The sequence below is a fragment of the Salarias fasciatus genome, chromosome 20 (genome assembly GCF_902148845.1).
Source record: "Salarias fasciatus chromosome 20, fSalaFa1.1, whole genome shotgun sequence".
In the NCBI taxonomy this organism is placed as follows: Eukaryota; Metazoa; Chordata; class Actinopteri; order Blenniiformes; family Blenniidae; genus Salarias; species Salarias fasciatus.
Genome location: NC_043764.1, coordinates 26,022,859 through 26,161,211, shown reverse-complemented (window position 1 = coordinate 26,161,211; position 138,353 = coordinate 26,022,859). Strand labels below are relative to the sequence as shown.

The following is a 138,353-nucleotide window of genomic DNA, read 5'->3' as shown; positions in this document are numbered from 1 at the left end:
TTTATGTAACAGGCAGGTACGAGGGCGTGACGCCAGAGCTCACCGCCAACTATCAATCAGTTAATAACCTGAAGGGTAGAAGTGGGTCACCGCCGACCTGAGCAGAGCTGAGAAAGCAGGAGTTTAATTTTAACTCGGAGAGCGAATCACGATAAGGAGAACTAAACTCCCAGTAACAGTTGTTCCAGTGGTTATAACCGCTGCAGACACTGAGCGTGTAAACACATCACACACTCGTACTGAGGATTCACGTCTGAACCTCGGTGAGGCGTTCCACCTCTGGTGGGAAGAGTCGTCCGTGTTGACTGACTCTCCACGGTGTTTGTCGTGAAGGCTGCAGGGCGCGGTGCTCATCAGCGCTCGGTCAGGGTGTGGAGTTTGCATGTTCTCTTTGTGTTTGTACTCCTGAATGTCTGGTGTGTGTTATTGACTCTGGCACTATGTGTGTGTGTGTAATTGTGTTTTGAAATAAATGACTCATGATGACCAGGTTACAATGCAAAATTTCAAATGGCAAAACAACATAATGCAACTTTCTTCCTCTTTTTGTTTTTCAAAATTATATAATGAAGTTTCTCTGAAGTTTCCTCTGTGTTCATGAAGATATTTAGGATGTTTTATGTGGAACAAAGAGGAGTTATTTATCTATTTTCACCTCCATCTGGATAAAAAGACTGGTATCAACGCCATCAGATATAAGTTTAGTTAATTTTTGAAAGGAACAGTTTGTTTTTTCAGTTTTTGTTGTTTGTGTAACAAAATACCATCTGATCTACATCCTTTAATGATTTGAGTATTAAAGGATTTTTTTTATTTTAATAAAATTTAAAAGAAAAGTTTGAAAATGCAGATATTTAGAAATCTGATTCTTGGGAATAGCGTGAAATCACAACTGAACTGTCCATTATTGGTTTTATCAGAGGAAATGAATACTGTTAGAATTCTGAACTTTAGATTACTGTTGGAAACATGAAGACTTCTTAGTTTGTCGTAGCGTTTTTCTGGCTTTCCTTCCTCACTCTCCCTCCATGGCTTTTAGTGAAGCTTCAGATGTAACGCCTTCAGGCCACTCTGGAGGCTTCCACTGGGTATTGTCCTTCGACTCTCTCCCTTGCTGAAGGAAAGCATTGTTGTGGTGGAAACAAATACAACACAGACTATATAATTAAAGAAAATTCTCCCAAAAAGGATTGAAATATCTAAGGTATAAAGACAGTTCCTTGAGATTTAACTTAACAGGGACAAGTGTCCAGGGCTGACACTGTGTAGAGCACGTTTTATCTCAACTCTTTAAAGACTGATTTTTAACTCAGATGTGTCAAAAATAAGGTCTGAGGAAAAAACATCGCCCACACTGTGCTACGACAAAGAAAAACCCAAATTAAAAGGTTATTGTGGTATTAATTTCACAGTGTGGCCCATTGGAGATGAAAGTAGATTTGAGAGGCTGGAAATTAGCAGGAAGCAGCAGAGGGTGACGGGATGAGCGCGTTCGATTGTTGCATCAATCAGCATTTGTTGTGGCAGTTTAACAGATGGAGGCATTTTAATCCCTTCCAGCAGTTCAGCTTTTACATAAGAGCAGATTGGCAGTTTTACTGCATACACACCCAGACACACACACACACACACACACACACACACACAAACACACACAGCGGTTAACAGATTCCTGAAAGCATCAATAACAGTTGGCGGAGGCTGATGATGCAGAAAATAAAAGTAAAGGACTCCAAACAAACAAGACACAGAAATGTCTGTGGAGCCGTGAGAAGCAGATCCAGAGCTGCAGGTTTCAGCTTTGGTCACTTGAGGTCAGTATCCGCTCAAACCCCCACTGGACGGACATTTATCAGCCCAGCAGATGAAAGGATGTGAACTAAACCTGGACGGGTCTCTAGTTCCTCACAGAGAGAACAAATAGTCCCAATTTGGAGTCACTAATTAACATTAAATGCATACTTTTAGACTGAGGGAGGAAATCAGAGTGTGGAAACTCTGATCCAAAAAGTCTTTATTCAGTGCACATTACTCTCTTAATTTAATACAGAAACCAGATTTCTACAAAACTGGATGTTATGTTGTTGAGTTCAATGTTCTGAATGGCAGCATCAGTGTATTGAGTGTAAACAAAGATATTAATGAAGGAGAGCAGGAGATCAGGGCTGTGAGACACATTTTAATTCAGGAGCCTCAGGCAGTCCTGTTCTGTCTTTAGTGGGTCGGATTGGTAAAAATGTCCCATAAAAGCCTTTGAATTTGAAACTTTGAAGTTTTTTATTAGTTATAAACTGATTTATTCATGTCACTGTTACCGAGATCAATAAGTGCTAACATGTTTTTATCTTATTTATTAACTGTTTTTTATTATTGTGACTTTTTAAAATGTTATGTTCTCATCCTGGTTTTTTATCCCATAAATTGCTTTTATTAACCTAACTCTTTTTTTTTTTCATTATTGTGTTTTATTGTGTATTATCTTATTGTATTGATCTTTTTCGGTCATCTTATCTTTATTCTTGTTGCTTTATCGGTGAATGGCTGAACACTTCTTCTGTCTTGTCCCTCGATCAAATCCCTTCCTGTCAAGGCCAGTGTGAGTAAAGGGAAGCCAAATGCAAAACAAATCGACCTACAGCTGTTGAACCTTGAAAAACTAAACAATCAATATGGGAAATTGGTTCAATCTCAACATCAGGCCACTGATTTGGCAAAACACAGGGAAATTTCCCCCCTAAAAAACAAGTTGTATTATGCAAGTTTTTACAAACTTTGAAGCCACTGCTGCTTTGACAGGATTTTAAATTTGCTTTGTGGCTTTGCAGGCCGGATTGGAGCCTGTTGCGGTTCTGTTCTGACCCACGGGCCCTATGTTAGACACCCCTCCACCAGATGATCAAAACCTTATGTAAGTTCATGTCAAGTCAAGTCCAAGTCACCGTTTTGGCAACTGACTCACAGCCAGGCAGCAAATCAACACATTTCTGCCACAGCGCCGAAGCCCTCGGGCTGACAGGTGGACGTGCACGCCGGTCTGGTGCCATGATATTTTCCCAGTGCAATAAATCTGAGCCATTTATTGCTGTGTCTGCAAATGTCAGGCCTGTTTTCGGGTTTTTGTTTTAAATGTCTGTGTTGGAAGCTGCAGCAGGAAGTCATAAATGTTATATAATTGATTAAATGTTATGGCTCATTATGTAATGATGGCCATCTCCATGTTGGTTTCATTTATTTTAAATATGCTTTGCGAAGTCTATCTATCTGTCTAGTATTTCTTCGCCTTTGCAAGGCCACAGGCAGCTCTAGTTGGGTTTTTTTTCTTCTTTTTTAGGTCACTGTGCCTTTACTGGGGTTATTTTGTTTATCTACCTTTTGCATGTCCTTGTACTGCACTGGCTCTGTAGCTTTCTTTGGCAGTGTCTACTTTTCTGTTCAAGTTTTTGATGATTGATCATTTTTATTTACCTATTGTTATTTAGTTATTGGTAGCTTTGCATCTATAGATATCTAAATTGTGCTGTATTAGGGCTGTGATGTGTTTTCTGGGTACTTTTTGCATCTCTGTGGGGATTATATGGTTTGAGGAAGTTTTGCATGTCTCAGGACAAGTTTTGCATGTATTTATGCCTCTCAGTCTATCTATGTGTTCTGTCTAGTTGTAACAGTGCCTTTTCTTTTAATTGCATTGATTGATTTCACTCGGAGTAAAAAAAACTCAATATGGGGAAAATATCTCAACTAAAATAGAATAAAACTAAAAAAAAAAAAGAGACTACAGGAAAATTTGAGAATGCAATAAGAGTAAAAAATGACATGCACAATTCAATATACCTCTGAAATGTGCAATATAAAACACAGTGCAGGCTCAGAATAAGCGGTCAGATGTTCAGTGGGACTTGAACCAGTGTCCGGTGCAGCGGAATAACCCGGCCTTATATGTAAGTGCGTTTGATCCAGCCCCGGGATCGCTGAAGGTCAGAAAAGACGCAGATGACAGTGTTTTTCTCGCCCCTGTTGTTTGCAGCGTCGCTGCACTTGTGCAACCAAAAGGCGAGCAGCCAATGAGGCGCGGCGGAGCACGTGGCGCGTCACGTCACGGACAACACCCCCGTCCGGCCCTCTGACGTCCATATGAACCGCCGCTCGGGTCACCCTGCCGGCCAGAGCCGAAACAGACACGCACCGAGGGGAGGGAGGGAACTGAGAGGAGCGGAAAGCTCGTAGCGAGCGCACTGAGTCAGACGCGTTTTCTCTCCCGTCTCGTTAGAATATGATGTCCGCTTGAAGATGGCACAGAAAGACACGCTGCTGCATCTCTTCGCCGGAGGGTGAGTCACGTTTATTCCCGGATAATATTGTGTTACGTTCATAGGAGCCGTGTTGTGAATAAAGCGGCCCGTGTCACATTGGTTATAGAGGAATATTCTCGTGTTTCTGACTCATTTCCAGAGGTCCGCGCTGTCTACACGATGCTAGCTCATGCTAGCACCGCGGCGATATTTCGACGTGTTTTTGGTTTATGTCCAGTAACTGGTGTCGAGTGTATATAATATCTCCACAAATACGAGGACTGGAGTATATTGACTGGATATAACTCGGTTCATGTTGATTCATGAAGCTCACTGATTACATTCGCTAAAGCCGGACGGCTGACATTTGCCGGTTGAGTGAAGTTCGCCTCAGATGTGTAGTTCTGTTTAAGCAATTTGAATGAAAGTTGATTAGCTTATTTTGCATTGTGCTTGTTTCTCCGATCTTACGGTTATTCATTTAAATGATTTATGTATTCATGACAGTCAAAATGCTGATTTTTTTTTTCTCAGATTAGAGAAAAACAACAAGGTCAAATAATATTAACATGCAATGCTAGCAATAAAAAAAAGCACTGATAGACATAAGAAGTTTAAACATCACGGATTTCCAATGCAAACACGTTTGTTATGTATATATACAAGCTGCAGGTTTGAAAACATGATAGATGGTCTTGAAAAGCTGAAATAGGGGAAATTAAGTGTTTATTGTTGCAGTAATGGAGCTGTTTTTGCTGTAACGTGTTAGAGACTGACTTCAGCGTCGTCACGAACATGTGTAATATCTGCGATCATTTCTGTTTGGCTGTTTTTGTTATTGTTTTTAATGTACTAACAGAGCTGGGATGCAAAGGTTTAGACGGCGGCGTGAATGAAGCGACCTAAGCAGACACTGGAATAGTTGCCGACGCGTTTAGCATTTAGCTGCGGCGCGGTGTTAGCAGCGGCATTAGCCTCTAGCTGCGGCGCTCTGTTAGCATTTAGCAGCGACGCTAGCACTTGGCAGCGGCGCGGCGTTAGCAGCGGCATTAGCCATTAGCCGCGGCTCTGTTATGTAACAGTCTGCGGTTCTTTCACCATCGTGCTGCCAGCAGCCAGTCATCACAGGCCAGCGGGGAATCTCGCCTCGCATGTCGTGGTTATGTAAGCACTGTGATATAATTAGTTGCTGGAACTTCTTCTTATTCCTGTTGCTGTTGATAATATTAAGGTCGCATATCACTCCACTGCTTTAGTTTCAGTCATGTCAACATTTGGTCTTTGGATTGCTTCCATCAGGCTGAACGAAGATGTTGTTTCACTTCACACTTAAACATAAACAACAGTGTCTTCTAAGGTTTTTCTGTCCTGTCAGTCATTTAAAGAAGGTCGTTTGGTGCGGAGTTCATAGGAGCAGCAGGTATTTGAAGATGTTTTGAAAGCCACAGTATGTCAAAAAAGTATGTAGATATTTGGTATATAAACAAAAAAGTCCCAACATGGACTTGACCAGTGATCTTGTCACTTTGACTGTGCTGATCACTAAACCATGGGACTGTTTTAATCACAAATATCAAAATCATCATGACTGTTCATTGTTTATATTGTACTAAAACTGCGTACACATGTTTGTTTTGATTTGAACACATGAAGGGAAAAACCAGCTGAACTTGTACAACAGCATGATGCTGATTTCCAAGCAGGATGTAAACGATCACAAATGTTACTGCACTGTGTTGATGGTCATTTTCAGATAGCTCTCATCTCTGCTGCACGCATTTCCCTCCACTTCTTATCTAACGTGGCCATCGTTCATGGCCAACACAAGTCAGCGCCACATCTTCTTTCAACATGTGTTTGTTTGTCGGATCAATACGCAGCGTGTAGAACTTAATGAAAAGTGCACTCGCTGTCCAGGCTCTGCTCCCTGGAGACGCAACTGGTGATCAGCGGACAATTGGGTCAGGTGTTATATTTGAGATGTTTGACTCTGTCCTGCAGACACGAAGGCTTAATGTAATCTGTTCCAGACCTCTAAGCCCATCAGTGCCAAGGTTACATGGTTAATGGAGGATGTACCAGTGAGAGAGCTGCAGATTTATATTAAGATTGTTCTGTCTTTGGTGCAGTGTGTTTGGGTCCACTCTGACTACTCTTTGACCATAATAGTTCATTGCATTTGGTTGAAGACTCCTCAGTTGGTTGACAATGAAAACACGCACTCCTTGTGCGGTACCCTGCTAATAATAGTAAGAAGCAGGTTCATTTCAGTAGCAGAGGTCATGCGAAACAATCTGCCCTGTGTGATATAATCTGTCTGGATGATGGACACCCAGCTGAACTTTCTCTCACTGATGCAACTCCTGCTCTGTATTGCTGGCCGGAGGCCGTTAACCCTGCCCTCTGGTCGTTTTTGCAGATGTAGTGGTACGATTGGAGCCATCGTCACCTGCCCGCTGGAGGTGCTGAAGACGCGCCTGCAGTCCTCCGGCATTGCCCTGCGGCCTGCGGTCTTCCAGGTCCAGCTAGGCACCCTGAGCGGCGCCGGCGTCATCAGACCGGGGACCGTGACACCGGGGCTGCTGCAGGTCCTACGGTGAGACTGTCTGCATCTGTGTGTGTTTTGTGTGTGCATCCCCTGAGCCGTCTTTGTTTTTCAGCTTGCAGGAGAACAAAGTGTTCCTCCCCGCAGCTGCTGCTCATTGAGGTCATACCTGATGTAAACACCTGTGCTTTAACCCTTTATAGAGCACTGAGCAATATGCTGGGAAATTGCATGTCTGTCACACCGTGTTTTAATTGAGAACATCTGACTCAGTGTAGAATTTCACAAGTGCACATGTCAGCGTTTAACACACATACACACACTCACACCCTCTTGTATTACGTCACCATATCCGAGTTCAAGAGAAATGTGGAAGGCAATGGTTGAAGCTTATATATTAAAATATGTTGAAATATCACATTTCTCGGTGGTTTTGAAACGGCCTGTTATTCCTCCTTTCTCATCTCAGCCTGAAGGCCTGTAATCCCGTCCCACACAAATCCAGGATTAAGAACACAGTGTCCTGTTCATATTTCCTGTTATTTTTTTATCCAGTTGTGACAAGCGCCGCAGTCCGAGCATTTCCCTCTAGTCATTACATATCAAACGATCTTCATGGCGGATGTTGAAAGAGCCTTTTAATGAGCGCGCTCCGGTCAGGTGAAACTCGACGCGGTCCCAGTGGGCCACCAGCAGCCAGGGATGCTTTTCCACAGGGAGCTGCGTCGGTGTTATGTTACACTGAGCGTGACCAGGCTGCAGCCTGAACCGGTCTGGACTGGTGTCAGCTGCAGGCTGGAAATGTAACAAAACCCCAACAGACTGTTTCTGTCATCAGAGGACAGTTAATTCTTTGTCAGTTGATCAAAGTTCCATTTTTCCTTTTCTTATTTTAGCTAAGATAATTACTGACTTGAAAAAAGCCTGCAGCGGCTGCTCTTATGTAAAGGACATAAATCGTCCTCCTCCTGTTACTGAAATCTGGGGAGCGGACAGTAATCTGATCAGCGACGCGTTTTAAGGTCAGTGTGGAGGTGTTCGGTGTCACTGACAGAAAACCCGAGTGTACGAGGCGAACCGCAGCGAGGTGACCCAAACTGCAGCGCCCGGACGCAGACAGCACGAGCTGCCCGGAGCTTCAAGTTCACCTCTGACACAACATGTGAAAGCGTCCGTGGCTGACGTCAGGACCGCAGGACCGTATCAGGAGCAGACTGTAGTGCCAACAAACCTCGCTGGTGTAACTCCGTGAATGATTGCACATCCATCCACCTGGCGGAGCGTGGATCATTCTGTACTATTAATACAGCAACGCTTCAGCGCACTGAAAGCTCTCTGCCAGGACAGATGAGTCATGTTTACTGTGTTTTAATGAGGAAATAAATCTTTTTTTTTTTTCAGGTCGATTCTGGAAAAGGAGGGACCAAAATCTCTTTTCCGTGGACTCGGGCCAAACCTTGTTGGCGTCGCCCCTTCAAGGTACAATACTTTCATTGTTTACAGTCCACAGTTCACACACTGAGCATTTACATGCAGACCAGGAATTAAATGGGTTTTAAAGTGTTTAGAGAGGATCGCTTAACAAAACAGCTGACACATCCTCGTGTTAAAGGTGGTGACTGAAAGCCTCGGCTCGCTCTGTAAACAGGAAGCTGTGGTCCTCTAGAGTTTAACACGAGGAAGATCCGACGTTGTACACGTGCAGCGATTCAAACAAAGCCTCCATAAATCAAGAAGAATGAGGCGTCCTCTACGAATCATGACCGAGTCTGAAGCTGAAGATCTGCACTTTGCCCCATTTCCTTATGGTTTATCCAGCATTAACATAAGGACTGTCCCAGATCTGAACACATGATTCAAATGCTGAGTACACTTTGAGAACCATTAAAAAAAAAACAGTGTTGGTCATGTTTTTCCCAACAGCTGATTAGTAGTCACAGTATTCTCCTCTGCCCGGTCACACCACTGTCCCTCCAATTCACTTGCCAACTTGGCCAGTGGGTTGTTGAAAGCAGCTCTCTGGGTGTATATGTATGTGTGTGTGTGTGTGTGTGTGTGTGTGTGCTTACTCAGCCCACCGGGTTCCAGACCGAGTTGGCTCCAGTAAACAGAATAGTCTGGAAGCACATTGTGGAAACGGCTCAGTATGAACCATTAAACATTTGCGATGCCGCCACATTGTGCCTCTGCATCACTTTTTAGTAACATCTCGATGTTCACAGCTGCTCCTCAATGACGTTCTCTTTTGTGTGTGTGTTTCAGAGCCATTTATTTCGCTGCATACTCCAAATCTAAAGAGGTCTTCAATGGGCTGCTGGTCCCCAATAGTGGCCTTGTTCACATGTCGTCCGCTGGAGCTGCAGGTGAGCGCCCTCTTTCAGCGTTTTATACGCAGCGAGGATCAACCGTAAGAGCTTCGGATTGACGCTCATCTGCTCGTTCTGCTCCGCAGCCTTCGTTACCAACTCCCTGATGAACCCCATCTGGATGGTGAAGACCAGGATGCAGCTGGAGAAGAAGTACGTACTCTGAAGTTTGTATATTGAAGTGATTCAGGTCTGTGTTGTGGGCCAGGGTGTTTTGAGCCCTCTGCTAGTGTAAAAGGACTCTGTATCAAGGGAACCTTCTGCTCTGTCCTTGGGGTGTGTGGTTTAGGGGGGGCTGAGCGTGTGACCTGCCTCCATAAATACACAGTGCTTGACGCAGACCCTCAGTCTATATTTACATTACCAAGTACGGGGCAGTAGTGCCATGTCGAGTCACCTGTTCCTCCAGCCATGTGGTTTATGAATGAGGGAGGAGTGCGGGAATCACTTGAAACTTCCTTGTACAACAGAGAGGGAAGTAATCGAGGAAATGAAATGGTTTCATGTATTCATTATAAAAAGACACATTAATAACCTCCGACCCGTCTCTCTTCCAGAGCCAGAGGGGAGAAGAAGATGAACGCGCTGCAGTGCGCCCGCTACGTTTACCAAACGGAGGGCGTGCGGGGCTTCTACCGCGGCCTGACGGCGTCCTACGCCGGCATCTCCGAGACCATGATCTGCTTCCTGATCTACGAGACGCTGAAGAAGCAAATAGCCAAGAACCAGTTCGCCGAAAACGAGAAGGGGGCCTCGGACTTCCTGAGCCTGATGCTGGCGGCAGCGTTTTCGAAGGGCTGCGCGTCCTGCGTAGCTTACCCACACGGTAACGCTTCCTCTCTCTCTTCACAAAGTCACAGCAGCGTTTCTTTAGTTTTTTTTTATAAGTGAGATGACCTGCTTATGTAATTCTCCCTCTGCAGAGGTCATCCGGACGAGACTGCGGGAGGAAGGCAGCAAGTACAAGTATTTCTTCCAGACGGGGAGGTTAATAGCCGTGGAGGAAGGCTACGCAGCTTTTTATAGAGGACTCATTCCACAGCTAATTCGGCAAATCCCCAACACGGCCATCGTCCTCTCCTCCTACGAACTGATAGTCCATCTGCTGGGAGACTCCAAGTGAAGACGGAACTTTAAACCTGGGATTTCCCTGAGGGGCGGGGAGGGGAAAAAAACCTCACTGAGGAGACTTTCAAAAGAGAAAATGTAGCACATACACACACACACACAGGTTTTTGCTGTTGTTCTTGGATGTGGTGCTACAGAGACAGTTGGAACTGCAGCGGGTTGTGCGGCCATCCAAAGAGCGAAGCGCAGTAGTTTTCATGGCGGTGCGCGCCGCAGCTCCCAGCCTGTGAAGAGGTCATCCTGTGTTCAGAGGACTAGTTTTAAGTTAACTAAATTATTTTTGTTATTTCACGACAGTGTTTTGTTTCCCTTCATCAGAGTTGAAAGCGCGCTCACGCCGACTCGGTCAGTTTCTGAAGTGCTGCCCTTTGATTGTGATGAAAACACACTTTGAGATTTCTGCTGGATTTGAAGTTAAAGTTACAGAGAAATTTATCATGTTTTTCACTAATATATATATATACATGGATGCAGGTTTATTTGTTGTTTTTTTTTTCTGTGAAAATGGTCACTTTTTCCAATATCAAGAGAAATCGGCTGTTTATTTTACCAGTTGCTCAATAAAAATGCATCTGAACGCGGAATGCTGTTTTAACACGGAAGTAGTATTGAGCTGTCGTCATGGAGCACCCGTGAAAAGGAAAAACCTCTTTGATCACACGGAGATAAAGAGCTGAAGGAGTTTGGGGACTGGGGGAGGATGATTCACAGGATCTGGTCAATCATTTGTCGTCTGACTCAATGTTGCGATTGTGTCACATTATTTCCAGTAAGTCCGGCGTGGCTTCCCGCTGTTCCGACCCGGCACGTGTTCTCCGGAGATTTCACTCTTACTAAACCATGGCTTCTTTTTTTTTTTTTTTTTTTTTTTACACTTCAGGAAATGAGTGAAAATAAGTTGTGGTTGTAATGAGTTGGTCACTCCGCGGTCGTCCCACAGACGGGGTCCAGCAGACGGAGGCTTCCTTCCTGGCGAGTGTGACTTGGTTCCTGCTCGTTGTCCTTTCCAGCCGGTCTGAGCAGACTGAGAAGTGGGAGGAAGGCAGCAGGAGCTGTCATGTGGCGCATACTCCCCCCCACACACACACACACACACAAAGCTCCACACACACCAGGCTCCACCTTCAGGATGTCCCTCAAAGGGATTTTACATTGTCTGAATTGAAGTCTCATTCAATTTTTTTTTATTTTTTTTGCTCAGAGCTTGTTTCCCATAAGCAACAATTCATTGACTTTTTTAGGAAAAGCTGTTTTATTCATCTAAAACCCTAATTCAGTGTCATTGGATGAAAGTGTGAGCCATCACATCATGTCCAGCTTTTGTGTATGTTTTCCTTCTTTTCTGTTTGAAATAATCTAAATTGATCCCAAAACTTAAAAAAATCAAGACTGAATCACATTTCAAGCAAAATGTCATTGCTGTTGATCATAAATGAAAATGTCTCGAACATGCGCAACTTGTTTTACCTCAGTATTACTACATTTAAACCACTTGATCAAGATGAACATTTACAGGTTTTCTCAGCCGCTTTGGCGCGTTCACGCTTTTCACATTTGCTCAAGTCCTTACGCTGCTGTTAATGAACAGGAGAGTCAAACGGCTCCATCATGTTTTCATTATGACAGTTTACTCTGGATGGGTTTTCTAATGAAAAACAGTCAGCTCTTGGTGCAAAGACGGCACCACACACTATTCACAGCCATTTGAAAACTACAGTAAAGTTACTCATATTTAGCTGAGAATAAGAATATGAATGTTCAGCAGCAGCAGCTTGATTTGCAACAAACATAAACTCCCGGCTTTACAAGAAAAGTAAACAGTATTGCGGCAAACACTGAAATTGAACATACAGATACACACTACTGTAAATCATTCACGTTCAATCAGACGTTCATCTCTTGCAGTGCAGGAAAGTCTCTCCTGGAGTGAAGTGAAGGTGAATGAGACGAACGTACTAGAGCAGCGGTGTAAAACTCATTTTAGACCAGTTTTATCTCAGGTGGGCCGGAATGATAAACTAGCAATGAAATAACCTTTAAATTTGAAGAGAAGTACAGAAAATTACAATAATCTCAACCTAACAGTAGTTTTAATGAAACCTCCTGATACAAAACAGTGAAATGTCTCAAAATCATCTCTGGAATCAATACACTTTGCAGCGATGAGCCAATCAGCTTTCAGTGACATTAACATAATTTGGGTCTCAGAGTTAAGCTATGTCCACTATTCTTGAAAATAAATAAATGCTTCCTTAGAAATTTTTTACAATTTATTTGCTCAATTTGCTGGCTGGACTGAAGTCTCTTGCAGGCCAGTTTTGTGAAAATGATCTTATAACATTTAAAACATCCAGTGTAGGCCAGTGCAGAGCTAAACCGCTGGAGTTCATGTTTTGAAAGACAATCAGTCCAGCGATTAATCCCGTGAAGTGTGATTTGGAGCCTTGTGATGGACTGGGACGTCCTCAGCTGGTGTAATCCAGTTTATATAATCCCGATTGTTCTCTGTGGACGGTTGCAGCGACACACAGTCCTCTGCTTCAGACCGCTACGCACCCCGGTCCCGATCTGCGTCTGCTGCCTCTGCTGTGGCACAAATCATGAAAGCAACACAAAGAAAAACTGTGTCACGGTGGGACTTGTCCCTGCCTCACCTCATCAGCTGTCTGAATAAATCCTGATCCAGGATCGATGTGAGCACAGCAGAGGGCAGTTGTGGGTGAGTTTGTTTACTGCTACGATAAAGCAAAAAAAAAAAAAAAAAAAAAAAAATACAGCCTCAGACTGTTTGATGTGAATCGGTACAGCTGAGTAGTGCTGACACTCTAAGCCATCATTTTAAGATTCCCAAAGTGTGTGTTTAGAGTGCAAAACCTGACTATTAAACGTCCACTGAAGTCTGTTCTGGCTGGAGGTTGCAGGAGGAATGGAAAATGGCAGGGCAGTGACAGTCGGTGACCTGAGGACATATAATGAACGTGTTCAGCGGGTAAAAGGAGGACAGGGCCGCAGCCGCACAGTAATATCATTGTGTCAGATCTGAACAATGCAGACAATGAAGGATTAACCCATCCCAGGAAGACGCACGCCTTTCTGTTGAGAAATGACAATCTTTAGGCATTGAAAGGTTTCTCAAGAGCATTTTATGAGGAAAACAACAAAAAATACCAAATTTGGTTCACTGTTACTAAGATGTACTCGTTCCAACCCAAACACACTCTTTCTCATGGACATGTTTATACCAAAGGAATAAACTGCAACCCTGGAATAGCCGAGGCAATGGACTGTAATCCAGTTAAACTACGTGAAAACATCATTTATATTGTGTAGACAGGTGTAACAAGTCACTTTCCCACAGTCTGGAGAGAAAAAAAACTTAAAAGTTTGTGAACTGTGAAGCACATTAAAAAAAAAAAACGCCTTCAGCTTCAGCTGGTTCAACATATGTGATGAAAATATTTTCTGCGGTTCATCAGGAGGAGCAGTCAGTCCTGATTCCTGTTGTGCAAATTCAGTGAATGACATGCAAATGCTAAGAAGCGCAACTTAATCTCCTGTTCTCCCCAGTCAGCTTGTGAGGTTATCTGTGAGGATTTTGCTTTGTTGTTTTATTGTTCCAGTGGTTTGAAACAAACTTTCAGCTCATGCAACAAAAGCAGGTTCTTCAGACAGTTTTAACAAAGAGCTGAAGATGTAGTTTTATGCCCAGTTTTAAACCTGCACAATCCTTTTTTATTTAATGGGCTTGGTTACTGTTTCCTGTATTCTAGATTTCCAGTGTGTGGAGGTGCTTTGAAGAAAATTTTTTATGAGAAATAAGGGTTTATGGGCCTTTTATGTGTGTGGAGGTTTTATTAGAGCAGTGAATGTGGCGGAGACATAAAGCTGTGTGTGTGTGTGTGTGTGTGTGTGTGTGTAGGTGCTATAGAAATAGAGATATAAAGTTTTGTGGGGGCCTGTATGGGTGTTTATGTGGTGTGGAAGTTGGAGAGTTTGACATGGCCTTACAGGGGGTAAATATGGAGGCGGTATAAAGGTTTGTGGGTGTCTGGAATGTGTGCAGGTGCCATAGAAGTGGAGGTATAAAGTTTTGTGGGGTCTTGTATGAGTGTTTATTTAGAAGTTGTGCTGGAGTTAGAATGGTTTGTGGTCCCTTGTGTGTGTGTGTGTGTGTGTGTGTGTGTGTGTGGGTGTGGGTGTGTGTGGATGGAGTTGTGCTTCTCCTCTGGTCCCTGCATGTGCCGGGCGGTGACCCTTGACCTCTGTCGGGGGGAGTCGCTGGAGCAGCAGCAGCGCTGCGGCTGTGCTGACCTCTGTCTGCCGCAGGGAGAAGGGCTCCGCTCCGGGATCGACTCCCTGACGGCTGACGTGAGCAGGGCGGCCTGGAGGCATGCTGCCTGCCACCCGGACACGGACACCGGCTCCCCCGGCGGCTCTGGACGGAGGCAACGACCGGTGCTGGGTGCGCACGAGCCGCGCCCCGCGAGCTGCCTCTACCGCCGCCTCTGCTGCTGCTGCTGCTGCTAGCCTGCTGCCGCTAGCCGATTAGCCGATTAGCCGCTAGCAGCTCCTCCCGCCGCCGGGGCGGCTCGGACTGAAGGCTCTCCTCACTGCCGGCCGTCTGATGGAAGGGTGACGGGGAACGATGCAGAGTGTCCTCCGTATCCTCCTGACAGGTAAGCTCGTCCCGGGGGGGATAAACCCGCCCGGGCGGCCCCCTCCTCCCCGACACCCCCGGCTAAGGTAGCTGCTGTTAGTGCATTATGCAATGAGACACTTCACCCACACCAACTCAAAGGTCTCTAATGGCTCAGTTATCCGGGTCTGGGAAAAGGATTTGTACAACTTGCGTGAGTTGTGGATCTGCTGTTTACATGTAAATATCGTCTCTGTCATGGCAGTTTATACTGCAGTGAATCAGAGAAGCTCAGGATCAGACACTAAGCTGCTGCAGAAAGACACTCATGGAGGTTGTAAGTAGTATTAATCTATAAAATGAACAAATACTGCCAAGGAACAGTTCTGAAAAGACATTTCAGACTCAAAATTTAAAAACAGCTCCACACATTGACCATGAAGCCACAGAAGCCATAGATTAACAGACGCAGAACAACCAGTAACAGACATAAAACTGACTATTATAGAGCAGACTATCGTAGAACAACCACAAACAGCTGCAAAACAGCCAATAACAGGCGCAAAGCAGCCTCGGACTACCATTGAAGGACCAGTAACAGGCACAAGAGAACCGGTAACAAACATAGAACAACCACAAACAGGTGCAAAACAACCAGAAACCAACGCAAAACAACCACAAACTGGCACAAAACTAAATGTAGCCACAAAACAACCTCTTACAGACGCAACACAACCATTAACGGACACAAAACAACCACAGTGGTTCCCACAATAAAAGAAGAAAGATTAATATTAATAACAATAATTCCTTGCATTCCAGTAGGGTCTTTGCACCTCTCGGTGCTCGGACCCTGATGAGGTGTGTGTCGTCCCTCCATGTGGCGATGTCAGACAGCCTGTGTGTGTGAGGAGGGTCTTTAACACTGAGACCTGTTTTCTCTGTGAGCTAACCTGCAGTCGAATGAACCTGCAGGATGATTGTGATGACTGGTTGTTGAGCAGGATGGGGTTAGAGCTGTGACAGCCTCATTGCTGAAGGCTCTGTGTTTGACTCCATATTTTTATTGTCCTTCCAGGCCTGTTAGGTGCTCTGTGGGATGGAGTAGCTGCGCTTGGTGAGCCAGACTTTGATCTGAATCGACCTTGCGCTCCGGCACTCTGCGCCCCCTGACGGCCTCTCCTCTCCTCCACAGGTGGGGTTCGACTGGTAGATGGATACAACAAGTGCTCCGGCAGAGTGGAGGTGCGCCGCCACGACCAGTGGGGGACGGTGTGCGACCACGGCTGGGACCTCCCCGAGGCCTACGTGGTGTGCCTGGAGCTGGGCTGCGGTCTGGCCGAGGCCGCCCTCCCCAACGCGGCGTACGGAGCCGGGCGGGGGGAGATCTGGCTGCATCACGTCCAGTGTTCTGGACACGAGTCCAGCTTGACGTCCTGCGCCGTCGTCCTGCACACCAACTCCTACTGCACGCATGACAATGACGCCAGCGTCAAATGCTCAGGTAGGACCGCTGACAGTTTGTCTCATGACATTGCTTTCTTTCATCAGTGATTGAACCAGTTATAGAAGAAGCAGACAAGCACAGATAAGAGGGAATTAAATAGTTTATCATCTATTAACAGAAAGGCAAACATAAACAGAAAAGTGAGTTTGTCATAATGCAGGGTTTCCCTGCATGACTGAATCGTTGCCTTCTTTTTTTTTTGGATCCTCAGGTTCTCTTTTATCGCCCACCCTCACACTGCTGTCCCCTCACACTGTGTTCACCTCCGGGGAGTCCGTCCGCTTCGGCTGCAGCGTCCTGCTGGGCCACCACCTCAGCGACTTCCACCTGTACAAGCACGGCGTGGCCACGCCGCTGGTCACGCAGCGGGCCGACCAGACCCAGACCAGGGTGGAGCTGACGCTGTCCGACATCGAGACGTTCCACCAGGGCAGCTACAGCTGCCGCTACAGGATCAAGGGCGGCTTCCCCTCCCAGCTGCTCAGCTCTCCGCCCAGCAACTCCGTCAACATCACTGTGGGTGAGTCAGCACTGCACTGCACCAGCGGGGCAATCCCACGGCACTCCAGCGGGCGACATTCAAACTGAGCGCAGACAAAGTTACAGCGCACTGAGGTGCTTCTTAATCTGATTGTAAAGTGAGAAGAACATATTGATTTCTAGACTGTGTGGATGGAAGCATTTGTCGGTGTTGTTTTCCCGCAGTGGAGCTCCTGACTCCGCAGCACTGGTACAACACGTCGACCGAGGCCCCGGCCGGCTCCGTCATCAAGGGCCACAGCTTCAACATCACCTGCTCCACGCCGCAGCAGTATCCCGGCGGCTCCTTCCAGCTGCGCCTGATCCGCTCCAACGGCACGGTGCGCCAGTCCCTGCCCGCCCTCAGCCCGTCCGTCACCTTCACCTTCCCCAGCGCCCAGAGCGCCAACGAGGGCTACTACTACTGCCTGTACCGCGTCCAGCTGGGCGGACGCACCTTCCTGTCCAGAGAGAGCCAGCCCCTGCCCATAGCGATCAGAGGTCAGGCCGGCGCAGCGTTTTCCAGTGGAAACGTGGCTGTATTGTTTAGTGCGTTCTCTGCAGGCACGTGTTGTTTCATTTCAAAACCACTTGTTTCGTTCTCAGACCCAGATCCGGTCTTGAGTCCGATGGTGATCAGCTGGCTCGTGTCCGGCCTGACGTTCGTCGTCGCCGTCGTCATCATCATCATCGTGGCCAAGGTGCTGTGCAACAAGGAGAAGAAGCCGTCGGAGCTGGAGCGAGAGACCAGGACCTGTGAGTTCACCTCAAGGGCTCAGAGCGGCGCCGTTCCAACAAGAAGCATTGTGTGTAACCGATTACCTGTTCACAGGTGTGGACAACACGTATGTTGCCTTGTCAATCAACAAGCTATGATTGGCTGCACCAGCAGCATGAGCAGAAACGTCCAAAGGGTGAGTCCACATGGAAATGGTCCGTATGAAGTTTGAATGCTCACAAATGAATGGAGAGAACATGGAAACTCCACAAGAATGGACACTGAAGTGTTTTCATTTTGGTCTTTCTGTTTGTATCAGCAGAGTTCTCCTGCTGTGTCCTAAACACACACACACACACACACACACACACACACACACACACACACACACACACACACACACAGAGGCAGCAGGAGCAAACCGCCCGTTAATAAGAACGGCAGCTGGAGCGAGTTGAGCGCGGCGTGAAGCTCCGTCTTGATTCTCCGTCATAGGCCACGGTGCAGCGGACCAAACCTCAGGCGCTGCCAGAAAGCCGTCTCACGGTGAGAGTAAAGACAAATGGGGCTGACCCGTCCAGCCAGTAACGGATCAAAAACCCACCGCCGGCGGTCAGCGAAGGCTTCAGTCATGGTTCGTGATCAATGATCCTTCCATTTAGAGGACTTTTTTTTGTATTTCATTACCACTGCTATGCATCGTATGTCAATAACCATGTACATTCATGCACTTAAGTGTGTAAATAAAAGCTGTAGTTAATTAAAAAGCTGGTGAAACTTCTGGCTGTGTGTTAATCCTCATCTAGAACAGAGACTCCTCTGAATAATAACTCTCCACTTCAATACTTTACAAATGTTTAATTATGAAACGGAAAAGAAATCGCAGCACGTTGAAGTTTGGATGACAGATTCAAATCAGGGTTGCCAAACATGTGGATGCCCTTTCAGAATTAAAAAAAGACGACATCTGCAGGAAGAACTGAACAGCAGCAGAGATTAACCGCTTCCCATTTCAAGGTGGAAGCAGAAACATAGAAACATGGAATTTGGAGTGAAAATTCACTCTTACATTTAATACAGTCAGAACTAAATGACTAACATCCAACATAAATGAATATTGCATTAACATAACAGCTTACCTGCTGCATTTTCAAAATATTTTAATCAGAAGACATTGTGTTCCAATGATCGCTTTAAAAACACACAGGCACTTGAATGTCCGCTGGTTCGAAATCTGACAGAAGTTACCGATGTACCTCAAACGAACAATCTTTTTAAACCTTCATATCAATTGTAAACATCTTCATCTTGTTTTTAAACATGTCTCAAACTCCTATTAAAATGCTTTCAAAATTTTCTTTAAAAGTCGATCAGCTCCGACAAGTGAGTTTATTTCCCACCGTTGACAGAAGGAAATCTGATTTTAGTGTGTACAAAGTGATGTTGACGTTTACTGTAACTGGTAGAAAAAGGCAAAGAAAACAAAAACCTAGCAGTCCGCAGGTGAACATCATCACACAGTGTCTGAAACCTCAACAGGAAAGCAGTGGGATTACATCCAGAAAGTGGTAAAATGTTGCGGTAGTGAAGCTGGGAGACATGTCTATATTTCACATAGAAGCATAAGCAAAATCAAAAACAAGCCGCAGGTTTAAAATCCGGACGAATATTGCAGCAGCCTCCTTAAATCCAAAACACGAACCGAGATACATTCCTCTGAATAAAACACCAAGAGCGAAGCCCCGACAGCAGGAATGGACGGGAGTTATTCTATTCCTTTGACCGATTCGTCCGACTCCATGCTGTAAAAGACCAGGTAGAGGAAGACGGCCAGAGCCAGGAAGACCACCAGCTTGACCCACGTGGGGACCAGGCCGGACGACTTGGCCGCGTCCGGGGCGCCTCGGCTGGCTTTCGCCGGGGCGGACTGGACGTAGGAGCTCCGGTAGCTGGCCGGCGTGTCGTACATATCCGGGCTGCAGAACGGGGGGGGGGAACAGAACATTTGTGTAATTTGCATAATTCCTCATAATTATGAAAGATTTTGCAGATCTGAGACTCACGCGTCGATCACGTCCCGTCCTCCGTAGTCCGTCCTGGACCTCAGCCCTGACGACAGGTGCGAGGCCGAGTAGGACATCCTGAAGAGAGACGCGTGAGAACAGACAGGCTTTCTGCTTCCCGTCAGGGGAGCTGGTGCGGCGTTAACTTACTCCGGCTCGTATTCCCTCTCCGACCACTCGGGCCTCGACCTCAGGTTCGACATCCTGGAGAGACGAGACGCACAGTCGGTCACAGCGAGAACAGTTTTTCATCTGAAGCTGAAAATAGTGGAATGGAGAAAGAAAACTGACCTGTCTCCTCCAGTGAATTCACTCCTGACCTGCGAACAGACCACAGGTGGTAAATAGTGGAACATTAATGCAATCTTATTGCAACTGTTTGACTTTCTTGCTGCATTTTGTATAATTCATTCCATGCAAACATCCAAAAAGTGCAATTTCAACTATTTCTGTCCAAAACAAGTGATTTGCTGAACGTGTCTTCGTCTTACTGAGGGAACTGTGATTTCTAGAGGACTATCACTCTGAGAGCTACAAATGTCTGATCAAATGTTTTTATTAAGTTGCACCGAAGAGGAAAAGACTGAGAGAAAACAGAGTGACTTACTGGTGTCCTGTACACATACGTGACCTCCTCCTCTGAAAGGGAACGCAGACATCCCAGTGAATACAACCAGAAATCCATGATGCTGTTACTCAGTATAATACAAAGCTATTGTTATATGTTTTTAGTGTTGCTTGTTAAGGATTCTGACTTCATGTTTCAGTGATTACTCTTTAGGTTTCTGACAACCTCTCCATTTGTGTCTTTTGTTTGGAGTTACTTTTATTTAAAAGTCTGCTATGAAATGCTGATTTAGCCTAACAGGCTGTGGGCCGAGGACCAAACCCTGAGGAGCACCAATTCAACACAATTCAGTGTTTGTTTATCAGAAGTAAAACTAATGAGTGTCATAGAAAATGACTGGCGTTGTTTTGGAACAGACTTCTGATTTCTGCTATTTATTTTGTTTCTTTAAATCTATTTCTGTTGGTGGTTTGATTGTGGCTGGAGAAACTAATTATGGACGCACAGGTGGAGTGACTTCGAGTACCAAAATGTTTTCAGATCCTGTTTAAGAGGAATTTGGTTGTTTATTTTTGAACCATTCATTTTGCGAAAAGGACTCAAGAAATCTGAGGATTCTAATAAACAGGAGAAAGAGATGGACAGACTTGTGAGTAATCTGATTCATCAAAACCCAAACACAGAATCCTACACTGCACCTCATCCAAAATAATAAAAAATAAATTACACTACACACCACGTTTTATAGGCCTATATATAAAAAAAAAACTAATTAATAAACACAAGAAACCTTATTTTTGTATGCTAGTACAATGAGAATATTATGAATGGAAATTAAGAATGTGTGTGGCAAATGAATGTAAACACAAACGTTTTAAGGGGTTTAAACACTTTTTAGTTTCAGCTCTGGTATTGAGGCTACAATAAAAGACTAAAACATGAATAATGAGTGCAGATTTACCTTCCTCTCTGTAGTAAGTCTTATCAGAAGGTGGAGGTTGTCTCCCCCTCTTCTCTTTGGCCATGGCCTCTTTTATCTTCTTCTCATACAGACTTCGAGTGGAGTCTAAACAGAAAACACAAAAAAAGTTACAGAAATTTCAGGGTGTGCGTGTGTGTGTGTGTGTGTGTGTGTGTGTGTGTGTGTGTGTGTGTGTGTAGGCCTGCATGTCAACTTTGTTCTGATTCAAACTGTGGGTCAGTGGAGTGCGCGCGGCCACTCACCGACTACCGGTCCGTGTTTGATCCCGAACTCGTCGAGCAGCTCGCTGATCTCCTCCGCAGATTTCCCGCTCAGTGACGCCATGTTGACTCGGTTCGTCGGTTCTGGACCTCGTACCGGATTAATATTCGTGTATGTGGGTCTTCAGGTTTCGGGTAATCTCGTTTCACAAGACAGAAAAAGAAAACAGCGGCGACTCCTCCCGCTGGCAGTCGTGGTGCGCTCGTTTTGCTGTACGAGTGAGCGAGAGTCAATGGTTTCCGATGGACAGACGCTAGACCCCGCTCTTGTTAGTTGTACCAGGTAATTAAAACAAACGCATTTTTACTCAACGTCACGGTTTACGTTGGAGGCTTTCTTCTTCGTTTATTCATCTGTTTAAAGTTTCTCACTTCACGTTTGAAGCAGCGCCACTGACCGGCTGACTTTGGTACTACCAACATTTAACATTCACAATTTGGCCATTAAACGCAATTTTAATGACTGGAAAATTGTATTTGCTCAAAAATACATGCATAAAAAGAAAACATATTTTCAAGCTGTTAATTAGGAACTATGTCACTCTTTTTTTAATCTTTGAAATGTATGAAGAAAAAGAATTGCTCTGTAGGGCTTTAACTTAACAGAGAAACTTGACTTGCCTTTTTAAACCTTGCATCTATTTGTTTAATTTAAACTCCTTTTCCTATCTATTTATCTTTCAGTTGTTTTGCATATATGATCTTCTATATTGTAGAAAATGTAAAGCAACGTTACTGTGACACACCCTAACCCTATTATAATTTCAAAAATGTAAAAAAAGTAACAGTTACTTAATTAACTAAACTAATTCCACAGAGCAAGTTCCTCCTTGTCGTGCAGCCCACGTTAGAAAAGAAGCAGCTGGATAGACTCTTGTCTTCACCGTCCATCCATCTTTAATACAACTTAATCCCAGCAAACTATGGACGAGGTCAGGACACACCCTGAGCAGTTTGTCAGTCCTTCACAGGGCAAACACAGAGAGGCAGACAACCACACACATTCACTGTCACTATCCCCCCACCCCCACCACACACACACACACACACACACACACACACACACACACACACACACACACACACACACACAAATTCCACACAGAGAGACTGGCCGGTAGTTGAACCCCATGGCTTTCTTGCTGTGATTCAAGAGTGCTCACCACTGCTGCACCATGCCGCCGCTGCATCTATCAAATGCACTAAATTATAAAAATAGCCTCCCCCTGTGGGTATTTATGCAGAGAAATAACTTATTCGAAATGTTAAAAGTTGAATAAAAAGTACAATGGTTGGATTTTATAGCTTTAAATGATAAAGAAACTGAAACAAGAACAATTATTCAATATGTACAAATCTTGGAGAGAGAGACTAAAATGGCATTAAAGGATATCATTAATTCTGACAATATATGTTTCCTATAGTCGTTGCAAGTAATTTTAAACAGAGTTGGACATTTATTAGGTATTTATTAGTCAAGATAACAAGACATTTCAACAGGTTTGAATGCCGAGGATTTTACACTATGTAGCTTTTTCTAAGAAATCTTATGTTGCTCTCATCTTAAGCATGTAAAACAATTTGAATGACCAAAGCTTGAACTGCTGCCCTAGAAGATGGAAACCTGGTGAAGCCAGTCGGCTTCGTCGGTGGCCAGCCAGAACATCAGCAGCCCCGCCGCCGTCACCAGACCCGTCTTCAGCATCAGCTTCAGCAGGCCCAGACACTGCAGCAGCAGAAACAAACAAACAAACAACAACACAGTGAAGTTAAATAGAAGTTAAGCAGTTGATGTTCAGGAAATGGTCTGTGAGTACTCACTCTGGAGCGTCTTGCTGGGATCTGTGTGTTCCTGATGTCTGCTTCGCCGTCCTGCAGCTGAGAGGCGAGAGGCTCGCTCTCAGGTTTCACATGCTGTGTGTCATCTGGCACCACCAGTTCCTGTACGGGAGAACAAAGTGTTGAAGTAGCGTGTGATGTGTGTGCCGGTGCGTGTGTGTGTGTGTGTGTGTGTGTGTGTGGTAACTTTTACATCAGATGTATCTGCGGAGCTCTGGTCGTCCTCTCTGTCTGTGGAGCTGCTGAGTGAATCTCTGTCGCTGTTGAAAACAGGAAGCAGACTTTGATCGGCTCTTTGTTCTCTTTCTGAAAGCTCAGTCCAGAAGGATTTCTGCTCACCTGTCGCTTTCATAGTGAATGACTTGAGACAATGTCTCCGCGCAAAACTGAACTTTTGTCGGTCTTCCTAAAAATGCACACACAGGAAAACCGATCAGACCGAAGCGTACGGACAAACGTTTCAGATCTGGAGTCGTTGCTGCCGCTCACCCTCTCTGTCATTCTCCTCGTCGCTGTCGTCATAATACTCGTAGAAAGCCTTGATTCTCTCCTGCTCCTGCTCCCAGTTCCTCTCCTCTTCGTACTCGTCGCTTCCCGGCTCCTCGGCGCCTCCCGAGGTCTCCACTCCGACGTTGAAGAAGAAGCTGTCGTCCAGCGATCCGTGGGACGACGGGCTCTTGGTGTCGTCTCTCTTCACCACTGAGTAGCTGTTGTGGTCTTCGGTGTTCACACCTGAAGTGTGTGTTTCTGCCTGTTGTGTGTCGTCTGTGGTTAACACAAACTCAGACAGGAGTCTGTCTGTTTTCAACATATTGAAATCCCAGCTGACGAGATCTGCCGGGTCGACTCTGCTGTTAGTCATGGGACGGTCATCTGAGCTGCGGAACATGGCGCAGCTTCCGCCGAGAAGCTCAGCGTAATCCAGCTGACTCCTGTTTTCGGGGTCTTGTTGACCCCACTGACCGGACGTTTCCCCGCCGCTCCTCCTCACGTTGCCGCCGTCGTCGTCCTCGCTGGAGCTGTAGGAGTCGCTCTCGCCCGTCCCGTCTCCATCTGCCTCCATGAGCTCCACGACCGCGGCCCTCCGCTCTCTCTGTTCTGTACCTGCCACGTTCAGGCTCACGAGCCCGGCGGCGTCCATCTCTTCGGGCTCCTCGGGCTCCTCGGCGCCGTCGGAGCACGTCAGGTCCGCCACGTGTCGCTCCAAACCCCCGTCCTGCTGCGGATACCATCCGCAGCCAGACGGACCGGACGAAGCGTCTGCCTCGCCGTCGCTTTCTTGATCTCTGGCTCCGTCTTGTACGTATTCGCAAGAGGAAAAGTCTGAGGGGTAATCGGCGAAGCTCTCACCTGCGTCCTGATGCTCCTCCCCCGAGAACTCCTTCATTTTCTCCACACACTCCTCGCCGTCTACCTCGGTGATGAGATCCTGCAGGTTCTGCAGCGATAAGCACTGAAAGTCCAGGCCTGCTCGGGCGGGATGCGGCCTGCTGGGATGGTCAACCTCTCGCTCCTCGATTTCGACCTTCATGCCTCCGCTCTCAGCTCCAGATGAAAACTCTGGCTCTTCCTTGTCGCTCTCCCGCTCGTCCTCTTCGCTCTCATCGCTCCTCATCGCCGTCTCGCTGCCTTTCTCTGGGACTTGTCCAAAATAGGACAGCTCCTCGTCGCTCTCGGCCTCGCCCTGCTCCCTGTTACTAACTTGAGGGTTTCCGGGACTCTGCGGGGCGAGAGGTTGTCCTCCTGCTCCCATCCTGTCCTCGTTCTCATCAGAGCGGCGGACTGACTCCAGCAAATCCCCCGGCTTCTCCTCATCCTCGTCTTCGTCGTCTCCGGAGGCAGGACCCTCCTCATCAGACTCTTCTTCTGAACTCGTGTAATCCTCCTCTGGTGCTTTGTTGAGACTCATGAGACCGGCCCCTACGCCCGGAAAATCCTCCTCATCACTGCCTCCATCGACGGGCTCCTTGTAAACCTTTTCGGCCGTGTGCAGCCCATCTTCATCTTCCTCGTCAAACAGCTCTGCAGCTTCACCAGTGGCTTCCTGCAGCAGAGCTCCGTCTGTCTTTGCTGTCACACGCTGTGCCTCGTCTTCCTCTGAGTTTTCATCGAAATTCAAATTCTCAAAGTCCAGATCTTCACCGGAGAAAGACGGACCGGAGGTCTCTGCAGCAACAACAATATCTCAATATTCCTCTTATATTAAAAACAACAAAAAAGTAAACATTAAAGATGCTTCTTACCTGAGAATGCATCAGAGAGGAGTTCAGAGAAACTTTCCATCTTTGCAGACAAATCAGTGAGTTATACTACAACTTATCTGAGGGAAATAATACTAATGCATCGTCGCTGACAAGCTCCAGTCTGAAAAAGGAAGAGAGCGAGAAGAAGCTCATCTGTTGCTGCTGCAAGTGGTTTCCTGTCAACAGACCCAGTTAAAATTACACATCACAGCTAAAAGATCCGCTCAAATGTGACAATAAGAGGCGTCTAAATGATGGAAACCTACCACTCAAGAAGACAAGCTGACTGCTCTGGAGTCTCCAAAACATGAATTCTCAAAAAAAAAGTACTGTTTTGTGTGTTCTGCTGCTGCACTGACACACCTTCTCCAGCTCGTCACATGATGCTCTGCTGTGGTTTTAGTCTCAGACGCACCTCCTCTGAGCAGAAACTCTTCATGTCTGCTTTATAACTGAGATGAGAGTCGAGTCTTCTCGGGTCCGTTGCTCGATGGACACAGAGAAAAGGGGCCAGCTTCTTGTTTCAAAATGTTATTGAATTAAATCATGCAAAACCAAACACTGACACACGCTGCACCGACACACTGGGCTGTGTGTGCAGCTTCTGTGTGTGTTCCTTCCGTCCATGCAGCCTCCATCTTTTGCACCCTGATGGGCTGGATTAAGGTGTCTGAAACCACCTTCCTCCCACATCTCCCTTTCAAACTCAGAGGTTGAGGCTTTCTGTGGAACCCGACCCGGAGGTGGTGGAAGCTCAGACCACAAAATTCTAGTTATAACCTTCAGCAGATTCACTAGAAAATGATCCAGGACGTCCTGATTATGAAATAGAAAAGTCTAGAGCCTGATCTTGAAAGTAGATAAAATGATACAACATCAGAAAAAGTGTCAGTCACATTCAGCTGGAAGCTTGAGTTAATTTAATTTATTAAAAACAACAGTTTTTTAAAAAAAATGTCCAGTGGTGTCGGCGGTGGTCTACAGCTCGTGGCGCAGGAGGTAGCGATGGTTGGGCCTCATGTCGACTTCCACCGGGAAGTGGTCGCTCACTTCCAGAGCCTAGAGAACCATCGGGAGGACAGAATCGGTGAGATCCGGAACGTAGAACCGAGCCAGCTGGAAACTGAAGAGTACCTCAGCCTCAGTCAGGCGGAGATCCTTTTTGAAGTTGAACGGTTGTGCTGAACCCGGCTCGATGCCTGCCATGATCTCCCGGCCGTGCACGATGATCCTGTTTCAGACCAGACGTTGAGACGCAACCGCCCCTAACCCGACGCTCACGGACTCTAACCTGCTTCCTTCCCCGACCTGTCGTAGGCGCAGTGCGTGCTCTCTCGGACCGTGGTGTCCTGCTCGTCCCCGATGAGCCAGCGGAATCTGGGGTCGCTCCTCAAGCGCACGGCCCTCCAGCCCTTCGTGGTGACGTAGCTGCAGCCGGCGTTCAGGTCGCCTAAGATCATCACGTTCTGGTGTGAATCAAGTCAAGCAAAACAGGAAGTTCAACAGCGTGAAGTCACTTATTACCAAAAAAAAAGAGGAACCAAGAGGGAGTCCAAACCAGAGGATTATAAAAAAAAACACACTTTTAGAATGATGATATTGTGGTTTCACCAACCTCAGTCTTCCAGTTCTTATAAATCCATTTGAAGACGGTGTAGAGTTCGTCCATCTCCTTCATGGCCCGTTTGGGGCTGGTGTGCTGTCCGATCAGGATCAGGTCCTTCACCACTGAAAACCACACAGGGAGAACATGCAAACGCTGCACAGGACTGGAACCGAGGCTGGTCTGTCTGTGAGCTCAGCCACGTTTCGGCAGTCGGTCGACGACTCTGCCGTGACTGCAGAGCGGAGGAGGAAGCCGCGGATTCGTGGTTAACAGTTTTCAGAAACCACATTAATGTATGGTTCGGGAGGATTTCTCTATCTTGATGTTGTTTGTGCTTAGACTCACGTGTGGTGGAGGAGTGGAAGCGGACGATGAAGGGCCCTCTGGAGAAGACGTCCGTCTCGTTGGTCCCCTCCCCCCCGACTTTTGGGTACTGATACTGATCTTTGACCTTCAGCTTGTTGTTCCTGAAGACGAACGCAGAGCGGTGGACGTGAGAGACGTGGAGATCCGTTTAGAGACGAGCGTCGACGCGAGGCAGCGTCTACCTGTAAATGTAGACGTACTGCTCCTTGTAGGTTGTCCTGCCCAGCCTTTCACTTTCCACATAGGAGTAGGAGTTGGACCTGTCCAGCCTGCAGACGACAGGAGGAATGGGAGTGAGTCTGGAGGAGAACGTTCTCCTCTGTGGACAAAAAACGCTGCTGGTACCTGTTCAGATCTTTGACCAAAGCTTGGATCACTTCTCCTTTTGAGTCCCGGACCTCCTGAATCAGGCACAGGTCACATCGGGACAAAATCTTTGGAGGGAATAAAAAGAAAAAAACACAAACATCAGCGTTCTGCTTTAAGCACAACTTTCTGTCTGGTTGTGTTGGAAGCCCTGATGGAGTACCTTCAGTAAAATCCCCATGACCTTTCTGTTGTTTGCCTTCGATTCACCGAAACTCTGGACGTTAAAAGCGCAGATTTTCAGGGACGAGGCGACGCTCGTCACACACAGACCGATGACAAGCAGCAGCTGTACGGTCCTCATGGTGTGGAGAAACTCCGCTCTGTGAGGAGGAGGAGAGTTTGGTAAGATTCCGGCCGTCGTGTTGTGAAAGGCGTGAGGGGAACTTCGAGCCACGCCGGTCCTCTTACCTCCAGAGAGACGCTCACACTGACCCCAGGTCAGCTCCGGCCATCTCTTCACAGCTCAGCGGCTGTGTGGGGAACATGCAGGTAAACGTGTGTGTGTGTGTGTGTGTGTGGTGGATGTGCTGCGTCAGTGGCCGTCCAGAATGGAGCTTTATCTGGAACGGCTAAAAACACTGAACACAAAGAACAATGACTCAGAGAGTTCGGCTCTGCCCGCGACTTTTGTCTCGAAGTTTGAGTGAAGTCAGACAATGGCTGCTGGACGCGCCGCGTCAGTGGAGAACATCCACACCTTCACACACTCGGGGCTTCCCTCATTTGTGTGTGTTTTTTTAATATGCTCTGATAGTTCTTGATGTTGATGGAGGTTGAACAGCCTCCACCTTCATTTGAAAATGTTTAATCTTTCATCCAGAGGGATTTAACTCATTTCATTCAGGCTGAGTCACAAAACCGTTTCAGTTTTTTGAAGAACTTTGACTGTTAGTTTGAGAGATCAATAAAGACATCATGCAGTAAAAACAGCTAATCTCTGTCTTTATAGTCCAGAAAAGCTTCCATTTTTCTCTTTTTTAACTGCACTTTTTTTAAACCACCTACATTATTCTTTTCCTCCGTTCTATTTCTACTGCTATGAATTGTGTTGTTTTAATTTACATGTTACTGTTAAAATTCTTATTGTTTATATTGCTGCTACTTCTACTGCTATTATTCCTACTAATAATAATAATGATTCTTAAAAAAATAGAAGAGGAACCTCCATGATCTTTCTTCACTGGTCTGTATTAAGAGACTGATCTGGGTTTTTCTAATTGTTTTATGGTAACTTGATTTTTTTATATATATATAAAGAGGCTTGAACATGCTTACAAAACCCAAAATCCAACAGCCACAGGAAGTTTTTGGACATTTCACTGTATTTAATACCAGGTTTCTTTAAAATTGACTTTATATTAAGATTGTAGTCATGTTTATTTGTAACTGTTTGTTTTTGTTCAAAAAATGTATTTTCATCATCTCTGCCACAATAAAAAAAAACTTTATACTTTAAATTTTTAAGTTAATTGTGTCTGTATTTTACCGGTCTGGCCCACCTAAGGTGAGAATGGCTGTATGTGACCCCTGAAATGAAATGAAATGAAATGAGTTTGAAACCACTGACTCCTTTATTTGTGTGTCCAGAGATTTTTTTTAAAAACATTTTTTTTATGTGATTAAATGATATTGAAATGAAAAACTGTCCCACATGATCCTAAAAAGCCTTTTTAAGTAAAGCTGGACTTAAATAACAAATGTTTTTTATTTATTAAAATTGACTAGTTTCATATTGATTGATGTTTATTGTATTGATGTTCAGTTCAAAATTCAAGCAAACTAATCAGTCCTTTCAAATCATTTTAATACAACAATGTGCTGCTGAATAAACAAGCCATTTACAGTACATAAAAAACACTTTTTATTCTTCTAATACAACGTGTTCAGTCGACATTCACACTCAGTTTGTTTTACTCATGAACACATTTTCACATACAAACACAGCTCTTCTCATACCACACTCTCAGTTCCGTATGAAACAAAAAAAAAAAAAAAAAAAACGAAACTAAAGAATACAAAAATACTATTAGTCTACTTTGTACAAAATCCAATTTAAAAATAAAAACAACAACAACCAGGTCTAAATCTTGGTCATATAGGTCTGACGCAGCGGGAGTGTGGAGACGAGGCCGCTTCCACCAGATAACCTTCAATGCGGGTCCAGACGTCGGCGTACAGGTCAGCAGCCTGCTCCCTGAACGGGGGATGGCACAGGTACAACATGGCAACCCCGGCGACGGCCAGCAGCAGCCAGAGCACGACACACACACTCCACCGCGACCCGCACGGCGTCTGAGGAGGGAGGCAGGAGAGGAGTGTGTGAGAGGCACACTGTGGAGCGGCAGCTCTGACACACACTGCAGCAGAACAGCAGCAGAGGTCAAAACCACGGAGGACACACACACACACACACACACACACACATACACACACACACACACACACTACTCACTCCTGTCCTGCGGCGGTGGCTGAGTTTCCGGAGTTCCTCTCTGCACTGCGACAGCCGGACCTGGCTGGACTGACACTCCTGCTTCACCACATCCAGCTCCGTCTGCAGCTCCTCACACTGCACACACACACACACATACACGCAGTGTCAAGCTGACGTAAGCGTGAGTGTGTGTGCTTGCCTCCAGCATGTGTAAACAAAAAGCAAAAATGCTTCATTATGACCTTAAATGTTGCGACCCTCTGCAGGCATTTACCAAAAGATTCCAAGCTTCCCAAAAGAATCTGAGGATATTTTAATAGTTAAAAGTCAAAAATATCTGATGAGCCAAAACACACACACGATAAAGTAAGTTGAAATGATAAAGCGACCAGACTGGAAAAGGTTTGAGACCGTCGTCTTGGTATTTAATGTATTATTTGCACAAAGTGCCCTGGATGTGACTGAATAAAGCCCAGCGTGTGTGTCTGAGGACTCGTGTGCACAATAGTTTCCTGAAACCGGGTTTATTTACGGCGTTTTCCAGATAAATGAGTCAGTGAGGGGAGCAGAGTGGAGGGAAGAGCTGCCCGATGAAGGGTTAAGGTTTAAAAGAGGGTCATGTCTGCCTCCTCTGCCTGGGAACTCATGAACACGTGAAGCGCTGTGGAGAGACTGGGAGCGTGCACGTCACCTCTCTCTGCCGGAGCTGCAGCTTCTCCTCAGACTGCCGGAGCTGCTCCTCCAGCCCGGCGTCTCTCCTCACGCTGAGCCGGGGCTCGGCTTGCTCTGACAGCAGGTACTCCTGCATGAAGAGGTCCTGGCTCTCATCGCTGACATCTGGCAGAGGAGGGATGTTAATGGGAGGAAGCGTGCAGAAATTCCACTATTTCAGAGTGGCGATGTGAAGAAAGACCTCTGAGCTGCTGGATTTCTTCTCTCAGAGTCTGGTTGTCCTCCTCCAGCAGGCACATGTTGTACTGCAGCTCTCGCTTTTCTTGTCTGAGTGACGCCACTTCCTGCTGCAGCTCGTCCTGCCTGACTCTGGAGAGCTGTACCACACACACACACACACACACACACACACACAGTTTGGCACCAGCGTGTTGAAGCGAGGCCGTGCAGACGGCGGCGGTGCCTACCTCCGCCTGGCCGTGTAGCTGCTGCTGCAGCTGCTGGTGGGTGACGTTCTGGCTCTGCTTCAGCTCCTCGTAAAGACTCTGCCACCTCCGAGCCTCGGCCGTCTCCCGCTGCACGGCTTCCTGCAGGGCGAACCGTAACACTGAAGTCAGTCTGACCGCACGCCGAGAAAGAGATATCTACTCCTCTTTCTCCAGAGTTTACAAACATTTTTGTCAGATCTTACACTCTTATGACTCTTCTGTCCTGGTAAAAACTGTCTAAATGACTAAAAGTGGCCTAAAAAGGAGGAAATCCCTTTAAAAAAGGTGGAAATTCATGACACCAGTAATTGATAAAATCTCTATGAAAGGCTAAAAAAGAAAAAAGAAAACAGTCTCTTTTTGCTGGAAAGGTTGCAGACCTCTATGAAGAGCTGCGGGGGGATTAATGCCTTGCTGAAGGACCCAAAGCAACATTACGCCTGCAGCAGCGTGTTGTTTTGGCTTTCTGAACTGAGGCGTGAGCTTTGACCTGCAGCGTCTCGGCCCGGCTGAGGGCCTGGGCTTTCTCCCGCGTGGCCCTCTGCAGGGCCTCCAGCGCCTTCCCCTCGTACTCCACCCTCTGCTTCTCCTTCTGCACCGCCAGCGCCTCCATCCCCTCCGGGGGAAACTTCTGCAGGAACACACACACACACGCACACACACACACACACACACACACACACACACAGCAGCGTGAGCGAGGCCTCGACATGCAGAGGGGAGTCACGGGACAGACGCTGCTGCACACCTGCCCGCTTGGTTTATTTTTATTTCTTAATCGTGCTCTGAAATCACACCAAAGACACTGTGTGTGTTTGTGTGTGTGTGTGTGTGTGTGTGTGTGTGTGTGTGTGTGTGGTGAAAGCTGGGGGCTGCCGCTGCCTACCTGCAGACAGACGTGCAGCTGCGCCTCCAGAGCCTTTATCTTACTTCTCAGCAGATCTTCAGTGAAGCGAGACTGTGGGTTAGAGAGGAAACGCATGACTCTCACACTCTGACGGAAAACGAATGGCTGCAGCATCAGACAACAGCATCAGCACGTCCTGCTCTCTGTTCAATATTATATTGATTTCAATGTAATACACCTTCGTGAGAAATGATTCCACACATTAAAAGTGCATTTAATATAATTTAATGCGCTGCTAGGTTTTAGAGAATACCCAGAATACTTAAACCACTAGTGTTTCTGTTTAAATCATTAGAACCAGAGTGAATAAATGAGAGCTAATGAGTATTTACTGCATGTATAGCAGACAGAGAGGCACGCCCTGGCCTCCAGACTGACAGCCTGCTCTGGTAACATGCAGCGTCAACCAGAACGGAAGCAGGAAGCTTCCAACCGCAGGCTGCTGCGTCGGCCTTCCTGAGGCAGCAGCAGCAGCAGCAGCACATTTACACACTGCAGGTACAACAACCCCGACACCAAAACCCAGAACAGCAGCAAAGAAAAAAAAAAAAAAAAAAAAATGGCGGCAGCTTGGTGTTTGGACCACAGTTTTTGAACGGGCCGTGCTCGCCGAGTCTTACAGTCCAGACAGCGTCAGAGGAGCTCATGAGGAGAGACGTGCTCTGCTGGAGGGCCGCCAGCTTCTTCTTCAGCGAGTCTTCTCTCCACAGGGCCTCCTGGGCACAACAACCAGCAGACAGTCAGAACGTCACCAGAACGCCAGCTTCTGGTTTGTGACACAGTCGATATCCATAAAGCTTTAAACTTTATCAATGATATGAGATTCCACACATGCATGCACACACACACACACACACACACACACACACACACACACACACACACACACACACACACGCAAAACAAGTGATTTGAATCAGTAACATTCTAAAGACACGCAGATAAAGAAATGTTGTAAAAACAAACTACTTGATATCAGCAGATCTTTGTCAGTGTAAGCTGTACAGTAATCAATCGTACCCATCATGCACTAGTTTGTGTTCCAACCAAACGTCTTCTGAATATATGAGCACAAACAGACAATTTCAATTTCCTTCAGTGAGAGGTCATTTATCCCTCAGTGTCTGGCCTGATATATATAGTACATAATCACACACAGTGAAGTTGTGTAACAGCGCTGAAAAGCTTCAGTAACATCAGTTACATAACAAGACAAATTATGACTAAACAGAAAAACTCTGCAGCTTTTGTAGGAACTCATGGACGATCGAGTGATTGATAATGTCCTGGGACTAATTGATCGTATTCCTAGTCAAATGGATAATTTTGAATCACTTTCTATCACACAGCTCTGATCTGAGGAAATGTTTGATTTACCTCCAAGTAGTTCGCTAATCTCTCAATGTCCTGTTACGAGATGGAAAAAAGACAAATTGAAATCATTTCAACATTATAATTCACATTGAAAAAGCATGCCAGATGTCAGTAGATCAAGGAGAAGGACTTCTACTCACCGATTCTCTGACCAGCACAAAGCCGGGCCTGTGTGAAAAAATTATCAAATAAATCAATACTGATCGCAGCTGCTGATCCACAGTCCAGTTCAACCATTTCTTATGACGTCTTTATGCTTTCTGCTAAGCTTACGGTGGTACAATGAGGGAAATACTGGAACATAAAGACATTTATTGAGGTCTTTGTGATTTCTGAGGTATTGATAATAGCATAAACATCACCTGACCTCTTTTATTCCAAATAATTCAGCCGAATTGATGGATTTATCTCAGAAAAATGAGTAAATGTGGTCATGGAGATCTGCACCAGGTCCATAAAGCTGCAGTCAGTCATGATTTGTGTAGCTTGTTGACAAACAGGACGTTGTTTTGGCGGTCACAGGGCTGAACTGTGTGATTCCCGTGGATTTCAGGGTTGATAAACTCACTCTGTCCGCATGCTGCTGTTCTCCAGGATCTTCTTCTCAATGGTCACCTGACTCTGCACCGACGGACTCTGGAAAATCATTTCTGTTTGGATGTTGACCTTTTGACCTGTGCAACAGAAAAAGGAAACCAGCTTGAAAGATTCCTCCTCACTGTTCACCCTGAGAGTGATCTGGGCTTGGCCTCACTCCTCTGTTTCTTCGGTCTGCCTTTCACGCGGTGCTGGCTCCACTCCTGCTCGTCTGCTGCCGAGGTAGATGCTTGTTTCCTTTCTCGGGGTTTCTCGTGGACGGTCACCGCGATCTGCTCCGACCCCGGCGGATCCTGAGGAAAGCAGCTCCAGATGACTGAAGAGGAACAACAGAAACCACGGCTGATGTTTGGGATTTGACGTCTCCCACCTGTTTGCTGGTGCCGGGAGCTTCGACCGTCTCGCTGCTGCTCGGCGTCAGAATCATCCTGGGGTGTCCGTTAGCGGCCGGCCTCTTCGGTGTGTTTGTATGCAGTGTCTCTGATTGGCTGCTTGACCCCCGGTGCCTCATGGTGCCTCCTGAAGGTTTCCTCTCGGACGAGCAGCCAGTCGGCCTGGGCTCCGGACTCACCGACCTCCTCCTGAGGAACTCCTCGTGCCTCTTCTCCTTCAGTTTGTTCTTTATCTCCGTGGTGTCCAACTCCCTGGTGGGGCTGCGGCAGGACGTCTGGTTGTTCCGTCCACGCAGGTGCTGGCGTTTCTCCGCTCGGATGTCTGACAGCTGCTCAAAGTGTTTGGCTGGGGAAGGCTGTGGTGCACCGTCCATGGCGGCTCGTCTGCCTGCTGTGCTGCGTCATGCCTGCCGTGGAGAGCATCAGGAAAATGACTGCACACCTACATGTCTAGAGGGGAAACTCTTCAGCGTTTTGCAATGTTATATTTTCTCCCTGGAGGAATGTGAAATGTCCCAAAGTATTTCTCAAAAAAAAAAAAAAAAACCAGACTCTGACATGCTGGTTTGTAATTGCTCACAGGCTCAAACGCAGAAACCGTCTGTGTCACCAGACTGAGCTCCAAACACCACGTTTCAAGATATTTTCCCCAATTAGAATGATCTGTGCAGCAAATAGCATCCTAAATATCTCTAGCATAACTTCTTATTTGATGAGAAGCGCGGCTCAGCTGAGCAGCCAGAGGCAGATCAGTGTGCGGCGGTGGCGGCCGGTGGAGGCACTGGATGTCGTAACGTGCAAGATAATGTGTCACAAACACTGGTGATAAGCAGGGACGAGGGGTAAAACTCACCCGGACGGACATCTGAGTGCAGCAGGGGAGAAAAAACCCGTCACCAGCTCATCTGTTCCCCCTCTTCTCTCTGCTCAGCCGGGGTTCGGTCTGTCCGACATGTGTTTCTTTCTGTTGAGCAGAGTTTCACAGGAAGTGCAGAGAAACTCGGCGTCATATGTTCCTCTATCTCAGCAGCCACACGCTGCAAACTGATGCCCGACACGGGTGGGCCTCGAGATTACAGACAGCTCACCAGTCTGTGTGTGTGTGTGTGTGTGTGTGTGTGTGTGTGTGTGTGTGTGTGTGTGTGTGTGTTTTGTGTATGGTTGGATATTTGACGTGACTGTAGGCCTGCTTCAGTACATTTTCTGTTTTTTTACTTGATTACTGCACTCACATGGAAGGAAATCTAGTGTAGTGAAGCAGTTAATACTTGAGAACAGGAAACATGTTTGAGAGCAGAATTAGATTATAGAAAAGCGGGATATGATTCCTTTAGGTGTGATGGGGGAGTTCATGATTCGTGCAGGTGTAGAGGGTCACGGTGGGGGTGTGTATGGCGATTTCAATGCTCACAGCACAGTGTGTGTGTGTGTGTGTGTGTGTGTGTGTGTGTGTGTGTGTGTGTGTGTGTGTGTGTGTGTGTGTGTGTGTGTGTGTGTGTGTGTGTGTGTGTGGATTAATGTTCACACAGGAAACACTGCAGTGTTAGACTAAGCCTTAGTGGCGGGGATGTGTGAGTGGGACGTGTAAAGAACACACATCCGCAGGCAGTGGGCTTTTTCAGTGTAGCTTGTATCTGCAAAGAAGAAGAAAGAAGATATATTAGGGAAGTGGATTTTTAACAATGCGGTCTAAGAATACATGTGAGAATAAGATGGAAAATATTGACTTCTCACACCAGAATATCCCAAACTCTCTGTGAGTAGTGTAATATGTCTGGAGCATGTCTTGAAGCTGATTATCATCACAATAATCCAGAAAATAAATGCATGAACATGTTTCTCTGACTCTTGTTTGGTCAGAAATCCTTTAAATCTTGTAATAGTTTTCAGATTGAAGCTTTTTGTTTTTTTTGTTAATGTGGTTGATTAATTCTGAGTAAATAGATGCACCCAGATTTCAGACTGACGTCTTCTAAAGTCTCCTTGGTGGAGTGATATGGAGTCTAGATGAACACTGACCTTTAACCTTTCTTCTTTGGGCCAGATTTACAATTGTACAGTAAAAAAAAAAGCACACACACATTCAACACATTATTTTGTGTATTGTGTGGTTGTTGTAGTTTTATATATTAAGGAAATACACGATCAGCTGTGTCTCTGACCATGATAGAACCCTTCAGTGGAGGGTTCTGCAGCCTGACCTCGGCCTATTTTCCTCTATTTTTCATGCGGGGTGATATATGTCTGTCTACAAGGGCAGACGAGACTGTTGCTTCAATAACACAATGCACAAAAAGAACTGAAAAAACTTTACTCAGCTTTTCTTTCTTTTCCTCCCCATCCACCCTTTTCGTCCCCAGGCAGAGATCTCAGAACCAGAAACTACTGTCATAGATTTAAAGAAAACGCCCACTGTGGGTTAATTGGCAGGTGAAGATAGAGTGAATCAATGGAGTCAGATGTCTGACTCCAGTGGAGAGGAAGGGCTTCCATGTCTTCCTCAAGGAGCCTCTGAGGGAAAATCTCGGCCTCTCCAGTGTTAGATAAAGTCACAGGACCTCTTTGATCCACCTCTCAAAAGATGGGGGCGTGGCCTGTTTCCAGTTCAAGGCCATGGAGTGTCTGCTTCAGCTGTCAGGGTGCCGCCATGTGGGACAGCAAAAATAGCTGAGAGGGGTGAGAGCGGCTTCAGAAGGATCAGCCATAAGAAGAGTGTGAATATTTGAGTTTTTTTTTTTTTTAGTAACATTCTTGGAGTGTACTACAGTCCAAAACCTCCGGAAAACCATCATCAGTGGTTGACGACCAACCCTGTGAACATAAACCTCTTCACTTTCCAAAACATACAGAATGGTGTTTTCCTGAAAGATTAAAAAAAAAAAAAATGGTGAACAATATTGTAACTAAATTTTATATACCAAATTGCAACACCTCCCCCATCATGGAGTGCATTAAAAAATGATCTCTCTTTGTGACTGAAATGTGTAAAGAAGGTCAACAATACCCAAGCAAATAAGCCCTGTTTTATGATGTTTGATCTCTTGGTTTAGTTATTGTATTATAATTTTAATGGTATTTTATTTATTTGTTTGTTTGTTTTTTTGTTTTGTTTTAACTCTACAATTTTCATTTGCTGCATCCTACTTTTGACTGTTTTATCTGCTGTGACTTAAACTATTTGGAGGTGTTATGATATGTGTTGCAATGGAAATGCAAATTTTTATACAGAATTTTGTGAATCTGTCATTATTGTTTCTTCCTTTCTTCTTTTTCTAAATTTAACCTTTATTTATACAGTGTTCAAGTGAGTCTCGTTGAGACCCAGGATTTTATTTTGAGCAGTGACCTGTAAACGCAAAGTTACACACAAACAAATCGGTCACATAAAACATTAAAATGGTGCAGGTATAAACAGTATGAAGGTATAAAGGTGATATGTTCCATTTATTCCGTTTCTTTGACTTTGACTCGATCATAGTGTCCTTGCTTGCAGCGCCCTCTGCTGGTGCCTCTTTGAACAACAGCCGCTCTGCCTCGCCCAGTCTCGCGATATTTCAGGAGGACTTCTCGTTTGCCGGCCGTCCTCGCGGCTCTCTCAGAAGGGCAAGAAGAGACAGAACTACTAACAGTCCCGCACTTCTCCCTTCGAACATGCTGTCCAGGCTCGTTTTGGTGTCAGGTCTGTATCTGAACAGCCTCTATATTCTCCACACGGCTCTATTCTACTGTTATTAACCGACCCGTGGCTGAAAGGAAGAGTTTAACGGGAGCGTGAAGCTGAAGGGTAAAGTGAAGGCCGCATTGAATGAGACATGCTAATGCTAACTGGCTAAAGGGCCATACAGCTTAGTGCATGCTCATTTAAGTTGTTAGCTTTTATATATCGCTGTAACTGTCACCTTTTATCACAGATCTATCAGATATCGCCACTGTTTGGTTGCAGTGAACCTGCCTGGGTCTTCCTTGGCTAACCTTAGCGGTGCACGCCTGCAAATGTCACCTTATTGACAGTTAGCACAGCAGCTTTCTACTCTTCAAGGGTTATTTAGGACACAATATTATACTATATGTCTCGTTTTTAATGCGCATATCATCTCTTAGAGAAAGCCAGTCAAACTGTCATCTCACATGTACACTGTGTACAGTAACTTTGCTGCAGGTTACTGTAAATAGCCAGCTGTAGACTTGGGTAAAGTTGTATGAAGTTGTCATGAACACATTTAGTTTCAGTCAGTTTGAGGTTGAAGTCTTGACATCTGCTTGAATGCATTAAGGTTACATTCATTATTGACAATATCAATTGTATTTTATACTGTTGTCCCATTTAACAGACATTCAGCAGAACCTTGTTAGAATTTGAAGATGTCAAAGAGATATTTACAACAACTTAACCACAACGCAATATAAAATATTAAATGTGGGTTTAGTGTTTGATTTTTTGTGGATTTGGGGAGAAAGTAGATCTAGTTTTTTATTAATGCTTATACTTAACATTCCATTGGTCTAGTTTATTTAGAGGTTATTTTCCTACTGTGAAGAGACAACTTTTAAACTTGTTTTTTTCATTTCATTCAGTTTTTTGGTTTTTGTAAGAATATACAGATATTTCCATCATGTATACTCTGAGCCACAATAAGAAATTTTTTTGCAAGTTATCATATCACCATTTTGCTGATCCAGATGAAATTGTGAGGTGTTTGACACTCGTAACTTCAAATATAAGATAATACTTGGTATTGTTGCTATTTTAGATAAATATTAGAAATAAATTTAGATCTGATGCTGACTTATGAACTGTTTCCTTGTCGGAGATAGAAGATGGCAAAGAGATCATAACAGCTGACATAGAGACATCATCACAGATCCTGAAGCACCAGCTGTGTCCTTGAAGCAGAGGAGAAACCATAATGCCATGCAGCAGCAGCAAGTGGTCACACCGAAGGGCTAAATGAGGAGAGAAATATTACAAAAACATCTGGAAAAGGTTTAATCAGAAAACAGCTTAATGCAGCGATGGTTTAGATTCACATGATCTACCTCAAAACTCCCTGGATCAGTTACTGAGGGAGTGTAGCTGTTTTAAAGACTCCTTTGTAGGAATTTAGATGTGGTTTGTCCAGGTTGGTTGAGTATGATGCAAACAGATCAGCAGCGTCTGGAAGCACATGAAATTAAACATCAGCCTGCTCTCTGTTCTGTTTTTTCCAGCCAATGCCCTGAAAGGCAGCGGCCCCATTGGAGCCGGGTACGAGTGTTTCACTTCTTTCCATTGTTGACAACATGATCACTTTCTAGCAGCATGGTGGACCAGGCTGGTTTTGTTGACTGAGCTTTTATCGCGTCCGTGTCCCACAGCGTGGTCCATGCGTCCCGCTCCCTGCACACATCCTCCCAGAGCCTGGCCCCCGTCCCCCCCCTGCCAGAGAAGGGGGGCAAAGTCCGCCATGGCATCATCCCAGACGAGCTTTTCCAGATCCTCTATCCCAAAACTGGAGTCACAGGTTGGTAGTTTTCAACAGTATCTCGTGTTTTTTCAAGTATACGTTACTGTTTACACCAAAACCTCAAGAGACCTTCATCATGGCTGCGTTTCTCTCTCCACAGGACCCTACATGCTGGGCACTGGCCTCCTCGTCTACTTGCTCTCCAAGGAGATCTACGTCATCAACCACGAGACCTTTGCCGCCGCCTCCATCGGCGCCGTCATTATCTACGCTGTCAAGAAATTCGGCCCAAGCGTGGCGGCGTTCGCCGACAAGCTGAACGAAGTAAGCTGAGAACCTTTCAGGCGTCCTCGTGGGCAGCGAACGTTTTCCCCTCACACTCGGCGTTGAACCCCCACCCTCACTGTCTCACAGGAAAAGGTGGCCAAGGCTCAGGAGGTGAAGGACGTGGCCATGACCAGCCTGGCTCAGGCCATCGAGGATGAGAAGAAGGAGCAGTGGAGAGCAGAGGGAAGGCCGCTGCTTTTCGACGCCAAGAGGGTGAGAAGCATCGAGTGTGGACGTGTCAAGTAGATCGAGTCCAGTCGAATGTAGTAAACCGGATCCAGAACACGCCGCTGTGATCTTCACGCCCTCCTGTCCGCTTCCCAGAACAACGTGGCCATGCTGCTGGAGATCAACTACAGGGAGAGGCTACACATGGTGACCAACGAGGTGAAGAGACGCCTGGACTACCAGATCGCCCTGCAGGACCTGCACCGCCGCATGGAACAGGAGCACATGGTCAACTGGGTGGAGAAGAGCGTCATCGGCAGCATCACTCCTCAGCAGGTCGGCACGGGTTTCAGTTTCCAGTTTTTTTGTTTCCCGGATGATTTGTGTCTGTTTGTGTGAGTCCATGTGAAACGTGTTTAAAAGCAGCGTGTTTAGAGTCAGATGAGACCAGATTCTTGAGGTTTTTTACCACCAACAGTCAGAACTGGAGTCGTTTCCCTGAACAGACCTTTTTATCGGACAACATCATCTCTTTCAGGACTGAAACCTTTCAGTTTGATCTGGGCCAACAAGGCGTTTCACAGCTGAATGCATTTATCCAAACAGACTGGAGTCACTGTATCGTTGCTAGGAAGCGTTTGTAGAGGAGCACAGTGGCGCTCTCATATGGGGGAAATGGTTTAAATCTGATGGTTTCACTGCAGAAAACATTCAAATCAAAGGATTGAAACAGTTTCAGACCCAACAATATGAATAAATGATCAAGATGAAAGTGAAGTTTAATGTTCTCTGAAGTAGGATTTAGAAAAAGATTGTTAATCCCTTTGGTTCTCATTGATCTTTTATGCTTTGACAAACTGAGATAGTTTGTATTTATTTGGTTACTGCAGAATAAAGTTAAATATTATCCAGTTTAAACTAATCTGCCTCCTCGTGTGTTTCTTCCAGCAGGAAGATTCAAAGTGCTGATTGTTTTTGTTTTGTTGTTTCAGGAGAAGGAGAGCATCGCTAAATGCATCACAGACCTGAAGGCGCTGTCGAAGACGGCTCAGGCCTCGGCCGCCGTCTGAAGCGTTCCTTAGCCGGAGAGGAAACTCCTCCAAACCTTCAGCTCAACGTCCTGAGACGAGACGCCGCTTTTCCTTTCCAGAATAAACTATTCCCTCTTGACCGTCTCTGTGGAGAGTTTGGTTGTGTACAGTCTTTACACGTCAGCAGATGCTAAAATAAATACGTCTCTTATTCAACTCTGACTCCCTTGGTTTCATTTCACGTCTTTTTTTTTTTTTTTTTTTTTTGTCAGTATTTTATCTTTCACAGTCCATTTTGTTTCCATGACGCTGTGCAGTCGAGTCTTGAAGGGGTGTGGGAGTGTTTCCAGTGAGACCTTTGGTCGCGGTGACGCTTTTCTCAACCTTTGTACTCATAATGCGATTCAGAATCACCGTCCTCTACGCCGCTCCTCAGACGACCAGCCCTGTTTTTTACTGGACGCTCCCGTCAGGTTGCCACACTTCGATCCAGCTGCTCTCAAGTCGAGGTTGAGGAGATCTTGTGGGTAAGTTGTTCCAGGAGCAAATGCCTAGGGTTTTCTTTTTCTGTTTTCGTTTGCTGGAAAATGATTTTTAAGAAATAAGGTGATGATTCCTGAGAAGAACTGCCAGTAAAGACGTGAATGTTCTGTGATTACTGAACTGAAGAAGGTCTAAGTCTTCACTAGTGGCGTTAAAACATCCTGTTGTAAGCGTTTGCTTTTGGTGAAGGTGAGATGATGTTTCCTCTTTCTAGTTGTCTTAAATGTGAAACCTCAGTAAAACACTGGATGTGAACTCATGGGGCGACGGACAAATGTGGAAAGAAATGTCAGTACAGCTCATCCACCGTTTCAATTTGCTCAGTTTATTAGCAAATTTGAGGAAGTTAAAAGAAATGTGGGTCATTTATTTACCATCTGTCACTAATTAACTGTACTTGGCTTTGTTAACGCTTTCTTATCACTGATCTCGAGCTCATAGCACAATGATTACATAAATGTGTGAACCACACGTCCAAAAGTCACATCTAATGGCTCTTAACATGTAATTTTAGCTAATCTATCACAGATTCTGTCTAATTCAGCATCTTTAATCTGAACATCTGCTGCCAGAAAATGACATTGATGAGTGATGTTTATTGAATATTCAGAGTTAATTTCTTTGAAGAACAAGTGAATATGGTTGGTTTCAGATGAAAAACTATGATTGTTACTTCATGGAATATCAAAACTAACCCTCGACTAATAAACACTTTCACACTGTGTTGGTTGTTCTGATAGAAAAGGAGACCAGACGTGTCTGTGGGTGGATTTACACACTGTTTAAGCAAATCCTTGAATCTGTTCTTTCAGGTCTGAGCAGCTCCGGGTTTTCCTCTCTTAGCGTTCATCAACCATGTTTGGAAATCCGAGGGGCTTCTCCTACTCCCCGGGGTGAGTGAGCCTTCGGGGTCAGGGGTCATCTGATCTCAGGTGTGGTCCTGGCATGATTTGGTGGCCCTCCCCTGATAAGCACTCACATTATCTCGTTCCCGCCGTGCTTCAGCCGAGCGTCGGCTTCACCCGTGACGTTGTGTTTCAGAGGCTTCTCGCCAGAAGACTTTCCCCAGCACCGACGTGCCTTCCAGCAGGACGAGCCCAGGCGGTCGCCGTCGCCGTCCCCGCTGCAGAGGAATGGCATGTTCAGGCCCGGCGGAAGATCCATATACAGTACGTTCAACAGTGGGGGGAAAATATAAATGTCAGTGAAATGATTCATCTCTGAGTGGAAAACTGAGAATGAAGGTTTGAAACTGGAGCAGCTGGAGTGCAGCTCTCACTCATTCCATGGACTGAACTGACAGTAGCAGTGGTTAAAGCTCAGTCTGCTTCTGGAATTTGCCTGTCTTGTTTTGGTTTTAAGTGAAAGCATTTTTCTCCCCATCAGAGCAGAGGCAGGAGTACTCCGAGACGCTGACCGGACCGTCGGACAACTTTGTCGTCCGAGTGGAGGTGAGAGACCCGGTCCGGGGTTTTTCACCGCTGTCAGGGCCGTCCTTCGTCCTCTGACCTGCCGCGCTGCCTTCACAGCACCTGTTCACCACTGATCTGGACGGACGGGAGATGAGGACGCTGGACGACTGCGTGGCCAAGCTGAAGCACCTGGACGCCAAAGGTCGCGTGTGGCCTCAGGACATGCTGATGGACGTCCAGGGAGGATACCTGCTGCTCAGCGACATCGAGACCAAGGTGGGCCGGCGGCGAACGCCCCTCACTCTACACCTGCCAGCAGATCTGATTACAAATAGATGACTTACCACGTGTTTCCTTTTCACCTTGTTATTGATCATTTTCTGTTGCAACACGGGAATTTCTCCATCGTGGGATAAATCTCACATTTCATCCTCTCTCCCTGCAGGACGAGCTGGAGGCTCTGCCCCTGAGCGCCATCGTCCAGACCAAAGCGGTGCTGGACAGCTGTGCCTACAACTCCCTGCTGACGGTCAGCTTGCGGCAGCGCGGCAGAGTGCAGGTCTACCTGTTCCAGTGTGAGGAGACCGGGGTGAGTCCAGCCCTACCGCCGGGACCTGCGCCTCAAACAAACACCTTCCAAACCGCCGCCTTGAACGTCTGATGTCTCTCAACAGGCAGAAATGGTGAAGAGTGATCTGGATAAGCTGATTAGGAAGGGAAGGGGTCAGGCTGAGCCTCGCAGAGAACAGAACGACATCCGGTACGGCGTGGGAACAGAAGGAGGCGGAGGATGGAGAGGTCCCTGCAGTGGGCTCATCGCCTCGGTCTGTTTGTGTCTTCAGGAACAATCTCAACAACATCATCCATCAGCGTCGCCCCCTATCTCCCATGCAGCCGGAGAGGATCCAGACTCCGGAGAGGATCCAGACTCCGGAGAGGTTTCAGACTCCGGAGAGGTTTCAGACTCCGGAGAGGTTTCAGACTCCGGAGAGGATCCAGACTCCGGAGGAACCGTGGAGAAGCAGGGAGCCAGGTAACAACACCTGGATGCCTCCAGGACCCTCCCGAGGTCCTCCGCTGTCGTCATAGAATCATTAGATTCAGGTCAAGTTTGACAACGCTGAATTTTCTTTTCCAAATGTAGAGTATGCGACTGTTCAACGAAGCTACACTCCTCAGGAAGAACCGGCGGCGTATCCCGAGCGACGCAGCAGCCCCGAGCCGGTGGCTGCTCCCGAGGGCCTGGAGGTGGACCGGAACACGGTGTGTGTGTTATGTAACGACTCATTAACTGTTACGACCCAGGGTGCAGCTCACCCGGGAAGATAAGAGTTACAAAACAGGAAAGCAGTCCACTTTCAGAGATACGTTTGTCAGTCTGGAATTTGAACGTTTCAGACTCTTATTTCATCTTAATTTTCTTTCCCCAGGAAATTTTAAACCACGTCTTAGACGACTTAGAGATCTTCATGAACAAAGTGGCGGCCGCTGCTCAAGAGAACAGCGGCAAGAAGAAGAAACGGAGGAAGAAAGCAATGAAAAACGGTGATATTTCCAGTTCTGAGTGTTTTTGGAGCAAACAACAATGTAGCAACTGCAGGCAACGTCATGATTTTATTTTATCCATTTTCAGTATATAAAATGATAGTTGAAGTTTAACCCAGAACAGAAACAAATGTGTATCGTATTTTAGTTTTCAATTGTCTTGAATCATATTTTCCTTCTTTCAATTAAAAAGCAAATCTTGAAAACAAACAGGAAGGCTTTATTTTATTTATTTATTTTTTTATCCATATTTTACAAGAACTCTGTTTTCCGTCCACAGGTCTGCCGCCCTGGGAGGAATATGTCCTTTTTCTCCAGAAAGTCAAATATGGATTTAACCTGCTGGTACGTAGCTCCCTTCAGACGTCCAGGTTTGAGTGTTTAGACCGGAGAAATCTGACGTCCTGCTGTTCCAGGGTCAGCTGGACGGCTTGCTGTCCAACCCCAGCGCCGTCGACTACGTCCACATCTTCTTCAGCAGTTTGGGACAGGTGAGTCGTCAGAACCGCTCTCAAATTGCCATCCAGACCTGGAACCCTCCAGATCCTGGTCCTGACGGCTCCTCCTGGTTCCCTACAGACGGTCTTTCAGTACGACACTCGGTACCCACCCAATGTGGTGTCGCCCCTGCTGACCGACTCGGCCGTGGAGCTGCTGGAGCAGGTCGTGACCCCGGACGAGGACCAGCTGTGGAAGAGTCTGGGAAACAGCTGGTTCATTCCCCGGTACGGCAGGAATTTAGATTTCACACTTGATTTATTGATATTTCAGCCAGATTTATCAACTCAGAAACATGATGGCGCCAGGCTAATCCGAAGCCCTGACCTGTTGGATGTCGCTTCGGCTTTCCCGTCCCCCTCGCCCCCCCCCCCCCCCCCTGCCTCCCCACAGGTCCAGGTGGCCCGAGGGTAACGTGGAACCGTACGTCCCGCAGTTCTACAGCGGCTGGCAGCCGCCCGCCCCCATTTACGCCCCCCCGCCTCAGCAAGACAGCCTGCCGAGACGCGGCAACGCCTCCCCATACGAACCACCCGGCGAGGGCCAGATGATGGGGAGGACGCCGAGGCAGCAGGACGAGGTGCGAAGACCTTTAAATATAGTTCAACACGTGAAACTACTACTGAGCATCACTGAGTAAAATGTTTGTTTTTTTTTTTTTTAAAGATGATATATTAGATAGAAACGCTGTGTATTTATTGACATTTTGCTGTATTTTTGTCTCCTTCAGCCTGATCACAACAGTTCATGGAATTCACCACAAGAGTAAGTGTTTCTACAGAACAACTAAATATGTTTTTCTGCAAATACCTGATATCTGTGTGACAGATCAGACTTCACTGTCTCTACTGTTCACATTTACGTCATGTAGTACAGATTCTCTACCATGAAATATAAGTAATAAGTCACTGTGTCATATAATGATTCTCGGTGTGTGTGTGTGTGTGTTCGTTCCAGCGAGCCGCCCCTCTACATGCGTGCCATATACGACTTCACGGCGAGGAACAGCCGTGAGCTGAGCATCCTGACGGGAGAGGAGGTGAAGGTGAGACGATAAACCACACACACTCTCAGGTTAATGAAAGGAACAGACGTGGATGAAGTGATTCTGCTGCGGTGCAGGTGATCCAGAAAAGCACTCGCTGGTGGCTGGTCCAGAACTCCCGCGGACAGGAAGGCAACGTTCCCCAGAACGTCCTGGAGCCCATCAGAGGGGGCGGTGGCGGTGGTGGCGGCGGCGGCGGCGGCTCTCCGCAGAGTGTCCCGGTGAGTTTCATTCTTTCCGTTCTCTATTCCGTCCTGCGTCTCCTCCCTCCTCCCTCCTCCTCGTGTTTCACCCCTGCTCATTTGTCCCGTCGTGTCCTGGCAGAGGGACGCTCGCGGCGGCATGACCCTGGACATGAACTCCACTCCTGCAGATGTCAAAGCCTGGCTCCGACATAAAGGCTTCTCCAGCATGTGAGTGGTGCTCTCCATCATCAGATCCACAGAGGTCTTATCCTGTACTGTCCAATACGGCTGGACAATCTCAGAGGTGGCAACTGACAACGTACTTGACTTTTCTGTACTTTGAGTATTTTTCACTTTTACGACTCACATTTGAACAGAGTGATCTGTCTTTGACATCCTTCAAACTGGCCTGAAACAGAGTTTGGAATGAAATGAAGTGGTAGAAGAGCAACACTGCTTTCTCCACCAATAATCTCCCAAAATGAAGCTTGATATGGAATTAGTGGAGTTTTAGGCAAGGCAGATGTATTTCTGTAACACCATTCAGACACAGTGCTTTACAAAGACAAAATAAGTAAAATCTATTGGTTCATGAAGGTTTGATGTAAATACTAATGTCTTAAGACCTCGTTTAGAAGAAGTGAGTTTGTCAGCAGTCCTCAGCTGCTGACATGGACTCAAGGTGACCTTTAACTTTTTATTCTTTGGCGCCAAAAACAGTGAAGTTGTAAAAAGTGCTGATAAAGGTTTGTGGTCATTCACTGGCACTGTGTTGTCTGTGTAATGATCCATGATCTGAGGCATAAAAGGTCCCAGGACTGAGCCTTGCGGAACCCCACAAGTGATTTTTAACCCCTCGGTTTCATAATTACATAATTTATTTTGAAAAAATTAGTTTCGGACTCAAAACTAGTTAAATGATGATTACGTGTGGAAGTGGTGGCTTACAGGTACTGGTTCAAATCCCACTGACGACGTACTCTGAGGACCTTCCTATTTCTGGCATGTAAGATTCAATGGCTGAAGTACACGGAGTCATGGATGTTCTCTGTTGTATCTTCTTTGCAGCACCGTGTCCAGCCTGGGCGTCCTGAACGGGAAACTCCTTCTAGGGATGAGCAAGAATGAAATCAAGACCGTGTGTCCCGAGGAGGGAGGAAAAGTCTTCTTCCAGCTTCAGGCTGTTAAATCATCCATTGCAGTGAGTGAAAGATCCACACAAACACACACACACGTACACACTGCAGCACACCAGTGATCCTGATTTCATCCCGTTTCCTGCAGCTGGCCAGCGAACAGTCAGGCATGTACAACGGCGGCTACTGAACTCCGTCCTTCAGCTGTGGATCAACATCTGAAACTGCCATCGATTTTGTCGTATCTGTTATTATGATCCATTTCACTACAGCTGCTGATTGTTTCAGGAAAAACATGATTTCGTTGTGTAATTTGTGAACATCACATGTCAGTCACTCCAGTTTTCCTCTTGAAGTTAATATATTGTTGCTTATTTCAAGCCAGTTTTTGTGCCTGATTCAACACAAATATCCCAAATTATCATTAAATACAAAAATATAATTATATTTTGTGCTCCATTAAATTAAGTTCTTTCTTTCTTCTGACACATTTCTCTTTGATTTTGTGTAAATAAAGAAGGTATCATGTACTTTTCCAAGGGTCATTCAGTAGCCCTCTGTCAGTTCAACTTTATTTATATTGCACGAAGTGCAGCACAGTTATTTCCACATTTATTTAAATCTTATTTTTTGTGACTAACCAGAAACAAAAAAAATGCTTATGCAGTCTCAGTAGTGTTGAAATCACTAATGTTACCTTTAAACTGGATCATCTACTGGACACAGGGGGAACTGCAGGTTATTTACCACTTAACCAGTTAATGATTTATTGATCAGAATCTGTGAGGCATAAACATGTAATCAATTGTTGTTAAAGGGCAGATAATGGCTGGATTTTGTACATTTTCCAGGAAGTTGTCAAATAAATTGATGTGCTAAATTCTGTCTGACTTTCTCATTGACATCGTTTTCCCTGTTTACAAAACACATCTAGCAACAATCTTTTGACCCGTATGGATGAAAGTGATTCTGGTCATTTTACTGGAATGACTTGATTTGAGTAATAGATTAAATGTAATGAGTTAATGTTAATGACATGCTGTTGTGTTTATTTGAATTGTCTCTTGTTTCAGTTTTATTGTGAAGATGAACACAGAACACACAATCCATGAACGTTTCCAGACATATTTAAGCAGACACATTTTGCATGTTGAAGACTGTGATTTTGTGCCAGTAATTCAACACAAATATCCTAAATGCTTCAATAAAACCCCAAAATGAATGAGACAAATTCAAAAGACAAGACTCACTTTATTTGGTCCAAAAAGGTTTCCGTCAAATACAACAAGTCACAAATGCTTGAGTTGAAGAGTGCCTACATCTTTACAATATTAGTGCAAATTAGTATTTTTTTCCTCCTGCATTGACTTTGAAACAAAGAAATGTTCAGAGGAAAATATGTTGGACATGACTACAAAAAGAAGAAATGAGTCAGATGGACTATTCTGGATGTCTTGGGTTTAGTTTCGGTTGTGAATATTTGTGTTTGTCTTCATCGTTTCTTGAAATCCCGGTGTTTTCTTTACTCCTTCTTGCCTCCCCACTTGGCCATCCTGTTGTTGATTGGAGTCTTGATGTATTTGTCGGACTTCAGGTAAGCCTTGATCTTGTCCAGAGCCTGCGATCACACAGTTCACTCATTCAACAAACAGCTCAGAGGAAGCTCCTATCAGATATCATCACCAGGCAATGCCGTCATTAAAGCCCCGTTTACACGACGGCGTTTCAAGTGAGCAGGGAAGTGGACAGTCCGCATGAAGTAGTGTTTTCAGTGGCTCTGACCATCGTGTAAACGGGTCCTTCAGAACAATATAACCCGGCGCTCTCACCTCGAAACGGTCCAGGAAGTCAGACAGGTTCTTGAATTTGGAGACAGTGTTGGCATCGAACAACTTGTGCTGGTCCAGCAGCTCGTACATGATGAAGTCAACAAAGGTGATCTGTTGGAAGGAAAACGTCGGGTTTTACTCCATTACTCTGACATGAAACATCAGGTCAGCACCGTCGGAGGGTGTGGTGGTTGGATGCTTCTCATCTGCAGCCACTAGGTGGCAGTATTCAGCTCAGTGAAGATATTAAATGTCCAAATCAGTTCACAGAATTTCCGATCCACTATTACTATTGACGCTTTCACAATGTGCAATTGTGAATCTGCAGGATTGTTTGATGACGGAGAAAGGTCCTGACGGACACTCGGCCTCGTACCTCGTCACCAGCGAACCACTTCCTGTCTCCCAAGAAAGTAGAGAACTGACCCAGCGGCTCGCCCAAGTTCTGCAGGTACGTGTCCTTCTGGGTGTCCTGAGATGAGGAGAAACCAGCGTCAGGCGGCAGGAAGAGGAGGAAGTGCAGCTTTCTGAGTTCATTCGTCTGAATACTCACATAGTCCATGTAGCACAGCCTCACGAACCCGTTCCTGAAGTCCATGGCCTGGTTCTCGATGAAGTCCACTCGCACCTGCTCATCCTCGGTCTTCCCACCTGGAACCACACAGGAGGAGGTCAGCTGGCTCTGGGATCCCTGCCTGTCTGTCTGCCTGAAGCGGATCCTGAACACTCACACAGGTTGTGCTTGCGGGCGATGTATCTCATGATGGCGTTACTCTGCACGAGCTTCCTCTCTCCGTCCACCAGGTAGGGGAGCTGCGGCGAGACGCCAGACCGCACCGCCGTCACTTTCTCATGCCTTCAACTCGTCTAACTCACAGGTAAACGCATGTTTGGACAGACTCACGTTGGGGAAGGTCATGCCGAGCTCCGACTTCACATCGAACCAGCAGCTCTTGTCATAATCTGGAGCTGCGTTAGAAACGGGGCGATTTTAACACTTCGGCTCTTCAATTGGGATTATTCCAAGTTGAAACTAGAGTCGTGAGTTACCTTCGCCGCAGACGTAGAACTTGTCCTCGTAGTTGGTGCCGGTGTACTCCAGGAGGAGGCGGATGGGCTGGCCGATCTGCAAGACACACACGTGTGTGAGCTTCACAAGCTTTCCAATGGGAATCAATAGATTTCCAGACAGAAACTGGAAGGTTTCAGCCTGGAGAAGTAAGTTCAGGAACTGCAGCGTTAAGTTCAGATTGTCTTAACAACGGCTTCAGAAGCTCTAATAAACTTTAACCATATCTTATCACCTTATATTGAAAAGGTTTATGAGGTAGGATTGAGGTAGTTCCTCTTTGTGGCCGCTGGGTGGAGATAATGAGTCAGCCTTGCTTTCTGCCGTTTCTCATCAATAAATCTTATTTTTAACCTTTAAGAGTCGCAACTTGCTGCAAAGAGACTAGAAGCTATGAAACCATCAAACACAGCACAGTGTGAAACCTGTGGGTAAAAACTTCAGCATTTCATGTCAGTTAATTGGATTTTTTGTTTAGTTTCTTAAATATATTGTCATCTTCATGACAATGAGGAAGCTGTATTAATTTCCTGATACAACAGGACTGAAACTGAGATGCAATCTCAACGTTTATATATACTCGTACAGTCATGATTAATCAGGTAAAAATAATTGGAATAAGAAGCAAAAAGGTTTTAAGCATCCAGAGTTTTATGATTTTGCATATAAAATCAAACCTGTTGGGAGGCGGATCAGCACAAAGGAACATAAAACTTTTATTGCTACCTTAACCAGTGCTGTGAATGAGGTTTTTGTCATGGCGCCCAATAGATGAATAATACTTTATCACTGCCAGGAACCAATAAAGCATACATGTCCAGCAAATTTATTCTTTCAATTGTTTCAAGCCGTTTCTAAAAGCTCGTTTATTAACACGTTTTACAATACTGGTTTACAGCTTTTTATTTACTTATCTTAGTTTTAATTTATATTTTAATGATAGAAATGTGAATATTTTAGATTTTTGATCTCATTAACTTGACATATTTGGGGATTACTGTGATAAATCCCTACTTTTGCTCCAAGGCTGCAAGAAGTAACACTTCAAACCTCCTTTGAATAAAGTTGAGCGACACTAAAACCACTGAAATGAGAGATTATTGCATCTGCTCGACGCTATACATTGTATTCTGCATTATTTTGTGCATTAGAAAATATAAAAAGTGCAAGGAGTAAAGAACAACTTTTTCATCCTAAACTTCATTTTCAACATTTTCTAGATTTCTTTAGGACTGGGTTTGAGAGTTGAGGCAGAAAGCGCAGGTTTAAATGAGCACAGGGATTGTGAGACGGTGAAAGGGAAAGCTGAGATTGATATTCTTGTTATTTAAGAGGCGGTGCGGCCTGTGGAGTCATTCAGGGAGGATTAAATCCAGTGAACTTTCTCCAACAATGGGACTGGATGTGCACAAAGGCCCGTCTGCCTGCACCGCGCACAGCGTGCACACCAAACGCGCACAGATCAGATTGCTTCTTTCACACGCGTCAGAAACTGGAAATAACGAGAGCGGCCGTCTCACACTTGGAGCATGCGTGCTGCGCGGTTACGCAACGCGACGGCGAGCAGACAATTATCAAAGAAAAGTCACGTCTAGAAGTTTTTAAATCAAGCGAACTTCGTGCAACGGGACTTAAAAGTCAAAGCGTGCAGGAAAGCGTTGAGAAAGCGGCGGTCGCGCGCAGTTCCACGCAGCAGGCGGCTGCAGTCTGGAGCGCGCGCCCGGCGCGGGAACAATGGAGAGGCGAGCCGACTCACCCCGCGGATGTCCCAGTAAGCCAGAACCATCTTGTTCGACATCTTGGCGGTTTGTTCGGAGAGCGCGAGGCGGCTGGAGGTGCTGGAGCTGCTGCGGAGGACCGTCGGACTGAGCTGGAGGGGCGCGCGGAGCTGTTCAAGAAGACCCGGGGCGCACGTGTGCGGGGCGGGGAGAGTGGGCGTGGCCTCAGGCCTCAGGCCCGTCACGCACCGTGGATCTGGTGTGGACCTGGCGTGAATGTGCCCCGTCATGCGTGTCTGAGGAGAGGTGAGAGTCCAGGTAGAGGTCTGACAGGAGTGAGTCAGCATGAGCCAGCAGAGAGAGGCTGCAGGTCAGAGGTCAGAGGTCACCAGCTTTCCCATTCTGCATTCTTCTCTTTGCAAAAAGTTTTAAAAACTGCAAAACCAACTGTCTCATGTAAACACATGGCAACATTTTAATGAGTCCTGCATTCCAGGATCAATTATGTAACTTTTTAAAATCAAATTGCAGCAAAGTATTTGTACATTACTTTCAGGTGTGTGTGCTTTACTTTATATGAGTATCTATTTTTTTGAGGATTTTTTTGCTTTACTTCCAATATGTGAGCATAAATACTTTCCCTCTTTACATCCTCTCTTTTTACTTGTTAACCCTTTATGACAGGGGTGTCAAACATAAGGCTCATGAGCCAAAAATGCCACACAACAGGCTGTAATCCGGCCCACGCTGATACATTAATATATTTAGTAAAGGTCAGTCGAGGTTTTTGTTTGTAAAACTATCACAGCTGCTGAATCATAATGTCTATCTGTGTTAATGATTATCAGTTCTTAATCCATGCTGACAGAATATCATAACAGTAGTGTGTGAAAGTGCTCGTGTGTGTGTGTGTGTGTGTGTGTGTGTGTGTGTGTGTGTGTGTGTGTGTGTGTGTGTGTGTGCATTCATATGCACCATTCTCCCCCAAAATCAGGAAAACAGTTTCAAAATACAAAAAACGAGAACAATTAAACTGCACTTTTAAGTTCTCTGTCTTTTTATGTACATGTATCTTGTATTGAATACCAAATACACTGACAGTTCAGAATAAAGAGCTAATTATTAAAATAAAGACTATAACAACAGAGAACTATTAGCTCTTTGCAGTGAGACAGGGTTTTAGTGTTTGAGTAGAAAATGCTTTATTAATCCCAGGGGTAAATTCCTTTCCACGACTGCTGTCCAAGAAGCACAAGTGGCTCCATGTGTTGTTCTGCCTGCTCTGTCTGTGTTGAACTGTCTCGTTATTCACACATGAGCTGTGTGCGTTTGGCCGGCAGGGTTGGATGGGATTTTCACCGAAGCTCCTGTTTCGTTCTTTCACATCACCCTTCATGATATTGTGTGTTAACCTCTTCATGGATAAAGGAATTAAATAAATATTTAACACTGTGATGAAAAGCGCCGTTGAAATCTGCACACTGTCCTCATCTGACTAATGCAAACTCACGGTTGTAAAAAGTTTGCGAGGTTTTACGATGCGTCAGCTTTTCTTCTCCCAATCTTTCATCTGCGGACTTTGACAAGGTGGAGCCCTTGATTTTGCACTTTGTTCTCACTTTGACCCACTTCAGCGGGCAGAATGTGGCCGCGCCACACAAAGCCCTCTTTGTTTCACTCATTCACGAGTATTTGGACCGAGCCCCCCCCCTCCGCAAACGCCACCCGCTGACTCACAAACCGCTTTTTCTACATGAGCAATATTGATATGTCACTTTTTCAGCATTTGTGAGGCAGAAATGAAGAAAAAAATCACTCCAAGATGAACAATATTTATTTCCTTTACAGACACAAATGGCCTTAAATAATATTTCACAAACAGAATTGTCTGGTAGGACACACAAACACACACAAACACACACAGTGCAAGGCAAGCAGCCTGTCCAGGAAGGCCAGGACCCCAACCAGGGTTTTCCACCTTCAATTCTCTAAAAAAGTTCATTCTTTTTTGGCACTGGCTGAATGGTGGAAGGAGTAAAACCAGAGGAAAGGCTCATCATGCATCTGTCGCTGTGTTCAGAAAGGTTTCAGAGATGCTTTCCAGCAGGGAGGGATGGAACCAGAGGTGAAGCTCAGACTGTCGACACAAACCACGTCGCCATAAATTAACATTAAACTGCTCCACATGAGAAATACTGACAAGCTCTCATGCAAACGAACTGAATCAGGCTGTAAAGAAGACGAGGAAACAACACGCAGTTTGTAAAAATACTGAAAATGGAGGGTTTTCTGTCTCTTCTGTTACAGTTCAAGCTATCAAACAAAGTGACAATAAATCATCTGCGTGTCCTAATGGTCACCCCCCCCCCCCCCCCCCCCCCCCCACTCTGCTGTAAAAGCTAATTATTAATCATGAGTCATGTTGTTTAATCAGAGGTTTAGATACACAGAGGTCATTATTGTGCCACTTTCACCTCTTACAGGGACAGTGAAGACGCTCAAGACGCTCTAACTTCAGGCTGTTAAATGATAAACCTCCGATACGATAAATCATCTTTATAACCGTTTACATTTAAGGACAAGCATCAAGGACCTTCATCTGCGTTGCATTGAGCAATAAATGACTATGCAAAGTTGTTTTCCGTCGATCAGATTGAATATTTAATATTTTGGGGACATTAATGAAGCGTGAACGTCAGCAGCTCCTGATGAGAGCATTGATCAGCAGAGACACAACATGTCTCTGAAAACATTTCCAGAAGAATTTAATGCAAAACCAGATTTATTTTCCTTCATCACATCTGAAAGATGATGAAATCACTTCAGTCAGGACTTTTGATTTTGTACCAGGTTCAAGTGTGAACTTAGATGAAAAATTAACACTTTTAACTTATGGAAAACATCAACTTGTTTATTCAAACTCATGCTGGATGTATCTTTTACAATAAACTTAATGAGAAATGATCATGAATTTAAAGATCATGAATTTAAAGACTGAAATCGTTTGCATTAATTCAGTTTCATGTCACCTAACTTCAGACGTCATGGTTGGTATGAAGTGGCACGGTGGAGTCACCAAATGTATATAATTGTCATGGTTTCATATCCCGGCAGGCCCTTGTTGTGTGGAGTTTGCATGTTCTTCCCTCGGTGTGAATGATGTGTGTGTGGTCGTGTGTGTCTGAATGGATGGATGTTAGCTGGAACACTTTATTCCCTCTTTCTTCTCATTCTGTCAGGTTTTCCTCTCCCTCATTCCTTTGCCAGTCTCTCAGTTGTCATGTAGATGAAGTCTGGGCGGTCAAATCTCAGAAATGCGTCTCACCACTGCTGCTGATCCTCGGTCTTTCGTAGGTTTTACTAGGTTTGAATTTTCACTAGTTAAGCATCAATGCTGGAATTACAAACTCTGACAAACCCCGACAAAAATCAAAATTCATGAAAATAGAATTTTCTGATTAAAGACGACGGCGACGTTACGAAGACACAGAAGACACTAAAGGGGATACGCTTTTTTTTAGGGGGGGCAGACAGACTCTCATATTGCTGCAGTCATGCTTTTCTCATGATCATCCCGGAACCCAGAGTTTCCCTCGCCAGACGACGAGCATCCCGACGTGGCGACCCGGCGCCGCTCACTTCCCCGCCTGCACGGCGGCCATGCACAGGCTGCCCTCCTCCTCGATGGTCTCCAGCTCGTCCGTGCGGATGGCCTGCGTGATCAGGTTGAGCTCCTCGCACATGGTCTCGTAGCGGTACGCCACGCGGATGTCCGGGACGTTGGTGCGCCGGATGTCGTTGCTCTCCTGCCCCTCCTTGATGTAGTGCGGCCCGAGCCAGTAGCTCTTCACCTGGGGGGGAGGAGAGAGAGAGAGGGGTCAAAGGGTGAAGGGCCTGCGAGGACGGCCGGGCGAAGACCGACCGACTCCGCCAGCGTGACGCAACCTTGTGGGAGAATCCGCTCATCAGCACGCTGTTCCTGGCGAGCTCGCACATGTCGCAGGAGCTCAGCTTCCACACCTGAGCGGCAATGCTGTACTCCTCCATTAACGGCTCCTGCGGCGGGAAAAAAAAGGCGGTAAAGACAAGGCGGAGGCTGTGAGCGTCACTGTCACAACAGAGGAAATGAAACCGTCCCACTGCGAGGTGGGGGTTTAACCCCTTGGAACCAAGAGTCTCCTCAAACATTATGTAAAGAATAAAGGGAACACTTGATGGATTTTGGTGTTTGGGAGTTAGAATTCCCTGTGTGTGCTTCATGAAGTGTTTTCTTTTAGACCAATAACAGTCCATCAGCTCTCAGAGAGCTGCTGCAGAGCGTTTTGGTTCTCAGAGAGCTGCTTCCTGGAGGCTTCTGGGTTTTCTTGCAGCGGACTGAGAGGCAGAGCTGTCGGACGTCAGGCTCCTCTCAGGTGGAACCAGTTGATCTCGTCTGGGAGGTTGACACAGTCTCTACTGGTAACGAAAAGCCTTTCTATTGACTGAAGCTTGTCAACTGGGTCAGGACTACACCTACAGGACACGCTCACTGCGTTTCCCACCAGTAGGTTTCATTACAGTTGACTGAAAGCATTTTTTTGTAGTGATTGTTGGATTTTGATAAAATATGGACATTCTCATCACGTATATAGAAAATCTTCAACGCTGTAACAGAATAAATCAGACTGAATGTTTTGGTTAGAGAGAGCGATCCGTGCTGGACTGACCTTGGTGAAGTGGAACTGCAGAGGGTCGTCTGTGGACAGGGAGACCATGAGGCCTCTGGACAGGTACTCTGGCAGCGGGTTGCGGTGGTAGCTGAGGAACAGGCTGTTATTGCTGAGGGGGGACATAGCGATGCCTATCTGGGCCAGATAGTACAGATACTGCAGCACAGGAGCCTGGAGACACACGAGGAATACAGTCATGCGTTTCTGACGCGTCAGGCATTCTCGCTGTTTCTTTGTTTTTAAAGCTGAATCAAAACTGAGCAGAAAAATCGAGATAAGATCTGATCATTTTAATCATTTCCTTCCTGTTCCACTTTCTACACAGTGTTGAAACCCTGAACTTGCAGTAAAATCAGGTTAGAATTCAGCTCATGCTGTGTTCGACGGTCGACGTGAGCTCCAACCTTCCTGAGCAGCAGCCCGTGGGATATGTTCTCTGACAGCATGAAACCAGACACCAGGTGATGGATGGGCCCGGCCTCGCCGCAGTGAGGACGGAGGACGAGCGTGTGAAAGCCCCGCTGCCTGGAAACGCACAAATCACAAGACGGCGTGTTCAGATGCGTCTGAGCCGAGCAGAGTAGGAGAAGTCAGGAAGAACTATCATTACTGCTCCCCGAGCGACTGCAAGTATCTTCAAGGACCGCACCCAGATTGATCCAGCACATTTCTTTTTCCCCAATTGCCACATTTGTTTGTGGAGCGCCGATAATTTATACCATTTTGAGGACTTTCCTAACTTCCTAAATTGTAAAGAATACATTCATTTATACTAACTTTGAAAAGTCAAAGGAGTTATTCTAACAGCCGAGAGGCAGCAAGAGTACAGAATCGGTTCTTTCCCAGTGCTTCAGCTCCCTGTAGAGCAGGGGTGTCCAACATAAGGCCCGGGGAGCAAAACCGGCCCGCAGGAAGCTCCAGAGTTTCATTCATGTGCAGATAAGTTATACAATCAGTCATGAGATTCATATATATGCTTTTCTTCATATAGTTTTGGAGTTTTTCATGAACTGCAGTGGATTCAAAATATCCAGTTTAACAGCAGCCATAGATGAAGTTAAGAACAACTTGCAGGTGTGTGAGGAGCTGAGGGGTGGAGCACGAACCTGCGCAGGTGATTGAGCACCGTCATGTTTGCATACATGTAGTAGAGGTAGTAGGAGTAGGGCGGGTTGTCCTCCTCCGTCCAGCTGCTGGGCAGCGGGCTGTCCAGGTTGAAGATGTGCTGCTCCGGCTTGGATTCGTCGTCCACGCTGTCGAAGCCCACCACCTGGGGGAGAGAGGGAGAAGCGATGAAGCCCTCCGGGGACAGGACCGAGCGCTGGCCGGACCGCGCCGCCGTCACGCCGTACGTGCTGGAGGAAGAGGTGCAGCTCCGGGTGGCTCCGCGGGGCCACGGTCACCTCGAACAGAGGCATGAAGATGTTCTCCAGCATCTCCTGGAAGTTGCTCAGCTGTTTTTTTGTGTGGTAAACATCACTGAAAAGACAGAAAACACACAGTCAGGTGTGGAGCAGTTGAGTGTGTGTGATATTCCTGAACAGGTGTCCACAAAAGGCTCGCCTTAGTTACACGGTGACTGTAATTAAATGCACAAACATCAGTACAAAACAATTCCTTTACTTTATTTTAATTTTAAAAGCATTGTGGGAAAAATGTAATCAAAAGATTTAACTCTTGTATTGTCTTGATTCAAAAAAAAAGGCATAATATCACATACATGAGGTAAATGTGACCATAACTGACAAAAAATTTTTAGAAATGTTTTTCTACACAAATTTCTCACTTTGAATTGTGGTGAAATTGAATCAGAACTTTAGTGATTAACTTAAAACATAGTAAGAGATCATTTAAATATGGTGAATGTGACTATAATTGTTTAAAAAAGTGTAAAATTAGTATTTTGTGCATTGACCTGAAGTTGAATAATAAGATGTACATTATGTATGAAGCTACGCTTCACACTTTCTCAACACTCAAGACAACATTCAAGTTCACGAGCGCTTCAGAAACGTTAAGGCGACACACCGAGGACATTAGTGCAGGACAAAAGAGTTTAGAGCAATAAACTAAAAGAGCTATTACACAGATTGATGTTTGACTCATGAGCTGCTGGAACCTGACTGGACGATCAAACATTTTGTGTGAATCAGCAGTTGTACAGGTGAACCTAATAAAGTGGAAGATCTTACGCAATGATTATTCTAATCCAACGGGCGAGTTTTTTTTTTTTTTTTTTTTTTTTATTGTACTTATATAACGTTACTGACCTGGACACACGGTTTACTGACATATTAAATCTCTAATAAACTGTTACTTTTTAAACTCCTCTGAAAAAAAAAACACAGCATGAACTTATTTTGGGTTTTATCATGTAATGCGATGCGTTTTTGGAAATTTGAGCATTTGAGGATGACTGTGGTGGATTCCAGGTGTAGTGCGAAGGTGAAGTGGTGTAAAAGTGAAGCACGCGCGCTCCGCGGTGTGTCTCTGACTCACAAGAGTCGCGGCACCTGGACGAGCCAGCGCACGTTGTCGGAGTACACCTGGTGCTTGACGGCCCACTTGGCCAGCTTGTCCCACTCGTTCCTGGAGCGGCCGTAGATGGACAGCCGCAGCTCCACGTTCTGATATTTGCTCTCCTCCAGGTCGGACATCACCTCCTGAGGAGGAGCACCACACACACAGAGTCACCAGGGGGCGCCAGCGCCTCACACTCTCAGTCTGCAGCAGAGCTGAAGTCCAACCAGCACCTTCACAATGTGGCCGAAGTATTTCCCCTCCACGTAGTTGTCCGTCTTGATGAAGATCTCCCGCAGGATGGACTCGCCGATGGGATTGTATTTGGCATTGAACTTGTCAAATCGATGGAAAGTGTTGCGATCCTGCAAAGACGGATCATTCAGCTACAGTTTCTCATTTCCACACCGTGGTTCACGCTGGAAGCAGGAAGGCTGTGGTCGAATCTCTGAACTCACTGCGTGCATGTCCAGCGTGTCGACGCTCAGGTCGAAGGCCGTCAGGTTCATGCTCTCGAACACCTCCATGAGCGTCTGGCCCTTCCCTCGCTCCACGTGCACGATCTCCTTGGGATATTTCTTCATGGCTCTTTTGATGAAGCGGAGGAGGTGCTTCTGGTTCATGCAGGATGAGGCGTGGATGTGTGTGTCCACCTGGAAACAAAACAAGCTGCATGATGGGAGTCCGGTTTGGGGAACACATCGGTCATCAACGCTCAGGTGGAGAAGAAAAAGCCGCCAAGTTCACCTTACGGATATTATAAAAGTCTCTGTGCGGGACTTTCTTCTGCGCCGCCAGCTCCTTCATCTCGTTCAGCAGGATGTGCATCTGGAACTTGGAGCTGAGGTACTGCAGCCGCCGGTAGCAGAACGACTTCCTGTGGCAGAGGCGAGCGCAAAGTCAGCGTTCTGAGGAGCGCCGCCGCTCCGCGCGAAGGTTCTGAACGTACACGGGTCCGTTGATGATGAGCGCCATCATGACGTTCATGTCGGCGATGTACTCCTGCAGGTCCGGGTACGGCAGGTCCAGCTCCGTGCTCCTGCGGGAGAAACAAGCGTGAGGAACAAAAAACACAGAGAGGCGTCCCGCCGCAGAGCGCCGTCTCACTTTTCCATCGTGCTCCTCGACGTGTACACGTGCATGACGCCGTCCACCATCTTGCAGCCGTAGCCCGTGTCGGCGGGCATGGCGGCGGGATCCTGGTTCTCGTAGGGGTGCGTTTCGGAGGCGGGCGGGTGCACCGTGGCGTCTGAGAGGGGACAGAGCGGCGCGGCGTGTCAGCTGTGACGGAGGCGGCAGAGGGCCGGCTCCTACCACCTACGTGCCGCCGCAGGCTGTCGGAGGGGGCGGGACAGACTGTGCATCGGCACATCGTAACGGTCCATATTGTGAGCAGTGAGGGCTGAATGCCTCCAGCACGACCCCGAGGCCAGACGTTCACGCAGAACAGGATTTTCAGTGAATACACATGAAGATAATCTGAATTTGAAAGCGTGTGTTTAAGACTTTCGAGCCAGTGACCTGCCGTGCCGGTGGTCTCCGGGATCTCCTCCTCGTAGACCTCCAGGTCCAGCGGCCTCTCGCTCAGCTCCTGCAGGTACCTGGCGGTGGTCCGGCAGAAGCCCTGCAGCGACAGGCCCATGTACTTCTGTCTGATGAACAGAGCTTTCACCACACACTTGGCAGCATCCAGCAGATCGGTGAATGGGACCTGGCGGGAGGGAGAAAAGACGAGAGGGGAGAGGAGAGAGGGGGCGTCACCTCGCCGTGAGAAACGCTCGGCCGGCTGCACTTCTCATGCTGATCACTCGGACTCACCCCGCATTTCTCCTCTCCTGAAATGGTGACGCGCTGGTACTCCTTCTCCGGAAGCAGCTCTCTCTCCTGCAGGTCAGGCGCTTGGCTCTGCTCCTTCATGTATCTAAAGACAAACGGCATCTCATGTGACGGCTGTCTGCGACGGAGAGCGCCGCCGTGGCCGGATCGCAGCGGACTCACTCCAGATCGGTGGCGCTGTCGGTTTTCATGAACTCCTGTTTGGCCCGCAGCAGGATGTCGGGCTCGAACCTGAGGGCAGAGGGGCAGGGCTCAGTGTCGGAGGGCCTCGCGTGGCGCCGACCGCCGTCCCTCCCACTTACTTGACGTCCTGGCTGATCTGTCGCTCCAGGCGCTGGCGCCTCTCCTCCAGCTGCTCGATGGGGCTGTCCTCCGGGAACTCATAGGGGGCGCTGCGCATCTCGCTGTCCGCCAGGCTGCGAGAGAACAGCTCCTTCGCACCGAAACAGGAAATCAACATGTAAACACCATCCCACAGTTCATCCTCCTCATACTGCTTTGGTTTGAACACTTTAGTTCATGCACATGTTACTGGACTGACCTCGGCGATTTCCTTGTATTTCCCGTCCATGGAGGTCCGCAGGTCGATGGACTGCTTCAAGGCCACTGGGATCCCGGGCAGGGAATGCTGGGAGGTGAGGAGGTGGCGAGCGCCGCGGACCTCGACTGTGGGAGAGCGGAGGAAGACATGAGGAGCCACACGTGACTTCGCTTCATGGGTGAAATTAACTTGACAGGCTGACAAAAGGAAGGGGAAGAAAGACAAGAAAGAACAGAAAACGCCTAAAAATAAACAAAAAACATCATTTCACATCATCTAGCTCCACCTCTTAACTAAAAATCATAATGAATAATAACAATTATAGAATATTAAATACTAATTTTGTTATATAATATAATCCAAAGTGATAACCGATTGTATATTGATTACAATAGATTTACTCATTTACATATGTACATATATACAGTTCTTGTATTATATACCATGTCCACACAGCTGGAGTGTATATAAACTGTCGTATCACACACATACACACACACAGACACACACGCAAACCCAGTAATCATTTGTGAAGAGGAAGAAGCAGAGCTTATTTAAATCTCTTCTTACATCCTGACTTAATATTCAATATGCTCCTGAATCCTCTCAACCCCGTTTGTTTCACTGCCAACAATATTCACTCCGACCAAACCTGAACACACTTACGTGATGTTAATAACACTAAATCTTGATGAGCAGAGATTTATCATGAACAAATTCATTACTGGATATCTATTTGTACACTGAGCATTAGAAGGCATTTACTGTATAAATTATACATGATTTCTTTGTGCCGATGGTCTTTGCTGAAAAAAAAAATCCTAAAAAATTCAATGAAAACATTGATTCTTTTGACACATTTCTTAAGAGTAGCACACAGAACACAAAGCTGAGCTATCAGTCACATTGTGGTTGTAAAAATATAAATGATATCACAAGTATAGGACAATTTTGGGACATTTCGCTGCATTTTGCACCAGAAGGTTTCATTAATATTGGATTTATTTTAACATTGGGGTCATTTTCTGTAGTAATTGTTTGGTTTTGTGTCAGTAAAAGACACTTTCCTCACAAACACTCCTGTTGGTCCAAAGATAAACAACAATTTAAAAACTATTCAGAGCAATTTTCTTAAATTAAACACTCATACAAACAAAAATCACATATCTCTAATTAAATGAAGGCATTTTTCTTCTGAGACGGTTCAGGTGTCATCACAGAGGTAAAACCATCAATCTGATTTCATTACGATGATGATTAAAGCTACATTATCTGCAGTCAAGACAAACACATTTCACAATCCAGTTAAAAAGGACGCCAACGGTCACACATCAAGACTTAAATCAGAATATTATATTAGTATTTATAGGCGGCGGCGCGCACAGGAAGGTCGAGGAGAGGGCGGCGGCCGATCGTCAAAACACACAAAAACACACAAAAACACACAAACCAGTGGCTGCTATAAATAAAGAAACACACACACCACAACTCACGAGGCATTTATCACCTTCTGCTCAGCACGGTCCAATCAACACATCCCACACACACACACACAGGACCAGTTTGGTCAAACCACACGGCTGCGATGTGAGAAGACACACACACACGGTACATCGCTGTCTGACACACACTGAGGGCAACACAAACAGCCTCTGTGCACCGTGCACGCTCGCCGTTTTCACTTTAATAACCAAAAACCGAGGAAATACCTGGTGATAAACAACTCAGAGAGAGAGAGATTTTCTGTTGGTAAAATTAATTTTTCAAGGCAAAAAATGCTTTTTTCCCCTGACTTCACCTTCAATATTCTGAAAAATGACAGTTCTTTTATAAAATTTTAACATCCTGTTTTGGTCTCAATGAGTTGTGGCTTCATCCTCCTGCAAAGCTCAAGTAACGACAAGTAACGACCATTGTAAACAATGTAAAAAGTAGTACTAGAAAAATGCAACATTCTAAAATAATAATTCAGCTAGTGGAGTAGTAATACATAATTAGGGCTGTATACATTGGAAATAAACTTTGGTTTTTGCAGGTTTTGTGCAGTTCAGAAATGCATACAGGATGGGAAAGTCCACACATTAATTGACTGAGGATGGATGCTATGCAACACTTTCTCAATTATGCTTGTAAAAAACACACAAAAAAAACCCAAACCTTTTTTTCTATTTCATTACAATTCTGATGAGTTATTTCATTATTGGCATTTTTCTTCTGTCCAGGCAAGGAGCCTTTTTTCAAGGTAATTTTTAGACACATTTCAAAAGTGTGTTGAAAAAAGCAACAGAAGAAAACAGAACACTTTTCAACAAATCTATTTGAATTATCTTCCAAACTGCTCCAAAATTTTTATTCTTAGTTGTTACAGTTGCCCCTATACTGAGTAATCTAAATCTACGTATTTATGTTTTGGCTACTTGTCAATTCTTTGGAACACGATGATAAAAAAATAACTTTTACTGCAAAACATCAGCTGAATTTCTGAGCAACAAGCCTGATTTCAAAAGATTAATCAAAATATAAATGGAATTATTCTGTTTATCTGCAGAATTTTGATTTAAAAAAGCCTGAATGTAAAAACAAGACCAGATGATTAAAAAGTAATTTGATTTTTAGGGAACGTTCCTCAACCCAATCTAAAAGCACGGAGTCGCTCCTCCGCTGGCCGTCTGTGTGGCGAAGCGGCGAGCGGAGATGTTGTTACCTCCACTGTCGGTTTGGCTCACGTCACACTGTCATGATCGCAGTGGACACCGGGGTGGAGGGCAGGAGGAGGACCAGCGGCAAAGACATCCAGCGCCGGGGCGCGGTAACGCCGCGCTGCGCCGCGCCGAGCCAACCAGACCCGCAGCTAATCCCCTAATGGCGGCTATATTTGGATCAGTAACATCTACGGTTGCATAACAACTCAACCCCCCACAGCAGGAAGGCAACCACTCAGAAATTAATGTCGGCCATCTTTCACTTGGTCATGGAGCGACATAATCCGCTCACGTGAGGCTTCGACTGGCCGGATGGAGGCAGAAGGAAGTTGGCATGAGCAGGAACGGCTCCTCGAGTCTTTCTAGACTCAACTGGAGGTCAGAAAATACTCCTACTGCCGCCGAGCCGCCAAACAAGGGCAGAGAGTGTCGGTTTCCACTGTATGCATATTTCAAAAGCAACGTCCCGACCTGTGCGGTGGAGTAAAAACAGCAGAGACGAGAGGAAAGCCATCCGAGGGGTGAGAGGTCAGAGGTCAAGGGAGAGCCGCAGCAACTTCGTCTACAGATTTTTTTTCTTTTTTTAGTCATGTCAAGAAGTTTCCAGCAAGAAAAACTACATAAAAGGTCCTGCTCTTTTAAATCTCAAGCCGACTCTTCAGTTTTAAGGAACAAGACAACAGGTTTCATCCACCAATCAGACGTCAGTCCACAAGAAAAACCAGCAGCCCCGACGGAAACTGAATCAATCTGAAACAACCAGCACAAACAACAAAGGTTTTTATGAATCGATATGTGCATTCCCCTCTAAAACATATGAAGATTTCTGCTTTTGAAAGTTTTGCAAAACATCATGAAAACAGCCAAAGTACCCAGATTTTATGAAGGATGTTTTCAGCTGTTAAAATCCTTAAAATCAGTCAGTAAGGCAAATTGAAGCACTTTGTAAAACACAGAAAACTGCAGATATCTGAACACACGCTGGGAGAGCAGGAAGACCGCGGATCTGAAGGAAGCTTCCTCCTCCTCTGCATCCAGCAGCTGACGCCACTCAGAAAGTCTGATTCAGCCTCTGCAGCTGCATCAAGTGCACGAACCACAGAGCCGAGCGGACTTTCTACAAGAGTTCTATCAGCCTAAAGCCTCAACAGCAAATGCATTTAAAAAGAAACCCCAAACTGCTGATTCAGAGCTGATAGCTGCAGAAGCACCATCTATTGATCTTCACTGCTTGTTTGTGCACAGTTGCTCCTTTCTGCAGCGCTCTGGAAAGACACGAGGACGCCGCTTTGTGTGTTGACACACAATCGGCGAGCAGAGTGAAGACGGCAGGGGGACAGGAGGAGGAGAGCGGCAGAGACTGTGAAAGGAGAAGGGGGAGGGTCAGAGGGGAGAGGGCGGCTGGAGTTTCAGAGAGGGATGGAGGTAGTGGAGCGTACCTGTCTCCTCAGAGCCGGCGAGAACCGGCAGTGAGCCGGGCCGAGGGAGAGGAGGGAGAGGGAGAGAGGGAGAGAGAGAGAGAGGAAGAGAAGGAGCATGCCAAACAGCAAACAGCCCAGGATGGCGTCAGCTGTCCCCCAAAGACAGGTTAACAGATGACAACAAGGAGAGAAACACTTCAAAACAGCAAAAAACACACACTCTCACACACACTGAGGGAGTCACCTCCGCCCTGTCATACATACAGAGCGCGGGTCCAGCAGGTCCATGAACTGCCCTCACATCCCCCCTCCGCTCCGCCTGCCTCCTGGTTCAGGCCAGCTGTCGCTGCGCTCGCCGCCTCTGGAGCTGATCCTCCTCATTTAAATGCCCCTGACATCTAAGTGGGACGTACCACCGCGGCAGGAGGAGGAGGGGGGGCAGCGGCGGACGTCACCAGCGCTGGCGGACGGCGCCGCTGTGAGATCTCCCGGCCGGCCCCCCTCCTCCTCCTCCTCCTCGCCTCGTCCAGTCGTGCGCGCCGTGTTTTGCTGAGGGGACCATGTGTCGGGGATGTTTGTGTCGTCGTGTGAATAAGACGCTGCTGTCTCAGCAGCGAGGTCTGGGATGTCAGGCTCCGCTGTCTGAGAACAAATGAGACCTTGCCTGTGTCTCTCACATGAATGAAATTAAAGGGCCAGCGCCTCGTCTCCATCCCGTTCCCAGGATGTAAACACAGGCCCGCCTGTACGCTGCATGAAGCGACACATTAAGACCTCCGCTCTCTGCCGAGCCGTGTGTGAAATCTGCCGTTGTGCCTCGTGTTTGCACTCGTAGTACTATTTGCCATTCATGTGCCACGAATGGAAATTTGCTCGAGATAAGCCAACAGGACACTTTTATTGTCACAGACGGGCTGAGAAATATTCTCGGTTAATGATTTACACCAAGATTTTACTGAGCTGCAACTTCACTCTGTAAAGCTGTGACGTGGTGAACGCCCGTCCAGGTGGAACCTGATGCCGCACATGGATGGACTTTGTTGACATTTGTCCAACTGGTACCAATGAGATAAAGAAAGACGTGAATAGATGATATGAGAGGTCCTCTTTGACCAGACAATCGGAAAACTAGTAGTTACTAAACGTAACTCCACTTCTACGAGTGTATGCGTGCCCACCTACGGGCTTCGCTATTGGTACTCCTCTTGGCGCCAGCCAATCCACTGAGTAGGGATGGGTACTGAATTTCGGTAATTTTTTGGTACCGACCGAATTCCCGCTGAAGTACCGAGTATCGATTCACGGGAAATCCGTCGGTACCACATTTCGATACCTGAACGCACCTTTTTTTTTTTTTTTTTTTTTTTTTTTTTTTTGACCCTGAACGCACCTTGACATTATGCATCGGCAAGAGCGGAGGACACGGTGACGCGGTTACGTGGGTCCAAAATCTTCGGAGTATTTTGACTCGCAGACCGGGATCAAATACATAATGTACCGGGAGAGCGGACACGCACACGGGCCGTGAGAGCGGGCGGGGGGGCGGCCGCTTGTGGCTGCCGCTTGTGGCTGCCGGCCGGAATAGACCCCACTGGCCTGGAACACACCGGCCGTTCGGGAAACCTCCCGATGGCCACCCCGCCCCTGTTCGGAGTTGTTCGCGGGAGGAACAAGCCGCTTCTGCGGCTTCTGCGATGGTCGCTCCCGCTGCATGTCACTTCCTAAACAATGCTCTGCGCATGCGCGACTCGAAACAAGAGCGCGCATAGAGGCGGCGACTCGACATGATATGTCATCACGCAAAAGCGGTCCCACGTGGCTTTTGATTGGCATTATGACTGCCCAATTACAATTCTGATCCTCCAGTATACCTTTGAGTGTTTACTGTAGAGGTGCCTGGTGCTGCTAATGTGAAACATTTTATACAGTTATTTATTCTGAAAGTTGTCTGTTACTGTATGGGCAGCAGGTGCAAATGTGAAACATTTCATACAGCTATTTATTTTGAGTCTATTTTTATTATGTTATTTATTATTGTTATTTATTTAAATTTTTTACTTTATCCCCACACACATTTTTCTCAAGTTCTATATTGGAGTTATTTCAGTTGATGTTATTGAAGCATAAATGTTGAAAATTCTGAAGTTTTGACTATTTTTTTTAAATATTCAAAATAACTTTAATTACCAAATGCATATCCCCCCCCCCAAAAAAAAGTATCGAAAACAGGTACCGAAAAATACCGGTATCGATTCGCAGGTACCGAGTATCGGTATCGTATCGATTCAGATGTGAAAGGTACCCATCCCTACCACTGAGACAAAACTGAAACCTGCGCACCAATCCTAGCCGTGTGTTGGCACAGCACCACGCCCCTCCCGGAGGGTATATTACCAAGTGCTCGACGGCGAGAGCTCCCTTCTTCTGAATCAGCAAAGAAGGAAGCAGACAGCTGGGCCAGCAGGTAGGCGGGCACGCATACACTCGTAGAACTGGAGATACGTTTAGTAACTACTAATTCATCGTGATATGCTTAGCCCACCTACGGGCTTCGCTATTGGTACTCACCGAGGCCGATGTTGAGGACCCCGGGCACGTGTCGCGCTCTGAGAGAGGCGAGGTGCCGGTCCGCCCGCAGCAGGATCTCCGCCACTTTGCGATCAAGAGGGGGAGACCGAGTCCCCCCCTGCCTGTTCAGGTACGTGACCACCGTGGTGTTGTCCATCCTGACGAGCACATGGCTGTCCTTCAGCCTGGCTTGGAAATAGAGCAGGACCCGCTGGACCGCCATCATTTCCAGCACATTGATGAGAATGGGAGTGGAATCCCAGGCACAGACCCCCGTGTGGTGGTCCAGGGTGCCACCCCACCCTGCGAGAGATGCATCCGTGAACACCTCGATGTGATGCGATACGCAGCCCAGGGGGACTCCCAGCATGAGGAGAACAGGATCTGCCCAGAAGAGGAGATCCTGACATGCCTGGGGCGGGATCAAGACCAGTCTGCGTACGTCCCGCTTCCCCAAGCAGCGGAGGCGTGAGAACCACCGCTACAGCCTGCGCATGTGCAAAGGCCCAACCATACCACCGGGTGGGCCACGGCCATCAAAACCAGGACGGTCCTGACCAGAGGTGTGGTCATCACAGACCTTAGGGCCGAGAGGAGGGAGATTCGCCTGTCCCCTGACAGGTGGGCTGTCACAGAGAGCGTGTCCAGCTCCAAACCCAGATAAACCATGTGCTAAGCTGGGGTGAGCGCGCTCTTGCCTCGGTTCACCATCAACCCCAGGAGCTTGACGTGGTGCAGGACCTGGGTCGTGTGCAGTACAGCCTCCTGATAAGAGGACGCCAGTATGAGCCAGTCGTCGATGCAGGTGAGGATCCTCAGACCATGACGACGGAGGGGCTCCAGCGCTGCCTCAACACATTTGGTAAAGGTGCGAGGAGCGAGAGAGTAGCCGAAGGGGAGCCGGTTGTATTGAAAACACCTGGTCCCCACGGCGAACCGGAGGAAGGGCCTATGCCTCCTCAGGATGGGGATGTGAAAGTAGGCGTCCGTGAGGTCGACCGACGTCATCCAGTCCCCAGGGCAGATGCTCTCCAGGAGGTGTTTGACCGTCAGCATACAGAACCTTCCTGGTGGTTATGTGAGCATTCAGGACCTGCAGGTCCAGAATGTGTCTCATACCTCCGCTCTTCTTGGGAACCAAGAAGTAGGGGGAATAAAGCCCTGAGTGCGCCTCCTCCGCTCCTAGCTCCGTTACCGCACCCCGGCGGAGGAGCGAGGACAGCTCTGCCTCAAGAGCGGCTACCCCCACAGGGCATGCGAGGCGCGTACGAAGGATGCCGTTGAAGAGAGGCGGACGACAGGCGAACTGCAGGGCATAACCGCTTTTCATTGTCCTGGACAACCAAGCTGAAAGCGGTCCCAGCATAGCGCGCCACCTCTGGAAGCGCAGCATCAGTGGCTGCACCACGGCCTCGGGAGACGGGGGGCCCCCAGCAAAAGAGCTGTGAAGGGGGCGTCCCATGAAAGAGCGCAGGCGGCTGCTTCGGGACCACGAACCAGCATTTTGTTGGGAGCATACCCAGCGGCGTGAGCGCGGAGCCTCGCGAGCCGCTGTCCTTGGTGCTGAAGCCAGAGCCGGGGTGCTCTACGGCGGGAACCCGGGCTGGCATAGCTCCGCCGCTCTGACGCTTCGCTGTGCTGACACAGGCGGAAAACTCCGCTTGGAGCGTTTGCGACATACCGGAAGGGCCTCCGCCGCGCTCCGCTTATGTGTAACGCGCGGCGGGAAAGCCAGCGGCCCAAGCTCGCTGATGCTCCCCATCTCCACGGCCGCGGCGCGGGGAGATAGTGGGGGGAGAGCCGATGACGGCGCTGCGCGTCGAGACGGCTCCGTGTGCGCTCTGCTCACCGTTCTCCGCCGCTTTATCACATAGCGGGAGACGGGGGGGAAAAGACCCTGCCGAGTTTGACATGCTTCAGTCATGCAAACACGGGGAGAGGGAAGGATTGTTGCTCTTTTAGAGATGTAACGGGCCTGGCGGCCTTTATTGAAATGTTTGGCAACAGATGCAGGACGAGCGGACAGGGCACTCTGCGGCTCGGGAACGTGGGACCGTCTCGGCTGGTCGGCGCCCCGGGGAGGTCGACGGGTAGATGATCTGGTCTGGCCGGATGCCTGGATGTCTGGACCGAAGAGAGAAGAGGCGGACAGGGGGAGTCCCAGGACTCCCCGCTGGTCCTGCTCAGACAGTGATGAAAGACCAAGCCACAGGTGCCTCATGGCAAGCTGTGCATTGGCCATGACGCGGCCCCCGTTGATGGCGGAGGTGCGGCACATCCGCATCAGGACCTCGGCCGCGTTCTGGATCTCCTCGATGTCTCTGGGCGATAACTGGGACTTCTCGTGGCAGATCTTGTCGATGGAGCCCAGTAGAAACGTCATGTTGTTCGCTAGGGCAAACGATTGATTGCTGCTAGCATAACCTCTATGCAGAAAGCCTGCCATGCGCCTGTCCCTCTATGACGGCAGCATGGGCTTCCCGCCGGGCCAGGACTTCGGGAGGAGGCAGGCACTCCGGTGCCCGGCGGCCAGCCGTCCACGCAGCAGTATTCGCGTTAGCCTTTCACCACCCCCTTGGCGGTGAGCGGCGTACCCCAATCCTGCTGCAAGTTCGCTTGGAAAGATGGCACGGTGGGACAAAGCACTGCAGTCCGGGACCGAGTCCGTGACTGGGTTGCTAGCCTGAGTGCAAAGTCGCGCTGAACCGGCTCCGGAGGCTGCGGCGGTAGCGTGAGGCCGGTGCGCTCAGCTGCGGACGTGAAGAGCCCCTTGAGATGCTCCATCGGCTCATGGCGAGCGCTCTGGCGGCTGGCCCTTGAGAAAGTGGAGAGGGAGTCCTGCTGGGTTGATCTCCCCGACACCGAGATACTGCTGCTGCTGACGCTTCTGGTCTCGGCCCAGTCGTATGGAGCGGGAGCAGGAACGTCTTCGGCGGCGTCGTCATTCCCGGAAACCGGGGAAGCGGCTGCTCGCCGCTGTGACTCCTCTAGCGTCAGGGCGAGGCAGGCAGGACAGCAGCGCTTGTGGTGATCGTTCTCCTGAAGAACGGTGCCGCAGGAGCGGCAGGTGAAAGGCCCGACGCCCGATGGTGATCCGTTGTGGGCCGGCTTGTCCATCTTGCGCAAAACGCGCTGCTGCTGCTGCTCTGCGGTGCACAACTGCTAATTAGCCGCAAACGCAGCGCTACTTTCTTTTCTTTTTCCCTGTCCGTTGTCCAGGCGGGGCACCCGGACTGAAAAGGTCTGGCGGAAACCCTGCCTGCCATCAATTTAATAGTACTGAGGCCCTCTGCTGGATAGATACAGTACTACACCGGTCAAATGAAAGTCGTCACCCCAATGTAACTCAGCAATAAAAAACAACACAATGACGGACTAGGAACTAAAACTAAAGTTCCACTGGGCGGTACACCCTATCGGTCAATGATAAAGAATCCTTTAAAAAATTCGTGATGATCCGGATCATCACTAAAATTTAATCAATTCTACATTAGCCCAAGACCCACCTTTACACAAAGTTTCATTGCAATCCGTTCATTACTTTTTCCGTGATCTTGCTAACAAACCAACCAACCAACTAACCAACAAACCGACATGATTACATAACCTCCTGGTGGAGGTAATAAACCTTCTTTTGCAGGTTTAGTGCAGTTTGCTCATGATAAATATATGTAGTGGGTAAGATAGTCATTCATTCATTGAAGAAACAAACTATAGAGCGCTGAATTATGGTTGTAAAAACATCTTTTCCAGTTTCATGACATTCACGCCCGCTAAAATTATTACGTTATTGCTGCATTCCTCATGAATCCTGACTCTATGATGAGGTTTCACCAACTTGTTCAATTCTTTGGGACATGATTAATGCAAAAATAACAGTGATGGGAACCTTTTGCAGGGTGTCCTAACGACAAATATTGACTTCAATATGGTGCTGCTGAATAGCCTCAAACAATGAGATTAATGGAACAAATGTGTTTTTTAATCTTAAATGTTGTTTTTCTCTCTCTAAACCTAAAAACCACTGCACTATTTTTCCTTGAGTGACGATAAATGTTCATATTAGAAAAGCAAAAGACGCCAACAGAGCTCCTCCGTGTCCCTCAGTATGAACCACGTCCATCTCCATCAGAATATTTACACTGAATATCTTATCTTCAATTGCTCAATACTGTCAAGACTTGGTTTTAACTTCAGAAACAACTTCCTCGTCATCGTTCACTCAGACTCTTGTGTAAGAATTACACAACAGATTTTTTTTAACACTTTAAAAAAAATTGCACTGAAACTGGCAGCAAATCTAGAAAAAGACCAAATGAGAACTGTGTTCTTATATCTCCCTTTGTTTTCTTCATTCCTGCTGAATAATTCATGAACATTAAAGATTTTACGACAAAACATTTCACTAAATCACAAGATTTTCCACCATCAGGCAGAATTTACATAAAACAGAAACAACTTTACATCTACACGACAAAACACACAAAAAGTAAAGTGATATGGAAAAACACACCGACTGTCACACGTCATATACATACAAGACACGTTTTTCCATCCAGCTCTGAAACCACTTGTCAAACTCATTGTTGATCCAATTCCAAAAAATATGGGTTTAAAGAAATATTAAATTAAAATTAAAAAAAATATAGGTTTAAAAAAATATACTAATTTTATCAGGGGTGTCAAACTTAAGGTCTGTGGGCCAAAACCGGTCCGCAATCTTGCCCAGCAAATCACCAAGTCAAGTGTAAAAATTTAAAGCAAACTAGCATGAGCCTCAATGCCATGCTGCCAGGGAGAGTTCGCAAAAACACCCATAATGCAACAGCTGTATAAGTTTTCTGGACATTTTACTGTATTTTTCAACAGAAGTTTTCACTAAGTTTGATTTTTTTTGTTGAAATTGTGGCCTTTTTCCCAAATATTTGTCTGTTTTCGTGAAAATATAAACATTTCCATCACATATACTCTTCACCAAGGAAACAAAGAAAAACTTTAAAGTTTGAATTCAAAGCTTATTATGGCTCCATTTTATCGCCTCGGACCTCTGGGCTGTATGTGACCCCTGAACTAAAATGAGTTTGAGTCTCAGACTCAAACCAAACATATATTAAAATGTATTCCCACAATTTTCTGAGGTGGTTCGAGATGAAATATCTTCTCTGTCTGATCGTCGGGTCAAAGACGACCTTTGATATTAATTATTTACGTCTTTCTTGATCCGACTGAGTGTCAGAGACTTTGATGTCGGCGTCTCTGGAGGAGGAAGGGTGCTTCCATACATGCGCCTCCATCCAGTTCAAGGTCGTGGAGCTCTGGAACTGAGTGAGATCGTCAGAGTCACCAGGGAGAACATGCAAACTCAGGTAGAAGAGCGAACCACTGAACCACTGCGTGGCCCTACGATTCATCCTGCAGGCTTGGAAAACAGCCTGATGGAAAGTAGACGGAGCTTGAAAACACGCCGTCTGACCTTGCAGATGAACTGCAGAGAAAAACAGCAAGTCGTCGCTCGCCGGGGTTCTTCTGACGCTCTCAGATTTCGCTCTAAGTGGATCTGAAGAGGCTGTAATCAAATTTCCTCCAGCCTCAAGAGGAGCACATCATCGATTGATGAAGCGAGGCTTCATCCACTCAGAGCGGCTCCACCTAACGGCGGTCGCATCGCAGCACCGCAGATCAGCCTCAGACCGCAGGGAAGTACGGCAGCCCGACAGGTCCACAGGGTTTCTGATGTTTGGACACGACTGACTTTACCTTTAATAAACTGTTCATGTGTTTATTTTCTCCTTGAGCGTCTGCTTCTTTCCACAGTCAAAAACACAGATTTGCTCTGAATATAAATGTCCATATGTGTGAGTATGACGTCTGTCTTTCAGAGGTTGTGATGGATGGATAAGAACAACCAACCCGGGGTCCATCCTGCTGTCAGCCAGTTCCATCTCATCTCAGCCATTCCAGATACAACCGTTATTTCACCATTCAGTGGTTTTATCATGTCGATGAGTGGAAATGACTTTAAAAACACATCCTGATTCTGGATTAATCAATCATTAATCATGCTCAAATATTTTCTTTTGCAGATAAAAGAGGAAGTGCAGTACAACTGTGACTATTAAAGCTTGTGTCCGGAGTTTTGAAAGAGAGAGTTTTTTTTAATCCAAAGTCTCAGGTTCCCCCTCCCTCTGCTTTCATGAGCGACCAAGCCACGCCCCCTTAATTGTGCACGCTATTATCCGTCGGGAGAAAACGAGAGCCTCCGAGTCCAACAGCATCCTCCATGTTTAGCTGTTCACGGTGGATGTTCAGCAGACCATGGATATATCCGAGGTAAGCGCGGCGGCTGCTGCGTTGCTAACTCACCTCTGCCTGGGCGAGTGCGCGTGCTCTGTGGCTGCGACGCTGCGTGCACACTTTGATTGACAGCACGAGAATGCGGAAGCTCAAAATCTATTGGCTGACGCTGACCGGCGCTTTTTCGGATAACATGGGGGTCTATGAGACGAAGGCGGGGCTCATGAATAAATTTTTATATTGCTTTATGCTAATATTATATTGTAGTATCGAACCAGACTGACACACTAAAGCTCTGTTGAAAAATGATACATACGTTGGAAATGAACGGAAACTCCGGACACGAGCTTTAACTATAAGTATTTTCACAAATAGTTGATTAGTTTGGTTTTCAGATCATCAGGAAAACGGTCAGACTGCCAAGCAGTTTTTTTTCTGAATCTCCAAATATTCATTTAAATGTCTACTTGCACTGGTTCACAGTGTGGAAGCTATAAAACAGATTCCTCCAGTCGTCCATCATCTTAAGCAGGTAGAATCTACATTTCAGTCCCTGTACATCAGAGGGGATGTGAACCGTACCTTCTCTTCTCTTGGTCAACGCGAAGTAAACAGCAGCGGTCAAGTCGTGTCTGCACACCTCATCCACACCACTGAAGATGACAGGAGGCTACACCCTCAGCTACAGGAGGATACACCCACAGGGCACAAGTCCACCGGACCTGCCACGGGCCGGATGTTGGTGGAAGCGGGAGGCAGAGCCACAGACTGGAAGTTATCAGCTGAAGCTCAATCAATCATTAAGTGAAAACCACACACACACACACACACTCATTCAGTCACACTGATTATCTTAACGTGTGACGGCCGGCGGCGTGCTGCTCCTGCTGGTTACTGTATCTGTTCATAGCTGTGACATGTGTGGGCGTTCGCTGACGACAGGTGAAGGCGGAACGGGCGAGACGTGGGCGAAGTGCAGCATGTGCAAAGGTTCATCACCAACCGGTGAGGGTGTGTGGCTGTGTGCATCCATTCAGTTTTTATCTATCTGTATTCTTCTCTGGAACAAATTAATAATAATAATAATAATCACGGATGCCACGATATGATATGGCCGATAGCCGATATCTGTATGTAAGCAAGTTTCTAAGATGATTTTGTACACTGGAAACACTGAACAGGAAAAAGTTCATTTCCAAATCTTCAAATTAAAAAAAAAAAAAAAAAAAAAAATGCAATTACATAACACAGTTAGTTTTAGTGTAACTTTAAAAGTTATGGTGAGCTCCTTAATGAAAGTTCAGTTTAACTTGAAAAGTTTAACGTAATTCACAAACCGATGTTTTTTATGAATTAAATCAATTTAAACTCAAATCTGTGAACTGATTGAATATGATGACATTCTCACAAATCAAACGTATCGATAACAGACACTGAGGTCAGTTTCACTCTTCCAGTCCCAGCCTCTCTGTGTGAGCGCTGCATGTTCTCCCTGTGTGAACGTTTGTTTTCCGACAGCAGTTTGGTTCCTGATCTGGCGTTAAAGTGAGAGTGTGACTGTCTCGGGTGTGTTCGGTACTTTGTTCACTGACGGCTGCGTGTGGCACATCCCAGCAGCTGATCAATCATGAGTAATCGACCAGCAACCACCTTCCGCCCACAGGAACGCGCTGCCATTTGTGTTAAGCGGCTCTCCAAGAGGAAAACAGCACAGAGAACACAATAGGATAACTGCCGAGTGGGCGTCGCTCTAATCTCAGAAACACCTTCCTCACAGCTCGAGGAGTGATTCATCCGCTCACTCCACGAACCCTGCAGTAACGTGCCGGGTGTGGACGATGCGGCGCCGCGGCCCCGTCACACAGTAACGGCTCGCCGGGGCCAACGGCGTCTGCTGGACGTGCAGAGGGAGAACATGTGGGCAGAGGGTCGTCAACTTCTCCTGAATCAAACTCATCTGCTGCTGATCAGAGTCGGCCGCAGCCTTCTGCGACTGTTCTGGTCTGATGAACGAACTGCAGGTCGATCCTCAGAGGCAAACCCATTCCCACACAGCGTCCAACTGAACGATCATTAGAGTGAAGTGAGAGTGTTAGATAATCTTTAATTTATGATCCTGTTATGAGCCGCTGCAGCAGAATCTGGAATAACTCAGCAGATTTGTTGAGGCTTTAAAGACCTGATATTAGCAGCGTTCAAACGGCCCAGATAATACAGTTATCACGCTCTGATCTGCAGCCAGCTTGTCGTGCATTCATTTCTATTTACGCAGAGCGTACTGTACAATCTGCTCCAAACGAGAAAAGCGCCCTTTTGGGAATGAAGACATACAAAAGATGAGTCACCAAAATGTCAGCCCTGCTTTACTCAGATGGATTTCTGGATGCTTTAAAAACCAGATATTGTGAATTATGTCTTATCTGCATCAGCCCGGCCAAGCAAAATGAAATCCTGCAGGCTTCAGAGCAGAGCCTGTGCACAGCCTGCGCTGCCTCTAAAAGCAGCACCGCCTTTCATCGATTACTCCTCACAACAGGGGAGCACTTTGTGTGAGGGCTCTGCCGGCTTTAAACTCTAAATGAGGGTAATTACACATATCATCCTGACTGGTGGGCAAGAAAAAAGAGATCCGAGTGTTGGTGTTGGACGTCAGGGTTACAATCAGGCTCTGGCTGCAGCGCGTCCCGTCGAGCCCTCATGACCTACGAGTGGGAGAGTCTTCTTCTTCTTCTATTTTAAAGACACAGCATGTTTTTTAGGAAAGGCAGGAGTTATGTAATAATGATCTTTTTTGAAAAATACCACTCATTTGATGAATCTAGGATATGTTTTAACAAAGTGAATTAAAAAAAATCTCCATCATTCGGCTTATAAGCCGAGATGTTAATTTATGGCAGTGGAAGAGTGGACCTGCAGTGGGGCTTTAATCATCTGCATATGATTCATTTGTTAATGAAAAACAATCCTTCAAAGACCGAGTGTGGTGCTAAATGAGATCGATGGCAGATCAGAGAGAAAGGGTTAACCTTAAAACATATTAAACCACTAAAAACATGACAAGAAAGGTATTATTAGCTGCAGTTTAAGAACATCATCGCCTGCATGAAACTGCTGCAAACTGAATGAGCAGCTCCAGGGGGAGATGACACTGAACGCGCAGGAAACAAAAAAAGAAGCTGTTTTTTTTCATCTTTGGGTCATTCTGCGCTCTTTGTGGTTTGGATAAAAGACTGACCAGCATGTGCACAGATCAGAGAGGAGGCTAATCCTCTCATTCAGCAGGGGGATCAGGTCCTGAGGTACCAACAAACCACCAAGCGGGGAGAACAACAACGTCATCACATTTATCCCACAACACACCCCTGGTCTCCAGGAAATGACTTTTCTTGGTCAAACATCACTTAAAAGACATCAGACATCATCAGACGGATGTGAAAACGGAAGCGGTCTCACACAGCAGCGGCTGCTCAGATCACAAATTAACTTTCCACTGATGCGCTCTGTCGAAGCAAGCCAGGAAAAAAAAACAGCCCGAAACCATCGCACTGACGCGAAACTGAAGCGCATGAAAGATGAAATCCAGCAGAGGAAGAACATCATCCCTCCACCTCCACAATCAACAGGTTCACAAACTACTTGTGTAGAAAAGTAATTCTGATTTTCTACCAACAGTGCTCCAGAATATTCCTTTGTTTTAAAAAACATATATAAAGACAGCCTGTCCATAGCTTCCTCTCCGCGGACTCGGCTCATGTGTGAAATTCCCTCTTCTGTCACACACTGCTCGCTCTCTAACCCCACTCCCGCTCCATCCGCTCACCTGCGCTGGCCGTGTACTGCAGGCTTCCCCGCTTCCTGAAGGGGGACAGGGGCTTGCCCTTGGCCCCGGCGGCGGTGCCAGAGGGCAGATTGGAGGACATGTTCCCCGGGCGGCGTAGATCGGCTCCGGTCGGACGGGAAGAGGAGACGTGAGTGAGTCAGAGCTGCAGAGGACCGAGCGTCGGGGAGCTGCACAGCCGGAGAGGAAGAGGAAGGAAGAGGAGGAGTGAAACGGGAAGACAGGACGGAGATGTCGCACAGATGCTTGGCAGCTTGAGGGAGTCTGATGGCAGCCGGCGTGTGTGTGTGTGTCTGTGTGTGTGTGTGTGATACGTGCCCGTGTGCAGGGATTTCCAGCCTGGTTGGTCCAGCGTGGGGCTGCAGAGCATCCCTCTGCAGAGAAACAGGCCCCGCCCACCACAGCGAGCCTGGGCTGCAGCGATGGAGAGGCACGGCTTCCCCCTCCACTGTACACACACACACACACACACACACACACACACACACACACACACACAGCAGAGGAGCTCAGGGCTGCTGTTGCCATGACAACCACAAATCTGTGTGTGGGCAAAGCCGCAGACAAAAAAAGTTGTTCTTACAATGAAACTGAAATAGTATAAGTAAATCCAACCAAATGAAATCAAGAGTTGTGTTAAAAATTAAAAAATGTGTACTGCAGGAAACAGATCAAATTGATATTCAGACTTTATCCCAAATGATGGTGAAGCAATATCAGAACAGATGGAACAAGGCACTGGATAATAGTAATCTGATACTGCATTGCACATTTGTGCAAAAATACCTGTGAGGGTGGATTTGTAAAAACATCAACGCTGAGGGCTGCAGAAATCATGGATCTGGAAACACTACAAAAAAAAAATTCAACAATAACCAGAAGAAAGGGTTTTAAAACAAAAACCACAGAGAACAGAAGATGCATTGTTAAAAATGGCACTGATTCTGCAAGTTTCTGTGTGGCGTTTGCACTTTTTTCTCTCTGCAATTTTCTGATTTTCTCCATGTTTCTTCCCACAGTCCAAACACACACAGTTGAAGGTGACTGTTGACACCAAACTGTGAGTAAGAGTAAATATGACTGCATTATTGCATTATGCACTATACATTTGAACTTATTCAGTTCTTTTCATGTATAGGCTACTCCTTTTTTTTTTTTTTTTTTGCACAAAACCAAGGGGAAACATGTGTTATGGGTTTATAGGCTTTCATGAGATCACATTTTTAATTTAATTCCATATTATTTCTATATTGCCAAACAGTCATTTCGAGACACTTTTACTGAGCGTTTCTCTGAGGCCATGAGAAGACCATTAGGAACTTTAACTAGAACTGTGGTTTAACTAGTTTGACCCCTCTATAATCTAGACAAGCTTTTTTGTGCACAATTTCTCCAAAAAAAGGAAGTGTGTTCTTTACCGTGGGATTTTTCTTCTCCATTGAATCATCCACATTTATCTGCACGGTTCCATCTGGACTGAACACCTGCGGAGCGGAAGGATACCCGGTGAAGCGGAGCGTGTCGCGGAGGGATACCTGTGGGTACCTGCTGTGCTTATGCTGCATTCACGTGTCTGGGGAACTCGATCATTTTTCACGTAAACAGTTCCTCTTTAAAATCTGGTGCCTTTAAATGAGAATAAGAAGCATATTGTTCATTTCAACATCGTTATGAGGAAAAATACAATCAGACAGTTCTTAGATTTGCAGTTTTTTTTTGTTTGTTTAAGGAAGTAACGAATTTCCCGCGTTCGGTTGATATGAACGCACCACATCTCTTTATCCAATCAGATTCCCCTCTCAGGATTTAATGTTGTATAATTGACTATAATTGCCATGCTTATATTTTTGTGAGGAATTAGACGTGATTAAAGTGGAGAGGAGATGAAACTAAAGAGGCAAAAATAAAAAGGTAGGAGGGACTCGGGTCGAGAAAATTATTCAAACAGACACATTTCTGATTATATGCAACACGCCGTCAAATCGTATGAATGCAACTTCATCAAACTGTGGATGTGGTGGTGCAGTGTGTGTGTGTGTGTGTGTGTGTGTGTGTGTGTGTGTGTGTGTGTTCTCGTATTTCTATCCTTGTTGGGGCCAAATGTCCCCACAAGGATAGCAAAACGTGGAACGACGTGCCTTGTGGGGACCTTTTTCTGGTCCTAAGTAGGAGAAACAGTGTTTTCTTGACCATGTTGTTGTTACTGAAAAAAGTAAAAGTGCAAAAACATTTCTTTAGGGTTAGGCTTTATTGTGGTGTGGGTTAGGGTTAGGGTAAGGGTCAGGGTTAGGGGCTAGACATGAATGGGAGTCAATGGAAGGTCCCCACAAGGATAGAAATACGAGACTGTGTGTGTGTGTGTGTGTGTGTGTGTGTGTGTGTGTGTGTGTGTGTGTGTGTGTGTGTGTGTGTGTGTGTGTCCTGAATTTAAACACGTTTGTATGACTGATGAGTTCCAACCAGCAGCCGCAGGGTTTGTGCAGGTGGCGCCCTCTGGTGGCGGAGAGATGAAGTGAAACAAAGAAATCCTTTGGATTTTTTTAAATCCTCCTTTTTATAGTGTTTTTACTTAGTATTCAAGTACAAATACCGTTAGGATTTTAAATTATACTAGTACAAAATAATCTTTTAAAGATACTCATCACATTTATCAATCAGCTTTATCAATGAAAGTATTTCAAATGTTTTTTATGAGATATATGTAAAATTTAAAATATAATTCGAGCTTTTGTATGTATGTTAACTACAGAATTTTAGATATAGAATTTCGAATAGTGGTTGTACTTCACACTGCAGATTGTATATTTAATCCAAAATACTACTTACTGTACTTGTTATTCGCAAACATTTCTGATAAGCTGCTTCCACCTCTTGTATGTGGTCTAACTGCCTGAATTTTCTACAGCATTATCAATTACAGATTTAGTTTTCAACATGGAGAAGTGGAAAAATTAGAATAGCATTTTTTGTAAACTGGATTTTATTCTGTGTTGCTGAGTTCTGGGTTTCAGTTGCTGCTATGAGATTTTTGTGGCTAAAATCTTGTTGGAGTTTGCTCTGGATGTGTGTTATCATTTGTTGAGGAGAAACCAGCTGACAGAGCAGAGCCTCCTGTGTTTGATCGCTAAGCTGTCACAGGCAGACTATGACATGTAGAAAGTTATGACCTGCTACTGATCTTGAAGCTGGCTATGAAGAGCTATTACATTTACACTTCATAAGTGTCCATTGCAGTAACCGGTAACTTTATACAACACTTCTACAGAGGAAAATAGAACTATTCCACATGAGGATCAGGAGATTGGAAAGAAAATCTAACTTTTAAACAGGAAGAAACCTGCATAACTACACTCAAAGGTGGATTACTTTCAGCTCTTGGCTGTTAAAAGACAGAAGAGAAGCAAACGATGTTTGTAACAGTGAACGTGAGACTCGTCTGAGGTCCATTTGGACGTGATGGTCTGAATGAGGAGTAAGGTCAGAGTGACTGAGAAGATCAGTCTGACTGACACTGAAGGAGAGACTGAGGTGTTTTGCAGAGGAGGTGATGAGAATGAGCGGCACTCTTTGATGTGCCGACACCTTCCGCCTCCCCGGAGGCTTTTTAAAGCCGGCGGAGGCGACGTGTGGGCGAGCGGTTTCACGCTGGACGACAGTCACAGTCTGGCTGCATCAGAAAGTAACACTGAGGGATGAATGAGGCGAAGGACTTGGGTGTATGAGTAAAGTCTGGTCTGGAGCGGTCTGACTTCTGCTCTGAAGTTAATCTGTGTGTTAATCCCTCCTCAGCTGCAGGGAAATATTCTGTGGCCCAGAGCAAAGTGTTTGCTCCCACACTGCAGACACGCCTGCGTGTGTGTATGTGGCAGCGGCTGAGCAGAGGCTTCACATAAAGTGCATGTTGCTGTCGCAGATGGGCAGACATTTCCCAGCATGCCACAGTCGGCGGGTCGTACCGGACGGTGAGGATTTGCGGGAAGACAAGAGAAGTCACTGGAACAAGGACTCCAGACGGCACACTGCTGACCCTTACGTCTTCATACCGTGTAACCTCCAGGTGTGCTGTTGTCTTTGTGTCATCGAACACCAGATATAAACATTACACAGATGCTAATGAAACATGTGCATTCACTTGCGGGAGGTGAGAACGTGTTGTGCATGTACATTTCCTCCTCTCTGGTGTCAAACACCGCGGAGGGTTGAAGTCCCCATTGAAGAGTTGAGGGATCAGCTTACCGCTGGTGGCAGAGTGACCAACACAGCCACGGCTGACCCACGACACACACAGGGTGCAGCAGGAGAAGCCATTAGACGACACGAGGAGGAGGAGGAGGAGGAGGAGGAGGAGGAGGGGGAAGAGGAGTGTGCTTCTTACTCTCCTGCTCTCATTTGTTCATAGTTAAAACTCCAATATGCGTAATTCCTTTAAACTATTTCACAGTTTATTAAAAAAAGCTCATTATATTATGTGTCAATTGACATTTCTGCTTCTAAAGTTTAAAATCAGCACAGATGTACAATTTTACTATCAAATGTCTGTCAAACTAACCAAAATCACACGTTTCCCCATTCATGCTTCTATATACATGCAATTTTCAAATTGGTTTTTATTCCTCCTTTTAAAAATAACTGTATATTTTTGAGCAGTATTTATTCTGTGTGACAATGATAATCTCTGGTATTCAATTAAACCACTACTGACATTATCATTCAAGAAAGTAAAATATTTAGTGTCCTGTTTTCACTTTAATATTTATTATCGTCCATATTCTTTTACTACACTTTTATTATCTCATCTTCTGTTATTCACAAAGAAAGCCCTAAATGTTGCAGAACAGATTGATTTATGCAAAACACAGATGCTGTCGGATGCAGTGGTGTTCTGCTGATGTTCACTTTCTCTCCTGCTTTGGTCGCTTAAATGCAACAATTTACCATTGTTAATTTTAAAAGAAAACATAAAGAAATGCAAATTTTACCAACAACAGACTCTTGTGGGTCCAGAGGGATTTAAACGGGCTTTAAATCAGTAAAACATTCCATGCTAAAAAAGCATCAAACAAATTTTTATACTTTTCATGTTTCATGTTCATAAATGAAACATAAACTGGATCCTAAGAAAGCATTATTATTATTATTATTATTATAGTTGATGCACACACACGAGGCTGATAGTTTATCAGTACACTACAACTGGCTGCACAGTGTTTTGGATTAGCCCAGTCAGTGTATTTCTGGTTCCATAGGAACATTTTGTCTGCATGTAAAAGTCGTCCGTTGAACTGATACACCGTGTAAAATTGGTTTATGTGCAAAGCGTGGCGTGGGCCGCGTTTTCGGTTCTCCTCCTGGTCCCAGGTGGCCCGCCGGCGGATTGGTTTTGTTGGAGGGTATTAACGGTGAGTAGTACAGCGTGTGTGTGTGTGTGTGTGTGTGTAAACGCTACGGCACGCTGCAGAGAGGTTCACACCCATGCGTCATCAGAGGGAGGACGCCTATTTAGTTTGCAGGCTTGTGGAAAAGCTGGTAAGCTAAACCTCATGAGCTCATCGGGGGGGTGGGAACCCGGTAACCAAGACGGTGGACTGGAGGCTTCCGCACTCCTCGATGTAACGAGAGTTCAGAGACATCCAACAGAAACACCACCACGGTGTGTTCCTGATGGGAACGTGTGTCTTCGGACGCATGTTTGTGCCACAGTTGAACCTGTTTCAAGCTCAGTATCAGCGGCTTTGAACCGACGAGTCGCCCCTGTGGTCAATATAAAGTCATCTGAGACTTCCAGCTTGATCTTTCAGTTTCTCTGCTTTCTGATCACACACGATGCTGCATTAAGCTCCTGTCTGCCTTTCTCATCTGTCTCTCTCTCTCTCTCTCTCTCTCTCTCTCTCTCTCTCTCTCTCTCTCTCTCTCTCTCTCTCTCTCTCTCTCTCTCCGAGGCTCTGTCGGTAATCTCGTCAACAGATCAGAGGGGCAGGGACTGAGCGCAAAGCGGGACTACACCGTCCACGGCCTAATGGGATTGGCCGCCATCGCTACAAGTGCTGTTTGCGATTAGCCTGCTTGGAAGCGTTCGGGGATTTAGGCCTCAAGCACCCTGCCCCGGGCAATTAGCACTGCATGAGGAGGGCGCAGTGACGCCACTGCAGCGCCCAGAGTTTCAGATCAGAGCTGGACTCTGACACAGTGATGAGGCCTGAGGAGCAGCTTTCACTGACATGACCGATGAGCACAGTTTGAATTGAAGGTTTCTTTCTTTATTTTTTATTTTTTATTTTTTTTAATTTTAAATCTCTGTGATGTCTGACTGGGCTCACACAGTGATGCAGTGTGTGTGTGTGTGTGTGTGTGATGGGATGTGACCTGTCCAGTGTGCACTCACTCTCAAACAACAGAGAGTCGAACAGCTGTTGAGTTCTTCAAACCGTCGGGGTTGATTTCTAAAATATGACTTGATCCTTGTCACCCCAGATCTCACTCTTTTTCTCACGTCATATTTTCTTTTTTTAAAGTCCCCGGCCCGTCAATCCTTTAGCGGGATGCTGAGCCTATTTGACCCTGACGTCACTAAACTGGATCTGGGGCCGTCTGGCTGCGTGAAGGACAGACCCGAGTTCTGTTAAACCCGCCCCGCGTCACATGAACCCGCAGAGGGGCTCGTAAATATGTGCAAACAGCATGTAAAGTTTTTTTGGAATCCAATTAGTCCCGTCTGACGGAGTGCGGGCGAGTCCGCTCGGCCTTTATGGGCTTTTATTAGGAAAACAGAGAGAGTGGTGCGATGAGGAGGCTGCGGTCCAGCACTGCACAGAAAAGCACACAGGAACCAATAAATCATAGAGAGGCGTTGTTGCAACACATTCAACACATAATCAATGAATGGCAGGCACTTATGTTGCACAGTCATGCAGAGGTGATCTGACAGAGAAACAATGATCGGAGTCAATGATTTACTTCTAAATTAGATGTAATTCTATCTTTAGTCTGTAAAGCTCTGAGTAATGGCAAATAATAGTTGAATAACAATTCTGGCTCAGCGGAAGAACTTTTAAAGAATAAAGTTATGTCAAAGTTGTGTAATGTTGTACCGACAAGTTTGACTTGTATAATTTCATTTAATCTGTAGTTTTCTGATCATAGAAGCATATTATTTAAGTGATCGCTCATATCGTTGCTGCATTTTATGTAGGTCATTGGTTGTTTGGTTTTCTCTAAGCTAATTATCCAGTATTAAAGTCGTATATTAAAAAAAAGAAAAAAAGACAGCATGCCAGGGTTTTATCCAGCATCAGTGAGTCTGCCATGAAGGTCAGAGTTAGTGAAATGAACCAGAGACACATGGTGTTTGTTTGGAGTCCAGGATCTTAATCAATGGATTGGATTTGCATCAAGTTAACCACACATGCTCAAACACTGAGCTTGACATGAAAAGAAACGGATAGTTAGTGGAAAAATGAATTTTTATTAACAAAAAAAATGAAAAAGCATGCATGTTTGCAGATTATCCGTTCAAACCTAGGAGGTTGTACATAAATAAAGAAAACATTTTGAATTGATTTATTATTGGAAAACAGGAATGAGTGTGATGTGATTGTAAATGGTTATTATAGATATAATTATGATATAGTGAGCACAAAAGGCAAAGGAATCTGTGCTTGGTAGATTCATTCAGCTGTATATTAGAAATGAATATTCTACCTTTGGAAAACCTGATTATTTTATTCTTAAATTTAGTAAGAATCATGCGTCTGTGGGATCAGCAGCAGAGCTCAATAGAACCATTAGCTGAAGTCAACTTTGTGATGTGAGACTGACAGACCAGATCATACGACAGCATCTGTCTGCTGAATTTACCTGTAAACTCAAACAGGCCCGAGACGAGGCCCACTGACCTCACCCCATCGGGGTCAGAGGTCGCCTGCTCCCCTCTGCGCCCAACATCCTGGCTCCGCCTCAATTTATTCACTCCAGCGACAATATTGTCCAACTATGTCGGATTCGGTTCCAACTGATGCAGATTATGTAACCTGAGACATACATTTAGCTCATGTTATCGCCGGGATCCCATCGAGCAGCACAGCGCAATGACAGTTGCTTTATTTAGCAGGAACCACACCACCTGGGATTTAAACGTCTTAGCTGTAAGAAGTTTATAAGACCTTAATGCCTCTCTCCCTGCTTTGTCCATGTGACTGACACTGAAGTCAAGAGTCCATCAGGCAGGAATTACAGAGCAGCCGGTTGCACTCTGCAGTAGAAAGCCACACATTCACCTGGAGCGCTCATCCCGCTCCTTAGACGGGTAGAAAGTTTAAAAATGGCTGCCACGTCAGCGCCGATTGCTGTGCAGATACAGAGGAAGATGTCTCTGGTTTTATAAGTGCACAGCGCTCACTGTCCTGTTCACATGCATGAAGGCAAACCGCAGGTCGAGAGGTAGATGAGCCAATGACATGAAGGCCTTTTCCCTCTGTCCAAGTGTGTGAGTGTTTATTTTCTCCTTACCTGTACATCATTCACTATTGCCCTCATTAGTCTAATTGGATTGGCTGGCCAATCAGGAAGAGGCACCTCCTCGGGATCAGGATTTAAGCACAAGGAATTAAAGGCAGGATCTCTCGGCTCTGCTCTGAGCGAATGAATTGATTTGATCCTTGAGAGGACCCATCTAATCAAACAGGGCCAGGGCAGCTCAAGCGCCTCCCTTCCAGTTCCAATCCCCTTCCGCCTGGAAATCTCCTTTCAGCACGATTAGTGCTGCACCCAGATTCTCGGCAGCTGCCCGCAGGGAACCGTCAAAATTTCTCTCATCGAGGATCTTGAGGCTTTGGAGGAAGACGACATGGGTGCCGGAGCCAGTGCCGAAGACAAAAAGTCCAAGGAGTTAGAAAAGCAACTCCAGGAAGATGCTGATAAGGATTCTAAAACCGTCAAGCTATTACTGCTTGGTAAGTGGCCTCATCGAAACACTTGTTACATCGAGGTGTTTGTTTCTTTGCTGCGCCATCGCCACAGGAGACGCAGAAACGATGGGCAACAAGTTCTGATACGGAGACAGCTCAAATCAACTTTCTCTCTTTTCACTCCTGACCGAAACCAACTCGGAGGTTTTGGATCAGCAGCCCTGCAGGGAGTCTGTAGGTGTTAGAGGCGTAACAACAGGATATATATAGAAATCACAGGTGAAAACAGCGATCAGTTAGTTTACTGTTTACTCAAATAGAAAGGAAAGTGGAAAAAGAAAAAAAACACAAACTTGATTTATGTGACTTCTTCCTCACGCGGGGAGACAAAAACTTTTGTAATCTTCCTGTGAAAAACAGAGACTCAGCCCAGGCTTATTCCCTTGTTTTCTGTAAATTCATTAAATCTTGGAAATGAGCCACATGAGATAAGTCAGCGGTGATCTGTTTACTGCTTACTTAGAGGTGAGGTGAAGCACAGTATGTTCGGTGGATTTACAGACTGCAGACGATTTGGTTCTGGATAAAAAAAAAAACAAATTTAGTAGACAGATTTGTTATGTGAGGACAAAAGAAGAGAGCGAGGAGAGGAAGCAGAACTATTAAACAATGCTCAACAAAAAACAATGTAGAAGTCAAATCAATATACTTAAATTATTTGGCTGCAAAAAAAAAAAAAGAAAAAATTACAATTTTAAGATGATTTATTCTAAGGATGCACACTAAACTTCCTGCACAGGTTTCAGTTGATCTTTCGCACTTTTGTTTCATTTCTGTTAAACAATCTGCGGAGAAAAACAATGCAAGTCAAACAATTATGCATTTTTATTTAATATCCAACAGAGTTATGAAGTTTGAAAGATTGACGGTAAAAGTTAACTTCCATTTCCTCGCAGATGCCTTAAAAAACGGCATGACATTTCAGTTGTGACGGAAGGACGTTGGTGCTTAAAAGATCACCGCCTTTGGTCTAAATGAATCACAGCCCTGCAGCGATATGTCAATCCGATTAGCTAACTGGTTTAGTGCAGCTCAACTTGCTGAGTTCTTTGTTGACCCTCAGCTCACACATAAGGTTTGATGTGTGTTTTCAGCGGCGTAAATGTTTTCACAAGGCGTGAGATTCAACCGCTGATGTGAAATCAAGTGTGTGACGGAGAATACACGTCGCAGAAAGTTTATTATTGCATGGCAAAACTGGGATATTTCGGTTTTTCTCCTTTAATGTCCTCACACAATATATTTTTTGCCAGTGTAATCTGTGTCTGAGGCAGAATTTGGAGGCTTGAGGAGTCGATCGTCCTACTCCTGGATCAGACGAGCTGAGACGAGAGCCTTCGCTCAGGCTCAGACTTTGACAAACAAACAGATAAATGAAGTACAGGCACCAAAAAAATCTCTCAATTTAAGGATCAAACTGCTTCTCTGCAGGAAAGCTAGTAACCTTTTAGTTATCCTAAAAACACAACTTGAGAACGACAGTTAAGACAATTATTAGGAACAGTAAATGCAAGTAATTGCAGGGAACTTTCTGGAATTTTCTTTCAATAAACCAGCTCTAATGAGAGCAGAAGTACAGCTCCTTATGTTCCTGTCAGTACAATCAGCTGTTTTAATGTGAGTCGAATAACATTTATAAGTTTGATCCTTATAGATCAGAATGTTCCCTCTCATGACTCATAAAAACTCATCATTACTGTCCACAGGACAAACATCCACATAAAGCCTCCCTTTACGGGCCGAACTCTGAGAGGCTGCCAGGCCCAAAGGCACGTCTGCAAACGAACATGAGGCGAAAGAACGCCTGGCAGAAGGGATAAAAGTGCTCCTTATGAGATCAGTGGAGCTCACCGTCATCTCTGTTTCACCTTCGCTGCCTCGCCACAGAGCAGCGGAACAAGCTCGTTATTGACTTACCAATGACTTGCAGAGGGGGAAAACCGGTGCGGCCTACTATCAGGCCCGGAGGGTTGGATGAGGCCACATGAGCCGAGGCTCAGTAAGAAGTCCACAGACGGAGCCTCTGGTGGCTTCAGAGAGCCGGACGGTCTGCTCAGTAAACTCCTTCTGGCCCGAGCTAGCTTACCGCGCTGCAGAGAGCCTGACGAGCCTCCTCTCGTCCCTGACTCTGAACACGCAAGCATATGTCACGGCGTGCGTCCTCCAGAAGACGCTACAAAGACACAAAGCTCATTTTCGTCATCGTCTGGGGTTAAAAATGCTGTTTTGTTTTCCCCCCCTTGCAGAATTCAGTTGGTATTTGTTGATATCAATGTAGAAAAACCCCCCAAAACAACAGGAAACCCCTTAAAAACACGGCAGGACCCAATTACGAGAGTTTATAGCTCAACAAGAAAAACATCCCAAGTGTTTGTTGTCGTGTTAGGGTTTTTTTTAGAGCCTGTGGCTAATTCAGCGTCCCCCATTAAAAACATCACAAGGCTTCACATGGAACCAGAGAACTTTATGATTACCCGCTGAAACAGAAATAGACATTAAAAATCTGCCCTCTCCTGCGTCACATTCACAGTCCTGATTTTAAGCTTGAACTTATACTTCATTAACACTCATTGCATATCAGTACACACTCCATGCATCCTAATCCTCCGACAGACTTCTGTTAGACTGAGACAAATCTGCTGTCAGAGAGCTCTAGACTTGTGAGTGTTGCTCTTTTGGTGTTTTCTTTACTTGAGATAAAAGAAGGAATCAGAAGCTATTTGCTCAAAGAGTTTTGTTTTTTCTTGATTTGTCCGGACTGCTGTGAGGAGCACACATAAAGCTATAATGTTAATTCTAAAATGTGTCTTTTTCTTTTGCAGGTGCTGGTGAGTCAGGGAAAAGCACGATCGTCAAACAGATGAAGTGAGTATGATCGATGACATCCTGGAGGTTCTGAGGGATCGCAGATCAAATATTGCATTTTAAAAAGGAAAAAGCTCATTAGTCAGGCATTAGTCACTTCCACAAAGCTCCTTCATGTGTCAGTAAATTCCCAGTGAAACCCTTAACAGAAGGTCAACAGGGCAAACCGCCGATTACCAGTTTGTCAGCATGTACTGGGGCCAGGAACACACCACAGGGGGGCAGTGTGACCACTCAGCACCACAAACCTACCATCACAGACACAACTTCCATTCACAAAATCCACTTTTGAATGAAATATAAAGCTTCCTCCAGCTCAGATAAGTGAAGGATTAGTGTAAGAGTGAAACCTGCCCCTGAACTGAACCCCCTCCCTCTGTCCGCCACAGGATTCTGCATCAAGGAGGTTACACAAAAGAGGAACAGATGGAGTTTAGAGCGATCATCTACGGCAACATCCTGCAGTCTGCTCTGGCTATCATCAGAGGCATGGAGATGCTGGGCATTGACTTTGGCTCACCATCTTCACAGGTCTGATATTACACCTAAAAAGATGAATATCAGACATTATTAACCTGTCGTCTTCACTGCTGATGGATTTGTTTTCGTGTGTCTGCTGGAAACCACAGGAGGACTCACAGAAGCTCCAGAACTTGTCAGACTCCATTGAAGAGGGCACGATGCCTGCTGAGCTGGCCGAAGTCATCCAGAAGCTGTGGAAAGACTCCGGCGTACAGGCCGGCTTCGAAAGAGCTGCTGAGTACCAACTGAACGACTCTGCTGGATAGTGAGTTCCCGTCTCCCACAGGAGTAGAGTCTAGTCCAAAAAAACTAAACAACATGTAACCCTTTTTCTTGACATCTTCAGCTACCTCAACGAATTGGACCGAATCTGCAAGCCGGACTACCTCCCTACTGAGCAGGACGTGCTGCGATCTCGAGTCAAAACTACTGGTATCATTGAAGAACAGTTCTCCTGCAAAGAGTTGCACTTCAGGTGAGCGAGAGCAGGACCTGGCTCCATGCCGCCGCCGCCGCCCGCCCTGCGGTGTCCCGACTCCGAACTGACTTTGACCCTTTGTCCGTGAACAGGATGTTCGATGTGGGCGGCCAGCGGTCAGAGAGAAAGAAGTGGATCCATTGTTTCGAGGGTGTGACCTGCATCATCTTCTGCGGAGCTCTTAGCGCTTACGACATGGTGCTCGTAGAGGACGACGAAGTGGTGAGTGGGAGACTCCCGGCGTCCGACCGTGACACGTCAACCTGAAAACTGGGCTGGGAGTAACTGACGGCGCTCCTCTCTGACCTTTTCCAGAACCGCATGCACGAGTCCCTCCATCTATTCAACAGCATCTGCAACCACAGGTTCTTTGCACTGACCTCCATCGTGCTTTTCCTCAACAAGAAGGATCTCTTCGAAGAGAAGATCAAGAAAGTCCATCTGAGCATCTGCTTCCCCGACTACGACGGTATGAACGACTCGTGATCTTATCATTTATTGCCTCTGGAGGTTCAACTGCTGTTCGTTGTCAATCATGACAAGTATGTTGGAGCAAACCAAACCGAAAGCTTTAGTTGACATTGAAGCAAAAATGGTAGAATTAAAAAGTCCACTAACATGTCATACTTAACATATTTCATGTAGCTAAATATATTAGTGTCACATATGTACGACTTGGGTTTGGACAAAACAAAAGAACCTCGCTCCTTTCTTCACACTCCCGGTTTTTTTCTCCTTCAAGGCCCCAACACGTACGATGATGCCAGCAACTACATCAAGACGCAGTTCCTGGAGCTGAACATGAAGAAGGGTGTGAAAGAAATCTACTCCCACTTGACCTGTGCCACGGACACAAAGAACGTCGAGATTGTGTTCAACGCTGTGACAGACATCATCATCAAAGAAAACCTTAAAGACTGCGGTCTTTTCTAAGCAGCTCCAGAGTGAAAAGAGGTGCGTGCGACCACAATCACACAGCAGTACTCTCAGGGACTGTGTTGGTCCACTGTAATAGGGTCCAGATGAGGCAGACCCCTGACAATTCGATTTAACCCAAGCACGGCGAGTCGTATCTGGCCGGCACGGTGTTGCCAAGCAACAACATCTGGCCAAAGCTGGAGAAGACACCAAGTCGGACCGTATGCTTGGGCCTTCGAACGGCAGAAGATGGAGATTACAACGACAGAATCTCCTAAAGCAGAAAATCGGTCTAGTTTTCAGAGCTGGAGCAGTAAAATGAGCCACGCTAACTTATGAATACAGTAAACTCCACAGCAAGAAAACCCTGAAATCCTCCTTCGATCAGTCTTTCTATTCAGTCTGATGTGGTTCAAAGCCCGTTGCTCCTCAGAACCCAGGATTTGTGAAGCCTTTATTAGTTTTTACGCTGATGATACCTTTCAATGCAGATTTAGCGCTGAGGCCATCTGCTGTTCAGTTTACAGTCTCAGTGTAGCAATATCGCATCTGGTCGCATCTGAAACCAAAGATAGTGGGAAGATACTCGTGTCATGTGATTTGTAGCTTAAAACAAAAGGTTAAATTCATAAACAAAAGAAAAATATATATTTATGCTAATATATATATTAGTTCAACCTTTTCTAAAACGGGGGAGGAAGCAATAAAATGTAAAGTAGGAAAAAGTAAAAACAGCTAAAATCATTTTAACCAAAAAATGCATAACATTTTTTTAATGTAAAATATACTGAAACTTGAGGTTTAAAAAGCGGGTTTGATTTCACACACATTCTGATCTGTGGTGAAACACATGGGTTCTCTTAATATGGACAGTTTGACCAGCCGAAGCCCCACAAAGCTGCTCAGAAACACAAACTTGCTCAGAAACACTTCAGGTGTCACTTCTCAGCATGTCTGATGTGTTTGTGACTTTCTCCACCTTGCAGGACTTCCTTTCCTACCTTAACCCTTCACACATTGGCATTAAGTAAGAAGTGTACTGACGGAGCGCCGAGGATCCTCAGAGTGTGTTTCATGCCATCGCTTCCATGCCAAGTCCTGGTCCTTGACTGCTCCCAGCACCTCTCCACCTCCAACAGTACATCGCCCGCGACACAGTGCACTTCCAGCCGGATTGAAACAGCGATCGAATCACCGTATCAACATCTTGGACGTCGTACAGCTTTCTACAGGATTCTTCAGTTTTTCTAAAGTACAGTATTTGTCTGAGCTGCTGGTTTGAAGATATGAAGTACAGAATAGTTGCTCTTTCTATCCTCATTGCTTTCTGTTGACTGCTGTGTTGTGAGTTATATTTACTATTAAAGCCAAGCTCTGTAAAACAAATTTAAAACATAAATCTGGGGGGAAAATATATTATTTTGAATAGCAACATCTCAACCTTGTTTTTGTTTTTGAGTACCGTAGTTCTCTGTGGTCTTGATATTTAAACTGTATAAAGTTGCTGAGCAAATATCTCAGATATTCCCAGTGCTTGCAGTGTATCCAGATTACAACCCAAATTGTACATGTATCTAATCTAAATAGTGTTAATGTATTCACGTCACCTAACATTTTAATGTGATGGATGTCAAACATGGTAGAGAAACTTTGTACATAAGAGTAGATAATTCATTATATTTTGAAAGATAAAAAAACGTACGAGAGAGGGAACACTAGAGGGTTGATGCTTTATTTTGAAGCGGGAATGAAAATCTACTGAGTTTGTCCTTTCTTATGAAATGTAGTGGCATGAAATAAAGATGCATTAACTTCACTCTGTCTGCATGTGTGTGTGTGAGAAAGAGAGAGAGAGTGTGTGTGTGTGTGTGTGCTGCAGAATTACACCGTCTTACACTGCACAATGTACTGTAAATCAAATTAGAGAAGCGGGCCAGTCAACGACGCCTCAGGCTGGTACATGTTGCGGACAATGCTGCGGTTATGTAAGTTCCCCGTTCTGGTCGGAGGGGAAATGGCAGCATATGGAAGTTCATTAACAATAAACCTACTGAGGGAGCAAAACAAATTAAGGCGGTAATTAATCTGCAGAGCGAAGATTTGCTGTGAGATTGCACAGGGACAGATTCATGAGACGGCAGGGTAAAGACGAGAGCTGAGAGAGCTCGGGGGGGTGGCGAGTGGAGCTGCATCGGAGCTTCATTTAAGTTTCATATAAATGCCGCACGCCGCTCTCGGGACGGTTCCTCCTGCGGGGCAAACGCAGCACAGTGCACACACCGTGTCCTGAGCTCTACCTGCCGTCAGGCCTCCAGTCACACAGCCGAGGCCGTCCGGCTGTAAAGCAGCGGTAGAAAAATGTAGGACACCTACGAGGAAGAAGTGTGTTCTTTATATTCATTTCAGCAAGTCTCCCTGCAAACACTTAAAAAGTTGAAGATTTAGATCATTTTTAGTTGATGTGTGAGCGAAGTGGTGCATCAAACAAACTAACATGTAGTAATTTGTACTTAAGAATCATATTTTATTAATCTCCTTGCAAAAATACCCTCTTCCACATTTACCTGCCCCTTTTCTAGGAATTGGTTCGCTTCGAGGTGTTGATGCAGCTCCTACAGTCGTGACCGATCCGCTGGGATTCAAACCTGCGAACTTCTGATTCCGCTTCTCTAACCTCTGGATTTTACTGATGCTTAATTTACACCGTACAATCTATTTTTTCTACTTTTGAAATCATAAATACCTTCTGGTGAAGTCGAACGTTTAAATAGCCATAATGATAATATTAATATCTCAACACCATCCATCCATCTTGTAATCCACACCACCTTGTCCAGTTACTGCACACTGAAAGGTCCCAACGCGGGAACCAAACCAGGGATTTTCTCAATGTGAAGCGAGAGAGCAAACCACTACAGGTGTGGCGCATTTGGTTTTGGATACTTCGTAGGACGAATGTGTTTCTAGATGAAGTTACTTAAACTCTGAGTAGAAAAGCACAAATATGTAGAAGTTGAGAACTTTTACTTGGAATTTAATACAACTGAACTATTATAACAGTTCCAGATATAGAATACTTCAACAAACAAGACTCTGCTTTCAGGAATCTTTTGTTATATATTTTAAAATGAGTTTCCAGAGCTGCAGGGAACCAGAAATAAAATCTATTCATACTGAAACATTCAGCTGTGTGTGTTCTGCAGGTTTCTTCCTGTTTAAAGGGAGTTTTTCCTTTTCCACTGCCCCCTCTGCTTTCTCATGAGGAATTGTTGGGTTTTTCTCTGTAAAAGTGCCTGAAATAACCGTCTTGTATTTGGCACTATAGAAATTAAATGCAGATGAAAGCGAGCTGTGCCGACGGTCGCATTGAGCCGCAGACGTCGAACAGGTCAGACGCTGCGCGGAGCTTTGTGACGCACATATTGATTAGAGTCAGGTGTTTTAAAGAAGCAGAGACCTGCTGAAAGCATGCAGAGCAGGCCTCCTCGCTCATCTGGGTCGTCGCCATGACGCCGCCCTCACCGCGGAGCCCGCGGTCAAACACAAAGGTGCTGCTCAGACTGTACAGGCTGCTGCTGATGTTGACGATCGAGATTAAAAGCTTTCAGTAGGTTTAGTTCAATATAGATATTTTAATGTAGTATTTTCAAAATGGAGTTACGTCGTTTAAAAAAAAAAATGGCAGAGGTGAGCGTTCTGGTGAGACTTTGTCGCTGTGAATGTTTATTAATGAAACTTGTGGGTTTTGGTTTTGTGTCAACTTTAAACAACATGTTTGAACTCACCGTGCCAAATTCGCAGATCTATCCAGTAATCCTGGAATAATCACTAAATCTGCACTTTCTCCGTTATAAACAATATCAGTCATATTTAAAGTCCAGTAAAGAGAAAAAAAAAAAACACACAAGATGAACTGAGGAGTCCCTTCACAAATTCATTTGCAATAATGTCTTTCAAGAAAATATGGTTCAGTACAATGTGATCGAGTTAAAAATCAAAAACTAATAAAGACATCGATGTTGCTACTGAGCTCATTAAACGCTAGGTAAGTAATCCCCGACCCAAACAGACGAATTGAACATCTAACATCTCACACGAAACTCTGATCCATACATAAGTTATGGCATTCATACAGTCCAAAAGAGGAAACGCTACACAACTAAAGATAAAAACAGAACAAATGCAAAAATTCAATAAAAGCGTTGTGATACAGACTTGCAGCTACGAGAAGACGCAACACAACAGATTAATGAATCAAATGTACAATTTTCAAGCCGTGAAACTAGTGTGAAACAGTCCGTTTTGGTCCTCGTGCAGATGAAACTAGAAAAGTGTCAGAGTGGCTTTACCTGCCCGAGTGATACAAAGACCTCCGGTTAGACGGGACTCACAGTGATCGTTTCACAAGCCTCCACCACTCGCTCCTTCTCAGCGCGCTCAGCGTCACTCAAATCTAAAGAGACTGATGGAATCCAGGTTGCGAGGCCCCTACATTTCAGTCGGGGCCCCGCGTGCGCCGTCTGAGTCCTTATAACCAGCAACTTTCCACGTCGCCCTCTGCAGATAAGACATCCCAGAAGTCCTGATTCTTCTTAAACCTGCATTAGACGGGAAAAATTTTAGAATTTAGATTTTCTTTTGTATTTAACTTGTGCTTCCTACTGTTACATATATTCTAATGAATATTGAATAGTTTCACCTTTCTTCACTTTCAGCCAATATTCTGAGAGTTCACTGCACTTTTGTTTCAGAAAGTTCCCTGTTTACACAGCTACATTTTGAAAATGATGTCCGTTTCCACGGAAACGGCAGAAAAGCTGTCGGCAGTGTAGTTTTCATATTGCGCCACTAGTGGCTGCTGTTGGCCGTTTTCGTAATGAAGCCACACAAAACCCCCAAAACACAACGAAAGTTCTGCGTTTTCACTTGAAAACGTCGTCGTCTGCACTTCAGGCCCCGCTCTCCGGGAGGCCGGCCCTCTCTGCGTTCACCTTGAAAAGGCGCCCGGAGCTTCAGTAGAGGCCGATCTCCCTCAGGTTGATTTTGATGATGACGTCGGTGACGGCGTCGAACACGAACTGCACATTCTTGGTGTCCGTGGCGCAGGTGAAGTGGGTGTAGATCTCCTTGGTGTCCTTTCGCTTGTTCAGGTCTTCGAACTGGCACTGGATGTAAGCTGCTGCCTCCTCGTACGCGTGTCCGCCTGCAGAGAAACAGGAAACAGTTAACTCCTGGAGGACGTTTAAACTTCCTAAGTAAGCGGCGGAGATGGGACCAGGTGACTGAGAGTGTTTTTGGTGTTTGTGAGCTGCGGAGATCAAATTCAGCCTCCCTGTTTCCTGGAGACAGTAGGATAGAAAATTAATGGAAATAAAAACATCACTGACGTTCACAAAATGAGTTTGTATCTTTTTAGGTCTTGGCTATCGGTGTGTCTCCTCATTGCCTTTGGTTTTCAGCAGATTTCTGAAGAACTGTCATGGCGGTTTTCCTGTTGCGTGTTTCCTGTTACTGTAACTCCACTTCTCCTTGTCTGTACTTTCCCCTTTGACTCTGTTTGCCTCTTCAAGTTTCACACCAGGCCTGTCTGTGTGTGCATGAGTGTCTCAATATGTTTGGACATTCCCATTACAGGGATCTGTTGTCCTTGTAGGAAGAAGAATGAAGTTACTTTAAGAGAAATCTTGCAGTTTTTATTGAAAACATGTTTTAAATAAGTACAGAATTTTCCTCTGGGATTAATTAATTCAATTCTATTAAAGGTTAGAACGAGGTTTGGATTTACAGTAGTAGACAAAATAACTGTAACTTCATTAGTCTTGCCTGTCTTGAGTCGTTCAGTCTTCCATCTCTCTGTCTTTGGATCTTCCATATGTTTTCAGTCTTTAGTTTTCCCCTTTTTGAAGGCGTTTGCTTTCAAATCGTGCTGAATCACGACACAATCTTTCACTGACTCAGTCTATAAATAGATGCCCTCGTCAAAATCCATTATGCGCATTGAGAGTGAGCGTTCATCCATCTGTTTTCTATACGCACTTTATTCAGGACGGAGCTGCGTGGAACCGGAGATGATCGCCATAAACCTCCATCTCACATGAGCCAAACGTTACTGACGTTAGGGCGAACACACACGGAGACAATCGGCAACACGTGCAGTCAAGGCGAGCCACGCTGGAAACACGCAGTATTTGGATTTGAAGCATGGTCTTCCTTCTTCTGCAGCATGTTTAGAACCTTTTTTCTACAGTAGGTGAGTGAAACATATTTTAGTTGAGGGGCCAGAAGCAGCCTAATTTCACCTTTAGTGAGTCAGACTGGTAAAATAGTGCTATAAAAACCTTTAAATTTAAACTTCAAAGTTTTTTTCTTTATTGTGGCACAGAGAATATGTGATGGAAATTTTCACTAAAACTAAAAAACTGCAAAAAAAAATTACTTCACTATAGTTAAACTGTTAGATTATGCATGTTTTTACAAACTGACTCTGAAAGCATGGCTTCACAGGTTATACTAATTTGCCCTCATTCATCTCAGCTCAGGTCTCAGTGTTGTGTGTTGTGTCTGCAATTCTACTAGTAAAATGCATTTAAAAACGCCTAGAAAATGTGATTATCACTTCATTATATAACACAACTTTGGTCTGGTGAGACTGAACTCTGCCTGCTAACCAGTCCATCAGAGTTCAGAGTCACAGATGAACCTCACAGTTGTGGACCGTGGGAGGAAGCTAAGGCACATATGCAAAGGTCACACATAAAGGCTCGGATTCAAACTCATGAGGAAAGACTGTTAACTGGCAGATCAGCGTGCAGCCCAGCACTGTATATGAATACACTGTGAGTCACAGAGACTTCATCTGAAGGGAAAAACGCAAAACATGCATGCAGAAATAAAGAAAAAAAAAAAGTATTCCGAGAGGAATTAACAGGAAACCACAAGCTAAAAATAGACTTCTTCTTTTTTTCCCTCTGAAACTGAATCCCTCGTATAACAAACACGTTTCCAGGAAGTTGATGCTCTTATGCTGCAGATAGATAAATAAATATTTCCTCTGATCAAAGCACTGCAGAGACAATCGCACAGAAACGGCGTATATGAAGAAAGTTTGCTCTCACCAGAGTACTCGGGGTAGCAGATGGTGAGCGGGCTGCGGCCGATCTTCTCCTCAAACAGGTCCTTCTTGTTGAGGAAGAGGATGATGGAGGTGAGCGTGAACCACTTGTTGTTGCAGATGGAGTCGAACAGCTTCATGCTCTCGTGCATCCGGTTCTGACGAGGAGAGAGGAATGGCTTTAGCACCACATGTGCCAAGAAATATCATCATCCATCCATCCATTTTCCACCGCTTATCCGGGACCGGGTTGTGGGGGTAGCAGTTTAAGCAGGGATGCCCAGACATCCCTGTCCCTTCAGGGAGAATCCTGAGGCGTTCCCAGGCCAGCTGGGAGACAGAGTCTCTCCAGTGTGTCCTCGGTCTTCCCCTGGGTGTTCTCATGGTGGGACATGCCGGAGACACCTCCCCAGGAGGCAGACTACACAGACGCCCGAGCCACCTTCACCTGGCTCCTCTGGATGTGGAGGAGTCCAACATGCACCGGGAACAGGTCTGACTTACTGTCGGCAATGCAAACCAAGCTTCTGCTACGGTTAAACACAGACCGGACGGCCCTTAACAACCTGAAGCACCCCAAAAACACACCCTGAGGGACGCGGTTAAACGCCTTCTCCAAGTCCACAGAACACATATGAACTGGTCGGGCGAACTCCCAAAAGCCCTCGAATACCCTATGGAGGATCTAGAGTTGGTCCAGTGTTCCACGACCAGGACGCAAACCGCATCGTTCCACCTCGACCTGAGGTTGGACTATCAGTCGAATCCTCCTCTTCAGTACTCTGGAATAGACTCTACTCACTCCCAGCCAGGGAGGCTGAGGAGTGTGATCCCCCTGTAGTTGGAGCACCCCCTCCGGTCCTCTTTCTATAAAGGGGAACCACCACCCCAGTCTGCCAGTCCAGAGGCTGTGAGATGGTTTTACATGGAGGGAAACATCCTGACCATGTGAGATTGTGGATTATTTAAATGGTTCCTGTCTCTGTATTTGATGATTTGTTCTGTAAAAAAATATAATATTAGGAGATTTCACATGAAATTCTCTGATTCACTAACGGTGCATCCAAGATACAAATACCGTCACGTCCTCTGTATCAACAGCAGCACTGGCTTTCACACAGATGTGTGTAATACACATCCAGCAGAGGCTCCTGCAAACATTGATTTACTCTGAAACACTCCCTTTCTACTGTGAAGCATGTTCACCAGAAATCCAGGAATGAATTACATGAATAAAGCATCTCTTCAGCATTGTTTGGCTCAGCCTTTAAACTGGGGTGTGCAACACGCACTGATAAATAGTGCTTGTGTTGACAATAAATTTAATCTTGACCCACTGTAATAGAGGTGTGAACAATAAAAACACCATAAAGCACTAAATGAATGAATGAATGAATGGAAAAAAAAATATTCCAATGAATCCTGAGATGAAACCATTGCACTGGTTTTCTATGCAACATTAAAACAAGCTTTCAGACAAAACTACAAGCTGGAAACTCACTGAACAGGAGCAGAAGTGAGATCTCAGGAGGTTTATGCGTCGCGCCTGCAGAACGTCAGGCAGCCAACATAAATATACACCTTGGTGATGGAACTCTTAAATCACACTGTAAATCATGGTCACTGTAATTGGAGCAGCTCGTACGATCTGTGGGCCAAACGGCTCTTTTCGTCAGAGGAGTCTGGTTCTTTTAAGAAAAACACTGCTGGTGAGTCTCTTATGACTTTAAACTTTAAATCCATTAAATATTCCACGAATAACAAACTCTTTAAACAAATATCGATTGCCTTTCGAAGAGGTTGAAACAGATTTTCTTGATGCGCCGCTCCGCAGCGGTGCTTTGTTCTCATGGCGTCCGCCGACCGAGGGCGAGCTGACCTCAGTGACGCTCCCGACTGTTAATGAGGACCTAAACGATCTTTTCATCACCTACCATCTCCTCGTCCTCCGCCAGCACCAGGTCGTAGTCGCTGAGCGCCACGCAGAAGATGATGGCCGTGACTCCTTCGAAACAGTGGATCCACTTCTTCCTCTCCGAGCGCTGGCCGCCGACGTCGAACATCCTGACACACAGGCAGCGAGTCAGCCAATTAATGCACAAACGTCTACAAATCCACATGTTTTGAGGAGAGAGAGTGGAATATCTTCAAAATAAGCACAACTGCTATACAATGCATCCTGGTGCAAAATCCAGTAAAATGTCACTTTCAGTCCTGCTACAACTGTTCAACTGTCTGCTGTCGTCTCAAAGGCCAGACAGGAACCTCTGGCGTCCTGGTTTTGTCCCACAGACCATGTCTTTCACACAGCTTTAGGCTCATTTGACGTGACCTGAAACGTTCACAGCATTTAAAGGTTGAAGATTTCACCGAGTCGCATTAAACTTTATGGCTCTGTGTGTCATAAAGATCAATGAGAAGCCAGTGTGAGATTATACATTCATAAAACAGCGACCACGGGTTCCATTAAGGACGCACTCCCTCCTGCCGGAGCCAAACAGCTTCCAGAGGTGCTGCAATCAATTTGTCACGCTCGAACCTTTGTTTAAAACATGTTTCTTTGCGTCCTGGGCACATCGCGTTTTTCTGCTCAACCTCAGATCTTTGAAATCCGAACCATTGACTTTAGACCTGAGCAGTGTTGAGTGTGCATTGAAGGGTGGAGCTTCAGCAAAAGATAAAAAAGGAAAAGTAACAACTCTTAAAATCTATATTTTAATGCAAAATGCTGTATTGGTATCAACGTTGTTGTATCTCTCAATATTGAATTTGAAGAAAACACCGGTACAATCATAAATCTCCACATATCGCCCAGCTCTATGAGGAACTTAAATCCAGGAGGGGAACTCAAACACACACACACACACACACACACACACACGTGGCTTCCCTGTGTAACGTGTGCATTTCCACCACAGCGAGTCGAAAACACCGAGACGAAATGAAAGAACGCCGCGTGCTTCAACACCGGCCAGCATGGGAGTCTACCACAATTAATACTTCACAAATATTCATTAGTCAAAGCGCTGGACAAAATAATGTGAAGGGACTGATGTAATGACTTAAAATGATACAAAATGTGGATTATCTGTGATTTAATTAAAAAGGCACAAAAATATCAAATATCACAAGAAGTTAATAAAGAATTTAATAATCCTAGTATTCAAATATTGGGAGGCAGTGAACTATCATGGATATGAATTCCTTTCTTCTTGCTTTTGCACAATGAAATTTTCATTTAAAGCAAAGTACACAGAATAATCATGAATTTTTAAAGCTGAATTTGCTTTAGAAATTCATGATGTGAGGCAGTATGAACCCCCGGGCTGCGTTTAGACTCCGTGACGAAGTCCTCTGGATGTCTGCGACGGCCCAACTGAGGCGCGGCGCGGCGCAGTCACTCACTTGAAGTAGAGATCTTTGAAGGTGAAGTGAGTCTCCACGATCCCGGTGGTCTTCACGCGGGTCCGCAGCACGTCCTGCTGAGTCGGGATGTAGCTGGGCTGGCAGATCCGCTCCAGGTCATTCAAGTAGCTGATGGTCAGGAAAAAAAAAGGATCAAATTGTGATGAAAATGTAAAATGATGCATGTTAGGTATGGATAGGGAGAGTGATTGATTGATGATTGTTGGGGTGTGTAATCTGGGGGAGTTTTCCCAGCATGATGGTGGGGCAGCGTGATTCGACATGTCTCCACTGCTCCAGAGCCCCGTGGCGGTGAGCCCTGCAGCAAGTTGGCCCGTTCTGTGATTTTTCATGTTCTACCACTTGGTGGCTGAGCTGCTGCTTTTTACTAATGTACGAAGAAATGCATCTCCATGGAAGCGGCTGGAACACTTTAATTTAATTATTTGGGGAGCCGAACAAATACTTCTGTCTATATGATGTTGCCATCTTGTAATTATTTTATTAAACTGCACATTTTGAGAAGTGAATTTACTGAGTTTCAGTCTTCTTCATATACAGGTCTGCCAGTGAAACAGCCTGAATCACACCAGAGGGGGAGAGATCTCGTCCCCATTGTGTGATTCATATAATTCATCCTCGCTCTCACTATTTTTTATTTTTTTTTTTATTAGTTGTGTGGAGTAATTCAAGTCATATAGTCGTCCAGTAAGTTAACACACTGGGTCTCCCAGTCTCCTGTCTGGTCACGTGGACAGTTTGTTCTGCATGCAAACAGCTGAGGACGCCACAGAATGATACTAAATATGGGCTCATATTTTTGTGGATGATAAACACCGGCTCCTTGTGGGTTGAGTGAAAACAGACGGGGAGCGCCGGGCCCTTCAGTCTCACACCGTGGACGCAGGGCTCACAGAGTCATGACAGCTCGGCTGTTTTCACAACAAGGACCGTGACCTTCACACCGGGCCAAACAGAAACACTCCAGAAAGAGGGAACCTTGAGTTTCCATCCACATCCGATGAGCACTACAAGAAAGGGGAACTATTCTTAGCTCAAACTGCTTTGTTTGCATTCTTCGCTCGGTCTTAATCAAGATAGTTTCTTTCGCTAACGACGAGAAGCGTGTGAGTTAAACGAGGAGAGCGTTTCCCCGCGGTGAGCTTCTCCTGCATTTCGCTCCTTCCTCAGGAATGTGATCAGCTGTGCAGCAAGCCTCCACAGGACCTCCACAAACAAGACGCGTCTTGTCCTCCGCTTTGTTGGGAGAAAATATTGTTGCGCAGATGAACCAGGAAAACCGTGTCACCGTCTAATCTGACCAAACATTCGTCTGAAAGCAGGGATAGTTACGCAGTAATGTTAGGGCCTGTTTACATGACGATGTTTTAAATTAAAACGCAACGCGTTCGCATTTTATTTGAGAAAAGTTTTGCGTTTAAGACGTTTTGGAAGTGATATCTGTTTACACGGAAATGGAAAAAAATGTAACATATAACCATGTTGGGCCACTGCTGGGTGCCAAACCAGGATGGAGCGCCAGCGTTTTCAGAAAGTTGCGTTTTCACCCGTTTACACTACAGCGGCCTTTTCAAAAAATTTCCCATTTGGGAGCCAAAAATTTTAATTTTCAGCTCCAATATCGTGTGAACGGATGAATGAACACGCTGAAACGTAGCTAAAGTTTTTTGTGTTGAGTTGAAGTCATTGCCATGTAGACGGCCCTGATCCCGCAGCCCGTGGTGTTAAAGTCTCCGTGTGCAGGCGAGGGTCCTCACTATGCGGCCGAGTCGTTGAGCTGGTACTCTCGCGACCGGTCGAAGCAGGCCTGAACGCCGCCGTCGTTCCACAGCCGCCGGATCACCCCCGTCAGCTCGGCGGACATCACCCCCTCCTCTGCGGAGCTCGCCAGGGCAAACAGCTGCCGGGCATCGTCCTGGCAACACAATCAATCACAGACATGCTGTAAATAAAAGAGTTTCCCGCGGATTCACAACACGCTGCGAGGAGGTTTCACTGAGCTCACCGCTCGCGCAGCCTCTCCGAAGTCTATCTTTAACTGGCCCATGGCTCTGATGATGGCCATGATGGACTGGATGGTGTTGCTGTACACCACCACCTTGTACTGCTTGCACTCCTCTTCTGAGTAGCCGTCTTCATGGATGATTCTGACACAGAAACAAGGATCAGTGGGGGTTATCCCGGTTTGCATCAATATTTGACGTCGCGAACAATGGTCCTAAACAAAATGCGGGGCGGATTACACTTTGGGAGGATTTTATGCAGCGCTGTCATTAGTGCTGGAATTTGAGCTCCAGTGAGCATACAGCATGGCTAATGTGGGAACCGGGCAGACTCTATTCAGGCCCGGCCAGGCTACAACTGCCCTCTGTGGCCATTGTTTCACATGTTGGACAAAAAGGGGCTTCCTCCCTCGCCTGAACGGAGCAAAATGAGGCTCGCACTCCGCCTCTGCGGCGTTTCCACACAGATAAAACTCATGATCTGGCATGTCATGAAAGCTGTGACTTACTTCATTTGCTTTACTATTGTGCTTTTCCCAGATTCCCCAGCACCTGGAAAAAAAAAAGAAAAAAGAAAACAGGGGCAGCAGTTTGAGAACCAGCACTGCAGCCACATCAACATTATCACATCATGTTTCATGAGGACAATGGATCGGACTGAACCTAATCTCATCTCATTTAATCCTACAATGCGCCGTATGTTTTCTGTCAAAAGCCCCGGAGGAAACGCTGCCCTGTGAACAGTTTCACCAGCCAGAGGTTTAAGTGGAGCCCGGGGGAATGTGTACACTCATAAAGCACGCCGCTCAACGCTGATACCATCGACAATTTGACACAGCAGTCAGCGGTTTGAGACAATCAGTGGAGTTGAAGCGTTTGTCAGAACGTCACGTGAAGGAATCGGACGCCGACTCGTCACTGTACAGGAGAAGACGGGAAGCTTCGGGGGTGCAGAAAGCTTACAGTGTAACTCAGGGGAAGCAGCGCCGGGCGTTCACAATACATGACAAATCAGAAACTGCTGAGTGGCACAGGCGACGTCAGCGCCTCCGGGAGCCGGTGTCACACTGATTCATGGAAAAAGGATTTCACAAACGTAAACTTCACAGCACTTCAACAACAATTAGCCAAACAGGAAACGGTTGACGTGCCTCTGGCCGGGGCTGTGTTTTTCCACTGGAGAGACAATCCCACATATCGAGCCTGGGAGCAGAGAGCGAGGCCGTGAAGAACGTACCACACGTCATTTAGAGGGTCTATCAGCAGCACACAGCCCCTAAACTAACCATCCAGAGGACGGACTGTCTGGGAAACTAGTTCCTCAGACTCAATCTGGGTGTGAGCTGAAGAAACAGGAAGGAAGATGCTCTGAAATCTCAACATTATGGCGTTTTGAAAAGAACAGATTCAGAGAATATCAATACCGGGAAGTTCTGAACATCTCAGCAACACGGCTGATGACAGGCGGACATCTTAACTGTTGCTGTCAGGAGAACCGGATTAGTTCAGGATTAACGAGGCGCTGCTCTCTCCACAAACATGAGTTTAGAGATGAAGCGCCGGAGCTGTTCTTCACCGGTGATAAAAGCTTCAGATAGCGTCACTGCTAACGCTAGCACGGACAGAGACAGCAGCTTTGCAGTCGTTTCCACCACTTCCACTTCATGTGGCTCCGTCCATGTGGGAACTTCGACATGGAGGCTCCATGTTTCCTCCGATGTGATTATTCTACATCAATCTCAGTGTAACTATTCGGCCTGTAAATGTTCCAGTATTGATGAGACGTTTTTCAACGTGTCATGCAGAAACAGAGCTCTGAGTAAATCATCGGCAGCCAGCGATGTTTGCAAGAACATGAAAAACTGGGACGACAGCAGAGGCCCAGCCATAAATAATAACTTGTGCTCTCTGACTGGACAGCAGGGTGTTATATCTCAACAGTCCTGCTCTTTTTTTTTTTTTTTTTTTCATCCATTCTGTTTCATAAGATTATGGTCATTCTAATTTCAAATACTTCAAAACAGTGAAACTTTAGCTGTTCTATAAAAATAAAGCTGTAAGAGTAATGAGGACCTGCTGCTAGCTTGTGGGAGTTCAGTTCAACACAGCAACAGATCTGTACAACAGGAAGACTAATGCCATTCTTTCTGACCTACTGACTTCTGTATTTTGACTTCTTCATATGAGCAGGTTGGAGCGTTCACGCCTCCCTGAAGCCACTTCCCTCCTGACCTCAGGGCCGTCCGGAGGAGTCGTCGCACTTCATCTGATATGATCTGGCTTCTCACGGGTTTGGGAGGAGACGAGCAGACAGCTCCACCTGTCACCACGTTATTTATTCCCGCTACAGTAGGAACTTATCATCTGACTGATGGCAGTTCACTGATCCTGCAGTTTACAGCTGAGAGGCTGTTTGAGGCGACCTTTAGTTTATTTCATCTTTCTAGTGAGTCACTGAGATGACGTATAGTCACACCGTAAAATCTACTGGAGTTCGAAACGCTGTCGGCCATGTATTACGACTCAGGTCATTGGCTATTGGTTTAGGTGCCAACTGAGCCGGCAAAGGACGACCGAAGACACGGAACTGGCTCAATGCAGGTCAGTGAGGTTGTCGAAGTCCATTTGAGGTAGAAATTTAGCCTAAAAATGTGTACACTGGCCAGACATTCAGTGTAGATGCAGATCTGTCTGCCACTCAAATATGCCTTTAAAAATAACTTTATCTGGCTCTGAGGGGATTCTATAAACGTCAAAGAAACAGACAGTACAGGGAGTGATGCCAGAAGGCACAGAAATATCTCTGCATGTTCGCATTTGTCCAGGAATGAGGCTTCTCAATCCGTTCAGCTGGACTTGGTTCTGCTTTTTCGTTTTAGGAAAGTTTCGTCTTTACACGGCGCCGTTTTAAAAACTATGTTCATTCACATGGAAATGGCAGAAAATGTCAAAAACTTATGTACTTTTCATGTTTGGCCACTAGTGGCTGCTATTGGTTGTTTTTGTAATAAAAACACACACGCAGAAAACAATTTTCACCTGATTCTACAGAGATGAGTCAGAGCAAAAATGTTTGTTATTTTTAAGATGCTCTGAGCAACGCTGAAACGCAGAGGAAGTTTTGCATTTTCACTTGAAATAGTTGTATAAACGGATTAATGAGAAATCATAAACACTCTGAAGTGAAGACTGTAAATCTGAGCATTCGAGGACATGATGTTTATACACAAACAAAAACTCTCAGAAGACTTTTTCCTCTGGCCAATAAAAAAATTCCCCAATTTCATCATGAAGGAGTCTTTCTCTTTTCTTTTGTAATCTTCAGATATTCCTTCAAGACATTTTGAAGTCATTGCCTGATTAAAACTGAGACACATTCAAAAACATGACGCCTCGGACCTTTGCAGCTGCCGTCAATAAATATTCATCTGGTCTTTATCAGAGGCTAAAAGAGCAGAAGCTACGAGGAAATAAGTTCAAATGACAAAAGATAAAATGCATCTCCTCATTTTACCTGTTTTTTTTTTTTTTTTAACTAATTTAATGTGAGAAGTTTCTTAAGAAACTTCTGAGGGACGAAGTTTAGGTTAAACTGTTGGCTCTACTCTCTCAGAGCAGGGGTGTCAAACATAAGGTCCGTGGGTCAAAATGGGTCCTCAAGTGAGTCCAATCTGTCCAAGTCACCAAGCAAATGGTAAAAATGTCAAAGACAATATTGAGAGTAGCAGACACAACATAACACTTAGACCAGAGCTGAGATACCGGTGGTGCTACCCAGTATCACCAACAGCTAACTAGCATTAACTAGCATTAGCCTCAAAGCCACCCTGCCTTTGTTAAAACATGCTGAATGAAACAGCTGCAGAGAAGCTTTTCAGACATTTCACTGTATTTTGCATCAGAAAATATCTGGCTTTGAAATTTGCTTCAATGAATGAATGAATGAATGAATGAATGAATGAACTTTATTGATTTCATAAATTGGGTACAATGAAATTCCAAAAAGCTTCCCTCTTAAGTTAAACATTAACATACAGAGTTTAAAGATTAACACACCGGTAGAAATAAACTGCAAGAAAAGGAGGAGAAAAAAAACGAAACAAAAAGAAAATCAAAGAAAGTTTGGTGCTACAAGTTTAAAATGGCTCGAACTTCAGATTGTACTGTAGTCATTTTCAGTGATAATTGTTTGTTTTTGTGAATTTATAGACATTTTAATTATGCATATACTCTGTACCGCAACAAATAAAAACAAAGGTTATTATGGCACTATTTTACTGTACCACATGCAGTTCAGTTTCATCTTGAGTGGGCTAAAATATTGCATTACTATCATTTATATTTAAACTTTGACATAATTCTTTCTTGTTGCAAAGAGTATACAGAATCAGAATCATGTTTTATTGTTGGAGAAACAGCAAGACAGCCGTCTGCGGTGCCCCAATGTGTTGAAAGTGCAAATATTTTTACAAAAACCAAACAGTTACTATGGAAAAAGACAACAGTCTAAATATGAAGTTGCAGTCTCAGTGTTGTGTCTGCTACTCTGAAGAAATTGGTTTAAAAAAAAAAATATAAAATGCTTTTTCTGAAATTATTCCCACTCATTTACTGGTTTGGCCAGATTGGGGCCTCCTGCAGGCCAGGTTTGGCCCGCAGGCCTTATGTTGGACACCCCTGTTCTGGGGGCTTCCCTGCTGCAGTCGGCCTTTGTTGGAAACTATGTACCGTGCAGAATCCCACCCTGCAGACCGAGCAGTGGTCAGACTGCATGTCCACGTTTCCCAGCCGGGATCTGAACTCCACCACCGAGCAACCTGCTGACTGCAGCAGCATGAGTCCATGTGTGTGTAAACACACACACACACACACACACACACACCAAGAGCTGAAACTCAGACGCAGCTCTATTAATGTCTGACCGAGTTCCTATGGGTCTTTGAGCTTCTGCTTTTTTTTTTTTTTGCTTAATGTAGCAGACGTGATCCAAAACCAGCAAAATAAATGGCGAGGCCGTGGGAGGAGGAGGGCCGTGGGAGGAGGAGGAGGGCCGTGGAAGCAGCGCGTCTCAAAACGAGGATGCATCGTCTCTGAACGCTGTTCAGAAGGTGGCCAGACTCGTTCCCGCTGACAGTCAGGAATCCCTCAGCAGCTGCTCTTCGTCAGGGAGGCTGCAGCAGAGCGGCGCGTCCGTTCGGACGAGGCCGCTCCGCGGATTGTTCGGTGAAGCCGTCAGGCGGAGGGGGGGAGAGGACCAACCGATGATCCCTCGGCCACCGCTTCTCTCATTCACGCCATCTTTTCTGGACGGTTTTCAAGCGTGGAGCGCTGCCAGTTCACGAAGCGACTCCGCGCAGGCATTCGGGCCCATGCAGGAGTCAGGCTCCAAACCAAGCCCCATTTAACAAGAATCCGAAATGCAGATTGTTTTATGAATCACTGCTTGTGGTCGAGCGGCAGAAGGTTTTCATTGGAAGGGTGCACGGGCTCTAAAAGCTTTGTGGTTTTCGAATAAAGAACGGCAGCTGAACTCCTCTTTGTTTTTCCCCCATAACTCTCTTGTCCCGCCACGGACGGCGAGCGAGAGACGCTGCCTGGAAAAATCTCTGCGGTCAGAATCTGAAAATGAATGTTTCCATGCAATCTTAATGCAGCAGCATCACACGCGCGATCCTCATACTGCCGGTAAGACTCGCGTTTATCCAAAAACCACATGTACGTGGCTTATTGAGAAATGTTTCATTAGCTGAAGCAGTTTAGCTTCTGCACAACAGAAAGCCGTGGAAACGACCCCGTTAACAGAGGCGGACGCTAATGGATGAGAAGTGATGGAAGGCTGATCTTCATCACTTTAATCTGTGGCTCTTCAGATGAGAACACACCTGATGCGAGTGGATGAGTTGAGCTGGACAATCCTGGACAATGTCAAACATAAGGCTCGTGGGCCAAAACGGGCCCAGAAGGGGCTCCAGTCCCACCAACCCGCCAGGCAGATGGTTAAACAGACTGTTTTTTTTAACAAATGCCTTAAAGAATCACAGTTTTAGAAGAAATTAGAAGAATATTTCACAATATTTTGCACAAGAAAGTTTCATTAAAATTACCTTTATGTTGAGATTGTACTCAATATGGGCAGTAATTATTAGGTTTTTGTGAAAATAGACATTTTCATTGCATTTATTTTGCACCACAACATTGGACAAAAAAAAAGAAAGTTTGCATTAAAACTTACTCTGGCACTATTTTAGCCGGTCAGGCCCCATTCAAGTAAAACACAGGAGCAAATAAGGTTATGGAGCTGACATGAGGGCTACAGGCGGGATGTAAAACAGAGACACAATCCCTCATGCACTAATCTGTCCCTACACACACTTTCTAGCGAACTAACTAATACAACACAGTGTGGGAGGTTGAGCATGCAAAACTTTGCACCACTTCGTGTCGGTCTCCACAGTGCATGGATCTTTGACATTGCCCATCTTGCTGGCTCAGCTCCTCGGAGATCATGACTGGTAAATTAATCTGCTCCTCTGCCCGACCTTGACTGATTCACGAGTGTGAGGCTAGTAAACACATTCCTGACGCTCAGAAATGTGCAGAGCTTCACCATCATTACATACGACGCGGCGTGTCGAGGCACAGCCCGCCGAGCTGCACTTTTTCCTCAGGAAGTCCCGCTGCATGAATGAAAAAGTGCATATTATTACCGTGTCCCGACTCATACATCAAATTACATGCTTGGTACACTCGCTGACGGTAATCAGATTACTCATAACTTCAGGGAAACACCTCTTCTTGTTAGTAGATGAAGTTTGTTTTGTGTCTGTGCAAAAACTATCAAATATGAACCTCAGAAGGTGTTGAAACAAAACTGAAAGAGCACTTCTGACCAGGCACAGCACAGGAAATGGTTGAGCGCTCCGCTCCAGTGTGGGTGGTTTAATCCCCCTGACAGGCCTGAACCGTCCACACCCACAGAAAGAGGGACTGCCGACACACAGCTGATGGAAATGAGGACACTAGCAGTGAGGAAGACCTCTACTATCTCTAAAGCCACTGCATCCAGCGGGGCAGAAGCTCCTGGTCCTGAACTTGCTCTCTATGTCTGATAATGAGCCAGTCAGGCGCGATGGAGCAGGGACGCCGTGAGCCTGCAGGTCTGAGGCCCACCAGGACCGCCAAGACCCCCTTCTGGGCTGTGGACTCTGGACAGTCCATCACCAGGCCAACAACCACCCAATCAGCTGATTTAGAGTCACCCATTATATGCAGGGTGAAACTGAAAAGCCTTGAGAAACACTAGTCAGGCACAGGGAGAACATGCAAACTAACTAGAAGTCGCTGAAACAGGCTCTACTTTGGTAAAACTCTGAGTTATAAGCCTTCAGCGGGCCAGGCCTGCCAGGGCGACTCAGGGAGCAGAGTTGCCCTCTCTCTCTCGCTCTCTCTCTCTCTCTCTCTCACCACCACCATCTGGTTTGCTGCTGAAAGTTGTGTCAGGAGAAGTGATGAGGCACAGCTGCTTTAAACCAACAGGAGGAGGAGGAGGAGGAGGAAGAGGAGGCTGTTTGAAGTCCAACTACAGACTATCCTGCAGTGAGACAGAGAAATAAACACACACACACACACACACACACACACACACACACACACACACACACACACACACACACACACACACTGAGAAAGGCAATTCAACATACCGAGCAGCAGCAGTTTGACCTCCCTGGAGGACTTCTCCCTGTCTTCTCGCAGGTTTTTGTCAATCATCTTACTCCTCTCCACCGCAGCCTTGTCCTCGGCGCTGATCGTGCAGCCCATGTTGGCTCTCGGCTCGTCGGGGTCGCTCAGCAGCTCATCAGCCGGGGGACAAACGGCGTCCCGGGGAAGTTTGCGGCCGGTGGGGGAGCGGAGAGAAAGAGAGAGAGAGAGAGAGAGAGAGAGAGAGAGAGAGAGAGAGAGAGAGAGAGAAAGGGAGAGAGAGAGAGCGGGGAAAGGCGTTGGTCCGAGCGGAGCCTCGGTGCGCTCTGCGCTCTGCGTAAAGGTGATGATCCACACAGGACGGACTGAGTTCCTCTTAATCCAACTTATCTGCACTTTTCTCTCAAAATAAATAAATGAAAATCACCGCAAAAGTTAAAAAAAACAAACAAAAAAAATAATAAACACAACAAAATACAAGAAATCTGTGTTAAAATAATAATAAAAAAGCAACTGTCGGATTCAGCGTTTTAGTGAAAAACAAAAATAGAAAATCTCCACATTTACTCCATAGAAGTGTCGTCCGCTGCGCAAGAGCGCGTCCATCCAGCGGATCCAGCTGCAAACCGAGAAAACCTGACTGAAAAAGGAAAAAAGGAAAGTGAACCACCCCCCACCCCCCTCCAGGAGGGGCTGATGGGAAATGGAGTTCACACACGCCAACTCGTATTACACTGGAAATTTCCAAGTCTCACTTAAAAACACATTTATTATTTATGGGCCTTCCCGGATTAGTCTACTTAATGTTTATATCTTTTTTTTTTATCAATTGCTTCCGGAAAAATTTATTATTTTATTAATTTATGTGCTCTCTTGAATTACTTTGATAAACTACTGTTGATTTTTTTAAATGTGGAAAATAAATAAATAAATAAATAAATAAATAAATAAATAAATAAATAAATAAATAAATAAATAAGCTTCAGCTTCAACTTTCGTCTAACCTATAGAGCACTATAAAAGTTCTGAACACAAACTAAACAACCTACGCAAATTAAGAAAAAGGCAAATGACAATACATTAAAAATTAAAAATAAACAAGACATTATATCAGCATCTTGCATGCTGCTGAAAGCCAAAAAGCCAAGGGGAAGAGGTGGGTTTTAATACTCGATTTAAAAAGAAATGAATGATGAGCGTGTCTGATGTGCAACTGTAGATTGTTCCATAATGTAGTAACTGAGATTAACACGTTGAAGTTATTTTATTGACTTTTTTGGGAGGGCATATTAGGCATGTAGAGGAGTCTGTATCTCTGTATAAGCACTTTGGGCTTCTATCCTTCTCAAACACAAACACAAATTCAACTTTTTCATCATCTATTTAGTTCCTGTCAACTTTATGTCAACAAAAAGAAAGAAAAATGTATATATTTTAATGATTATTCCCTCTGGAGTCTCTTGTCCACTTCCAGGCAGGATAGACTTTTTTAAATGGTGTGAGGGCGCCCTCTGTGGACAATTAGCTAAACTGCAAGTGTAGACTAATGAATTCTCGAATAGACTTTGGTCCAGTTAAATCATCCAGTCAAGAAATAAGTTTTCTTTGGGTTTATGTAGATAGATACTTTCAGGCTTGTGTGATTATGTTATTATTGAAAATGTGATTATGTTATACATGGTTGTGATTCAGATTTCATATGATTTCCCAAACTTAAGAACTGAATTGAACTTCTGCAGGCCACAAAGAAGAACTGAAGTAATCTATCAGCAAAGAAAAATTATTTATTACTTAATTTATTTCTCTTTTCGTTCTTCCAGAATTGTTTTTACTGACCTATTTGCACATAAAACAGAAGTAATCAATAAACCCACATTTCAACTGCTGATATCAGATAGTTATCAAAATGTTCCTTTCTGTCTAACAGTCTAATTCAATGAGGTAATTCGGGTTTTATTTCAACGCTGAAATACTATCGTCAGCAAAATACCAGGCACAGAAAAAATATACATTCTGTTATCATTTCAAGGATGCGGTTATTGTTTCTGATGCAGTCACCGAATAACTGTCAGTGAGGAAACATTTCAAAACAAATATAAATGAGGTTTTCATCGTTTGTACATTTTCAACAGATTTTATCAATTTCTGAGCACATTTTTGGTGACCATGTTCTAAATTTTATTGTAATTGTAAGAATGAATACTGGCTTTTATCTGCAGGGTTAAAATCAAAGGATTTTTTTTATTTTTTTTAAAGAGCTCAACAGCTATTTGAACATGTTCTCAGTGAACAGAATGAAAATCAATTTCCATTATTGATTTGAATTATTGAATGCACTTGCTAGAACTTATGAAAAACATCACAATATTGAAAGTCATTAAATTTATCTAAATCATTATCATATGCTAGCAAAAGTTAAATGAAAGTGACGAGAGTTTCTACTCAAGTATGACTACTGGTACATCACTTAACTTGTACTTTATTACAGGAACTGTCTCTGAAAATGTTCCAGTTGAAGAACACGGTACTTTTCTCAAAATTAATCAATGTATCATCAGCCATCGGATTCAGTTTCTAAAATATCTGACTTCAAGCAATTCTCAGAACAGCAATAAAATGTGGATTTAAAGTTTTGATTATCATGAAGTTACTGATCAAAACTCAGGGGAAACTCAGTTTTATTGTAGTCAAGCTGACTACATTGATGATTACATTTCTAATTAAGTAAGAGTAAATTACCTCAGAAAGCCACCTAATTACTCCCAGACGTTCATCAAATAGAAATGAGTGAAAAACACACAAAGATCAGCTCCCGTGTGTTTTGAGGATGTAGTTAATCTCTGATCTTTTTCCCATGCAGCTCCTCGCCCTCAGGTTACCAAGGCAACAGCTGTTTCCAGAGAGGTGGGGATTTGGAAGTATCTGTGAGAACTTCATGAGGTTCCGCTCATCTCCGCTCTGATGAAGGAGACCTCTCACCGCTCTTTGGTTTTTATTGATCTGTTCCATCTGATCAGCTTAAGCATCCAGTCGATCGGAGACCACAGATCTGAGATCCTGCACAGCTTCTGCAGTACACACACACACACACACACACACACACACACACACACACACACACACACACACACACAGACCTGATGTAAAATAAATGGGCTGTCCTTGAGCTCCTCCTCTTGGCGTGCTGCTGCTGGCCTGTCACAAAGGTCAGGCTGTTTGAACTCTGTGTGTATGTGTGTGTGTGTATGTGTGTGTATGTGTGTGTATGTGTGTGTGCGCTGCAGGAGGCGCCCTTCACCGCCCCACATTAAAAGCTGTGACTCACTCAGCCCAATGGAGAGCAGGAGAACATTTGGGTCAGGAGGGAAAGCAAACATCCCCATGTCTTCAGTTTCAGAGCTCAGGTGGATCCATATGATGATACACCGACTGAACCCCAGATGTATCTCGCTGCTTAAGTTAAACTAACTACCCCCCCCCCACACACACACACACACACACGCACACACACTCCTACCAAAAGAATGAAACACAAGTGAATCTTCTTGTTGCTTATTTAATTAATATTGAGCCAATGAGGAGAAAAACAAAACAGCAGAGAAACAGTCTTTTCAGCTCAGGTACAAAAGGAAGATAGACAGGAAAATGAATGAATACAATGAACCGATGATTTACAGGGAACAAAACACTACTTGACAATGTCCTTCAGTGCTCCCGAATCTGAGAATATGGTGTGTTTTTTCACCTCTGCAGCAGGTTGATAAAAGTAGCTGAATGAGGAAACCCGGCTGAGCCGACGGCCGGTCGATGCAGACTGTATGAAATCTCACATCATTGCTTCAAACACCGAACTGAAGAGGAGCTCATCAGCGAGGAAGATCTCAGATTAAGTAGACAAAGGAAAGCCTTGTTCGTGGGCGCTGGCGTCATAAATAAAGGAAGATTGATAATGTCAGGCCACATTAAGCTCTAATAGTTGTGTAATATGTGGCTTTGGTGAGACGTCTTACTGCTTAATGAGAAGTATTGAGCAGCACTTTGAACCAGGGCAGTTTGTTCTCCTGTTCTCATGAGGTTTGGGCTTTGTTGGTTAAAAAAAAAAAAAACCCTTTAAAACACAACTCTCATTCTAATTAACAGTCCACTGCATCAAAATTTCCATGTTACAGGAAATCAATCCGGAATTTTTCCCAACAAAGGGACCCTTTTTTTTATTTTTTTTATTTTGACTCCGAGCAAACTATGAACCTTCCCTGTATGTCCCGTGTTGAGCGTCTTGTGATCACGCCCGTGGTCCAAAATAGATAAAGGCAACAAGGAAGAGCGAGAAACGCATGAAGAGAAAGAGCGATGCAAGTGTGGAGTCGGAGACGTGTGGCTTGTGTTTTTTCTTTGGAACATTTGTCACTGCTTGTTGTGACTTGTGCAAACAGTTTGTTTTCCACCTGAGATCAGAGAAAGTATCAGCAGAGTCGTCGACTTGTTGCTAAATGAGGCCAAAGGCAAAGCTTTCCATGTGTAAGCACTGTCACACCTGTATGCCGCGTGTAGCCACAATAAGCCTGCTTGTTTATTGCACAAACACAGGAGCACTCGCACTGCCCGTGTGTTTACCTGTAAACAGGACAGTCATCAGCAGAGGAGAGGAGTGGGGGGGGGGGGTTAACGTCGTCTCCGTCTGTCCCACCGACTCTCATCTGAAAGCTCAAACCTCCACTCCGCCGCTGTGGGACTAAACAAACCCGCTCACAATGTTTTTCTTTCAGCGGAACGAGGTGAAATCACGAGTCTCCCAATGTGAGACGATCTCGGTGAGGAGGTGATAATCACAAGACTAAGATAAACATGATAATTGTGTTCCTGCGAAACGGTTAAAAATACAGCGGCAGCCTGTTTATTATAAATAACAGTGGCAGCGGCGGCAGCTGTGAGATGATCCTCATCAACACAATGAATATATATAACCCAGAGTGTTTAACGGGAGGAGAAGCAATTCGACAAAAACTCTGTTGTGAGAACTTGTAGATGGTTTGTTGATCTCACTAAGGAAATACCTCTGTGGTAGAGTTTCTTGGAGTTGGAGTTGGCTTTTTCAAATCTGGTATCACGAACTTAAAGGAAGACAAAGATAAATGGGAATAAATAAATGGAGGTGGAAGTTTTATCTTTGACATAATAATGAAAATAATAAGAATAAATGAATGTACGTCGAAACTAAATAGACCCGACACGGTTTATCTCAAAGCACTGTGATATTAGTCTGTCTTTACGTTTCTATAATTTCTGGCTGTCCTTAAACACTGAGCACACTGCGAGGGCCTCCATCCAGCAGCTGAACTGCAGGGCTGCAGAAACATGGAACCGTGTAACGCAGCAGGTACGGACGACATGAGGAACACGACAAACGATACACGTATTTAGCTGAAAAGCTACATTATCTAACCTCCCCCCCAAATAAAATAAAATAAAGTTGCCATGTTTTGCAGAGTGAAAAGCACGGTGCAGCATGAACCGAAAGTATATTCATTCAACAGATACTAGAAAGTAAGAAATAAACCTAAGTATATTTACTGGAATATTAGACGGCAGAACAGAGGCAGTGCATGAAGACGCTACAGCTCTGGTAGAGTTTTGCAGCAGTTCTCTGAGACATGCAGCTCATTGTTCGGCTGCTGCTGCTGCTGCTGAATGAACTCTGAGGTTTCCTCCAGAATCTGCCCTGGGATGTGGAAGTCAGCTGGCGTGTTCTGCTGAACAGCTGATTCCTGAAGGCCCTGGCTCTCCGGCGCCTCCGGGCTGGCTCTGCTGTGAGAGTTGCACGGCTCCAGATTGCAGCCGGTGCCCTGAAGGAACTGCAAGAAGTTCTCTTCGATGGAGGCCTCTCGGCTGGGCAGCTGCTCCCCCTCGCCGGGCCCGGCCCGCTTGAAGAGGCAGGCCAGGTGGCGGCCCAGCTCCTGGCGGATCTGCCGGTTGAGGCAGCCGTAGAAGAAAGGGTTGGAGGTGAAGCAGAAATAGCCAATCCATGTGACCACATCCTCCAGCTGCGCCAGCGAGGCCGGCGAGCTGGACACCACCGCCGAGTACAGATGGAAGGAGAAGTACGGCAGCCAGCAGCAGAAGAACTGGCCTCCGACCGCCACCAGAACCGCCGCCGCCTTCCCGCCGCTGAAGGTCCTCTGAGGCGTGGTGCGGGCGCCGGTCCCTCCGAGGCTGGCCGCCACGGTGGAGCGGCTGCTGACCGAGTCGGTCCGCTGCCGCGGCGTGTCCATCCACGTGGGCAGCGGCCCGTGCTGCATGGCCGCCACCCGGGCCACCTTGAACATGTTGCAGTACACCACCAGGATGATCAGCATGGGGCACAGGAAGTAGATGAAGGTAAAGAAGACCATGAAGAGCAGGCGCGTGGTCCGGCCCCCGGTCCAGTGCAGCGAGCAGTGCCTCTGAGTGGGAGCCAGCACCGAGGGAGTCCTGAGACCCTGGTTCCCCTGGAGCAGCCAGCCCAGCAGAGGCAGCAGCGACATGATGACGGCTTTAATCCAGATTCCCGCCAGCACCATCACCACCACGCCCACCGTCATCTTCACCTCGTGACGCATGGGGTGCACGATGTAGTAGTAGCGCTCCACGTTGATGGCACAGATGGTGAGGATGGCCGCGCTCACGAGGCACACGCTCAGGCAGAGGTAGCTCCGGCACAGGGCCTCGTCCGCCAGGATCCGGTCCGACAGCATCCCCAGAGGCATGAGGACCAGCGCCGCCAGCAGGTCCACCAGGCACAGGTGGAACACGAAGGCGAACTTGCGCAGCTGCGGCGTTTTGGTGATGACGACGATCACGGCCAGGTTCCCCGCCACCGCCAGCATGTCCATGACGACCATCGCGCAGAGCGCCAGAGACTGGTGGGCGTCGGTCCCGCCCCGGGGGCCCGCCGGGGCCGGGTTCACATCGGAGGCGTTGGGCTGCGGAGAGGCCGCAAACGGGGAGACGGAAAAGTTCCAGGAGGGGCTCGGCGTGGCGGGACGCTCCATGAGAGGATGGGAGAGAGAGGAGAGAGGCCGCTGAGCTTCACGGGCCCATCACCCATCCTCCCCCGTCGTAGGGCGTCACTAGGAAGCTCAGGCGGCGGCTTCTGCCATGGCAGCTGGAATCTTTCTGGCACCTCCAAGACTTTAGCCCAGGGCGCTGCAGACGATCACACAGGCGCTCACTGTGATCCTTGAAGAGATGAAAACTTCTCCCTCCGACACGCTGCTCATTTGGAAAGATCTGAAAGAAAACGGGAAAGAGAAATGAGTGAAATCCTTTAGATTTTATGGCCTTTCAATATTTAAGGTCCTTCAACCACGATGCAATGACCCCAACAAACAGCTCCAAGCCTCCAACCAGACGTTTTCAAAGCATGCTACCTGACAAGAACACAGAAAAAGTGTCCAAATACAGTGTGGAGAGGGTTTTTTTCCCAAAGACAAGGGTGATTTTCTCCCAAATATTGACTTAAGCTTTTCTCTTAGTAAATCTCAATGCAGTTGGCGGAAAAATACCATCTTTTCTTTCCTTGCTGTGCCACAAACATTTGCACTGTCGAAAGTAGGTCAACAAACGATGGAAAAACAAGATTTATCTGCTGAAGACGGTTCAAAAATGGCTTAAAGCTGAAGCAGATATCTCAGAACGTGATAGTTTAATCAACTGAACTATAATCTCACCACCAGCAACTTAACATGCCTGAGTTTCAACACAGGACTTTAGATGCATTCTTACTTTTCAGCTGCACCTTTAAAGCTCTTTGGCTTGATTCGCACTGCACTTTGCTTGTAGCCAGGGTCATAATTCAAGGCATATTTTACATCTGCATCCTCAGATGTGTGTTTTGAGGGCAGCCAGCACCCCAGGGAGAGGCTAAAAGCCCAGACCTGACCATATGTCCCCCTCGAACGGAGTGAAGACGCACACTGGATGAGCAAACAAACCGCAGGGCTCAGCAGTACAGAGGTCCCTGCCGTCTCAAGAGATGCAGAGGAAAGATCGACGTCTGGACAAGTTTCCTGGAATTTATCCGATTCAAAACAATATACAGTTAGAGTTTTAACAGATATTTCTCAAAGAAGCTTAATGAAAGAGCACGTAAAAGCTCGCAGAGCTCCTGCGGTGGAGAGCTTCGGCTGTTTGACGGAGTGTTTACTGTCATAACCTCACCTGGACACAACCCCACACACGGGTGAAGCTGAGGAGTGAGCGCGACGCCTTCGGTACATTTCCATATGCTGCACACCTGCAGGTGCAAGTTTTCCATTTCACAAGTGTGCCGGGTTCCATCCCTGCCGGGCGCCTGGCACACATGTGCAGGACGGAGGCCTTTTCTTCAATAGGTCAAAGGGTTACAGTCACCTTCAGCCCAGTTACACACACCTGGAAGGACTGTCCTCAGCTCCAGCACAGCTCTCAACGGACAACACTCGGATGCTACTTCATTAGTTTTATCAAGTGTAAATCTCTGTTTTGGTACTGAGGGAAGGAAACATGAACTCTTTGTTCTGTTTATTTAGATCAAGTCATTTTGAGTCTGTGGTCAAACAGAGTAAAGCTGCGCCGAGTCTCTGCCTGCTGACTGGGACCATATGACTCCATCATATGCACATGACACCATGTTCACTGAGAGCAGAAAACGAGCCTGTTGTTCTCCCGTCCCTCTCATTACCAAACACTTCCACCCGCGACCAGAGGATCTGACAACAACAACAACAACAACAAAAACAACAACATCAAGACTAAATGATTCAAACTGACTTGATGCAGGAACACACTGCACCCGTGACCTACCTTTATCCCAACTTACAGCTAAAAATACACACACACACACACACACACACACCTCCTGACCCGCTGCGTAAACGGTACAGGTATGGCTGCAAATGTGCGCGCGGACGAGCAGGTGACATACCTCAGTGTGGAGAGGGTCGCTTCCTCCGCTGCAGGTTCAGTCTGCTGAGGCAAAGCCGACCTGTTTCGCTCCCTCTCACCCACACACACAAACACACACACACATAGCAAACACACGTACACACACACAGCAAACACACACACACCACGTCAGAGAGAGGGAGAGGAGGGGGGAGGAGAGGGGCGCTCCCGTGTCTCCTCCTCACCTGGCCTGGCTGACCACCCTCTGCTCTCCTCTCCTCTCCTCCGGACCGGGAGCGCGCGCACCTCCGTCCGCCGCGTGCATGCGCTCTCCTCCGGGCGCAGGTGGGAGACTCGGACAGGGAGACATGGGGTTCGGAGCGGACGGGGAGGAGGAGACGTGCTCCGGTGGCTCACAGAGGGCGCACAGATCCCCCGCCTCGCACGCCTATCATCACATGCACGGCTCTGCGCGCCCTGAGCCGAACTGCGGAGGGAGGCAGCGGGCAGCGCGGAGCCAGGCGGGCCGCCCCCCCCGCGCGCGCCACCGGGTCTTAGTGCCTCACACTCCTCCGCCTCCCTCCACAGCATCCCGGCCGCAGCAGGTCACTCTGGATTCAGGCCTCCCTCAGCTGAATCTCATCCTGCCTTATTGATCCAGAAGGAGTCCCGGAGGTTTGTGTTAATGAGCAATTAGCAGGACCACGTGACACCCACCGAGGTCAATTTAAGAGCAGAGGTCAAATCTGCAAGAGTACCCTTCTCAAAATCCAGTCAAAGGATCTTTCCTTTCATCTGTCTTTAACTGCATTGATTTAATTCAGTTTACCTGTTGAATATTTGCTCTTAAAGAACAAACAATATGGGCCATTAAAGTTACGTTACTGCAATTTTGTACACAAAGAATACACATGAGGTTGTCAAAGATATGGCCTGGGATCCAAATGAGGCCTACCAGAGGGTTAGAACACGGCCTGGACAAAGATTTGAGAACAACAAAAATGACAAAGAAAATACTTGCTGAAATGTTTTAAGGGGAATGTCTGCTGTTACTAACGGTTGGTGTTTCACAACATGGCAGAGACATGAAAACTGCCTCCTCATCAGTGCTAAAGCCACACTGAGAGTGAAAGGCTGCAAAATGCCTCAATAGGATTTGGCTTTGTGGCATTTCACTTCATTTAGTGCCAATAAAAACACAGAAATTGTGCTTATTTTTCTTTGTCTCTATAAATTTTGGCAGATTTTGTTAAATTGAATGTGAACTTTTTTCAATAAAACAAAGGAAATGTTTGTTTCTGACCATGACTGTTTATTTCAGGGTTGTTCTGTTGTCGAATCAAAAAAAAAGAAAAAAAAAAGAAGAAAGAATAAACCTGAATTATCATCTTATCAGTTCATCGTGTTAAGTGTTGGCCGAAGCATTGCTGGAAGGAAAAACATCAGATGATAAAGGTTTAGCAAGAACACAGAATAATACACCCATTATTCGCTCAGCCTTAGAAGTGAAACTTGTTCATTTATAACTTCACAAGTGATGTTTGTTGGTCGTTTTATCACTCTTTGTGTCTGGAGTTTGCATGTTCTATGAATGTAAATTGTGTCTGTTCCAGTGTGTATCATAAGTGAGATGGAAAAATCTCCTACTTTATGAGGAACATACATGCTTTAACAAGGGAAGACAAAGAGAAGAGATGCATTTCTGAAGTCATATGATAATTTATGAGTCATCTATGTTCTTTTTACTGTAACTTCAGGGTTGAGGTCTCTGTAAACATGCTTTCTTTGTGGCTGTTTCTGTGAATTTGCTGCACTCAGGAAAAGTGACAGGAAGCAGAAGATTGAAAGTCTTCTTATGTGGATGTTTTTTATCCATCATGAAACTGCATTTCACTGTGACTGTCTCTTTTCGGATGCATAATATCTGTGATTGAGCGTCGTCTACTCTGCAAGGAAGGTTTTCATGAATGAACTGTCTACACATCGGCGCGCGTCGCCTTCCTTTCATGCCCAGATTCATTCATGTGGAGAAGTGAGGCTTCACAAACACCGATCAGCACATGAGTCACTGTTACCTCCTCACCGACAAGTCAGCTGCTAATTTGAACACATTTTCATTCACTGAATTAATTGTGATGTGACTATTTATAGCATAAAGGCTGCATGACGGGGAGATGCTCTCTGTCTCTCTCAGTTCATTTTCTGAATGGAACATTCAGCCTGTGAGTGATGCCTCTCATGCAGCATGTAGGGGGGAAAATTGCCCCCATAGGAAGTGTATTCGCTGTTCAGAATGTTTGAATGGAGAGAGATACATGATAAATGATGAACCATGGGTTGAAGGTATATAAAAGCAGGTTGTGGCGGCAGCAGCTTGATCTGCTGTGACGGAGGGAAGTGAAACATAGAGGAGCCTCTGTTTGTGTTTGTTAAAGCTTCTTTCTTCAACCCCTCCGTGTGTGTGTGTGTGTGTGTGTGTGTGTGTGTGTGTGTGTGTGTATCCTGTGACTCTGCTCGTGTCTGAGGTGTTAAATAATGACAGAAATAGCAGATTCTTGCTCATGCCAGCAGTACCAATCATAGGGGAGGGGGAAAAAATACAATGGTTTCCATGGCAACTTCAGCCTTCTTGCTTGCCCCCCATTTCCACTTCCTCACATTCCCGCCCACCCCCTCATACACACGTACACACACACACACACACACACACACACACACACACACACACACACACACACACACACACACACACACACACACACACACACACACACACACACAACAGCCCACCTCCTGTAGCAACCTGAGAACACACACAGTGTGTGACACTTTATTTCAGTGTTGTTTCTTTGTTATTTTTACACTTGTGTTTGTGTGTGTGTTTGTGTGTGTGTGTGTGTGTGTGTGTGTGTGTGTGTGTGTGTGTGTGTCCCTCTTTAGCTGAAGCACAGGTAGGTTGATTCATGCTCATTTATAGCCGATTGATCTGGGAGCATCCTGCAGTGTGATCTGAGATGTGACCAGCAGAGGGCGCTCTCACATTTTAGAAGGAATTGCTATTTTCTTCTCTTTTTTTTTTTTCTGATGATCTTGCTTTTTCTCTGGACTCCATGCTGAAGCAAACAGGACCTTTGGGTGACATCCATGCAGACACAGCCGAGGTGTTCATACCTCACACAGAAACAAGCGCCTCCTGCAGGCAGGGCAGTTTTATCACGCCTGTTTGTTTTTCGTCTTGAAGCAAAGGGCTGCAAGGTGGATCTGAACGCCTCCCAGGGCATTTCAGTTCCTCAGCCTGACGCATGCGGTGTGCACACACATCCATTGTTCTGGTGTGAGGAGATCATGCTCGGCTGACGTCAAAACCCCCAAAATAACTCAATCTGCAAAAAATGCAAAAACACTGGAGAGACACAAAACTCTCACAACTCAGAGTCATAATCCGGAATCTTCTTTTGCTTTTGTTGTCACAGTAGATCACCTTCAATTCAGTTCAGCTTCACTCCCGTCGCTTTAACATGCAAGCGAAAGGGTGATCGGCTTGCTTTAAACAACTCCTTTTCAGTTTGTAGCTCTCATACATCATCCCGATTACTGGAAAATTAACATTTCACGATTGCAGACAGAATTGGCTTTACTTTGACTGACGGACTGAGAGCAGATCAAAGGTTCGCCATCTTGCAGAGAGTCCTGGGACGGCGTGTCCTTCAGTTGGCAGCCAGAGAAAACACTAACCAGACACAGTGCCGTTTGATTTCCCAGATTGAAGCATTCGGAGTCCAAACAGACACAATTAGCGCTCTCTGTTGGCTGCAGGTTGGCTCTCTCATCCCTCACATGAGTCAGTGCTGAGTGCCGCCGTCCCAGGCTGCCGTCTGCCGGGGGGACGTGAAATATCGCTCAAACTCAAAACAAGAGGCGACGAAAGCAAAGGCGACGGGATAACGCGGCCACTTACAGGCAACAATGCAACACTCTGCCTTCGGCCACCAGATGCTCCGTGCCGCTTTTCACCGTCACACTTTCACTATGAGAACATCATGACTCCTTGACTTTTCATTCTTTCACTAACTGTGAGTCATGTCATGTCATCCGGCTGATTCACCCGCTACTTTATGATTAACATAAAACTTTGTCTTCATAAATTAGACTTGTTTGCGAGTGAGCTTCGTCCCCGTCCGTCTCTCCACAAACACCCGGAGGTGACAGCATGAATAAGTGGAGTGAGCTGGCTGTGGAGCATCTGGCCGCTGGTGCAGTGAGGTGAGACGTCCTTGGTCGAGTCACAAATAGCCTTCGGGAGTTTTAGCTGCTACGCAACGCGGCGAAAGAACAAGGTTCATGCGAGAGGAGCTGAGAGCCGCACGGGCCGCTTCACACCGGGAACGGTTCACACTGAGACCTGCCACTTCACACACTCGGCCTGACCTCCGTCCGTTTTCTATACACCACTTCATCAAAACCAGTGTGTGTTGGGCCTTCACACGTCACCCTCCTGGTCTCTGCAGGCAGCGGCGGAGCGCCGTGCGTTTTCTCCTCAAGCCTGCATCCTGTCTGCATCAGCGGGACGAGAGGGAACATCAATCGCTGCCTCCTTTAAGAGCACTTAAATGCATTTCCTGTTTGTGAGCATCCGCTGTAAATGGCAGCACTCTGAGTCTTCGCTCAGCTCGCCGCTGAGGTTTGGGGGTTTTGGTTTTTTGCAGCTAATCCATGGGAGTGGGTGTAATCTGTAACTTTTTATTTTTCATAAAGAGGATTATTGTGACTCTCTCTTCAGTAGTTATGTAACAGACGAGCTTATTCTTTAAAAAGGCCTCAGAATGGTGTTAAATTGTTTTTTTTGTTTTTTTTTTTAAGGACAATGACAGGAGACAGTTACTTATGTAGCTTTAGTGAGAAATAAAACAAGTCAGTTTCAAAGAACTCTGAGATGCATAGAAAGAACAATATAATTGTATTTTGTGAAATTATGTCAAATTGAAGGAGACGGAAAGAAATCTAAAAACAGTGGAAGATCCAGACGCTACATTCCTCCTCCGTTGCAGTACGCTGAGTTGACCCCTTGACCTCAGGTAATCTACAAGCTGGTGAAAACCAAAGAATCTGAAGTTCAGTTTTCATCCCGTGAATAAACCTTGATGACGCGAGTGTCGTGTGCCGCTGTGTTTACCGATGAGAGCAGGCTGGAGGTGGGTTTATGCAACGTTTGCTCCGCAGCGGCAGCAACAAAGACCAGGCTGTGTGAAGATTTAAAAAAAAAAAAAAAGTCTGACACTACGAGGAGTGAGAAGAGTCTCACCTGTGAGGAGCTCACACGTTTCTGAGACACACGTACAAATACGTGAAGAAGGTTGAGTGGTTATGAGATTCCCCTCGGTCTCCGTCCTCTCCTGACATAGCAAACACGGCAAAGACGTAAATGTTCACGTTCAGCTGTGAAACCACTGGAATAACAGCGTTTTCCTCTTTCTGACCCAGATATGAAGGCCTGAAGACCCTGAAACTGAATTTTAAACGGCGGCAGTGTTTTCGTTCCTCCTGCTCACTGAGAACCGTTCCGAAGTGGCCGGCGGGCCGTGCAGCGCCGGGCGAAGCTGGGAGTGGACTGTGTGTTAGTGTCACTCGGGCCCACGGCGTGCAGCAGCCCACTCGCCGGGCTCCGCCGGGTGACGGAGGAGCTTTTCTCACGCTTAACTGTCCAAATGAACATTAGGTGACAGAAATAGTCATGCGATGCATATTTATGAGAACATCTCAAATGCCAGAGGTCTGCAAAAGTGAAACACTGACACGACACCCTGTCATGTTTCAGTAGCTGGTGAGATTTTCTCTCTCCGTCAGCCGGCTGGGACTCAGTGTGCTGCTGGTCCTCTGTCCGGCGTCAAACTGAGAGGAACCTCAGAGGCCGTGCCGGGCCCGGACCTGCTTTCCCTGCACCTCCTACCCCGGTTCCATTACGTTCTCTCTGCTTGTACGTCTCCTGTTTTCATTAGAGCCACAGAGAGCTGGGAGGAGAAAGAGGATGAGGATGAGGACACGAGGCGGGGGGTGGGGGTGGGGGGGTGCTGTGAAATCCAGACAGATGCTGCACAGTTAATAATGCAAGCCAGCTGTCAGCATGCAGCAGGGTGACAAACCGAGAGTCAGCCCAGCAGTCCCCGAGCCGGCCGCACACTCAGCTGATAGGAACACAAATTCAAGTTCAAAACATGTCACATTAGATCAAGATCTGATTTTTATTTTAACACAGATGTGAAGCGGGATGTTCTCGACTCCAGCCCCCCCGTCACCTCCGTCACCTCCACCCGGTAAAGGCTCTTCTGAGGCAGGTGGGCGGTGGAGGAAGAGGAGGCTCCCTCCACCTCCCAGCAGCAGCAGATCCAGCGTGTCATTCCTCCTCAGCATGACAGTGACGTCTGCTTCTCTAATATTTCTTTTGTTGTGGATTCATTCATGCAACTGAGCACACACACACACACACACACACACACACACACACACACACACACACACACACACACACACACAAACAAACACACACCATCCCTGTTTTCTCTTCCTGTCTGCTTTATTGTGAGTGAGGAACCACCAGCCATCAGTAATAAAGCGGAGGCGTTGGCTGCATGGAGGAGAGGGGACGCCCCGCACAAAACACACCAGCTGCCTGCAGGTTTGGACCTTTAATGGCTCCTTGACTCTCGACTGACCTCTGAGTCAACAAATATACAAGAGAAGCAATATTACCTGCATCCTGATTATGATTAGGGGACAAAAGCATTTGAATTCAATGTCAAACAAAAATTCGTTCATCCATCTGGGATGCCATTGTTATTCAAAATACTATGAATATAAAAGAAGATTAACTCAAAGTCTATCAAACAGGATCCCATCACAGGGCCAGATTACAAAATAAAAGACGAATACAGTATTTAGACAAAGAAATTAAATCTCTGCATTATTTTTTTTTTTTGCTCACTGTTGATTCAGACATAATAAGATAAACTCTGAAATCGATCTCTGGGTTAAAAAGGGGACAGCTAAGCACTCTGGGAAACCTCCACAGATCTTCTCTCTTTGTGTGTTTGTCATGGGAGGCAGTTGCGGTTTTTTTTTTTTCTTAGTTATCACACAGCTCTGTGACAACGACAGCCCAAACCGGATGGAATCGAAATAATGACCCTGCATTAAGCCTGATTCCCAGAAAATGTCTGAGCGCGCACGGCAGAGAGCGCAGAGCTGTGATTAATGGAGGCAAACGGCAGGAGACGCAGAGCCTTTTAAATCCCTGAACGCTCGACACAAGGCTGTAACCACAGCAGAAGATTATTACGGACTGGAAATAAATCTGTTTAATTTACAGTAAGAGTCCGCTCGGCTCTGAGACGGCCCTGGACCCCGGACATCCATTATCAGGAAACAAATGTCAGGACTCAAAATGTGACGGCACCAAGGCCGCAGCTGCAGGAATGACTCATCTAGTTTAATTTAATCACTAGAAGGAGTGGAAAGAAGTCAAACAGAGGAATAAACACCGTTTGTAGTGTTAAAAGACACATTATTCTCTATATTCCTATTGAAACACACTGCTGAGCATTAAAATCTAGTCCAGGAAGTTTGACCCAGGTTTGATTGATGCCCTTCAGTTCCAAAATATCAATGAACCAGATTGACTGCAGGCAGACCAGTCTCCTCAGTTTCTCTCAGTGACCCAAGGCTTTTTTTTTGACTCATTGTTTAACATTTTGTTTGACTGTTGCCACAGTGTTGTTTCCATCACAGCAGGAGGCTCTAAAAATCCACTGCTCGCTTCTTGACAGGCACCAAATGGCACTCAGACACCGTCACCAGCCACTGAGAGGAAGGAGGAGCGGCTGGCGAGAGCCGAATGGAGAGCGAGGCAGAAACTGCAGATCAGAGAGTCTGCTCTGCTGGCTGGAGAGAGACAGCAGCTCTGCAACCGGTTTCACTGATAAAACCAAACCTACAGGAAAAACAGTCACTGGAACTGGAATAATTCCACAAAGAGTTGGAGTCTGAGATACTGGAGGATGCTTTACGACCCGCGGTCGACCACACTGGATGGAAATAGAACCATGACGACTGAGGTTGATTTCAGAAGGCTCATGCAGGGCTTACTGCCAAACTGTTATTTACATGTAAAGCCCCGTTTACACGACAACGTTTTCAAGTGAAAACACGCTCGTTGCTCAGAGCCTCACAAAAATACTGCACCGTGCGCCACTGCTGGAGCGAATAGTTCTGCTAATGCACAAGTGGATGATGCACAATAACAATGTTTTCTTCTTGATTCTCAATATGTTATTGAATTATTATTTACACATTTTGAAGGATTTCAAAGTATGTTCTTTAATATATATATATATATATATATATATATATATATATATATATATATTAGGGCTGTCACTTTAGTGCATTAATTAGATTAATTAATTACACCGCAAATTAGTGCACTAAAAAAATTAATCTAAGATTAATTCTAGCACACTTGAGTGGCAGTTCAATGTGAATGGAACTGTTGTCTTATTTAGAAGCATGTTATACTTGTAGTATTCATTTTAAATTGCTGTATTAAGTTAGTTTTAGTGTTCATTTTGAATTTAGTTTGCTTCAGTGGCTTTTTGAGACTCTGCCTTATTTATTTCAGAATTTTTTTTAATCAATATTTGTACTGTATTTTTGAATAGTGCACAAGGCCGAACTGGTTTGCTGGGATTTACTTAAACTTTTTCTCCTTTTGAATTTCACTAATGAAACACACCGAAAGTATTATTTAATTTGCGTGATTGGGCTCAGAGTTGATTTTGGACAAGACGTCCTGACTGAGCTTCATTCATCATGAACAAAAATTTGGATTTCAGATCTTCTCTTCTCAGTGTTTTTAATTTGATGAGTCATGCACCACAATTCTGTAACGTCCCTGAATTTGAATTCTTCACTTGGGGACCGAAAACAGATATGAGATTAAAATGCGATTAACTAGATCAATTAATTACAAATCCTGTAATTAATTAGATTAATTTCTTTGATCGCATGACAGCACTAATATATATATATATATATACCAACTGGTGGCTCAACATGAAACTATATACATATATTATATATATATATATAATGGGGGAAATAAGTATTGAACGCATTAACTGTTTTGTCATTACATTTATTTCCAAAGATGCAATTCATGTGACATTTCTTCCAGACACTGGTATGAACTCAAATAATTCACACATGAAAAGAAATCACAACATTCAAATCCATAAATAGTGATTATGTGGAATTAAGTGCAATAACACAGGAAAAAAGTATTGAACACACTATCTGAGACTCGTTTAATACTTTGTGGAGAAGCCTTTGTTTACAATGACTGCTTCCAGACGCTTGTTGTATGTATGAACTAATCGCCCACACTGCTCAGGTGTGATTTTTGCCCATTCCTCCGCACAGATTGTCTTCAAATCCTGAATATTCTTTGGTGCCCTCTGGTGAACCCTTATCTTTAGTTCTTTCCACAAATGTTCGATCGGATTTAAGTCAGGTGATTGACTGGGCCATTCTAACACATTGATTTTCTTTTTTTTTTAAACCATTCGAGAGTCAACTTTGCCGTGTGCTTCGGATCGTTGTCCTGTTGAAAGGTCCAGCCCCGTCTCATCTTCATCATCCTGGTGGATGGCAGGAGGTTCATCTCAAGAATTTGCCGATAGATGTTTCCATTCATTGCTCCTTCAATTATATGAAGTCTGCCAGTACCACGAGATGAGAAACAACCCCATGCCATGATGTTTCCACCACCAAACTTCACTGTTGGTATAGTGTTATTTGGGTGATGTGCAGTGCCATTTCTCCTCCAAACATGGTGTGTAGTATGACAGCCAAAAAGTTCAATTTTGGTCTCATCTGACCAGATAACATTCTCCCAGTATTCCACAGGCTTATCCAGATGCTGTTTAGCAAACTTTTGACGAGCTTCAACATGCCTTTTTTTGAGGAACGGAGTCTTGCGGGCTGAGCGTCCATAGAGGCCATGGCGGTGGAGTGCATTGCCTATCGTTTTCTCTGTAACACTTGTACCTGCTGCCTCCATGTCTTGCTGGAGTGCTTTCCGGGTGGTCCTTGGCTCTTTGAGAACTCTTCTGACCATCTTTCTGACTCCCTGGTCAGAAATCTTGCGAGGAGCTCCTGTGCGCGGCCTGTTGATGATAAGGTGATGCTTCTTCCACTTGCGGATAATGGCCCCAACGGTGCTTACTGGAATACTCAGATTCTTTGAGATAAGTCTGTAACCAGTTCCATTCTGATGCTGAGCAACAATCAGGCTGCGAAGGTCTTGAGAGAGCTCCTTGCTTTTACCCATCATGAGATGTGTCTTGTTTGACTACTTGGTGAAAAAACAACCTGTTTATAGGGCCATCAATTAGCACTAACCCAGCTGATGTTGGTTTGCACTTATAGGAAGTACAAAGACTAATTACTTTCAGGTGTGAGATGGTATGGTGCCTTTCCTTGACAAACTATACAGCTTTCCCATGGTGTGTTCAATACTTTTTTCCTGTGTTATTGCACTTAATTCCACATAATCACTATTTATGGATTTGAATGTTGTGATTTCTTTTCATGTGTGGATTATTTGAGTTAATACCAGTGTCTGGAAGAAATGTCACATGAATTGCATCTTTGGAAATAAATGTAATGACAAAACAGTTAATGCGTTCAATACTTATTTCCCCCATTGTATATGTACACACACACACACACACACACATATATATATATATATATATATATATATATATATATATATATATATATATATATATATATATATATATATATATATATATATGTACATATATATATATATATATATATATGTACATATATATATGGACATACAATAGATATGTGAAAAATATATAAAATATCAGTAGAATTAGAAATAAACATACGCATATTGTATAGGATTTGTTTTCTCCAAAAAATTGTGGATGAGTTGTCCAGGGTAACAGTTTTGTGGACGAGTTTTCCTATAATCACGTTTTGCTTGCAGCAGAGCTCAACGCAACACCGATGCAAGAAAGTGGAGGGAAACTGCTGAAAACATCAACGTTCACAACTGAAACGCTGCCTCAGGTCCTTCATCCACATCATTAACACACAGACTACAGTCCAAAAAAGTATCATTCATCGTTCATCAATAAAAAGAAAAATATGCATCTAGTAGCCTACTTACCCACAATGGACGCACAAAAGTATTAAAATAACAACAAATAAAATCGAAACAACACGTGTGGCGATAGCGAACTTCTTGCTGTGGTCGTTGATGCCTGTATCCACGGTAACAGTGTGATATCTCGCGAGATGCTGCAGTCTCTGTGCGACCTTGTGTCACACAGAGACTCACGATCCCTGCTCGTTCTCTTCCAGTGGGATATGGCCTTCAAAGATACAACCAGCAGCACCAACTGGTGGCTCAACATGAAACTACATAATTTTCAGACAAACGGACTTCATTTTGAAATCGTTGCTAATGTAATCATGAAATGTTTAGGAGATGAAGAAGGTGCGTTTTCACTAATATTCATGAGAGCAAAGTTTAGTAAAAATGTGCTTCCTGGTTGCGCCGTGCACTGTTGTTGGTGATGCCGCAGTGCCTCGGCGAGCTGATCCTCCTCTGTCCTGTGTTTTATCTCTGCACCTGCTGAGAGGCTGTCCGGGCCCGGCTGGAGGACGGGCTCGGGGGGAGAGCAACCCCCCCGGTGACCCCGCACCTGAATAATAGATGCATCCTGCAGCACCAGAGTAACTGACTCATTCACTCTCCCACCACACGCCGCCACCGGCATCAGCAGGAATTATATAATAGCCGCAGAGGCCAGTCCCAGCTTCACGCGGGGCAAACGCCGTCTGCGAGCGGCGGCTGAATTGCCTCTCTGGGCTCACTTCCCACTTGTGGTGTTGTGGGATTGAAACAATCCAACTGCCGGTCGGATCGAGGCAAGAATGAAGACTGATTTCACGGGGGAGAGCAGAAAACCTGCTTATTAAATCCTCTGACTCCTGCCGGGGTCACCGCCGTGCAGTCGTGCGTGAAGCGTTTGTCTTATGCAATCGGGCCGGTCAGATTTTGTTTTGGCTGGCGGTGTGAAGGCCAGAGTTCAGAGGAAATGGGAAGAAGCGTCGCTGACGGGAGACCTCCGCGGACCTCGATCCAGTTTCTGATAATAGCCGGTGCTGGGAACTGAGGAGAGGGGGGGACTCGGAGTGCTCCGGGTCTAATTTTAGAAGCATCTGAGAGCATCGACATGCCCATTAATTGCAGAGACGTGCTCTCAGTCACAGGAGCACACAGCGACGTCGCACTCATCAAGTAAAAACAGAGCGGCGCTCTCCCTCGGCAGGCAGCCCCTGGTGTGTGTGTGTGCTCCATTATTCACAGCCCCGAGCTGAATAAATAAAGGCAGGCGAGCGAGCGTCCTCAATCTAACGATGCGACGAGACGTTTGTCTTCAAAGCCAGAGGACGTTCAGTTCAACTCCGTCTCCCTGCTCCAGTGTTCTGGACATTTCATTCGATTCAAAGATGCAGCAGATTCGTGTTTTTAGGCTTCCCAAACGACATGCTCCACGTTTTATTTGCTCATTCTGAGTCTATTATTACAAAATGTTTGCATAAGTTCATAAGTTTGGGGGGAAAACATTAACTTCAGCAAATCTCTGTTTTCAGTTTCATCATTTTCACTGCACCATGCTGCAACATTTCATTTTTAATTGCTTCGCTTCCTTTAGGGGAAAAAAATGCATCATGTTGCTACTACTGACTCTAAAAAGTAAATTCAGGAGTGCACTTTCCTCTCAGCCTGCTACAGCACTGGACTCCAAAACGCAGATACACTTTACGGTCTTCCCCCCGGAGCACAATCATTGCCGTTTGACTGGAGAGCTGCAGAGAAGGCCTCTGCATCCGGGGCTGACGTGCCGCAGTCAGACACACTGACAGCTAAAAATCTGACAGAGGAATGGCTGCAGGTCATCCTTCAAACCTGCCCTGCAAAGACAGCACAAGATAGCACGCTCTGGATTTCGTCCAGGGCACAGAGAACGTTTCTCAGCGACAATTCATGGTTCCAAAGACTTGAGTTCTGAAATAAAAGCCCTGTTTTCATTTCTCAGCTGCAGGAATTCAGTTTAAGTTCTCATCTGGCATGTCAATCCAAGCGTGTTCAGTGAAAGGAATCTGTTACTATTGCAATAAAAAACCTGTATTCAGCTTACATGTATTGTTCCTATCGGTTTTCCCAGGAACTGAAACCTGACCTGAGACAATGAGCCAGCGGACAACCGACAACTTCCTCGAGCCGAGAACTGCTGGGTGTGCTTAAATAATCTGTCCCGACTCCGTTTGTAGCCATGTCCTCTGTAGTAAAAGCAGTAAATGTATTCATAAATCTATGTGAGTTATTTACTGATTCAAAGCGTTAGCTTCATGACATTTCCCGCAGGTCCGAGCGTCATTTAAAGGTGCCAGGATATACATCTGTATCATCAAATTCATCTTTGGAGAACTTTAAACCCATGCTTCAGTGTATAAAGACTGAACTGTGGTGTGTGGAGCTCAGTTATTTCTTTAAAATGACGTTGATCCTTGTGTAGTGTGGAGCGGCGCCGGGTGGCTGAGGTAAATGAGTTCAGACGAATGCTGCAGCGTAGCGTCAAGGGGGTAAGGAGGCCGTCTTGCCTTCTCAGACTTACTTTCTTTACCGTGTTCGTGTCTCTCAGATTCATTACAAACCATGAGCTGTCTGATGTTCTTCTTGATTTATTGTTTCTTGATGAGGGCCGTTCAGGGAAAACTCAAGGGCCACATATTTCCATCCACCGCCTTCCCCGGCTTCTACACATTGTCCGGGGACAGATGTGTGGCTCCCGTTGTAAAGACGGAGGATTATCGCTGTTTTCCCACATACGTAATTAGATGAGATTCTCCTGCCTCCGTTGGGAACAGCTGATACACATCAACTGCTTCCTCTCTGCCCCGAGGAGAGGATTAACAGGTATTAGAGACACAGCCTGGGAAATGCCCCCCATTTCCAATACCCCTCGCTCCCACTCCTTCTTTTCAGAACATAAACAAAGCCGAACTGCCTCCTCTGTCGTGTCTGTCTTCGCAGTTCACTTGATCACAGATTTAATATTTCCCAGATTGCAGCTTTAAAATAGACCCGTAAGGAGCCCCGTCAGTTTCACCTGACAAAAAAGTAATTATGCCCGCTTATTACACCCGGCCTTGTAACTGCAGGCGAAGCGGCTTTAATTAGCGAGTGAAAACAATGTGTGCCCTGCCTCCTGATTACAGCCATTGTTTGGAGCTGGCAGCGCCCCGGTGGGGGCCTGACACCTGCGGCACTTCCTCCACGACTCGGAGCAGGAGGGGTCTCACGGCGTAGGAAGACGAGGCCCCGTCAGAGGCCCTGCGGCACCGCGCTGGCCCACACGCGAAGTGCTTTCATATGTTCTGGTCAAAAACGCAGTTCACTGTAAACCCCTTAAGTTTCTTTTAAAAAAACCAGCGTGCAGTCGTGGTGGTCGCTGCCGTCGGAGCGCACGTGGCTCAAACTCCCGCCTGTTGCTAGGCGATGGGAGAGCGAGACGTGCCAGGATTACAAACAGCTTTGCCTTCTATCGGAGCATGTGGCTTCCATGTGGGCTTCTTCCTCCAAGATATGATTGTTCGCTGACCTTGTCTCGTCCCTGCACTTCTGATCACACACAACACCGGGAGAGTAACCATGGAAACCGAGAGCAGTCCAGACACGGCTAAACGAAGATTTATTTTTGCTCTTTTTCTGTTTCCTCTTGGGACCAGTCCTGCAGGTCTCAAACACTGATTTTGAATCATCGTCTGCTGAACTTTTTGAGTAATGAGGGGTGTAGAATCTATCACCTCTGTGTTGGAACTGAAGCTGCTTCATCTGTAGATCAAATAAAATGTATCCAAGAAACATATTACGGATGCATCAGGTACGAATACTTACAAATAACTTGTATTAAAACAGCAGGAGAAGGAAACAGCAGTGCCAACCAGCCCAACATGAACCAGGATTTTAGCTATTGACTGGGTTTTAAAAGCAGTTCATATCAATATTTTTAGCACGAGACCCTAAAACAGACACATTTGCAATCAGATGTATTGATATTTATTTTTAAATAACGTCAGAGGAGTGTGAGTTCATTGAGTTAAAACACTACTAACAAAGCCTATTGTACAACACATCCTACTGTTTACATGCGAGAGAAGCAACAGATGCAAAGAATTACACTTCAGCACATTAACACCTCGAAAACCACGAAATAATCAGGATGTAGCGGCATAATGTAAACCATTCAGTATTTTAGATTTTAAAAAAGCAGCTTTGCTTGAATTGGAAAATTCATGGACGGCGATGTGCTTTTATATGTAGTCACAATGCAATTCAAAGCGCAAACATCTGGGAACCGGATGAATGCGATGCTCTTTCTTAGAAGACCAGCGGAGAGAGCACTCAATCAACATTTCTGCTGAAGACGATATTATGTAAATCCTGATCGTATGTAAATCCTGCTGAGATATAATTTCTTTAACCCTCGTTCTTTGAATCCATCACCAAGGTTTCTGATTTTTTTCTCTGCTTTTGAAACACACTATAGCACTTTTTTTTTAAACTTGAATCTCCAGCTCCAAAAACCACAACAGCAGCTTTGTCTTTGATAAACATGATAAACATGAATCTCTGCGTCTTCTGTATAGTTGTGACGGGCGGCTGAAGATGCTGTTCTCTAGAATGTGGGCCAGCAGCAGCAGGTGGATTTTAAAGAAAAGTGTACCCAGGATAGAGCCTTGAGGAACTCCGCATAAAATTGTGTTGCTGAAATTACCAGCTGAAACATAGAAGTCCCTGTTCTTTGTAGAGACGAATTAAACCAGTGTGGTGTTGGCAGGAATGCCACAATATTCCCTCAAATCCAAGATCACCAAAGGATTTTTCTGTTTACCTGCAACAGAGATGTGAAGAATTACACTTGAGCATATTACACCTTTCAGTGAAACTCTCAATTCATTGGGATGTAATCTAATCATATGCAGCAACTTTAAAAGCCATTCAGTGTATAACGTACTAGTCAAAGCTGTTAGTTTGAACTTTTTACATTAAAAAAG

General features: G+C 45.8%; 12 protein-coding genes across 17 annotated transcripts; 5 read left to right on the top strand and 7 right to left on the bottom strand.

Annotated features, from left to right (window-relative positions):
• Positions 1-4,151: 4,151 nt before the first annotated feature.
• On the top strand, positions 4,152-10,912 carry slc25a33 (solute carrier family 25 member 33). Its single transcript, XM_030118319.1, has 7 exons — positions 4,152-4,328; positions 6,709-6,885; positions 8,236-8,313; positions 9,097-9,197; positions 9,287-9,353; positions 9,758-10,026; positions 10,124-10,912. The coding sequence occupies exons 1-7, from the start codon at positions 4,288-4,290 to the stop codon at positions 10,321-10,323; spliced, it is 933 nt and encodes a 310-aa protein (XP_029974179.1). The 5' UTR covers positions 4,152-4,287; the 3' UTR covers positions 10,324-10,912.
• A 3,697-nt stretch (positions 10,913-14,609) lies between these two features.
• On the top strand, positions 14,610-18,489 carry LOC115407812 (uncharacterized). Of its 2 annotated transcripts, none has more exons than XM_030118317.1 (8): positions 14,610-15,004; positions 16,043-16,081; positions 16,160-16,468; positions 16,683-16,991; positions 17,177-17,491; positions 17,597-17,746; positions 17,823-17,904; positions 18,031-18,489. In XM_030118317.1, exons 1-7 carry the CDS (start codon positions 14,974-14,976, stop codon positions 17,864-17,866), a joined length of 1,197 nt encoding a protein of 398 aa, XP_029974177.1. In that variant the 5' UTR covers positions 14,610-14,973; the 3' UTR covers positions 17,867-17,904; positions 18,031-18,489. The 2 variants fall into 2 exon arrangements, with proteins under 2 accessions (XP_029974177.1, XP_029974178.1); XM_030118318.1 differs by having other exon boundaries at positions 18,028-18,489.
• A 4,544-nt stretch (positions 18,490-23,033) lies between these two features.
• LOC115407811 (protein starmaker) lies at positions 23,034-26,031 on the bottom strand. 2 transcript variants are annotated; one of them, XM_030118315.1, is made up of 7 exons: positions 25,930-26,031; positions 25,664-25,839; positions 23,910-25,586; positions 23,760-23,826; positions 23,614-23,680; positions 23,403-23,522; positions 23,034-23,307 (listed from the first exon to the last, which is right to left on the bottom strand). In XM_030118315.1, exons 2-7 carry the CDS (start codon positions 25,701-25,703, stop codon positions 23,191-23,193), a joined length of 2,088 nt encoding a protein of 695 aa, XP_029974175.1. In that variant the 5' UTR covers positions 25,704-25,839; positions 25,930-26,031; the 3' UTR covers positions 23,034-23,190. The 2 variants fall into 2 exon arrangements, with proteins under 2 accessions (XP_029974175.1, XP_029974176.1); XM_030118316.1 differs by having other exon boundaries at positions 25,664-25,784; positions 25,930-26,002.
• Positions 26,032-26,624: 593 nt separating this feature from the next.
• Positions 26,625-28,305, bottom strand: dnase1l1l (deoxyribonuclease I-like 1-like). The gene is made up of 8 exons (XM_030119132.1): positions 28,165-28,305; positions 27,981-28,069; positions 27,818-27,904; positions 27,615-27,736; positions 27,279-27,391; positions 26,972-27,129; positions 26,798-26,894; positions 26,625-26,722 (listed from the first exon to the last, which is right to left on the bottom strand). The coding sequence occupies exons 1-8, from the start codon at positions 28,303-28,305 to the stop codon at positions 26,642-26,644; spliced, it is 888 nt and encodes a 295-aa protein (XP_029974992.1). The 3' UTR covers positions 26,625-26,641.
• Positions 28,306-29,618: 1,313 nt separating this feature from the next.
• traf3ip3 (TRAF3 interacting protein 3) lies at positions 29,619-35,893 on the bottom strand. Its single transcript, XM_030119779.1, has 14 exons — positions 35,722-35,893; positions 34,847-35,275; positions 34,634-34,769; positions 34,448-34,553; positions 34,020-34,047; positions 33,883-33,912; positions 33,126-33,221; positions 32,485-32,556; positions 32,089-32,229; positions 31,578-31,697; positions 31,352-31,487; positions 31,130-31,275; positions 30,457-30,573; positions 29,619-30,296 (listed from the first exon to the last, which is right to left on the bottom strand). Exons 2-14 carry the CDS (start codon positions 35,240-35,242, stop codon positions 30,096-30,098), a joined length of 1,725 nt encoding a protein of 574 aa, XP_029975639.1. The 5' UTR covers positions 35,243-35,275; positions 35,722-35,893; the 3' UTR covers positions 29,619-30,095.
• Positions 35,894-38,387: 2,494 nt separating this feature from the next.
• On the top strand, positions 38,388-42,060 carry atp5pb (ATP synthase peripheral stalk-membrane subunit b). The gene is made up of 7 exons (XM_030118211.1): positions 38,388-38,547; positions 40,077-40,113; positions 40,224-40,369; positions 40,473-40,636; positions 40,727-40,852; positions 40,964-41,143; positions 41,800-42,060. The coding sequence occupies exons 1-7, from the start codon at positions 38,520-38,522 to the stop codon at positions 41,875-41,877; spliced, it is 759 nt and encodes a 252-aa protein (XP_029974071.1). The 5' UTR covers positions 38,388-38,519; the 3' UTR covers positions 41,878-42,060.
• Positions 42,061-43,236: 1,176 nt separating this feature from the next.
• eps8l3b (EPS8 signaling adaptor L3b) lies at positions 43,237-49,073 on the top strand. The gene is made up of 19 exons (XM_030117802.1): positions 43,237-43,274; positions 43,423-43,550; positions 43,768-43,832; positions 43,911-44,069; positions 44,239-44,382; positions 44,468-44,553; positions 44,636-44,826; positions 44,938-45,056; positions 45,224-45,338; positions 45,619-45,683; positions 45,755-45,829; positions 45,918-46,063; positions 46,230-46,416; positions 46,567-46,601; positions 46,794-46,881; positions 46,959-47,102; positions 47,206-47,294; positions 48,135-48,267; positions 48,351-49,073. The coding sequence occupies exons 1-19, from the start codon at positions 43,237-43,239 to the stop codon at positions 48,390-48,392; spliced, it is 2,049 nt and encodes a 682-aa protein (XP_029973662.1). The 3' UTR covers positions 48,393-49,073.
• Positions 49,074-49,433: 360 nt separating this feature from the next.
• On the bottom strand, positions 49,434-53,017 carry LOC115407745 (glutathione S-transferase Mu 3-like). The gene is made up of 8 exons (XM_030118212.1): positions 52,857-53,017; positions 51,082-51,157; positions 50,936-51,000; positions 50,763-50,844; positions 50,585-50,682; positions 50,408-50,503; positions 50,032-50,142; positions 49,434-49,820 (listed from the first exon to the last, which is right to left on the bottom strand). Exons 1-8 carry the CDS (start codon positions 52,896-52,898, stop codon positions 49,725-49,727), a joined length of 666 nt encoding a protein of 221 aa, XP_029974072.1. The 5' UTR covers positions 52,899-53,017; the 3' UTR covers positions 49,434-49,724.
• Positions 53,018-55,209: 2,192 nt separating this feature from the next.
• ampd2b (adenosine monophosphate deaminase 2b) lies at positions 55,210-79,411 on the bottom strand. 3 transcript variants are annotated; one of them, XM_030118208.1, is made up of 18 exons: positions 79,230-79,411; positions 62,425-62,549; positions 62,186-62,316; positions 62,046-62,114; positions 61,866-61,968; positions 61,569-61,758; positions 61,155-61,296; positions 60,997-61,086; positions 60,795-60,924; positions 60,506-60,700; positions 60,281-60,412; positions 60,027-60,190; positions 58,880-59,006; positions 58,634-58,797; positions 57,932-58,052; positions 57,525-57,698; positions 56,764-56,874; positions 55,210-56,669 (listed from the first exon to the last, which is right to left on the bottom strand). In XM_030118208.1, exons 1-18 carry the CDS (start codon positions 79,327-79,329, stop codon positions 56,454-56,456), a joined length of 2,484 nt encoding a protein of 827 aa, XP_029974068.1. In that variant the 5' UTR covers positions 79,330-79,411; the 3' UTR covers positions 55,210-56,453. The 3 variants fall into 3 exon arrangements, with proteins under 3 accessions (XP_029974068.1, XP_029974069.1, XP_029974070.1); XM_030118209.1 differs by lacking the exon at positions 79,230-79,411 and adding an exon at positions 66,812-66,990; XM_030118210.1 differs by lacking the exon at positions 79,230-79,411 and adding an exon at positions 66,566-66,589.
• Positions 79,412-87,853: 8,442 nt separating this feature from the next.
• Positions 87,854-94,683, top strand: gnat2 (guanine nucleotide binding protein (G protein), alpha transducing activity polypeptide 2). The gene is made up of 9 exons (XM_030118058.1): positions 87,854-88,195; positions 91,033-91,075; positions 91,465-91,606; positions 91,705-91,862; positions 91,944-92,072; positions 92,168-92,297; positions 92,391-92,544; positions 92,818-93,029; positions 93,980-94,683. The coding sequence occupies exons 1-8, from the start codon at positions 88,090-88,092 to the stop codon at positions 93,006-93,008; spliced, it is 1,053 nt and encodes a 350-aa protein (XP_029973918.1). The 5' UTR covers positions 87,854-88,089; the 3' UTR covers positions 93,009-93,029; positions 93,980-94,683.
• A 2,230-nt stretch (positions 94,684-96,913) lies between these two features.
• gnai3 (guanine nucleotide binding protein (G protein), alpha inhibiting activity polypeptide 3) lies at positions 96,914-113,871 on the bottom strand. Its single transcript, XM_030118057.1, has 9 exons — positions 113,237-113,871; positions 106,043-106,085; positions 105,536-105,677; positions 105,288-105,445; positions 103,510-103,638; positions 102,039-102,168; positions 100,109-100,262; positions 97,985-98,196; positions 96,914-97,591 (listed from the first exon to the last, which is right to left on the bottom strand). The coding sequence occupies exons 1-8, from the start codon at positions 113,352-113,354 to the stop codon at positions 98,006-98,008; spliced, it is 1,065 nt and encodes a 354-aa protein (XP_029973917.1). The 5' UTR covers positions 113,355-113,871; the 3' UTR covers positions 96,914-97,591; positions 97,985-98,005.
• A 2,903-nt stretch (positions 113,872-116,774) lies between these two features.
• On the bottom strand, positions 116,775-122,606 carry gpr61 (G protein-coupled receptor 61). 2 transcript variants are annotated; one of them, XM_030119569.1, is made up of 3 exons: positions 122,381-122,606; positions 122,176-122,247; positions 116,775-120,500 (listed from the first exon to the last, which is right to left on the bottom strand). In XM_030119569.1, the coding sequence occupies exon 3, from the start codon at positions 120,260-120,262 to the stop codon at positions 118,847-118,849; it is 1,416 nt and encodes a 471-aa protein (XP_029975429.1). In that variant the 5' UTR covers positions 120,263-120,500; positions 122,176-122,247; positions 122,381-122,606; the 3' UTR covers positions 116,775-118,846. The 2 variants fall into 2 exon arrangements, with proteins under 2 accessions (XP_029975429.1, XP_029975427.1); XM_030119567.1 differs by lacking the exon at positions 122,381-122,606 and having other exon boundaries at positions 122,176-122,368.
• Between the last annotated feature and the right edge of the window lie 15,747 nt (positions 122,607-138,353).

Excerpts from the sequence above, each read along its gene's own strand:
- slc25a33 (XM_030118319.1), top strand. The coding sequence starts at position 4,288 with ATGGCACAGAAAGACACGCTGCTGCATCTCTTCGCCGGAGG. Across the intron at positions 9,198-9,286 it reads GTCGTCCGCTGGAGCTGCAG|CCTTCGTTACCAACTCCCTG; the intron begins GTGAGCGCCCTC and ends TCTGCTCCGCAG. Across the intron at positions 9,354-9,757 it reads AGGATGCAGCTGGAGAAGAA|AGCCAGAGGGGAGAAGAAGA; the intron begins GTACGTACTCTG and ends TCTCTCTTCCAG.
- LOC115407812 (XM_030118317.1), top strand. The coding sequence starts at position 14,974 with ATGCAGAGTGTCCTCCGTATCCTCCTGACAG. Across the intron at positions 16,082-16,159 it reads GGATGGAGTAGCTGCGCTTG|GTGGGGTTCGACTGGTAGAT; the intron begins GTGAGCCAGACT and ends TCTCCTCCACAG. Across the intron at positions 16,992-17,176 it reads CTCCGTCAACATCACTGTGG|TGGAGCTCCTGACTCCGCAG; the intron begins GTGAGTCAGCAC and ends GTTTTCCCGCAG.
- LOC115407811 (XM_030118315.1), bottom strand. The coding sequence starts at position 25,703 with ATGGAAAGTTTCTCTGAACTCCTCTCTGATGCATTCTCAG. Across the intron at positions 23,681-23,759 it reads ATTCACTATGAAAGCGACAG|CGACAGAGATTCACTCAGCA; the intron begins GTGAGCAGAAAT and ends TGTTTTCAACAG. Across the intron at positions 23,523-23,613 it reads GCTCCGCAGATACATCTGAT|GAACTGGTGGTGCCAGATGA; the intron begins GTAAAAGTTACC and ends TCTCCCGTACAG.
- dnase1l1l (XM_030119132.1), bottom strand. The coding sequence starts at position 28,305 with ATGAGGACCGTACAGCTGCTGCTTGTCATCGGTCTGTGTGTGACGAGC. Across the intron at positions 27,130-27,278 it reads ATAAGAACTGGAAGACTGAG|AACGTGATGATCTTAGGCGA; the intron begins GTTGGTGAAACC and ends GATTCACACCAG. Across the intron at positions 26,723-26,797 it reads TCCGCCTGACTGAGGCTGAG|GCTCTGGAAGTGAGCGACCA; the intron begins GTACTCTTCAGT and ends ATGGTTCTCTAG.
- traf3ip3 (XM_030119779.1), bottom strand. The coding sequence starts at position 35,242 with ATGGACGGTGCACCACAGCCTTCCCCAGCCAAACACTTTGAGCAGCTG. Across the intron at positions 34,048-34,447 it reads AACAGCAGCATGCGGACAGA|GCCCGGCTTTGTGCTGGTCA; the intron begins GTGAGTTTATCA and ends TTTTTCACACAG. Across the intron at positions 32,230-32,484 it reads AGCTGCACGTCTGTCTGCAG|AAGTTTCCCCCGGAGGGGAT; the intron begins GTAGGCAGCGGC and ends GTGTTCCTGCAG.
- atp5pb (XM_030118211.1), top strand. The coding sequence starts at position 38,520 with ATGCTGTCCAGGCTCGTTTTGGTGTCAG. Across the intron at positions 40,114-40,223 it reads AGCGGCCCCATTGGAGCCGG|CGTGGTCCATGCGTCCCGCT; the intron begins GTACGAGTGTTT and ends CGTGTCCCACAG. Across the intron at positions 40,637-40,726 it reads TCGCCGACAAGCTGAACGAA|GAAAAGGTGGCCAAGGCTCA; the intron begins GTAAGCTGAGAA and ends ACTGTCTCACAG.
- eps8l3b (XM_030117802.1), top strand. The coding sequence starts at position 43,237 with ATGTTTGGAAATCCGAGGGGCTTCTCCTACTCCCCGGG. Across the intron at positions 44,554-44,635 it reads AGAGAACAGAACGACATCCG|GAACAATCTCAACAACATCA; the intron begins GTACGGCGTGGG and ends TTGTGTCTTCAG. Across the intron at positions 45,339-45,618 it reads GAAGAAAGCAATGAAAAACG|GTCTGCCGCCCTGGGAGGAA; the intron begins GTGATATTTCCA and ends TTCCGTCCACAG.
- LOC115407745 (XM_030118212.1), bottom strand. The coding sequence starts at position 52,898 with ATGTCGAACAAGATGGTTCTGGCTTACTGGGACATCCGCGGG. Across the intron at positions 50,504-50,584 it reads GGCTGTGCTACATGGACTAT|GACACCCAGAAGGACACGTA; the intron begins GTGAGTATTCAG and ends TCCTCATCTCAG. Across the intron at positions 50,143-50,407 it reads AGTGGTTCGCTGGTGACGAG|ATCACCTTTGTTGACTTCAT; the intron begins GTACGAGGCCGA and ends TCCTTCCAACAG.
- ampd2b (XM_030118208.1), bottom strand. The coding sequence starts at position 79,329 with ATGTCCTCCAATCTGCCCTCTGGCACCGCCGCCGGGGCCAAGGGCAAG. Across the intron at positions 60,701-60,794 it reads ACTTTTATAATATCCGTAAG|GTGGACACACACATCCACGC; the intron begins GTGAACTTGGCG and ends TTTTGTTTCCAG. Across the intron at positions 60,413-60,505 it reads ACACGCTGGACATGCACGCA|GATCGCAACACTTTCCATCG; the intron begins GTGAGTTCAGAG and ends CCGTCTTTGCAG.
- gnat2 (XM_030118058.1), top strand. The coding sequence starts at position 88,090 with ATGGGTGCCGGAGCCAGTGCCGAAGACAAAAAGTCCAAGGAGTTAGAA. Across the intron at positions 91,076-91,464 it reads ACGATCGTCAAACAGATGAA|GATTCTGCATCAAGGAGGTT; the intron begins GTGAGTATGATC and ends TGTCCGCCACAG. Across the intron at positions 92,073-92,167 it reads TGCAAAGAGTTGCACTTCAG|GATGTTCGATGTGGGCGGCC; the intron begins GTGAGCGAGAGC and ends GTCCGTGAACAG.
- gnai3 (XM_030118057.1), bottom strand. The coding sequence starts at position 113,354 with ATGGGCTGCACGATCAGCGCCGAGGACAAGGCTGCGGTGGAGAGGAGT. Across the intron at positions 105,678-106,042 it reads ACAATAGTAAAGCAAATGAA|AATCATCCATGAAGACGGCT; the intron begins GTAAGTCACAGC and ends TTTCTGTGTCAG. Across the intron at positions 103,639-105,287 it reads CTCAACGACTCGGCCGCATA|CTACTTGAATGACCTGGAGC; the intron begins GTGAGGACCCTC and ends CCTGACCATCAG.
- gpr61 (XM_030119569.1), bottom strand. The coding sequence starts at position 120,262 with ATGGAGCGTCCCGCCACGCCGAGCCCCTCCTGGAACTTTTCCGTCTCC.